The sequence below is a fragment of the Salmo salar genome, chromosome 09, assembly GCF_965601325.2.
Source record: "Salmo salar chromosome 09, fSalSal1, whole genome shotgun sequence".
In the NCBI taxonomy this organism is placed as follows: domain Eukaryota; kingdom Metazoa; phylum Chordata; class Actinopteri; order Salmoniformes; family Salmonidae; genus Salmo; species Salmo salar.
The window spans coordinates 124,537,665-124,659,560 of NC_138299.1; the positions used below are offsets into that span (position 1 = coordinate 124,537,665).

Sequence of the window (121,896 nt, forward strand, 5' to 3'; positions counted from 1 at the left end):
AAGATTACGATGAAAATCCAGTGTTTCTATGTAAAAACAATTTTGTTATATTTCAGTCTTCTGTGATGCATATACAGTGTAATATTGGGATGCAAATTCAAAATGGAATAAATATCAACTCTATATCTGACATGGTGAAGGTGTCTTCTTCTTTTTAAGCCCATGACCATGTGTGTGAGGTGTAAACTTTTGTTTCTAAGTAGATTTGTTTTAGACTACCAAGAATCACTCTGCATGGCCCTGATTTAGCCCACTGCAGTGACATATTAGATCCTACACCTGTACACTGGTTCTAATGCCTGAGAATCTTCTAAATGCATCATAACCTGAACATACCTAAACTTCTGGAATGAAGGACCTCCTTGAAGCTGAGTAGAGCATTCCGCACCTGCAACATATCAAAGTGTTAGTGGGCTCAGAGACGTCAAGTACACTCTTTCCACGGAGGGTTCGACATGGAACCCAAAAGGGTTTTACCTGGAACCAAAAAGGATTATCCTATGGGGACAGCCGAAGAACCCTTTTTTTCTAAGAGTGTATATGGATAGCGAAGAGTTTTCATTTTGAAAATGCAATTGCGAGTTTGAACAATCAGTAAAGTGAGTGGGTGGTCAGCAAAAACAGTGAACATAGTCTACTCCAGTTGTTTGTAGGGCTTACAGGAGTGGTCTCAGAGATTTACCTGAGGCTGGCTAGTGCTCAATATTGAGGATGAAAAGTACTGAAGGTCCCCCCCCCCCCCAAATATAAATTACACGGATTTACTTCTATTTTTCGTTTCTGTCTGATGTTCGTTGAGTGAATTGGATTAAAACACAGAACAAGATTGCTTGTCTCCTCTGTTCCATTCTGTACAGTACATCTCTAAGTTCCGCCCTGCTCCCAGTCCCTGTCACTGATCCAAACACAGAGCAGCTTTAATTAAAAGCTGGGTTCTCTGTAGTCTTATTGTCTGTCTTGACGTTAAACCCCTAAAGCTTTTATCCCCAGCATTAATCCTAATCCTTACTCTCTCCAATCCACTAATCCACACGGAGGTAGATAGACACTAGCTCAGATCAACACTGAGGTACAATGTACAAATCTGCACTGTAATGGTCTGATATACACAATGAATAGGGCCAGGACGTTTTCCTGACGACTCTGGACCCTATATGGTCAGGGAAAACTTGTGGACCTCATCATACAACGCCCTACCTTGTATTCCTCATATGTCAACACCTCCTCCCTTTATAAGTGTGGTCTGTTCCTACCAGGTGCAGAGAGAATGTGTGGTCGGCTTGGCGCCTCCAGTCAGTGAAGTGTAGTGCCAGACACTCCCTCCGTCTCTCCACGGTACGCCTCTGGATCTCCTCTCCCCTCTGCAGCTCCACCCTGCACTGCCTCATCTGCCTCTTCAGCTCAGAGAAGCTGGGACAACATAGGAAAAATGGGAATGGTTAACCAGGGGTTAAATAAGGACGTTTGTAGGGGTTCTCCAAAATGGTATGCTTTTCCCTGGACATTGAACAGATATCCATTAAATTCCCACAATATTGCTTGGTAACAATTCATTTGGATAGTCCATCTGTAGATGCTCTACAGACTATCAGTAACATTTCAAATAACTATCTACTAACCCTAAACTTAACCCTTATCCTAACCCTACACCTAACCTTAACCCTTACCCTTATTCTAAACCTAACCTTAACCGTAACCTTAGCAAGCAGTTGCTTATCAACAGATAGTTTGTTGATAGTATGACTATCTGGACTATCCAAATAAAGTGTGACCTATTGCTCTGCTGCAAGGTGATATAACTCTAGTAGAACACAGTGGAAGAACCAGTCACTTTACATCTCAATGTTGTCTTTAAAAGTACTCAGCGCTGGTGGGTTACACAGCAATTGCATATACATATTGTATTTTTTTGGGGGGGGGGGGGGGGAGTTCTTGTTGACAGAATACAGTAGATTACAGCCTCCATCATGGTCTTTAGAGTGCTTACTGATGAAAATGCTGTACAATCGTCTGCCTTCAATTCTTGATTCTCCCTGTTTCTGTGTGTGAAAGAGAGTGTAGCCAAATGAGGAGTACCGTGTATGTTTCAGTTGAATAACAGTGTGGCAGATTATTTGAGACATGAGAGAAATAAGGTACTACAGTACTTCTGGTCGGGTGAGAGCAGCCTTCTGGGCTGTGACAATCAATGAGCCAAGGAATGAGCATATAGGCACATGGAGGCCCAGATACACTGTACGTTCCACCATCAACAATCTCCACCAGGATATTGCTATTCTATTGAATACAAATACCAATTTAAAGAAACATTCACGGTATGAGAATTAGGCGCATGAGTAGATTGTCACTTTCGGTTCTTATTAGGGTAGAGTAGCATCCTAACCAAGCCTGCACTGACGGAAGAGGAGCAATACGGTTGGGGGGGGGGGGGGGGAGATGCCATCAATCATTCTGTCTCTACTCCATATGCAATCATCTCTCCCTCTCCCCCCTCCTCAATCTTCCTCGTCTTCACTTTGGTATTGCTTCCCATCTGTGATTTCCTCTCTATCACCCTCTCTATCTCGCTCAGAGGTGATGAATATATCCCACTGGCTGCCTGGTACCTGTAGCAGTTGCAGGGTGAGCTCCAGCCCCCAGGCGGTACTGGGCTGCCTCTGCCTCTTCTCGGTCAGAATGGAGGGGGATGGAATTGAGAGGTGGATGACGAGAGGGGGAGGAGGAGGACCTTATCAAGCATGGCCCTAATAAAGCAGGGGAATGAATGGAGATGAACCCTCTTCAACCTCAGCCCTCCTCCTTTCCCCTTCTTCTCCCTCAGTCTCTCCCCTCCGCTCTGCCTCTCTAAGGAGCTGCACCACACATGGGACCAGAGATGGTAAGACCTTCTCCAGCAGGTAAATCCTACAAAGACAGCACACGTTCATGAATAATACATGGTGGTGCAAATTTTCTTGCTAAATGAGCTACATCAGATTGGGGAATGGGGAGATGAATGTTCTAACCTAGACTCCATGGATGCCTAGGTTAGAGGCTTCTAAACAGCTTCTACCCTCAAGCCATAAGACCCCTGAACACCTAATCAAATGGCTACCCAGATGGCTACCCAAATGGCTACCCCCCCCTTTACACCGCTGCTACTCTTTGTTGTTATCGTCTATGCATAGTCACTTTAATTAACTCTACCTACATGTACATATTACCTCAACTAACCGGTGGCCCCGCACATTGACTCTGTACCGGTACCCCCCTGTATATAGTCTCGTTATTGTTATTTTACTGCTGCTCTTTAATTACTTGTTACTTTTATTTCTTAGTCTTGTCCATATTTTTTTTTTAAACTGCATTGTTGGTTAGGGGCTCGTAAGTAAGCATTTCACTGTAAGGTCGACACCTGTTGTATTCGGCGCATGTGACTAATACAATTTGATTTGATTTGAATTCGAGCTGATTGTTCTCCATCCTGACTGAGCCAGCACTGGATAAGAGGGTCAGTCAAGGCCCACGCCCCTTGGGTCAGCTGAGCTTTGCGGACACACTCCCTGTGGAAGTCCAGTCTGCGCCCCAGCTCTGACCCTCGGCTGGTGATCTGTCTCTCCAGAGTGCTCTCCCACCCCTCTCTGTCCTCCTGAGACCCTTCCATTTTCATCCCCCATTTCCCTGCTCAGATGGAGAGAGGATAGAGGGTCTGCTGTAAAATGTAAAAATTAGGAGAAAACTGGGGCAACGGATCTGATTGGTGGGTATCTTTGGCAGAAAGGGGAGTGGAGCTTGTAGGCTATTTTGCACTCAAATTAATTTTCTTTCAGAAAGAAGGTATTTAAGATAGGTATTTACATTTGAGAGGTTGTTGCTGATATGCATGTGCAATACAATAATTATATTCAACAAAAAAACATAAAATTATGCCAGAATTGTGCAGAAAATGCTTGAATAACCAAGAGTAATTGATGCATAACAAACTACCCTAAGAAATATGATTAATTTATGGAAAATACACAAATAACCCCCTGACCCCCTGATATTTTCCCTTTGGCTTCTGCATCAGACTCCTTGTTTACCTTTTCCTTGTTCTCCTTGTGTGAAATGGATTGACAACATTCGAATCCTCACCTTTCTCTCCCCTTGAGTACAATTCCCAAAGAAAGGTGGCAATGCAAGCAGTCAATAAACAACCCGATGGAAATTAATCTCTGCACCTCAAATCTCGATCTACCCCTGTAGCCAACAACACCCTCCCCGGTGTGTGTAGGGGTGGCGTCTGCTTGTTGCTAGGCACAGGTCTCTGTTTGATGGTCACCAAGGGAAGGAGAAAGATCACTTGTTGTAAATGAGAGGAGGCAAAGGGAGGGAGGGAGGGGTCACAGGCACTGAAACATGACCTCATCGCTCAGCTCAGCTTCACTGCAGAGCAGTGTGTGGTTCATATGATAGATTGCCTCCCTTTTATTTTGACACTTAATTGGGAGGCCTTTTCACAATAGGGGAGAGAGGGGTAAGTTAAGCCTTTTTTTTACATTCAGCATCACTTTGTCAAGGGAAATATAGTATTTTTCTAATAAATATATCTACATATATTTCAGGATGTTGTCTATCCCTGGAAATAATCAGAATTCATGTAAAAATAACAGTTTTAACAACATAGCTTGTCCAAAAAAGTGGTCTCTTGGCACAACTTACTCCGGGTATGGAGTAAGTTGAGCATAGGGACAGGGTAAGTTGAGCCGCCTTGGGGTAAGTGGTAGATGGTGTCCTGTGACGGTGGGTGATGGTGCTGGTAGGTCAAAGTTGAATTCATGGAATGGGGGTGTGGTATATTGTGTATCTTAAATGTATGCCTACATTCAGATATAGATCTCTGTGTTCAATATCACTTACCCTTCCGTTTCTTGACCAGTTGTCTGGGACAGGGATGTTGTTTAGATATGCCAATTCATAGGCATGTTCTCTGCATTTGAGTCTACTAAGCCCGTGAAACTTTTTTGCGAGATTCTTAATATGTTTAGCAATCTCAGACTCCATGTCATCAGATAAGACCTTGTGTGCCTCTGCTACTCTATTGTAGCCTCTATTTCACACAGGTACGTTTGTTTTCTTTAGTGTCATTCAATAATTTTTTCATCCCTTGCTGTTGCTTGAATGGACGTCTTTCCTTCTCTCACTTCCTTGGCTGCTCTCTCAAGAACCTCAAGAGGGGCTAAACCCATCCAACTGGGCCCATCCCACTGTTTCAACATAATCTGTCAACGCACTGTGACATGGAGTCTACTTGGAATATACATTGGCGCCTGTATTTTTGCACAAAATGTTCTTGTGTTTTCTTTTCCCATTTTCCCCCCTCTGTTGCATTCAAGAGGAAATGCAGGCTAGGTCATGGTATTTGGGAAGTGACAGAACTCACATTTCCTTTTCAAATCAACCTTTTGTACAATGACCTGATACTCTCTGCATCATAAAACTGAAACTCACTGAAAAGCTATCTTTAAAAATCCTTCTGAAAGCGCTACGGTGCCTTCAGAAAGTATTCATACCCCTTGATTATTCCACATTTTGTTGTGATACAGCCTGAATTCAATGGATTGATTCCTTTTCTCACTCATCTGTACACAGTACCCCATAAAGACAAAGTGAAAACAAGTATTCACACCCCTTTGCTATGACACTCCAAATTGAACTCAGGTGCATCCAATTTCCTTTGATCATACTTGTCACTTTGTGTGTGTAGGTGGCAGGGAAGTCAGGCGCAGGAGAAACAAACTTGGTGTAACTGGAGTAGTTTAATAAAGTAAAAACAAACTCCAAAACCAAAGTACATAATAAAATAAACGTGGGTACAATAACCCGTCGCGCACCAATCCAAAAACACGAGCACATAACAACAAACAATCTCTGACAAGGACATGAGGGGAAACAGAGGGTTAAATACACAACATGTAATGAATGGGATTGGAACCAGGTGTGTAGGAAGACAAGACAAAACCAATGGAAAATGAAAAATGGATCAATGATGGCTAGAAGACCGGTGACGTCGACCGCCGAGCACCGCCCGAACAAGGAGGGGCATCGACTTCGGTAGAAGTCGTGACAATACTTGAGACGTCTCAACTTCATTGGAGTCCACCTGTGGTCAATTCAATTGTTTGGACATGATCTACAACGAAGCACACCTATCTATATAAGGTCTCACAATTGACAGTGCATGTCAGAGGGCAGAGTTTTGGAGGAAAAGATGGTTGAAACTGATGTGGAGCTTAAACCTAATGGCGGTGGAATCAAGGAGAATTGGACTATTGTCCAAAAGGATGGAAAACAGAGCAAAGTAGCGTACAGTGCTGAGAATATCTGTAACGGTCTTCGTCGTCCTCGGATGAAGGGGAAGAGAAATCAGACCAAAATGCAGCGTGGTAAGTGTTCGTCATTTTAATGTTAAAACTGAACACTAATACGACAAGCAAACAAAAGAACAACTGAACAGTTCCGTCAGGTGCAAAAACACTAAACAGAAATTAACCACCCACAAAACCCAAAGGAAAACAGGCTGCCTAAGTATGGCTCCCAATCAGCAACAACAATATACAGCTGTCCCTGATTGAGAGCCATACCCGGCCGAAACAAAGAAATACCAAACATAGAAAAAAGGACATAGAATGCCCACCCCAACTCACGCCCTGACCAACCAAAATAGAGACATAAAAGGATCTCCAAGGTCAGGGCGTGAGGAGCAGTTGATTGGATTGCCAATCTTGAAGAATCCATTTGAGATATCCAAACTGGTGGAGAGAGTGCTGGGTAAAGTGAAGGCTGTAAGGATTAGATTTATTTTTTTACATCTGAGGATCAGACGGAAAGTGTGTTGCGTCTCAACCGATTTGAGAAGTTTGTTGTGTTGTGTCTCTTCGGAACAGGGCACCCCTCAAGGGGGTAATATCTGGCGTCTTATTGGAAGTCGATGTTACAGAGATTAAAAATATTCCTGGAGTGATTGATGCACGTTGGATGACTTGTGTGGTGAATGAAGAAGTTAAAGGACCGATGCTCGAGACGAGAAGCAAGTACAGGGAGTGAACATTTAATGGAAAACGGACATCAAGCAAAACAAGACCAGCTTCTGGATGGGGCGAACAAAACAACATGACGACAATAATGCTGACACCACTATTTGAAGCATCGGGGAGTTCTTGTTTTTGGTTTTTGGTGGTGATGTCAGGTCCGGGTGCCGCTGCCGATGGAACCGTGGGTGCCTCAGCAGGCTCGTCGGGCTTCCACGCCTTAGCTGGCTCGAGAGGTTTCCTTGCCTCGGTTGGCTCGACAGGCTCCCATCCCACATCATGCCTCAGCCGGCTCATTGGGCTCCTACGCCTCAGCTGGCTCATCAGGCTCCCATCCCACGTCATGCCTCAGCCGGCCCGTCAGGATTCTGCGCCTCAGCGGGTTCCTCAGGCTTTCACGCCTCAGCTGGCTTGTCTTGCTCCCACGCCTCAGCCGGCTTGTCGGGCTTCTAAGCCTCAGCTGGCTAGTCCAGCACCCATGCCTCGGGCCGGCCTGTCCGGCTCGCCCAGGTGGGACGCCGGGTGGCACCCCTAGAGGGGAGGTACTGTCACGCCTGCTCCCGCTCTCCCTCTCTGGCGGTCGAGGGCGCAAGGCTGGCCTTCATTACGCACACCTGTCACCATCATTATGCACATCTGCGCTTGTTGGACTCACCTGGACTCCTTCACGTTGTTGATTGCCCCCTCTATATCTGTCTGTTCCTCAGTTTTGTTCCCCGTGTCAGCATTATTGTCATAATGTCGTTTTGTTCCTCCTGTCCAGACACTGTCCTTCCTTTGTTTGATGTCCGTTTTCCATTTAATGTTCACTCCCTGTACTTGCTTCTTGTCTCCAGCGTCGGTCCTTACAGAATGCTGACACCACTATTTGAAGCATCAGGGAGTTTTTGTTTTTGGTGGTGACATCGGGACCGGGTGCCACAGCCAATGGAACCGGGGGTGCCTCAGCTGGCTCGTCGGGCTTCGCTTCCACGCTTTAGCTGGCTCGAAAGGTTTCCTTGCCTCAGTTGGCACGGCAGGCTCCCATCCTACGTCATGCCTCAGCCGGCTCGTTGGGCTCCTACGCCTCAGCCGGCTCATCAGGTTCCCATCCCATGTCATGCCTCAGCCGGCCCGTCAGGCTCCCACGCCTCAGCGGGATCGTCAGACTCCCACGCCTCAGCCGGATCGTCGGGCTTTCACGCCTCAGCCGGATCGTCGGGCTCCCACGGCTCAGCCGGCTTGTCGGGCCCCCATGCCTCGGCCGGCCCGTCAGGCTCACCTAGGTGGGAGGCCGGTTGGCGCCCCTAGAGGGGGGCGCACTGTCACGCCTGCTCCCACTCTCCCTCTCTGGCGCTCGAGGGCGCCAGGCTGCCCTTCATTACGCACACCTGTCACCATTTTACGCGCATCTGCGCTCATTGGACTCACCTGGACTCCTTCACGTTGTTGATTTCCCCCTCTATATCTGTCTGTTCCTCAGTTTTATTCCCTGTGTCAGCATTATTGTTGTAATGTCGTTAAGTTACCCCTGTCCAGACACTGTCCTTCCTCTGTTTGATGTCCATTTTTCCATTAAATGTTCACTCCCTGTACTTGCTTCTCGTCTCCGGCGTTGGTCCTTACAAGAAGAAGTGAAGAGTTTTTCTGTCCAGCATGACCCAGATATTTTAAAGGTTAAGAAGGTGGACTTTGTGGCCTTTATAGCTATGGTGACTAATGGCACTGCCAACTTGGAGAGGAAGTCCAGGAAAATAGATATCGTTGTGGATGCGGTAGAGCGGTTCCTGGGACTGAAAATCTTCTCGGCGGAGGAGTTGCATGGAGTATTGTCACAAGCTGTACCATCCTCTCAGGCCCAAGAGCATGAGAAGAGAAATATTGAGATTTGAAGGATAGAAGTGGGAGTTTTGTTTTTGTCAATGTACAATTGTTTTGGGGGGTGGATTAAGTTAGTTTTCTGTATGAATGTTATTTTTACCTTGTTTTTTCAACCCCGTACAGTTCGTAGCGGCAATACACCGTTTTGGATTGTAGTCTGCCATAAAACCCACAGAAGAAGAAGAAGAAGAGTATGTCAGAGTTTTTTTAGTTTAGTGTGCTGCTTTGAGGAGAGACATATGCGGGAGGCATAGAACAAGAACAGGAGTATTGGGACAGGGACACAGAAACGTGGTTTTCTGAAGAGGAATGGTGGCAAAAAATGAGGAAGAGGAGGTTGAAGAGAATGAGGAAAGCAGAGGTTGGATTTGAATCTGAGGAAGATGGTGATAAAAATTAAGATAGGGTGTGGTATATTGCATATCTTAAATGTATGCCTACATTCAGATATAGATCTCTGTGTTCAATATCACTTACCCTTCCATTTCTTGACCAGTTGTCTGGGACAGGGATGTTGTTTTGATATGCCAATTCATAGGCATGTTCTCTGAATTTGAGTCTACTAAGCCCATGAAACTGTTCTGCGAGATTCTTAATACGTGCAAACAGAGTGAGACTTGCGCCAGACTGAGTTCTGGAGGGGAAATGGAAGTGAATGAGGGCGTGTTAAGTGAAGTGAAGAGCTTGGAACCCGAGCTTGACATCGTTGGACATGATAAGAAGAATCTGGTCCAGTAGGAGTGAAATTTATGGAGAAATTGGACCCTTACCTTTTGGCAGATCCATTTGAGGTTTCAGGGTAGGTGAAAAATGAGCTGGGTGCAGTTGAATCAGTGAAGGTAACCTGTAGTGGAAATTCAAGATCTGTTTCTTGCTTTTCTCTTAGGAACAAGGCACCATTGAAAGGAGTGATTTCTGTGGTAGCGTTAAGTGTGGAGGTGGAGCAATTGATATAGAAAATTCCTGGTGTTTGTGACACCTGCCGTTTGGTGTGACGCAGACCAGGTGGGGAGCCTGGTGAAACAGAGGAGTCACTGTCAGTCCTTTTGAGTTTTGAGTCAGAGTCTCTGCCAGACAAAGTCATGTTAGCATATCTCAGTTATCAGGTGCAGCGTTTATGGTCATGTCGTAGCAGTGTGTAGGAGGGAGATTCCAAAATGTGGGAAGTGTGCAGGATGGCATGGGACAAAGGATTGTGCAGTTTTGGTGGATAAAGTTGTGTGTGTCAACTGTAGGGGTGCCCATGTTGCTGCGGATTGGAAGTGTGAGGGGAGAGAGGCAGGTTGAAGTGGCCAGAGTCAGATTAGTGCAGAAGGTGTTGTATGCTGAGGCAGTGAATAAAGTAGAGGGGGATGGGTCAAGGGTGAGGGATCCTAAGAGGATCCCAGTGAGTAATAGATTTTTGCCAGCACAGAGGGATAGGCCAATGAGTGATTTATGCTTTAGTGAGATTGTCTTCTTAGCGTTCATAGCAATGGTTGTCAACTGTACCGCAGAAATGGAACGTAAATCACAGAAAATGTATGTTGTGGTGGCAGCTGCAGAAAAGTATTTGGGTATATGAGATTTGACTTCAGAAGAGTTACAGGATGTGTTGAGGGGTGGTAGCCTTTCCTCCCAGGCCGTTGGCATGGTGCAGGAGCAGATGGGGTCAAAGTAGTGGAATAGGGAAGTGGGTTTTTATTAATGTAGTTGGCAGCTGCAGAGAAGTACCTGGTTGTGAGGATTTTACTGTAGAAGAGTTGTAAGATGTTTTGAGACTTTTATTCTTTTAAATAGTGGTATATAGGTGTAGGGTTGGTTGGTGGTGCAATTGTTATTTTTTTCCCCCTTTATATTTATTGTATCACAAATGTAACGTGATTGAACACACAGTACCACACAAACAAAATGTGTGAACGCCATGATAACAAAAAAAGAAGTGCATGTCAGAGCAGAAACTATACCATGAAGTCCAAGTGACGAGGCATATATCTGGGGAAGGGTATAAAACAATTTCGAGAGCGTTGAAAGTTTCCAAGAGCACAGTGGTCTCCATCATTGGGAAATGGAAAAAATATGGAATTACCCAGACTTTGCCTAGAGGTGGGTGTCCGACCAAACTGAGCAACCGGGCAAGAAGGACCTGGGTCAGGGAGGTGACCAAGAACCCAATGACCATTCTGACAGAACTACAGAGTTCCTTGGCTGAGAGGGCCAGAAGGACAACAGTCTTTACAACACTTCACCAATCTGGGCTTTATGGAAGAGTGGCCTGACGGAAGACACTCCTGAGAAAAAGGCACATGACAGCACTCCTGGAGTTATCAAAAAGGCACGTGAAAGACTCTGAGATTGTAAGACAAAATATTATGTGGTCTGATGAGACAAATTTGAAGTATTTGGCCAGAATACAAAGCGCTATGTCTGGAGAAAATCAGGCATAGCTCATCATCCGTTTAACACCTCCCCTACAGTGAAGCATGGTGGTGGCAGCATCATGCTATGGGGATGCTTTTCAGCAGCAGGGACTGGGAGACGGGCAAGGATAGAGGGAACCATGAATGGAGACAAATACATGCAAACCCTTGATGAGAACCTGCTTCAGAGTGCAAACGACCATAGCCTTCAACGAAGATTTACGTTCCAACCGGACAATGACCCCAAGCACATAGTCAAAGCAACACTGGAATGGCTTCAGAACAAGAATGTGAACGTCCTCGAGTCGCCCAGCCAAAGCCCAGACTTGAATCTCATTGAAAATCGTTGGAAAGACTTGAAGATTGCTGCTTTCAGTCGCTCCCCATCTAATTTAAGAGTTTGAGAAAATCTGAAAGGAAGAATGGGAGAAAATCCCCAAATCCAGATGTGCAAAGCTACAGACATACCCAAGACGATGTAATGAAGCTGGAATCGCCGCCAAAGGTGCTTCTACAAAGTATTGACTAAGGGGTGTGAACATTTCTGTAAATGATATATTCCTGTATTTCATTTTCAATAAATGTGCAACAATTTCTAAAAACATGTTTTCAATTTGTCATTATGGGATACTGTGTGTAGAAAAAAATAAAATTAATCCATTTTGAATTAAGACTGTAACACAACAAAATGTGGTACAAGTCAAAGGGTATGAATACTTTTTGAAGGCACTGTATAAGAAGTCTCACAGGAACTACCCAGTGGGCACAGATGTCAGTTCAACATCTAGTTTTGATTTACATTTGGTTGAGTTGTCAACTAATGTAAAATCAACTAAAAGAAATCACCATGTCGTTGAATTTTGGTTAAAATTTGGGTGAAAAAAATACTAAAATCCCTTGCTGATTACTTTTTTGCAAATAGAATCAGTTTTCCACGTTGAGTTGTTTTGTTGAAATTACGTTGAAACAACGTTGATTCAACCAGTTTGTGCCCAGAGTGGATTGCCTTTTCACATCCATTGCAGATCACTCAGCTGCAAACTGTTTAAACCGTAGATTTATGTAATTAGCTATATTTGGTGTTAGGAGCCTCATGTCAAAATGTAATTTTCAAACGTGTAGGACTGCATTATTTTCTTCCACCCTTTCCTGATACAGTTTCCAGCATGGTTTTGCTGCGTTCATAGCCTTAAATCCCGTTCACAAAATGTGTCAATCGAGTTCAAAGCATATGAATGCACACAGCAGCCGTATTCTCCAGTTTACATGTAGGCCTAGTCTATTCCAGGTTTCCCAGTTGTTATGAACGCAGCAAAACCATGCTGGAAACTGTATCAGGCAAGGGTGGAAGAAAATAATGTAGTCCTACACGTTTGAAAATTACATTTTGACTACGGTTTAAACACTATGCAGATGATGTCAATCTAGCGGTGAAAGTACAGCTATCATGCTTTCAAACAAATTATACTGTTAAAAAATTACAATAATATATCGTTTTTTATATATAATGTTTTGTTAAATTTAACTGCCGAAAATTCTGTTATCGAAGTCATTTACAAGCATTTCGCTACACTCTCAATAACATCTCCTAACCATGTATATGTGACCAATAAAATTTGATTTTATTCCCTTAGTATGTGACGTTTGAGTTCATCATGTGGGAGAAGGTGGAGCTCAGAGATGATTTCCCCACAAGTAATTACGAGTTGGAGGGGCGTTCACGTGGATTTTTCCCAGTAGTATGCTAGTATTTACGAATTGTTATCAATGCAGCATTAAACAAATGTCGTTTGACAGCTGGCCAGTGGATCGCATGCGCCAAAATACGCTGCTGAATGAATAGGAGGGAAATCAGCAACGAACGAATAACCTCGGGCGCCTTGCACATCTTCTACTCAAATTATGAACATCTCGCCACCTCTGCTTTCTCTAACTAAGGTATCATTTTCCTGGACCTTGAATGGCGTTGGTCACGGTTCAGCGTTCGCCAACACCCAGCGTTACCTCCAGCCCCTGCGTGTCGGTGAGTTGTCGACTTGGTCGTCTGTCATATCACGGGATTTAAGGCTCAATTCTACTGTTATTGTTTAGGGTGGATATAGCTAACAAGCAGGTTGTTGTCCCATGCACTACAGTTAGTTAGCTAGGGGAAATACTTTTCACGGCATTTCGATACCGAAGTGACCTTTTCGTAGCAGGAGATTTAGGATAAGGTTAGGAAAAGGTCTCCTAACCTGCGACGAAAATCACTTTGAAACGAAGTGCGGTGAAAAGTGTCCCAGCTATCTACAGTAGCTGGCAATGTCCTGCTTTTTTTGTGCACATGCGTTCCTACTACATGGTTAAACTGAAATGTGTTTTAGCTGTCTGCGTTGTGTATAAAAACACTTGACTTTTGCATATACAAAGTTGAACTTCCCCATTTCCAGACAATTTGTCGCTTAGCTACCACAGCCTGGCCAGCTAGCTAGTGAAGTTAGCTAGCTAGATACAGTAGTGACTGTTTAGCAATGCAAATAACTCCAGTGCATATCTGACCTGTTTATCCCCAAGTCAATTATATACATGTTCTTAAAGAACTCAAAGAAGTAAGCTCATCAATAGCTTAATTTTCTTAGTCGGTGTCAATCTGTGTTGGCGAGTTTACCTGCGCATAGCTAGCTGATCATAGTGTTGCACTCGGTCACTGCCATAAGTGTTTGTACTGTATAGAGTTAAAACTCATCATTTTTGTTAAACAGACCTAGCTAAAACAATGTAATGGACTCTCACAACAGTTCCATATCAACTAGGCTCAAGTTATTCTCATATTTTGCATGAAAACCGGATTAGTATGACATGGCTGTCAAACGACCTTTTATGATCCACATTGGGGAAGATTCCATATGACATCGAGGGTTAAAGTAGTGGACTATAGGGAAAGGGTGCTATTTGTGACGTATCCATTGCGAGCAGTCTGTGGCTAGAGAAAAATAGTTGCTGTTTTGCTGTGACATGTCTCTGTGCGAATTGTCATGCCTGAATCACATTAGGCCAGTATAAATGGGAAAGAGGACCATGAGGGATGCACTAGCTTTCTCTCAACAGCCATGAAAACAGCTAAAGCAAAGGTCAACACTGAAATGTAGAGATGTGTTAAGAGCAGTCAGTCAGACAGAGAAATCAGGTTATGAAGGTGAATGGAGCAGATAGACTATTTATAGGTAACTGCCAAAATAAAGAAACTGAAGTGTCCATTTAAAAAAAAATAAACTATATTTAACTAGGCAAGTCAGTTAAGAACTAATTCTTATTTACAATGACTGCCTACCAAAAGGCTTCCTGCGGGGACGGGGGCTGGGATTTAAAATTAAAATATAGGACAAAACACACATCATGACAAGAGACACTACATAAAGAGAGGCCTAAAACAACAACATAGTATGACAACTACATGGCAGCAGCACAACATGGTACAAACATTATTGGGCACAGACAACAGCAGAAATGGCAAGAAGGTAGAGACAACAATACATCACACAAAGCAGCCACAACTGTCAGTGTCTGTGATTGAGTCTTTGGAAGAAGAGATTGAGATAAAACTGTCCAGTTTGAGTGTTTGTTGCAGCTCGTTCCAGTCACTAGCTGCAGTGAACTGAAAAAAGGAGCGGCCCAGGGATGTGTGTGCTTTGGGGACCTTTAACAGAATGTGACTGGCAGAACGGGTGTTGTATGTGGTGGATGAGGGCTGCAGTAGGTATCTCAGATAAGGGGGAGTGAGGCCTAAGAGGGTTTTCTAAATAAGCATCAACCAGTGGGTCTTGCAATGGGTATACAGAGATGACCAGTTTACAGAGGAGTATAGAGTGCAGTGATGTGTCCTATAATGAGCATTGGAGGCAAATCTGATGGCTGACTGGTAAAGAACGTCTAGCCGGTCGAGAGCACCCTTACCTGCTGATCTATAAATTATTTATCCGTAATCTAGCATGGGTAGGATGGTCTGAATCAGTGTTGGTTTGGTAGATGGGGGGTGTGTGTTGGTGGTTGAGATCCGCTCCTTCACTTTGATCAGCTCTCTTGACTTTAGGATGCTCTTCTAACCTGTCAGCCAGACACGTTTGGGCGTTGGGCCACCACAAGCTGCCAGAAGAGCTGCAATGACCCGTGGCATAGATTAGACAAGTGTCTGGAATTGTATTGGAAGGCTGCAACACCGTTCTTTTTTAAGAGAAATTCCCGAATTTGGTGTTTTGTTGATGGTAGTGGAAAATGCTGTCTCAGGCGCTGCTCCAGAATCTCACATAAGTGTTCAATTTGGTTGAAATCTGGTGACTGAGACACGCCCCTATACCCCCCCCCCCCCCCCCCGACCCCAACCCCCCCAACTGCTCCACACACTTCAGTTGAATGCATTCAGTTGTGCAACTGACTAGTATCCCCATTTCCTTATGCGCCTTTTGAGACCTCTCTTTGTAAGTCACTGAGATGTCTTCTACTAGCCATGGGAGCCAAAATAATATATATTCATACATAACCTTAAGCATGATGGGATGTTTTAATTGTTTAATTAACTCAGGAACCACACAAGCGCCTGCTTTAAACATACTTTGTATCCCTCATTTACTCCAGTGTTTCCTCTATTTTGGCACAGCGATGGTGCTGAGGGTACCAGCTGCCTGTCGTGTGACCTATGAGGCACCCATGTGAGTGCTCTTGTGAGATGCCAAAGCCTTCTCCTCTTGAGAAAGCGCCTCCTTCGCTGTGTTCTACTGGTAGGCCATTACCACAGCAAGATGCCATGCAGCTCAGGGTTATTATGGCTGGCGTCCTTGGAACGATGGATGGTCATGATGGGGGGGGGGGGGGGGAGCATTCCAGTTGACTGCCTTTGTTGTGTGTGGACATAGCGCTATCATCTCCTTTAACTCCGTGTCTGATATCCCATTGACGTTAACACCATGCAAGGAAACTTTAGGCCTAGCTTATTTGATTTAGGCCGATTCTGTCACTCCTACCACTGACTATTGTTTAGGCAAGTATCAGCGCAGACTGAAGTGTCAAATATTGACTCGCCTATTAATTAAGCCTGCTCTGTATTCTGAACATCGAATCAGAGGGGGATTGCAGAATGGGGGAAATCTGCCTATTAGCACACTAAATCCTACCCTCTCATTGGCTCGACACTGTACATCCTTCCTCCATGTGGTGGCATGGTAACCATGGAGATAGGCCTGTACATAGTATTACATGTATGGTGACTTAACCACGGGGAGAGGAGGAAGCTTGTGGTCTCTCCACTTCTCCACTAAAACACCTTTCTATAGCAGCCTATTGGCCTCTGTTGCTTTCGCCGTTTGAAAAAAAGCGGTTGAGATGTTTTGGAAAGCTCGTCTCATTGAAGGGACGGCCGGCTCCCTCGAGTCATAATTCTCCTGAGTCACCATGTTTCTTTACTGTATTTCTGATGTGTGAGGGTTTATGTCCAGGCCGAGACATGTTTGCCTCCATTGTAGTAGTCTACAGTACATTCAGTGTGGCAGTCCAGCATTAACTAACACCTGTCTGCTTTTTGATTTGTGCACGTTTGCGTGCCGTCATGGTCGTGCGCCCAAGCCCAACAAGCAGATCTCTTTACATAGACGAGGCCTAAATGTAAGCATTTTTGTATTCTTGAGTATAGGCCTGAGTTCTCTCTGGAATTTGTTGTGTGTGTGTTCTGCTCTTCTATGGAGATGCATTCGCTGAACCACTTCTTCCCATCCCCTGTGTGTCATGTACATCATGTGTCTGTATAGGACATGGTGAATGTAGCCAATGTGTGGTGCATTGGGCTTTATTAACCCAGTTCTGTCTCTCCCCCCCCCCCCCCCCCCCCCCCCCCCCCGTGTGGCTGGACAGAGGTGGGGGGGGGGGATCTGCTAGGGCTGCTGTGTCCAGGATTGACAGCCTGATCCCTGGGAGAAAGTTCCCTGAGTTTGGGGATTACTGGAGCAGAACAGGCTGGGATTATGGCCTGCCTGTCTGTGTCTGAGCAGGGACAACAGACTGCCTGGCCTGGGCGGGTGGGTGGGGGTGGAGAAAGAGGGATGCTTCAAACAGGCCGGCAGCCATTTTAACCCTTATCTATTCTGCCTTATTCTGGGTTTTGTGAAATATCACAACGGCCAAACCCCATGACATGGATGAAAGTGGATATTTAGCGGCACATTTAGCCATTGTGGAATTCATTATCCTCTTTAAAATAAGGTTAATTCACTCTTGCTCGGTGCCTGACGCAAAATCTCCCTTGAATAGATAGCTATACACTTAAATCTATCAAGCCTAAATATTAACAGCTGTTTCGACTGGGTGTGGAGTTCTTGTTCAGAAGGTCTGGCAGAGGCACACCTCTATTGCTGTAGTACTAGGAATCTGTTTGGCTCATTGTTAGATATTTGAGTCACTTGACTTGATTCATATGCTTATCTCCTTGTTCAGGCCGGTTATTGTGAACAAGCAACCTTGTCTATTCATGTGACGGCAGCTGTCTCTCTCTCTCTGTGCGGCCATATATTGATGGGTGTGTCTGTCTGTAAATAAGTCTTACTGTAGTCCGTTTATGAATACATTAGAGTGTGTACGTGCATGCGTTTGTTGGTTTCTGACTGGTTCTCTGCTCTCTCCCCAGGAGGCAGACAGTGGTGAGGATGACCGTCGCTCCCAGCCCCGGAGGTAAGATGAGACCATTACCAGTCACGCTGACGTGATTGGCTGAAGCCTACTGTTAGAAGTCAACGCATTGTAATCAAACAACTCTGAAGTATTTTTGGGCGTTGCACTGACAACCTTCCAGGCCCGGCTGAATTTCTCCTCAATTATTGTTGTGTTCAGTGCCTGAGTCAGCTGAGACGACAAATGTCTGTCATTGGACCTCTGGAAGCTCAGCTGTAGTTCCAGCTACTGTCCACCAGGGGGAGTGTGTTGACCAGAGTTAATGTGCTCTTTTGGCAGTTGGGTTGATTATCAATACTGTCTCTTGGATCAACTCCGCTCACATACTCTGCTGCAGAGGCAACTGACTCTCATTTAGCCTGAGACCGAGGCAGCACAATGACTGACAGAGGGGGTCTCAGCAAACACTTGAACAGAACAAGAATATTATACAGCCGGGTGTGGAACATTGGGCTCCCGAGTGGCGCAGCATCGCAGTGCTAGAGGCGTCACTACAGACCCTGATTCGATTCCAGGCTTTATCACAACTGGGCGTGATTTGGAGTCCCATAGGGTGGCACACAATTGGCCCAGCGTCGTTATTTTGGCCGGGGTAGGCCATCATTATAAATAAGAATGTGTTCTTAACTGACTTGCCTAGTTAAAATAACAAAATATAAATGATGATTAGGCCTGGGCTGTTATAAAAAGCATACACACAAGAGGGACTGCATATCTCCTTTCAATTTACAGTATATGATCAAATATATTTTCTAATATCTTAAATTACTTTTTATCAACATGTAGACTCGTAAGGTAATGGTTGCGGTTTTGCATCTCCAAAACACTCGGATTTTTGAAATGCAATATAGTCAGCCAGTGTAAGTATTTGGGTTGGTTTGTAGTACTCGTGTATGATTACTCCTGCTGATATATTTGCGTAGTTGTATCTGATATCTGTGTTACCTGCCGCTTGACGTCAGTGTGTGTGTGTTATAGAAGGACAGGACATCACTGCTGTTTGTTTGTGTTGGTTCACTTGTCAGTTGGGTTTATCAGTACTGTCTCTTGGAATAAGGTTCATTCACACAGGTCATACTAATAGTTATAAACTCAGCAAAAAAAAGAAACGTCCTCTCACTGTCAACTGCATTTTATTTTCAGCAAACTTAACATGTGTAAATATTTGTATGAACATAAGATTCAACAACTGAGACATAAACTGAACAAGTTCCACAGACATGTGACTAACAGAAATAAAATGTGTCCCTGAATAAAGGGGGGGGGGGGGGGGGGGGGGGCGCGCGTCTTAGGCGTCTCACAGTACGGACTTTACAATTTATTGCCCTGGCCACATCTGCAGTCCTCGTGCCTTCTTGCAGCATGCCAAAGGCATGTTCACGCAGATGAGCAGGGACCCTGGGCATCTTTCTAGTGTCCTAAGTTTTCATAACTGACTTTAATTGCCTATCGTCTGTAAGCTTTTAGTGTCTTAATGACCATTTTACAGGTGCATGTTCATTAATTGTTTATGGTTCATTGAACAAGCACGGGAAACTGTTTAAACCCCTTACAATGAAGATCTGTGAAGTTATTTGGATTTTTACAAATGCATCTTTTGAAAGACAGGGTCCTGAAAAACGGTAATTTTTTTTGCTGAGGTTAGGTTGTAGGTTATAATGGGTTACCCTATAGGTTAGTAGCCTATAGGCTAACCTATTGTATAGTCTATAGGCCAGGGATCATCAACTAGATTCAGCCGCGGGACAATTTCTTTTTTTCTGGAGTGAATGGTCGGGGGGCAGAACATAATTATGTTATTTGTAGACTGCAAATTGACAGCAAGAAGCCCAAACAGAGCTAACGTTTGACTAAAACATAATCCTTTCAAACCTTGCTTACATTTGTATACAATCACGTGACACCCTATTGTGCGTGGGAATACTTGAGATCCGATTTCTTAAAATAAAGTAACTTGGAGTAGATTTCCTGGTGTTTTTGCAGTCAAAAATTCCACAAACAAACTATGTATACAATGCATTGGGAAAATATTCAGACCCCTTCCCTTTTTCCACATTTTGTTACATTATCCCCTTATTCTAAAATGGATTAAGTAAATATAAAGTCCTCATCAATCTACACACAATACCCCATAATGACAAAGCGAAAACAAGTTTATAGAAATGTTGGCAAATGTATAAAAAAAAAAACATTCCTTATGTAAATACGTTTTCAGACCCTTTGCTATGAGACTCGAAATTGAGCTCAGATGCATCCTGTTTCCATTGTTCATCCTTGATGTTAAAACAACTTGATTGGAGTCCCCCTGTGGTAAATTCAATTGATTGGACATGATTTGGAAAGGCACACACCTGTCTATTTAAGGTCCCACAGTTGGCAGTGCATGTCAGAGCAAAAACCAAGCCATGAGGTCGAAGGAATTGTCCATAGAGCTCCGAGACAGGATTGTGTCAAGGCACAGGTCTGGGTAAAGTCGCCAAAACATTTCTGCAGCATTGAAGGTCCCCAAGAACACAGTGGCTTCCATCATTCTAAAATGGAAGAAGTTTGGAACCACCAAGACTCTTCCTAGAGCTGGCCGCCTGGCCAAACTGAGCAATCGGAGGAGAAGGGCCTTGGTCAGGGAGGTGACCAAGAACCCGATGGTCACTCTGACAGAGCTCCAGAGTTCCTCTGTGGAGATGGGAGAAACTTCCAGAAGGACAACCATCTCTGCAGCACTCCACCAATCAGGCCTTTCTGGTAGAGTGGCCAGACCGAAGCCACTCCTCAGTAAAAGGCACATGACAACCCGGTTAGAGTTTTCCAAAAAGGAACCTAAAGGACTTTGACCATGAGAAACAAGATTATCTGGTCTGATGAAACCAAGATTGAGCTCTTTGGCCTGAATGCCAAGCGTCACATCTGGAGGGAACCTGGCACCATCCCTACGATGAAGAATGGTGGGGGCAGCAGCATAACGCGGTGGGGTTGTTTTTCAGCGGCAGGGACTGGGAGACAAGTCAGGATCAAGGGAAAGATTAACTGAGCAAAGTACAGAGATACTTGATGGTAACCTGCTCCAGAGCGCCAAGGGCCTCAGACTGGGGAGAAGGTTCACCTTCCAACAGGGCAAAGACCCTAAGCACACTGCCAAGACAATGCAGGAGTGGCTTCAGGACAAGTATCTGAATGTTATTGAGCTTGGCACCCAACTCCCATTTGTCTCTGCAGATCCTCTCAAGCTCTGTCATGTTGGATGGGGAGCGTTGCAGCAGAGCAATTTTCAGGTCTCTCCAGAGATGTTTGATTGGGTTCAAGTCCGGACTCTGACCGGGCCACTCAAGGACATTCAGAGACGTGTCCCGAAGCCACTCCTGCATTGTTTTGGCGGTATGCTTGGGGTTGTTGTCCTTAGCACACAGCCAAGCCATGAGGTCGAAGGAATTGTCCATAAAGCTCTGAGACAGGATTGTGTCGCGGCACAGATCTGGGGAAGGGTACCAAAAAATTCCTGCAACATTGAAGGTCCCCAAGAACACCGTTCACCAAGACTCTTTCTAGAGCTGGTTGCCCAGAGTTCCTCTGTGGAGATTGGAGAACCTTCCAGAAGGACAACCATCTCTGCAGCACTCCACCAATCAAGCCTTTATGGTAGAGTGAGTAGGTGTGTTCAAACTTTTGACTGGTACTGTATAATTATATATTTGAGATTCTTCAAAGTAGCCACCCTTTGCCTTGATGGCTTTGCACACTCTTGGCATTCTGTCAACCAGCTTCATGAGGTAGTCACCTAGAAAGCATTTTAATTAACAGGCGTGCCTTGTTAAAAGTTCATTTGTGGAATTTCTTTCCTTAATGTGTTTGAGCCAGTCAGTTGTGTTGTGACAAGGTAGAGGTATACAGAAGATAGCCCTATTTGGTAAAAGACGAAGTCCATATTACGGCAAGATCAGCTCAAATAAGCAAAGAGAAACGACAATCCATTACTGAAGACATAAAGGTCAGTCAATCTGGAAAATTTCAAGAACTTTGGAGGTTTCTTCAAGTGCAGTCACAAGAACCATCAAGTGCTTTGATGAAACTGGCTCTCATGAAGACAGCCACAGGAAAGGAAGACCCATAGTTAACTCTAATGAACAGAGTTACCAGCCTCAGCAGCCCAAATAAATGCTTCAGAGTTCAAGTAACGGACACATTTCAACATCAACTGTTCAGAGGAGACGGTGTGAATCAGGCCTTCATGGTTGAATTGCTGCAAAGACGCCACTATTAAAGGACACCAATAATAAGAAACTTGCTTGGGCCAAGAAACGCAAGAAATGGACATTCGGTGGAAATCTGTCCTTTGGTCTGATGAGTCCAAATTTGAGATTTTTGGTTCCAACCACTGTGTCTTTGTGAGATGTAGAGTAGGTGAATGGATAATCTTCATGTGTGGTTCCCACCGTGAAGCATGGAGGTGGTGTGATGGTGTGGGGGGGCTTTGCTGGTGACAGTGTCAGTGATTTATTTAGAATTCAAGGCACACTTAACCAGCATGGCTACCACAGCATTCTGCAGCGATACGCCATCCCATCTGGTTTGCGCTTAGTGGGACTATCATTTGTTTTTCAACAGGGCAGTGACCTGACACACCTCCAGGCTGTGTAAGGGCTATTTCACCAAGAAGGAGAGTGATGGAGTGCTGCTTCAGATGACCTGGCCTCCAATCACCTGACCTCAACCCAATTGAGATGGTTCTACATGATTCTGTGTTTTTTTTCATAATTTTGACATCTTCACTATTATTCTACAATGTAGAAAACAGTAAAAATAAAGAAAAACCCTTGAATGAGTAGGTGTGTCCAAACCTTTGACTGTATGTATTATTTCTTAGCTCAGAACTTGAGGGGCCAAATTGGTTAATGAACCCTGCTATAGGCTAATAGGACCTGGCTATAGTACCCTTGGAAATGACAAACAAGGGTGTGTGTTTGTCTGGATTTGAGTATCGGCCTAATGTCAAGTATTGTTCTCGTCAGTAGAATTTCACCTGAACTCTCAATCATAGGACCTTCAGAAATTCACAACGTCATGATAATGATATTACATAGAATTACTTGATGACAGAGCTGATCGTTGTGACAAGCCTAACTTTACACAGTAATAGAAAAAGCCATTATTTTGGTAAGCTAGTCTGCTTGCATCAAGACGGCATTATAATGTCTGCTGTACTAACTGCTTATAGGCCTATTCAGCTGTCATGGCTGTTTATGTTCTCATGTTACTGTTATGTACACCTAACCCTTGCAATGTAGCGTATTTTCTGTGCATTGATTTCATTTTACTTCTGGTCAGGAATTAGTCTATTGAATTCTGCTAATGCAAGATAGGAATCTGAGTTCTCCATACCAGTGCAGTTCTAGTTTGCAAACATACTGGCTCCACCACTGTGAACTGTTTGGCTTCATGCTGAGAAGGAGCCAACATGACATTTGTGTGCATTTGGCCAGTACAACCCCAGAACATTTAACGCCCATTATGCTTTTGCACTGACTTCACTCTGCACTCCAATGCTGCAGGACATGTGGGCTCAATTATCTATTAGGTAATACTATTGCGATGGTGAGGTCATTTCCCCCCGCCCTGCCCATTCAATGTCCTCTGTGAGAGTGTTCAGATCTTGGGCTATTTTGTCATTTGGCTGCCTCTTTTGCCAATTCCTCCCCCAACTCCTTCTCACCCAACCCCTTTATTGTAACAGCCTGACCCCCTCGTTGGTTATGTAACAAGAAGCACAAATTAACAGTTGCATGCATAAACCTCATAAGGATTCCAGTACTAGAAATACATTGAAGGCAATGTTTCAGGGGGGAAAATTGCGCAGTACTCGATGTTCCACGTTTTGCTCAGCCCTTACCAGTTATGGTAAGAGTGCCAATGTCATCTATTCTGTGCCACGCACAAACACGCACGCGAAAGACACGACAGCTGTTGGTTCCACTGCTCTGATTTAAGTGTAACATACTGTAATACATTAATCTGTGCTCTGGCTGTGTGATGTGTATGCACCGCGATGAATGTCAAGGACAATGTACTATATAGTACAGGCCTAGGCCTACTTCATTGTGGTTAATAGTAAGGAGAGGGCTGTTGGACCGCAGGCCTATTGAGGGGGAGAAGGGATAGGCTAAAGGATGTTCAGGGTCCTCTCTGTGACTTTGTCTATTCATTGTTAGCAGTTGAAAGGAAATGCCTACTGATAACTTCAACATGGCTCTCGTAAGATTGGAGATGGTAGACACACACTGATGTGCAGGGCTGTGCACAGACCTTTCAGGGGGCAGGTTTTTTTTTTTTTTAACGCCTTTAAAAATCTCAATTCATAACATACCTCCTGTATAGGTTTTAAAAAGATCTATTTTTTTATTGAGCATAGGTCTGTTTTTATTTATGTAACCCATTCACTCGTCACAAATTATAAGCAAGCTACTATATGTATGTATGTATGTATGTATGTATGTGTGTATGTAATGTCTCATCACATACCTGTTTGAAGGTTTGTGTCGAATTTGAAGAGGGGATTAGGGCTGCGCTGACGTTAGCCTCACAAGTGAACTGGCTCGCAGTAATGACGCGCAAAAAGATGCAATTGGCACCCTAGTCATGAAATATTAGTTTAATATTAGCAATAATTATATTAATTTAGACAAATCATGAATAATTAAGTTTTCTTACAAGTGTATATGGTTAAGCATGATTTTAATCTGCGAGAGAAGGGCTACCCCTGGTGGAAAGAGGCTGTACGGCACAAAATGAGTTGCTAATGTGTGCTGTTCGTTACGTAGTGACACGTCACGATGTAACGTACAGCGTCAAGAGGGGTCCGTTTTTTTCATCTCTTCTCCAATACTGTTAGTCCATTACCATGTCAATCAATGCTGCATCGAAACGTAGTTCACGCCCCGGATTTTGATGCCAACAGTCACTACAGTCCCATTCGTTTTCATTGCCGCCTCGACATTTGTACGGAATGGGGTGCGATTACGTTAGTTGCTCACTGGACTCTGGCAATCTGTGAAATGTTAACTAGTTAGTTAGCTATGAACTAATGTTTTCCCTCTAGTTAATTTTCAGAATGAGATAATTAGGTGAAAAATGAGGCGTTGCTTGTTACAAGTGGATTCAAGGATCAAGTGTAGCTGGAGCTGGGCCTGGCTTAAGCTGGATGCTGACAGAGGTGAAAGGAACACCACACACTTACCCTCTTTTTCAATAAGGTGGATAAAAAATGGTATGCCAGGTGTACTCTCTGCCTGAAAGAGATCAATTATGCCAACAGGGTCTCATTCTCAGCTGCTGGCACATTGTAGAACAGATGTACACAGGCAAAGTGTAGAAAGTACTAATGCGCAGTGTAGACTTATTTATTTATTTATTTATATATATATTGCTTTTGTTGTGTTGCACTTGACATACTGTAACATTTTTGTGATATTTAAAAAAAATTATAATTTACTCAGTGAACGTTATTTTTACACACATGTAGCCTTGTGCAATTAATCAATGTCTACTATAGTGGCCACTATAATAGAGCAAAAATAGAATGCCTGTTTCATTCTATTTCTACTTTAAGATGTTTGTCTCCCAAGTGCGATATTTTAGGTGTGTGTGGTCACGGGTGTTCTATTATAAAGGTGGCTAACTGCAATATTAGTTTGTGTTTCTCTGGACTTAAGTGTCATTTGCAGTAAAGTCTAGGCAACAAAAAACATTGGATTGCTTTCCTTAAAATGTATAGCTGTGATTTATTTGACTGATTTTGTGATTTCTACTGATTTGTGATTTATCTTCAACGCTGTATCAATAACTTCATAATCTTCATGATATATGGCGATTAGCTAGTCTAGACTACCTGTGTTGCTGCTGCCGACTGAAGAAGGGATGGAGTTGAGTCGGCGGGTCGTTGATGAAGCCGATCCTCTCTGCTGCGCGTTTCAGCCAACCAGATCGTATATTGACTATGTAAATCAATTTATAATCAAATGTTATGCTTCTGTGGCAGTACTGTTGCTATTCAAACTAGGTAAATAGCTACACACCCACACACACTCAATCGGTGACCACATCTCAAGCCATGCATGTTTGGATAATGGGTGTGCACAATCCCAGTGTAAGGCGGACTTGGTAACGGGTGCAACCGGGCGTGCGCAAGCGCTGTACAGGGCAGACCAACAGGCGCAACCAACGGACGGTGTGGCGAACTTCACAACGACTTGCGGGCAATGGGTTCAGAATAACAACGACAAACTTTATTTTTAAAAATATGTTACCACCACCCAAAAGGGCACTTGGTGAGTGGGAGGGGCGCAGGTTGACTATATAATCTATGTGCCTGCTGCAGCACCTCAGATGTGGCTGGCAGAGCAGGTTCTTCTGGATTTGGGTTACCTTGTGCTCAGTGTTCACGCAGTCCCATTACCGGTTGTGGGAAGGAAATGGCAGACGCAACCAGCTAGCTGTACATGCTGACTCAAACCCCTGGCCTGGAGTCCTGTTTCTCACACCTGTCTGTCAGGCGGGAACACCTCTCCTGGCTACCAGCACCGCCCTACTAACCTCAACTGACAATGATTTTCCTGATCATATCACTGTTTTCCTTCTAATTCCTGGTGCCTTAAGTTTCTCTTTTTTTTTTTATCCCTTCACTTAGGTCCCAAGGTGCTCAGATCACAACCAAATAGGCGAAGTGGTAGGTAAAAAACACTTTAGCTTGACGGGGCATGCATTAGGCTGTGCTTGGCCTTGTAGCGTTTATGTCCAGGTCTGTTACTAGTGCTGCAGTTAGTGTAGGCTAAGTGTTCTGGCTTGTCTCATTTCAGCCCTGCGCTCCTCTAACTAGCTCCAGTGAAGCAGGCCTATAGGAAACAGCTGCTCGCTGGGTTTTAAGGGGTAACTTGGGGGAGTACACAGAGACCCAGTGACTGACTGCTGCCTGTAACACTTGACCTTTTTTCTGCTAACTCTCATTCAAAGAGCGAGAGAGAGACAAGCCATTGCGCAATCGGACTCACGTGTTGCCCCCACATGTTCGTACCCCATTACCAGAGTCAAAACAATGTGATTTAGTAGTGGGTCTCGCCTATTAATAGCTGTGCAAAACATTCTGTGCCACATAACTAGCACAGATGCTGGTCACACAGAGTGCTTTTTAATGTGTTGTTTGTCTGGGATGATGACACAATGGGTGACTGGCTAAACCTCATGACCTGCTGAATGGAGAAGACCATGTGACGATGCTCTCTAACCGAAGACACCCAGGTATGTGTGTTTCTACGTCTCCTTCCCTGTCATGTTTTCTGAGTGCACGAGGGGTCAAGTGTTACACACACACACACACACACACACACATTGTAAACATGGAGTGTAACCATGTCCCACGCCGTCGCGGCCAGCCTTCTCATCTTTTCTCTGGCCACTTCGGTTTTATGACTTTAGAGAGGAACTTGCATAGTAGCTCCCTGTTTGTGTACCAGCTGCATGTGTTTATGTAGTGTCTTGGGTAATGGCAGACCGTGGGGAGTGGAAACATCAATGGAGTGTTTTGACTAAGTGCCCCACATTTGCATAATACAGCTTACAGACCTAGCCTCTCTGGAACCAAGGAAAGACGGCATGTGGGAAAGCATTTGAAAGTACATTGGCCGCCACCATTTGAAGCTTTCCAATATGAGTGAGGCCAAATGAAGCTATAGCTTAGTTTTAAATATACTATGGCCTGTTTTATTAGGTGGACTTTTAGCCATGTAAGCCTATACAATGTTTGTTTTGGCTGAAGCGGACCAGGAATTAAGGAAGGAAGTAAAGGACAGAGGAAGAGCTGTGTTCTCAGAACTATCACCTTTTGTTGTGTACACGCATTACCGCTTTCATTCTTTATCCAAGGCCAGGTCGTGTTAAAGTGAAATTCCTTGACTGGCTTCTCTTGGTTCGGAGACGAGGGACAATGGGGAGCAGGAAGAGGAGATGGAGTTGTTGACTCTCTGGGGACTCATTGTAGAACAGACCTTAAATACTGTATGGTTGCCTGCCTTGTTTGTACAGTAATAGTACAGTGACATAGGAACATTTATGGACACCAACAGACACACTAAAATAGCTTCCATAGAGTCCGCTTTGTCACTTAGCTCTGGGGATACTGTTGTGATTACCACGACTAATGTGTACCCCCGCACATTGACTCGGTACCAGTACCCCCTGTATATATCCTTGTTATTGTTATGTACTTTTCTTGTAACCTTTTGACTGATTTTAGATTTTTTTACTTTAGTTTATTTAGTAAATTATTTGATTTACTCTTTCTTGAAATGCATTGTTGGTTAAGTGCTTGTAAGTAAGCATTTCACAGGAAGGTCTACACCTGTTGTATTCGGCTAATGTGACAAATACATTTTAATTTGATCAGTGACGAACTTCTGTACTCGCACTTGAGATCTCTGTTCCAATTTTTTTTACGTCTCCCATTGACATTGAGTAATATATGCAAAAATCGAAGTTGCACACTTCTCTAAAGTCTGAAATGGGCACAAACTAAGTCGAATTAAGAAAAAGAAGTATATTCTTGGTAATAACAATCCCTTAACCTCTCACGTCCCACCCTTGTCAACAGCCAGTGGAATCCCGTGGCGCGATATTCAAATACCTGCTATTACTTCAATTTCTCAAACATATGACTATTTTACAGCATTTTAAAGACAAGACTCTCGTTAATCTAACCACATTGTCCGATTTCAAAAAGGCTTTACAACGAAAGCAAAACATTAGATTATGTCAGCAGAGTACCCAGCCAGAAATAATCAGACACCCATTTTTCAAGCTAGCATATAATGTCACAAAAACCAAAACCACAGCTAAATGCAGCACTAACCTTTGATCTTCATCAGATGACACTCCTAGGACATTATGTTATACAATACATGCATGTTTTGTTCAATCAAGTTCATATTTATATCAAAAACCAGCTTTTTACATTAGCATGTGACTAGCATTCCCACCGAACACTTCTGGTGAATTTACTAAATTACTCACGATAAACGTTCACAAAAAACATAACAATTATTTTAAGAATTATAGATGCAGAACTCCTTTATGCAATCGCGGTGTCCGATTTTTTTTTTTTTTTTTTTTTTTTTTAAATAGCTTTTCGGTGAAAGCACATTTTACAATATTCTGAGTAGATAGCCCGGCCATCACAGGCTAGCTATTTTGACACCCACCAAGTTTGGTACTCACCAAACTCAGATTTACTATAAGAAAAATTGGATTACCTTTGCTGTTCTTCGTCAGAATGCACTCCCAGGACTTCTACTTCAATAACAAATGTTGGTTTGGTTCCAAATAATCCATAGTTATATCCAAATAGCGGCGTTTTGTTCGTGCGTTCAAGACACTATCCGAAGGGTAACGAAGGGGGACGCGCCCGGCGCGTTTCGTGACAAAACATTTCAAAATATTCCATTACCGTACTCCATTTTTATGCGATTTTTCTCGTAAAAAAGTGATATTCCGACCGGGAGTCGTTGTTTTCGTTCAAAGACGAGAAAGTAAAATGGACTCTTCACGTGCACGCGCGCACCCGTCTCATTGTTCTCAGATCGACCACTTACCAAATGCGCTAATGTTTTTCAGCCAGAGACTGGAGAGTCATCATTCAACGTTCTGGTGCCTTCTGAGAGCCTATGGGAGCTGTAGAAAATGTCACGTTACAGCAGAGATCCTTTGTTTTGGATAGAGATAACAAAGAAGGCCAAGAAATGGTCAGAGAGGGCGCTTCCTGTTTGGTATCTTCTCAGGTTTTGGCCTGCCAAATGACTTCTGTTATACACAGACACCATTCAAACAGTTTTAGAAACTTTAGGGTGTTTTCTATCCAAATCAAACAATTATATGCATATTCTAGTTACTGGGCAGGAGTAGTAACCAGATTAAATCGGGTACGTTTTTTTATCCGGCCGTGCAAATACTGCCCCCTATCCCCAACAGGTTTTAACTTGCTAGCCTTTATGACATTTGATGCATCTTAATTGTACTTCCTTGACTCTTCATGTCCTATTTCCTCCTTGCCGCCTCCTCTAAACACATTGGAGGAGAAGGTTCTAGACGAGGAATCTGACCTTCTCCTCAATGCGTTTTTGAAAAGGAAGCGAGGAGAGCGGACACGAGGAAACAAGGAAACACAATTGATATTCATCTATTGTAGCCGAGTGGAGCCCAAATGATCTCAAGCCCAGTGGAATAGAATATAGCTCAGTTGGGTTGTAAACACGGTGCCCTCGTGTAGCCTATTTTACACTGCTTTATAGACCTCTCTCTTTCCTATTTTAAAAACTGTATATGGCTTGACAGTCTGATCCAGATAACAGGCCAACATTAGTCTGGCCTAAGATAAGCATCGCAAAATAGTTTTTGTATAACAATGGGGCACGTAACTTGGGGCACGTAACTGACATGCACCCCATGGACAATGTGTCATAGGTTTATTACCGCGCCTGGTTTTCCTCTCATGTGGCCCCTTGCGTAACATCACTGTCTCCTGGTCAGTGTGAGAAAGGAGATCAGTCTCTCACTCCATGAATATGATATGGTTCACCTTCTTACATCTGATCGGAATGGCAAAGGTACAGCTCATTTTGCAGTTTGTTCCCAAATCCAATTCCCTCAGTTATTTAGCAGTGTTTGAGACTTTGTCAAGTTGCTGTCTGGGCGTACTCAGTAAGGTGAAACAGTGTCCACGAGCACAATCCCAAGGAGTGAGTTGTTGGTAAACACAGCTCACACAGAACATGTGGTTGCAATAGCTATGTTCACGTCTGCCAAAATAATGAACCGCTTGAGTAAATGAGGGATACAAGGTATATTGTAAGCAGGTGCTTCCCCACAGGTGTGGTTCCTGAGAAGAAACCGATGTAAACCATATGCCATGCCCGTCTGTCTCCAGATCTCAACCCAATTCAACACTTATGGGAGATTCTGGAGTGGTGCCTGAGAGTGTTTTCCACCACCCTCAACAAAACAACAAATTATTGTGTTTCTCAGGGAAGAATGGTGTCTCCATCCCTCCAATAGAGTTCCAGACAGTTGTAGAATGTATGCCAAGGTGCATTGAAGCTGTTCTGGCTCGTGGTTGCCCATTGCCCTATTAAGACACTGTTGGTGTTTCCTTTATTTTGGCAGTTATCTGTGTGCTCGTTCTGTACTTTCACTCTTCAGCACCTCACTGTACTTGTCAGTCATAAATATGGCTGTGTCTTACTCTTCCACAACCTTGTCGCTGCAGGTGTGCCCAGTGTGTTGTCTCCTGGTTGCCCTCCCCTCGTCTTTCCATTCGGCCCTTCTAAGCACACGTCAGCAACTCCTCCCTCCCACGAGTTGAGTTTGTAGTGCCTGCTCGTGTCCCGTTTAGAAGTTGAAAGCTTTTACTTTAGGACGGACACGAGTGCTCTTCATTGACAGATATTGATTATAGGTCGTTTTTGAAGGATCCTACCGCAAGAATAATTCCGTACGGTGTTACAGAATTTGTGTTGCAATTAAAGAATACTGTACTTCATATCCAGTAAAATGTGTGTTTCATAAGTTTATAAGCTACACGTTTTTATTTTACAAACAGGATACTTTATTTTCTAGCTGCCTATTTTATAATGCTGCAAAGGAGATAGGTCGACATACATATTGTCAAATATCTATTGGGTTCGTTGGACTAATAAGTGTTGACCATGGTCGGATTGGAGTGAACATTTTCGAGGATATTTGACGCCGCGGGTCTCATCAACGATCGGTCTACTGTTCGGTGGTCCAGTCATGACGCTCGGTAGTGTGTCCGCCACCGGGAGCTCGGCGGAGGGCTGCTTCTGCTCCTGCTGCGGAGCGAAAATGACGCCCAACGGAGTTGTGTCTCAGAACCAAATCAACCAACTGTGAGTTGAACATTTTTGCGATTTAATATTTTTGTGATTCCAAAATTACGAAAACATTTCCCCATTATAATTTGCCAACAGGAATAATTTCCCCATATAGTGGACATGCTGTATTGAAGAGAATTTACTTTAGCTCAGTTGTCACTCGTCTCAGATGTTGCAACATTATTGTGAAGGTATCCGACATATTTTCTAATAACGTTGTGGCAGTCCATCCTGACTGCATGTATTTCCCGGAGAGTGACGTAACAGGATGCAAGTCATCTTGACCGGGCTTCCTCTCCAGGTTGAGAAATAAAAGCACAGATAGCACAATGGGTTATCCTTGACTGCATGGCGTGATATCTGAATCATCTACCTGGCTGTCTCCAAACTGGTCTGACGAATCCTGTCAGTCAGATATCCATATAAAGCAACAGTGTCTGCTCTATGAACTAAAGCCAGAGAATCAGCCTGCCAGTCTCACTTCAGCCCACCACCCCCCCTTTTCAGGTGTATGGCTTTCCTCTGTGTCCTCTAAGCCCCTAAACTGGCTTCTCCAGGTGTATGGCAGGCCCTTTGATTTTTTTGCGCTGGTTATTTATGTGTGTATGTGTGTTTATAGATCAATTATGCTTTGGCAGATGTGTTTTCTGATTGTTGTATTACATGTCCTGAGAATATTCTATAGCCCATCTATCTGTGTTTTTGAGTTGAAGCTCTTTGTTCTGAAGCTTGCAGCCATTCTAACTAGCCTAATTGGCTGAGGTGTTCATACTTGTGCCTCTGTTTTTATACAGTGTGAGTGAGACCAGTCATCAGATCCCGGTGGCCGGCCAGAGAATGATTTGATAGCTGGCATGTAGTACAGGTGTGAACATAACACAGGAATGATTGGAACTCACCCGTTAACACCTCTCTAGGCTAGGCGGGACGAATTCGTCCCACCTACGTAACAGCCACTGCCAGCCTGTGGCGCGATTTTCAAAACCTTAAAAATCCTATTACTTCAATTTCTCAAACATATGACTATTTTACAGCCATTTAAAGACAAGACTCTCGTTAATCTAACCACACTGTCCGATTTCAAAAAGGCTTTACAACGAAAGCAAAACATTAGATTATGTCAGCAGAGTACCAAGCCAGAAATAATCAGACACCCATTTTTCAAGCCAGCATATAATGTCACCAAAACCCAGAAGACAGCTAAATGCAGCACTCACCTTTGATGATCTTCATCAGATGACAACCCTAGGACATTATGTTATACAATACATGCATGTTTTGTTCAATCAAGTTCATATTTATATCAAAAACCAGCTTTTTACATTAGCATGTGACGTTCAGAACTAGCATACCCCCCGCAAACTTCCGGGGAATTCGCTAACATTTTACTAAATTACTCACGATAAACGTTCACAAAAAGCATAACAATTATTTTAAGAATTATAGATACAGACCTCTATGCACTCGATATGTCCGATTTTAAAATAGCTTTTTGGTGAAAGCACATTTTGCAATATTCTAAGTACATAGCCCAGGCATCACGGGCTCGCTATTTAGACACCCGGCAAGTTTAGCACTCACCATAATCATATTTACTATTATAAAAGTTTGATTACCTTTTGTTGTCTTCGTCAGAATGCACACCCAGGACTGCTACTTCAATAACAAATGTTGGTTTGGTCCAAAATAATCCATCGTTATATCCGAATAGCGGCGTTTTGTTCGTGCGTTCCAGACACTATCCGAAATAGTAAAGAAGTGTCGCGCGCAATTCGTGACAATAAAATTCTAAGTATTCCATTACCGTACTTCGAAGGATGTCAACCGCTGTTTAAAATCAATTTTTACGACATTTTTCTCGTAGAAAAGCGATAATATTCCGACAGGGAATCTCCATTTCGGCAAACAGAGGAAAAAATCCCAAAGGCGGGGGCGGTCGGGGTCACGCGCATAAGCCCAGTGTCCCTTGATCGGCCACTTGAGAAAGGCGATAATGTGTTTCAGCCTGGGGCTGGAATGACGACATTCTGTTTTTTCCCGGGCTCTGAGCGCCTATGGACGACGTGGGAAGTGTCACGTTAGAGCAGAGATCCTTAGTAAATGATAGAGATGGAAAAGAAGTTCAAGAAATGGTCAGACAGGCCACTTCCTGTAAAGGAATCTCTCAGGTTTTGACCTGCCATTTGAGTTCTGTTATACTCAGACACCATTCAAACAGTTTTAGAAAATTTAGGGTGTTTTCTATCCATATGTAATTAATTAGTATATGCATATTCTAGTTACTGGGTAGGAGTGGTAACCAGATTAAATCGGGTATGTTTTTTATCCAGCCGTGTCAATACTGCCCCCTATCCTAAACAGGTTAAGGGGAGTGCTTTGAATACAGAGAGATGGCCCGCCTGATGAAGGGTAGGTAGTGGGTTGTATTTGTATGTTTGATTGTTGCGTAGGAAAGCACTCAAGTAAGGGAACCTGTCTTTCCAGGTGTAAGTCCATCAGATTAATACAAGTTTAGTCAAGCTGTTAGTGTTAATATGTTGGAACTAGCCTAGACACCCTTGCTCCAGAGTTTTAGTCTAGGTCTACAGTGTGTTTCAGGGCAGTAACAGTCTATAAATACAGACTTGATCAGTGTTTTGGATGAACCAATGCAATATGCTTGAATCAAAAAGGCCATATCTGCGTTGCAAATACCGGACCATCAAAGCTGCAATTAACTTATTTTTTTTATCACATTCCCTGTGACAATGACTGGCTGTCCAGGCCGTGTTGGATGTTACGCAACCCTGATGTTGCTCCCGACTGATTTTTGCATTGATTGACCATTTGCTCTGATGAGTGCTGAATGAAGACATGCAAATGTGTTGTCAGCTGTCCATGTACTCACTTTGCACTGGTTTCCATGGCTACATGGGTAGTAGTACTACTTATTTGCTTATGGGGGATATTAGATATCATTGCTGATAGTGCAGGCCTTATCTGTAGCGTAGGTGCCTTGTAAACTTATCAAAAAAAAAGAAACGTCCTCACTGTCAACTGCAGATTTTATTTTCAGCAAACTTAACATGTGTAAATATTTGTATGAACATAAGATTCAACAACTGAGACAAACTGAACAAGTTCCACAGACATGTGACTAACAGAAATGGAGTAATGTGTCCCTGAACAAAGGGAGGGGGGGGGGGGGCAAAATCAAAAGTAACAGTCAGTATCTGGTGTGGCCACCAGCTGCATTCCTCATGGAGTGCACCAGATTTGCCAGTTCTTGCTGTGAGATGTTACCCCACTCTTCCACCAAGGCACCTGCAAGTTCCCTGACATTTCTGGGGGGGAATGGCCCAAGCCCTCACCCTCCGATCCAACAGGTCCCAGACGTGCTCAATTGGATTGAGATCCGGGCTCTTCGCTGGCCATGGCAGAACACTGACATTCCTGTCTTGCAGGAAATTACGCACAGAACGAGCAGTATGGCTGGTGGCATTGTCATGCTGGAGGGTCATGTCAGGATGATCCTGCAGGAAGGGTACCACATGAGGGAGGAGGATGTCTTCCCTGTAACGCACAGCGTTGAGATTGCCTGCAATGACCTCCAGCTCAGTCCGATGATGCTGTGACACAACGCCCCAGACCATGACGGACCCTCCACCTCCAAATCAATCCCGCTCCAGAGTACAGGCCTCGGTGTAATGCTCATTCCTTCAACGATAAACGCAAATATGACCATCACCCCTGGGTGAGACAAAACCGCGACTCGTCAGTCAAAAGCACTTTTTGCCGGTCCTGTCTGGTCCAGCGACGGTGGGTTTGTGCCCGTAGGCGACGTTGTTGCCGGTGTTGTCTGAGGACCTGCCTTACAACAGGCCTACAAGCCCTCAGTCCAGCCTCTCTCAGCCTATTGTGGACAGTCTGAGCATTGATGGAGGTATTGTGTGTTCCTGGTGTAACTCGGGCAGTTGTTGCCATCCTGTACCTGTCCCGCAGGTGTTGTGACACGTGGTCTGCCACTGCAAGGACGATCAGCTGTCTGTCCTGTCTCTCTGTAGCTCTCTTAGGCGTCTCACAGTACGGACATTGCAATTATTGCCCTGGCCACATCTGCAGTACTCATGCCTCCTTGCAGCATGCCTAAGGCACGTTCACACAGATGAGCAGGGACCCAGGGTGTCTTTCAAAAGATAATTTGTAGAAATCCAAATAACTTCACAGATCTTCATTGTAAAGGGTTTAATCACTGTTTCCCATGCTTGTTCAATGAACCATAAACAATTAATGAACATGCACCTGTGGAACGGTCATTAAGACACTAACAGCTTACAGACGGTAGGCAATTAAGGTCACAGTTGTGAAAACTTAGGACACTAAAGAGGCCTTTCTACTGAAAAGGGGAATTTGTTTCTTTTTTTGCAGAGTTTATTTCCTCACTCACTAGTTCACTGTGTGTATGACAAGGGCTGTCATCGTTATTATATGGTCTGGACTAGTTAGTCATTTGAACAGCCTTGATTTTGTTTGTCTTCATTTGAGAAACAAGTACTGTACACGCGCACACTCTCGCTGGCCCGCACCGGCACTTGTACGCCATAAATGGCACCAGATGTAAGAAAGCCAACTTCCTTGTTTTGGAGGAAAACTTTGGCCAGGTTTTAGTATGTTTTCTCTTAGCCTTTTCAGGGTAGGTAAACCACCACCTAAAGGCTATATGATGGCGTCATGGTTTACTTTTCTCTGTCCAACCAACCAATCCAGAAAATCAATGGGTTTTGATTTACCAACTGATTTTTGTTATTAGTGTGTAACCATTCTATAAATATCCAGAGGAATGCATGTGTGTCAGCAAGACTTTAATGTTTAACCATGGGCTGGGCTAATTGTAGGTTTACAGTGTTTGGATACCTGCTGGAAACCTGAATGATAAACAGAACGGGAGACATGGACATTAATAAGATGTTACAGATCTGGTTCATCAGCAGTCTGAGACATTACCATGCTGATGCTACTAGTAGCGCACTATGTAGGGAATGGGGATGTGACAAACGTACAAATGTTTTGAACGTTTAAACTGCAATTTTCTATCGTTTTAAACGATAAGAGAAAAAAAATCATAAATGACGTGAATTCACAGTTCAGATATGATCCTGCGTGTGATCGCTAGGGGGCAGTGCAGTTCAATCTACCACGATCCTGGCTACTTACCAGATGGTGTGCACCATACTGCTGTCCCCCACCCACTCAGAAATAATGGTAGTTAATGCCGTTTTAGGTTCTCTGCTGTATCCCTCTCTATTTTCTCAGTTGTCAGCACATGGGACTCCATGTCCCACTTCTCATCAATGTGATGGGTCGTTGCAGTGACGTATGCTTGCGGTTTATACTTGCATAACAAGCATTGTAAAATTTCTCCATCCAGGCAGTCAGGGTTTTTCGACATGGCTTCTTGTAGTCTTTGTTCTAGATATGCTATCAGGGCAGTGAAGAGGACATCCTCTACCATTGACCATGGCTGCGTATCAACTGAAATCATTTCTGTAATCAGCACTGTGATTTTTCTCACTGCCGCCAGAAACGGGTTATGTCTCACGGTGCCTCCCTTTCAGATGGTTAAGCATTGCACCTGTACTGCCACTGTAGCACAGTTCCGCCTTGCAAGTTTGTGTATTTATTTAACCGCCTTTTTCATTTAACATTATCAAAGTATTGCCATACAGAACTTCGCTGCTTTTACTTCCCTGTCTCACTCTCTGCCGCGCTTCCAACTGTTAACGACGATGACGTGCAGAGCGCTTTATAACGATGGGATATCATTTGAAAGATGCTTTTCTCCTCCTAGTAACATTACATCATTGTTGCATTAGGTATTTGTAAAAACAACAAAAAAAACCAAAGAACAATCCCTTTATGATAATGATTGAGACCTGTTTAGTGATAAATGCAGGTTGAGGTTTAGTCTTGCCCTTTTTGTCTCTTTCCCTGTCTGTCTGCTTCTCGCTCTCAGGGTCTCTGGCATAATTAGCTCCCCTCGTCCGTTAGGCTACTCTTGCTCTGTATTTAAACATAGCTCGCTAATTCACATCTCTGTGCGAGTGAGTGCGTGCACCTCTCTCTCATTGCCTAATCTGTACCTTAGGAAGTGCTAGAATGCAGCCCCTCTATCCACCTCACTCTCTCACTCTCTCACTCACTCACTCACTCTCCACCCCTATCTTTCTGGCCTGAACTCATAGAGCCTTCAGCAGTGCCGGCCATGGCAGCCAGGCCTCTGCAGCCTGGGCCTATATTTGTATCTCTCCTAGTTAATGGGACTAATATGGGCAGGGAGAGGGGGGATGTCAGTCACACACACGCATGTCTTTCTGTGCGTAGGAGGAGAGTGGGGCACTAGGCTATCAGAGAAGGGCCTCTCACATAGTGATGATTGTGTCTGTGCCCTAACAAGTACTGCCCTGTGCTGCATGCCGAAAGATGAGTGTCGCCTCTGCCTCAATGCCCGCTCCTGCTGCCCGTAGACATGAATTGGCCAAAGTGGCTCTAGTCTAGAGTGGCTCTCTTTCTACCATCATACAGCCACACTCATTGTTTCCACTGTTAGGGGCTGCACCCATAGGGCTCTGGTCAAAAGTAGTGCACTATTTCAGGATTGGGGTGCCGTCTGGGACGCGCGCACACACACAGTGGTGATTCGGAACACTCTAGCATAGTCAGAATAGTTCTGAAATATTTACGACAGACCGTGTATGAGTTTCAAACTATATTGGGGAAATGATCGGCAGGGGCCTTATCAGTTGTTGAGGTGTGGATAATATTTCACATTGGAACCAGTTACACTGAGTGTTCGAGCTAGTTAGTGGACAACAATGCCCCCTTTGTCTACTTATCCGACTGTTGGGTTTATCTTACACGGCAAAGATACACCTGAAGGAGAGCCATTTCATGTGCTTCATTTGAATGTGAATTAAGGTGGCTGATCAAGGCAGTCTAGGCTATAGTTATTTTATAGTAATTTATTTAAATAGTTAGTTATTTTATTAGTAGTAATTTATAAATATTTTTTTGTAGCATCAGTAAAGATCCACTCGACAGTGATGTTTGTCTGGCTACCTACTTTTGGATTCCTACGCCGGCTGGAGGTGCAAAGCTCTTCGCTAAAGGGTCAGTGTTGTATTACACTTCACATTGTGCCGCTTCCTGCTGGAGCTCTGTCCTGTCTGCTGCTGTCTGTCTGATAGCTACTCATCATTTTCAAGTGTTCCGTAGTGGGAAACACAAGGTGAATACATAAGGCTCTCTCGCTTTCACACTCCCTCTCTCGCGTGCACACAAATGCACGTACTGTACACACCATGTGAGGTGCTGCTCTGCTCCTCCTCCTTCCTGCCCTGGGCTTGCGTGTGTTCCACCCCGTGGTTCAGACAGGATTAGATACAGCTGTACAGGAGGGGAGAAAAGTTCCGTGTGAAACACAGCGACATAGCGGTGTGAAGAAAGAGCGAGAGATGTAGAAGGAGGAAACAGCTGGGTCAGGATGGGAAATGACCTCAACCTCGGCCGAGTGTTTTTCTCTTGGTTTGTATTCTTTCTATTTGTGGTCAAGGCGTGTCCCCCTCACTCCTAAGATTGCACAGCCTCTCTCTGCCACGCCACCCTCCATGCTTCTGCTATTCGGCTCATCGTTGCTCATTTCCCCATTCTGTGAGAGGAGGACAAAGACAGACGGACAGTACTGACTCTATGCCTCTCAATCATCCACGCTAGATATGATTGTGTGGTGGAAATGAGGCTGGCTGTGTGGGTATGGATCAGTACGTAGGGCGTAGCATAGTAGCAGCTCATCAAGACACACTTCTTCTTCAATAAGGCACAATGGTAGCCTAGGCCTATATCAGTCACCTGACAGTCTTCAGTAGGTCTCCTCGCCCTCTGATATGAGGTAAGGTCAGTGTGCCACCATGTGAGAATATGTTTTGTGCTGTGTAGATAGTGAAGATGTAAGCTACACACCATCAGCTAGTAACCCCTGTAGGTCGCGTGACCTCGCCTCTTGTTCTAGTGTGATGGTGTGCTGTGTACTATAGTTAACGTGATTATGCGGTACCACAGAGGAGTGATCCCATACATGAACTCCCACAGCGGGAGCTCTGCTCCATCTGAGCCAGTTGTGCAGGGGGGGCTCTATTCCCCCCCAAGCCTCCAGCTCCCAGCTGTTAAGGGGATGCGGCCTGGCCAGAGGGGAACATTGTGTTCTGTGTTGGAGTGCACGTGGCTCTGTCTGTTTATTTCATGTAGTTACACCGACTAGTAGCTAGCGCCTGGACCACGTTGTTGCTCTTCAGACTGACTTATGAAGAATGAAACTCTGTGTGTGTGTGTGTGTGAACCTCTAGCCCGGAACATTCTGTTAGCCTCTGTCTCTGGCCCCTCTGTGACCCTGTGTTTTCTCTTTTCCAATCAGCATCAGCGACAGCTTCCTGACTGTGAAGGGCGCCGCCGTCTTCCTGCCTCGGGGAAATGGCTCCTCCCCTTCCTCGGTGCCCGGCATCAGCCAGCGGCAGAACAAACACACAGGTATGCCCTGACAATAAACCAACCAACAAACACAACCATAGGACAGGGGTGAGTTCATTAGGCAAACGTTGTGAAACGTTCCTGATCGAAATGCCACAAATACAGCCAACACGATTCCTTACTTTACATGTCAGGGATGCCGGTCTGTTCAGCTCTTTATAACATAGAAATAGCCTATTTGAATGTTCCACAACATTGTGTCCTGCTGAATGCGCCCCAAAACTCAACACAGACTCATGGGAAACTGAAACAGCCCCAACATGAGGCCAAACCATAGTGCTGCTTATCGTTGGAATGCAGCAGGCACTCTGCAGTGTTGAGGGAACCAACCCTTGCACTGTTGTGTAAGTCACCAGAGCAGAGCTGTCCAGTTCAATTGACCCCATAGCTGTTACAATATGACACAGGTGGTCCACTGACTGCATGTTGCCTTGCCATAGTTGCTATTTAGGCGTGTGTTTTTCCATACCGGTGTCCTCGTGTTCAAGGGCAGAGATAATTTGTTGTAACTCTACTCCACTGGGTTTGCTAGGTTTTTCCCAACTCTGTTAGTGGGATGTACCAGCCCTAGATGGGGTCTTATTTTCAGTGACAAATGTCCTTTTGGCCCCTGTAGTAGTAACTGTGAAGGATACTTCCTGTTTCTTCGGCTGCTTTTGAATGTAAATGTTTCTCCGAGCTGTGTTTTTGGAGTTTCTAGCGTCGTTTAATCAGACACTGTGTTTTGTATGCCTGCATAATGTGGACTTCACCCAGAGGAGTAATGAGTAGGAACAGATGGCGTGCAATGTGTCCGATGCTGCTAGTGGACTGATTTATCTCTTTCTCTCTCTTCTTACTCAGGTGACCTCCAGCAGCACCTGCAGACCATGTTCACTGTGCTGCGGCCAGAAGACAACATCCGCCTGGTACGCCATCTCTCACGCTCGCAAACATCAAGCTCAAATTCAGGACGTTTCATTCACATGGCAGACACATGAGTCTAGAACTATTCTGGCGAATACTTCCAAATGCAGAGAGTTTGACCTCATCCCTCTTTTCTCTCCCTCTCTCTCCCGTCTTCCCTAAGGCTGTGCGCTTGGAGAGCGCGTACGCTCAGCCTCAGTGCACGCGTTACATGGTGGTGGTGTCCAGCAATGGGAGACAGGACACGGAGGAGAGCGTGGTGCTGGGCATGGACTTTGGCTCCGCAGACAGGTTCGTAGTTACCACCACTGCATGCTGTGTGTGTGTGTTACAGAGACCCACATCTTTGGAGGTGTGTGTGTGTAACATCTTTAACAGCTGTCTGTTCTCCTGCAGCTCATGCACAATGGGGCTGGTTCTACCCCTGTGGAGCGACACACTGATCCACTTGGACGGAGATGGGTAAGAATAGCGATACTACACCCGTTTCCTCCTCCCTGCATTTACTGTAGTTCTTCTGCCCAGTGGGACTGTCACATAACCTGTCTGTGTCTCTGTAGGGGCTTCAGTGTGTCCACGGTCAACAGGGTCCATGTCTTCAAACCGGTCTCTGTCCAGGCCATGTGGTGAGCACTCCTGTCATCTTCGTCTCTTTTCCCCCCCCGCTGTCTTCCTCTGACTTGTCCCCTGTTTTATCTGTTTATCCTGTTAGTACGCTCTTTCCCCCTCTTCTTATCTCTCCACCTCCCCCTGTTCCACCCCCCAGGTCCGCCCTGCAGTCGCTCCACAAGGCGTGCGAGGTGGCCCGCTGTCACAACTACTACCCCGGTAGTCTGTTCCTGACCTGGGTCAGCTACTACCAGAGCCAGGTCTCCTCTGACCAGGTCTGCATCAACGAGTGGAACGCCATGCAGGACGTCCAGTCCCACCGCGCCGACTCGCCCGTCCTCTTCACCGACGTGTGAGTATACCACTGTCAGTCGCACACACACACACACTTCCATATTAAGCAACTGTGGTGAGGTCTTGTCAGTGGTAGGTCAGCTGGACTCAGACCAACTTATCTCCCAAAGAAAACAACATTGCCCAATTACAAGTGCAGTGCCATCTGCTTCCCTTGTTGCCACGACACCCAGCCTCGTTATGACCGAGGTATCAACAATCTGCTGTAGCAGGAGGATGCAGCTCTGGGATTTGGGTTTGTATTAATGGGGGAAATTCCCCACCCAGTCGCTGTCACGTGTGCCTCCTCGTTTAGGGGGGGCCTTTCTGTAACGCCGGAACTTGGCTTGCGTGCCAGCAGCGTCTAAAATAGCCCCCTCTCCGTGACCGCTTTATTTATGCATGGAAAAAGTAACTAGACAGAGGTAGACGAGCGGACGGATGGACAGAAGCAGGTGGGCAATCGAAACGGAGGGGATGGAGGGGTGACTGATGAGTAATTGAGTAGAAATAATACCACTTGACACACTGGGAGATGTTTTAAGGAGAGGAATGGACTGAGTGACACCGAGGCAGGGGAAAGAGGTCAAACCCAAAGCGATTTTAAAGGTATTTTCCTGGAGCGATGAGGAGAGTAAGCCTCTTCCCTAAGCCTCCGCAGTGACATCAAACGTCCCAGCTAGCGTTAAGGCGCGCCATGCAGGCACAGCGGAAAGACGTGCGCACACACCCTGGTTAGGCTTGAGTACTGTGCACATACACTTAAAGGCAGACTATGCTAATGTTGTGTTATTAAATCCTGTTGGGGTCACTGCCAAAGCTAAGATACCTGTCGATGACGGACATCATATTTGCCTTCGCTCTTTGCACATTCCTTCTATTCAGTATTGAGGCCATGCTCTGATTTTTACCCAGATTTGTCCCTGCAAATATGTGCATGTATAGCTTGAATGTGTGCAATTGCATACAGTGTAGTGCTTACGACTGTAGTGTGTTTGGGTCAACTTCAATTCAGGTGGTCAACTGAAATTCCAATGGATTCCAATTCCGAGTCTACTTCCTGAATTGACTGAGTTAAAATTAAATGGACCCCTACCCTTGAGTTCATTGGCGTGTGTGTGTGTGTGTGTGTGTGTGTGTGTGTGTTATTCAAGGAGGTCAGGCTCTCTTGGCATAGCCAGTAACCCAACCCTGGCACTAGCTCTGTCTCATCCTGGAATGTGCAACAAGTGTCCCAAGTCCCCAAACCCTTTCCTCAAGAGGTCAATCAAGTCTTTGTTTCTATAAACAAGCTACCCCTGGCTCTTTCCGGTGTTCCAATAAGGACGTGTCATAATGATAATAAGCATGACGGATCATCAGACTGGGACAACAACACAAAGGCCCAACACACCTGTTGCTGCTGCTGCACAGTGTTGACTGTTGTGGGAGCATAGCCACTGACCTACATGACGGTGTGAATTGTGACGAGAGGTGATTTGGCAGGAGAGGGAGCGAGAGATGGCGTTGGGGAACAGACAAGGATAGAGGGAGGGGAGAGAGTGAGTGAACGGATAGAGCGAGTGATGGGGGGGGGGGGGGGACTGAGGGAGGGGGAGGAACAGAAGCGGGGTCTCATGGGACCTGATCAGGGCATGTTTCCCTTAGTGCTGCGCAAGTGGCTAAATGTGCCCTCAAATGCAGTTAGAGAGAGGAGGGCAGGTACTCATTATAACAAGAACAAATCTGGACAGAGCTCTGTGGTTTTGTATGATGTGGAGAACCTGGGGCACTAAGTGGCTTTAGTGAGTTCCTCTAAGTCATATTTAGTGTGGTGTGTCTGTCAAGCTGTTCTGGGTGAGAGTTAAATTGAGCCCCCGTAACCCTCCGAGGTAGACAGAGGTGTGTGTGTACTGAGGGTGTGTTTTGTGTGTCCACAGGCCCACAGAGAGAGAACGCACAGAGAGGTTGATCAAGACTCGCCTCCGAGAGATCATGATGCAGAAAGACCTGGAGAATGTCACCTCCAAAGAGGTAGGTTAAAGATGTTGACGCACACACTACTGGTTGTGGTTCTAACAGGTTATATACGGGTTCTAATGGGTTCTCTACTGGTTCCTCCTCAGATTCGCACAGAGCTGGAGATGCAGATGGTGTGTAACCTTCGGGAGTTCAAGGAGTTTATTGACAACGAGATGATCGTCATCCTGGGTCAGATGGACAGCCCCACAGAGATCTTTGAACATGTTTACCTGGTAAGAACACAGTCAAGGACTGCGTGGCACCCTATTGCCTATATAGTGCACTACTTTTAAGTAGTCTTCCTCTTAATGTCCCTTTTTCTGACTGTCTGCTGATATCTAAGATTCTGTGGAGTTTGGACTTAATTCTGTTGTTTTTGTATCCAGGGCTCTGAGTGGAACGCTTCTAACTTGGAGGAGCTGCAGAACAGCGGGTTAGAGACCATTCTGAGTTGTCTATCATCATGTCACAGACTGTTGGTTACTGTGACAGTTGCAACACAGTTTCAATACTGAGTAGAAGTTCCAACGAGTAACGTTCTCCGTTTCACTCCTTCAGTGTGAGGTACATCCTCAACGTGACGCGGGAGATCGACAACTTCTTCCCAGGCATGTTTGAGTACCACAACATCCGCGTGTACGACGAGGAGGCCACCAACCTGCTGGAGTACTGGAACGACACCTACAAGTTCATCACCAAGGCCAAGTAGGAACTCTGATATGATGCACTCTATTAGGTGTCTTTGAGTGTCTAGAAAGCCATCTGTCAAAGAAAATGTAGTGTTATTAATTCGGTTTTAAGAGGATTCGCTTTAATTTTGAGAACGTTTTTAGTAAAATTTGTTTTTAGCATTGTTCTTTTTAGCAATGTGAATGGTCTGGTTTTCTGTTCTACCTGAGAATGAATTGCACCCACCTGGTGTCCCAGGTCTAAATCAGTCCCTGATTAGAGGGGAACAATGAAAACAAGCAGTGAAACTGGCTTCTAGGTCCAGAGTTGAGGTTGAAGGCTCTATGACATAACTATGAGACACTATATCAAGGTACAATACAGTGCATTCGGAAAGTATTCGGGCCCCTTCCTTTTTCAAAATGTTGTTACGTTACAGCCTTATTCTAAAATGGATTAAATAAATAAAATCCTCATCAATCTACACAATACCCCATAATGACAAAGCGAAAACAGGTTTTTAGAATTTTTGGGAAGAAACCCCCCCCCCCCCCCCCCCGAAATACCTTATTTACATAAGTATTCAGACCCTTTGCTATGAGACTCGAAATTGAGCTCAGGTGCATTCTGTTTCCATTGATCATCATTGAGATGTTTCTACAACTTCATTGGAGTCCACCTGTGGTTAATTCAATTGATTGGACATGATTTGGAAAGGTACACACCTGTCTATATAAGGTCCCACAGTTGACAGTGAATGTCAGAGCAAAAACCAAGCCGTGAGTATGAAGGAATTGTCCCTAGAGCTCCGAGACAGGATCGGGAGACTAGTCAGGATCGAGGGAAAGATGAACGGAGCAAACCTGCTACAGAGTGCTCAGGACCTCAGACTGGGGCAAAGGTTCACCTTCCAACAGGACAGTGACCCTAAGTCGCTGAATGTCCTTGAGTGGTCCAGCCAGAGTCCAGACTTGAACTAGATCGAACATCTCTGGAGAGACCTGAAAATAGCTGTGCAGCAACGCTCCCCATCCAACCTGACAGAGCTTGAGAGGCTCTGCAGAGAAGAATGGGAGAACCTCCCCAAATATAGGTGTGCCACGCTTGTAGCGTCATACCCAAGAAGACTCAAGGATGTAATCACTGCCAAAGGTGCTTCATCAAAGCACTGAGTAAAGGGTCTGAATACTTATGTAAATTTCATATCCTTTTTTTCTTTTCTTTTTTTACACCTGTTTTTGCTTTTTTATTATGGGGTATTGTGTGTAGATTGATGAGGGGGGAAAAAATTACAATTTAATCCATTTTAGAATAAGCCTGTAACATAACAAAAATGTGGAGAAGGGGTCTGAATACTTAGTGAATGTCATCAGCTTGTCCTCTTCACTCCCTCTCTAACCCGGCACGGGTGTGTGTGTGTTCCACTATTAGGAAAGCAGGGGCTAAGTGCCTGGTCCACTGTAAGATGGGTGTGAGTCGCTCGGCCTCAACGGTGATAGCTTACGCCATGAAGGAGTACGGCTGGGACCTGGAGAGGGCCTTCGACTACGTCAAGGAGCGCCGCGGCGTCACCAAGCCCAACCCCTCCTTCATGAAGCAGCTGGAGGAGTACCAGGGTATCCTGCTGGCCAGGTAGGCGCGCGCGCACACACACACACACACACACACACACAGTTCTCACATCCTGGGCCACACAGACACCTGGCTCTGCAGTGACTCTTTTCCAGTGTAAATGATGGAATGAAGAAAATTGACAATTGTTTGTTCTTTTCCTCCTCCTTTCTCTGCAGTAAGCAGAGGCACAACAAGTTGTGGCGCTCCCACTCGGACAGCGACCTCTCAGAGCGCCACGAGTCTCTGCTGTGTAAGACGCGCCCTCACAGCCACACTTTGGGCCGCTCGGACCCCCACAACAACAACAATGGCCCCACCCCCTCCCTGCAACGCTTCCTGCTCCAGGCGCTTGACGCCGCCAATGACCCTGACAACAAGGCCGAGGGCTCCCACATCTCAGACACACAGTCAGAGCCCGTCCGACTCACCCGCTCACACTCCCACTCCCCTGGCCCGTCAGCGTCCAACGGTCTGTGTGACTCCCGGGAGAACCTGTCTTCTCGAGGGCGAGGACCACGCCAGGACCCCTTCCTCCCGCCGCTGCCTACTCCGCGGGCGGCTACGGTGGTGCCCGAGGAGAGAATGGACAACTCTGCTCTGGCGGTGGTGGCCGTGACGGTGCCAATCACCGCCGTCCCCCATCCTCCCCCCTCACTGCATATACTCCCCCCTTCTCCCTTCCACCAGCCACTGGCCAAACCCCTCCATCTAGGTTTGAGCACACAGCTGTCCAGTCCTGTGCCTAAACAGAAAGCCCAGAGTGTAGCGCTGACCCTCGATCTGCCTGATCTCAGCAGTTCAGAGGTTGCATCTCAGGCCACCCTGGAGTCCAGCGACGACTCGGACACCCTGGGACGCTCCCTGTCAGACCCGCTGAGCGAGAGGGAGGAAAGTGTCATTACGGCTTCCCCAGGGATCACCATGGCCGTGAGCCCTCTCACCGCAACAACACCTCTGTCTTTAGGACCCTACGCCAATGATGACGACAACAACAACCCCAGCGGCGGTGACAAAGACACTGTCCTCGCTAACCCCGTTGACACCACATGCGTTACCGCGTCCTCCAACCTCAGCACAGACAGCATCGACTTCTTCAGCGCCCGGGAGAAATTCCTGGGCCTGTCCCAAGACGGAAGGACTCGGATTCTTTCAGAGCAGATGGCTCAGCGGACGCCTCAGCCACGGTGCCCCAGCCAGGAGCTGCAGCCGCTGTCCCCCGAGAACCCTGCTGGAGCACTGCCAGTCACTGAGGAAGAGGAACAGGGAAAGGTGAGGCGGCCATGTTTTTTTGTTGTTTTTACATTGAAATTACTTCGAATGATGAACGCCAGCCTCATGTCTATGGCCTTCAGAGCTCCACAGCCCTGCTGAGAGTTACTGACTAATTAACAAGATTACAGAACTCAATGGAGACAGTCAATCGAATGGATTATGATCAAATCCATTGGATAGGGAGGGAGCAACACAAGGATGTCTTTGGGGATGGTTTGTACAATACTGCCACCTATTGGAAGTACCTTTACATTATGATCAGTTTCCATTGCTAATACATTGCTAATATGTAATAGCCTATGTATCAAGCGTCTCAGACTAGGAGGGCTGATTTGGGATCAGTTTTGCCTTTTTTAGATCACAACAAATAACATTATCTTGACAGGAGGAGCTGATCCTAGATCAGCAGTCTGAGGCGCCTGATACAGTACATATGGCCCAGACCTTTTTAGACAGCAGTTGTCTACAGACTTTGTAATGGTGGTGTCCTTTTTCTTTCTGTAAAATGTCTTTTGGATGCTTTTAGTGACGCTCCAGCATTAATACAAAGGTAACTGCTTAGGTATCATTTAAAGCAGACATTCAAACCATTCTCTCTGTTCCGTCTCTATCTCAGAGTTCCCCCCATACGGAGGACTGTAGTGACCGATCCAGTCACGCCAAAGCCTCGCCGCCTCCCCATCACGACAACGGCGTGTCAGTCCGCCATATCGTCACAGAGATAGAGTCCATATCCCACCCCCCGGCAGCGACGCCCCTCTCCTCCGCTCAGCATGCTCCCCGCAGCCCCCAGCAGCTGTGCCCAGACGACCAGGACGAGGAGACCCCACTGACCTCGCCCTCCTCCTACCCACAATCCCCCTCCACGCCTCCCTCGGATTGGCCGGCCGGCTCGGTGCGCAGGGCCACCAAACAGCTGGAGCAGAGGCTGAAGCAGGAGCTGGACTTACCTCTCAGCAACACGTCTACCCAACGCTCCCCTCTCCACTCCCCCAGTGCAGAGTTTCACCCCACACGATCTCCTCTCCAAACGACAAGCACGGACTGCCCACCCCTCCTCGCTCCTACCACAGACTGCCCCCCTGCTCCTGAACAAGGAAGAATACTGAACGAGGCTTTCAGTTTGTCTGCAGAGCCCAAAGGAGACACAGAGTTAACCAGAGCGACAGAGGAGAGAGGGTTTGTCGTCTTAGACATGGACGTTGCCCCAGCCCCAGAGCCTGCCTTCTCTCACTACCCAGACACCCGCCACACCCCTGAGCCCATCCCAATCATCGTGTGCCCGTCTCTGGAGCCATCTAGGGCCCAGCTCCGGGCCTCCCCTGCACTGCTGTGGCTGGAGGGAGTGACGGCCCTGGACTCAGACACGGATTGCCCCTCTCCTCCCCCGCCCCACCACGGAAGGCTGTCCCTGGCACGCAGCAGTGAGGAGCTGGAGAAGATCCAGGAGACCCTGAGGGAGCTGCAGGCCTTCCTGTATGAGGCGGGGGGGCTGGGACTGGGGGCTGGAGAGAGACCTGGTCAGGGGCAGCATCAGCTCCAGGGCCTGCATCACAGGGAGATGCCCGTGTGGCATAGGGCCATGGAGATCGAGGTGCGGATCCGCCAGGCGGGCCTCACGCCCCCCTCCTTGATGAAGCGCTCAGCCTCGCTGGCCAAGCTGGACTGCCTGGAGCTGTCAGCCAACGACCTGAGTGACTGGGACCTACGGCCCACCACTGCCAGCCCTCACGGACATACATTGCTGCCCACCCCCCGCTCCCACCATCACCCCAGCTTAGAAGATGTCTCCAAGAAGCAGCGGGTGTTGTCTCGGAGCCCCCCCACCACCCCCAGGGCCCCCCTAAAGGGAGTGTACCCACTGGACCCAGACAGGACTGATATGGGCTCCCAGATTGCAGGGAGTGGTCCCCCATCTCCCTCCTCACCTCCATCTCTTGTTCTTCAAGGGGAGGAGGAGCTAGAGAGAGACCTCTCCCCCCAGCTCACCCGCACCCAGTCCCCGAAGAGCGGGAAGAGTCAACTACTGCGGCGGGTCCGCAAGGCTACCGACAAGAAACGGACTGCCACTGTGCTCTACAATACCATGTAACCTCACTACACTCGGCCCTAGGCCGGGTGTCTATGAGAGAGAGAGTGTGTGTGTGTGTGTGTGTGTGTGTGTGTGTGGGGGAGGTGGCCTAGGCCCTACATGTGCACTATGGTCCAGACTGTCCCCCTTGGGCCTTTGTCTGTCGTATGTGTGCACTGACTAGCTGTGTTGGACCCTATGTAATCTGTTAGTGTAGACTTAAAATTAGGGGGCTGTTTCTCAAAAAAACATGCACTTTACTCTTGTTTTAATCTTTTTTCTTTTTTAGTTTTTACCCGGGGAATATTTTTGCACTGATTCTATGGTAGCCTGTTTGTGTGTATGTGAAGAGAAGTGTAAGTCACATCCTTTATTCTTATTTTAAACGAGACAGTTGTTTTTTTTATCTTGTTCGTCGCTGTTACCTATTAAATAAAACAAATACATACAGCATGACTCCTGTGATTCATGATTGAAATCAAGAGGAGTTTTTTTTTTTTAAGAGATCCCCTGTGGTGCGCTGTGTTCAGTTGTGGAGCGTTGCTGATAGAAATGTCTGAACAGAGACGACATGGTCGCTTATTCTACATGTCAGACAGGTATGTTTGGTCTACGTAACATATTTCTATGTGAACATTGCTGAACGTTGTGCCCTGCTGAACTCGGCCCCGGTTTCAACGGCTCTGCCTTATATTGGAGGATCTGTCTTGACGTCCCCCATGTGGACAGGAAGTGCAATGTTAAGTTGGGGAGGAGACGCTGGCTCCACATCTTTTCGGCTTTCGGTGATTTCTCGCATCCTGTCTTCTCACCTTCCTCTCAAACGTATTGGAGAAGGTCCAAGGTTCCACTCATTTAAGGAGTTAAGGAAATGGCAATTGAAAAAGCACCACTAACAAAAAAATATCCAGCTTCTACATGTAAGTAATGTTTCCCTAAGGTAGTGAAGTCTGCACTTCAGAATATTTAACACTGACAATTTTACTTCCCTAGTTCATCAGTTTAATTAAAATAGTCTGAGATTTAGGTTGCCAGCCTCCCAGATGATATAGTGTCTGATATACACAGGGTGCTGTCATATTGGAAAGCTTTTAAAGAATCTGCCTTGTGAATAAAATGTAAAGCCTGCCCCTAAAACTCAGTAGTTTAACTAAAACGCAGAGATATTTGTGAAATTGTACTCTAAAACATTTTGAATGGGTTTATTAAGAAGTTCAATATTTGCCCTCCCTGATGTCAATGTAGAGGAGTGTTGAAATGAAGAGTCTCATCCTTGGTGCAGATGTTTGACTTAGTGCCCTCCAAATGCATTTGGGATGGATATTTGATTTATCCTCTACCTCTAAAGATTCTCCACACTTTTACAGCGCTGAGCCCCTCTTAGTGGTTTTAATGTTATTCGTTCCAGCAAAATCAGATTTGTTTTTAAAGATGAAAGTGGATGTGAATGCTGCTCTAAACAGCCGGTCTGGTTCCTGGACTGTGCTCGTGCTTTCACTTCTCAGTCATTTGGTGAGCTGGCTAGTAGATACTGAAGTATGTAGGAAGGTTATATCACCCAATGATGTGTATAAACCCTGGATTGCTGTGTAATGGCCAATGAGAGGTTTGAAGCCACCGGCTGCCATATTGGCTGGTACTCAGAAGGAGCAGTCCTCCATAGGAATGAATGGAATCCTACAGTATTTCAAATGTTTCAAGGACAAAATTACATGCATTTAAGAATTTCTTTGTTGTAGTGAGGATAGTAACATTACTACTCAATAGAATGTTTTTATATACAGTACCAGTCAAGTTTGGACACCTCATTGAAGGGTTTTTCTTTATTTTTACTATTTTCTACATTGTATAATAAGTGAAGACATCAAAACTATGAAATAATACATATTGAATCATGTAGTAACCAAAAAAGTGTTAAACAAATCTAAATATACTGCTCAAAAAAATAAAGTGAACACTTAAACAACACATCCTAGATCTGAATGAAAGAAATAATCTTATTAAATACTTTTTTCTTTACATAGTTGAATGTGCTGACAACAAAATCACACAAAAATAATCAATGGAAATCCAATTTATCAACCCATGGAGGTCTGGATTTGGAGTCACACTCAAAATTAAAGTGGAAAACCACACTACAGGCTGATCCAACTTTGATGTAATGTCCTTAAAACAAGTCAAAATGAGGCTCAGTAGTGTGTGTGTGGCCTCCACGTGCCTGTATGACCTCCCTACAATGCCTGGGCATGCTCCTGATGAGGTGGCAGATGGTCTCCTGAGGGATCTCCTCCCAGACCTGGACTAAAGCATCCGCCAACTCCTGGACAGTCTGTGGTGCAACGTGGCGTTGGTGGATGGAGTGAGACATGATGTCCCAGATGTGCTCAATTGGATTCAGGTCTGGGGAACGGGCGGGCCAGTCCATAGCATCAATGCCTTCCTCTTGCAGGAACTGCTGACACACTCCAGCCACATGAGGTCTAGCATTGTCTTGCATTAGGAGGAACCCAGGGCCAACCGCACCAGCATATGGTCTCACAAGGGGTCTGAGGATCTCATCTCGGTACCAAATGGCAGTCAGGCTACCTCTGGCGAGCACATGGAGGGCTGTGCGGCCCCCCAAAGAAATGCCACCCCACACCATGACTGACCCACCGCCAAACCGGTCATACTGGAGGATGTTGCAGGCAGCAGAACGTTCTCCATGGCGTCTCCAGACTCTGTCACGTCTGTCACGTGCTCAGTGTGAACCTGCTTTCATCTGTGAAGAGCACAGGGCGCCAGTGGTGAATTTGCCAATCTTGGTGTTCTCTGGCAAATGCCAAACGTCCTGCACGGTGTTGGGCTGTAAGCACAACCCCCACCTGTGGATGTCGGGCCCTCATACCACCCTCATGGAGTCTGTTTCTGACCGTTTGAGCAGACACATGCACATTTGTGGCCTGCTGGAGGTCATTTTGCAGGGCTCTGGCAGTGCTTCTCCTGCTCCTCCTTGCACAAAGGCGGAGGTAGCGGTCCTGCTGCTGGGTTGTTGCCCTCCTACGGCCTCCTCCACGTCTCCTGATGTACTAGCCTGTCTCCTGGTAGCGCCTCCATGCTCTGGACACTACGCTGACAGACACAGCAAACCTTCTTGCCACAGCTCGCATTGATGTGCCATCCTGGATGAGCTGCACTACCTGAACCACTTGTGTGGGTTGTAGACTCCGTCTCATGCTACCACTAGAGTGAAAGCACCGCCAGCATTCAAAAGTGACCAAAACATCAGCCAGGAAGCATAGGAACTGAGAAGTGGTCTGTGGTCCCCACCTGCAGAACCACTCCTTTATTGGGGGTGTCTTGCTAATTGCCTATAATTTCCACCTGTTGTCTATTCCATTTGCACAACAGCATGTGAAATTTATTGTCAATCAGTGTTGCTTCCTAAGTGGACAGTTTGATTTCACAGAAGTGTGATTGACTTGGAGTTACATTGTGTTGTTTAAGTGTTCCCTTTATTTTTTGGAGCAGTGTATATTTTATACCCTTTGCCTTGACAGCTTTGCACACTTGGCATTCTCTCAATCAGCTTCACCTGAAATGCTTTTCCAACAGTCTTGACGGAGTTCCCACATATGCTGAGAACTTGTTGGTTGCTTTTCCTTCACTCTGCGGTCCAACTCATCCCAAACCATCTCAATTGGATTGAGGTCGGGTGATTGTGGAGGCCAGGTCATCTGATGCAGAACTCCATCACTCTCCTTGGTAAAATAGTCCTTACACAGCCTGTAGGTGTGTTGGGTCATTGTCCTGCTGAAAAACAATTGATAGTCCCACTAAGCCCAAACCAGGTGGGATGGTGTATCGCTGCAGAATGCTGTGGTAGCCATGCGTGCCTTGAATTCTTAATAAATCACTGACAGTGTCACTAGTAAAGCCCCCCCACACCATCACACCACCTCCATGCTTCACGGTGGGAACCACACATGCGGGGATCATCCGTTCACCTACTCTGCATCTCACAAAGACACGGCGGTTGGAACCAAAAATCAAAAATTTGGACTCATCAGACCAAAGGACAGATTTCCACCGTTCTAATGTCCGTTACATGTGTTTCTTGGCCCAAGCAAGTTTCTTATTATTGGTGTTCTTTAGTAGTGGTTTGACCATGAAGGCCTGATTCACGCGGTCTCCTCTGAACAGTTGATGTTGAGATGTGTCTGTTACTTGAACTCTGTGAAGCAATTATTTGGGCTGCAATTTCTGAGGCTGGTAACTCTAATAAACAGAGGTAATTCTGGGTCTTCCTTTTCTGTGGCGGTCCTCATGAGTGCCAGTTTCATCATAACGCTTGATGGTTTTGCGACTGCACTAGAATAAACTTTTTTTCCCACATTGACTGACCTTCATGTCTTAGTTATGATGGACTGTTGTTTCTCTTTGCTTATTTGAGCTGTTGTTGTCATAATATGAACTTGGTCTTTTACCAAATAGGGCTATCTTCTGTATACCACCCTTGTCACAACACAACTGATTGGATCAAACGCATGAAGAAGGAAAGAAATTCCACATTTAACTCTTAACAAGGCACACCTGTTAATTGAAATGCATTCCAGGTGACTACCTCATGAAGCTGGTTGAGTGAATGCCAAGAGTGTGCAAAACTGTCATCAAGGCAAAGGGTGGCTACTTTTGAAGAATCTCAAATATATACATTTGAACACTTTTGGTTACTACATGATTCCATATCTGTTATTTCATAGTTATGTCTTCACTATTCTACAATGTAGAAAATAGTACAAATAAAGAACCCCTTGAATGTGTAGGTAACTTTTGACTGGTACTGTAAATGTTCAGTTAACATAATATAATTTACAAATATATATTGAGGAGTCTGTAATAGAATATACTTGTCAAAAATGAATGTAGACATTAATAAAGGCATTTCTATAGATTCCAAAATCTTTTACAATGGAGGTGTACCTAAATGGTACTCCTGTGTGTAATCTAGGAGTAATACTTATCATTGGTATCATCTGACTGCAGGGATACAGTTTGTACACAGGTAAGTTGACTGAAAACACATTCTCAGTTAGAGCAACAACCTGGGGAATAGTTACAGGAATGAGCCAGTTGGAAGCTGGGGATGATTAGGTGGCCATGATGGTCAGATTGGAAATTTAGCCAGGACAACAGGGTTAACACCCCTACAATAAGTGGACAACCATTTAACATCACATCTGAACAACAGCACCCTATGATGGGCAATGTCCCCAATCACTGCTGTGGGATGTGTTTTTAGATGAGGAAAGAGTGCCTCCTATTGGCCATCCAATACCACTTCAAACAGCATATGGTCTCTCATCCAGGGACCAAACCTGCTTAGCTTCAGAGGCAAGTCAGCAGTGGGATGCAGGGTGGTATGCCGCTGGCACAAAGTAAAGTATATTCAGAGGTCAGTCAAGGTACTGGGTTGTCATAAACTGCAGTGAAGATTATGCTGGTTTATACATGTTATTGTATTTCCTGTTCTATGATGGCATCCAGAGTAATTCTTAATACTTCTTCTTATCGTATAATTTTAACAGAATGTTTAACATACCTGTTAGACACTGGTTTGTTGCTGGAGATAAGTCATCTGATGTTAAAAAGCTGTGAATTGCTCCTTTAATGAAAGAAACGGGAATACCACCGATGTTAAAAAAAACATTTTTTTAATTGACTTCCTTATACACGCCACAATGTTTCATTACCTCTAGCTCCTACTTCGTGAAAACTAGCCACTTAAAATAATAATACTAATCTGGCAAGCTAAACAATAAATAGGAGTATGAACCAGACTCTTAACTTGTGCTGATGTTCTAATACAATTTAAAAAATAATAATAATAATTGTACTAAAAACCAAGCAACTTGTGACACCTGCCCATATATATCCCCCCCCCCCCCCTCAGAGTTTGGCTCAGGTCAGAAATGAAAACCCACACAAGTGTAGGCTATGCTGAAATGTCATACAAATACCACAACTCCACACTCCACACAGACAAACACATCACAACTCCATTCATATCAGGTACAGATGCTTTTTCATTAGAATATCAAACTCACAAAGCTCACCACGAATCGTGTCTCCACCAGTCCCCATTTGTCATCTCTATTCTCTCCATGTCTCACCTCTCCCTTGATAACAGAAACCTACAATATCTGTGCTCCCTGTAATAACCTCAATGAAAAAGATGGATCTACACTGAACAAAATTACAAATGCACCATGTAAATTGTTGGTGCCATGTTTCATCAGTTCAAATAAAAGATCCCAGAAATGTTCCATTCGCTCAAATTATGTGCACAAATTCGTTTTTTTTACATCCCTGTTCGTGACCATTTCGCCATGATAATCCATCCACCTGACAGGTGTGGCATATCAAGAAGCTGATTAAACAGCATGATCATGACACAGGTGCACCTTGTGCTGGGGACAATAAAAGGCCACTTTAAAATGTGCAGTTTTGTCACACAGATGTCACAGGTGTTGAGGGAGCTTGCAATTGGCATGCTGACTGCAGGAATGTCTACCAGATAACTTGCCAGAGAATTGAATGTTAATTTCTCTACCACAAGCTTCCTTCAATGTCGTTTTAGAAAATTTAGCAGTACGTCCAACCGGCCTCACAACTGTAACCACGTCAGTCCAGGACCTCCACATCGGGTTTCTTCACCTGCGGGATCGTCTGAGACCAACCACCAGGTCAGCTGATGAAACTGGGTTTGCACAACTGAAGAATTTCTGCAGAAACTGTCTCGTGGGAGCTCATCTGCGTGCTAGTCGTCCTCTCAAGGGTCTTGACCTGACTGCAGTTCGGGGTCGTAACCGACTTCAGTGGGCAAATGCTCACCTTCGATGGCCACTGGTATGCTGGAAAAGTGTGCTCTTCACGGATGAATCCCGGTTTCAACTGTACCGGGCAGATGGCAGTATATGGCGTTGTGTGGGCGAGCGGTTTGCAGATGTCAATGTTGTGAACAGAGTGCCCCATGGTGGCGGTGAGGTTATGGTATGGGCAGGCATAATCTACAGACAACGAACACAATTGAATTTTATCGGAATGCACAGAGATGCCATGACGAGATCCTGAGGCCCATTGTCGTGCCATTCATCTGCCGCCATAACCTCACGTTTCAGCATGATAATGCACGGCCCCATGTCGCAAGGATCTGTACATAATTCCTGGAAGCTGAAAATGTCCCAGTTCTTCCATGGCCTGCACACTCATCAGACATGTCACCCATTGAGCCTGTTTGGGATGCTCTGGATCGACGTGTACGATATCCAGCAACTTCGCACAGCCATTGAAGAGGAGTGGGACAACATTCCACAGGTCACAATCAACAGCCTGATCAACTCTATGCAAAGGAGATGTGTCCTGCTGCATGAGGCAAATGGTGGTCACACCAGATACTGATTTGGTTTTCTGATCCACTCCCCTACCTTTTATTTTAAGGTATCTGTGACCAACAGATGCATATCAGTATTCCCAATCGTGAAATCCATAGATTAGGGCCTAATGCATATTTCAATTAACTGATTTCCTTATATGAACTGTAACTCAGTAAAATGTTTGAAATTGTTGCATGTGCATTTATGTTTTTCTTCAGTATATATTCATTTATGTATATATATAGTGTAGGTCATGGTTATACTAGCCCCTATGGAGTCCAAAGGGTGAGCAACAGCAGCTGTATGATGGCCGTACACATTGAAAGGTATAGGATTCTGTAACTGTTGTGAGCAGACTAGCTGCCAACGAACCAGTCTCCTGTCATAGGGTTATCATATTAACACTAACTCCTGTCATGGTGTTATCATATTACCTTGAACACCTGTCATAGTGTTATCATATTAACACTAACTCCTGTCATAGTATTAACATTAACTCCTGTCATAGTATTAACATTAACTCTATAGTGTTATTATATTAACATTAACTCATGTCATAGTGTTAACATATTAACATTAACTCATGTCATAGTGTTATTATATTAACCTTTACTCCTGTCATAGTGTTAACATATTAACATTAACTCATGTCATAGTGTTATTATATTAACCTTTACTCCTGTCATAGTGTTAACATATTAACATTAACTCATGTCATAGGGTTATTATATTAACATTAACTCTAGTGTTATCATATTAACATTAACTCCTGTCATAGTGTTATCATATTAACCTTTACTCTTGTCATAGTGTTAACATATTAACATTAACTCCTGTCATAGTGTTATTATATTAACATTAACTCCTGTCATAGTGTTAACATATTAACATTAACTCTATAGTGTCATTATATTAACATGAACTCTATAGTGTTATTATATTAACCTTTACTCCTGTCATAGTGTTATCATATTAACATGAACTCCTGTCATAGTGTTGTCATATTAACATTAACTCTATAGTGTTATTATATTAACATTAACTCTATAGTGTTATCATATTAACATGAACTCCTGTCATAGTGTTATCATATTAACATGAACTCCTGTCATAGTGTTATTATATTAACATGAACTCTATAGTGTTATTATATTAACCTTTACTCCTGTCATAGTGTTATCATATTAACATTAACTCTATAGTGTCATTATATTAACATGAACTCTATAGTGTTATTATATTAACCTTTACTCCTGTCATAGTGTTATCATATTAACATTAACTCCTGTCATAGTGTTATTATATTAACATGAACTCCTGTCATAGTGTTATTATATTAACATTAACTCTATAGTGTTATCATATTAACCTTTACTCCTGTCATAGTGTTATCATATTAACATTAACTCCTGTCATAGTGTTAACATATTATATTAACATGAACTCTATAGTGTTATTATATTAACATTAACTCTATAGTGTTATCATATTAACATTAACTCCTGTCATAGTGTTAACATATTATATTAACATGAACTCTATAGTGTTATTATATTAACATTAACTCTATAGTGTTATCATATTAACCTTTACTCCTGTCATAGTGTTATTATATTAACCTTTACTCCTGTCATAGTGTTATCATATTAACCTTTACTCCTGTCATAGTGTTATCATATTAACATGAACTCATAGTGTTATCATATTAACATGAACTCCTGTCATAGTGTTATTATATTAACCTTTACTCCTGTCATAGTGTTATCATATTAACATTAACTCAATAGGGTTATTATTCTATCTCTCTACTTATTAGAACCATTAACAGTCATCAAGTGTCCATCCACAGTCTAATTACAGTACGTCTCGATTTTGTGCAAATGAAAGGGGGGGGATGTAGCAATCTATTAAAAATGAGGAAGTAACAGAGTATTTCAACATCCCACCCCACTTGACCAACCTGACACTCACACAGAGGGCAGTATTCATTAGGGCACACTATAGCAGAATGATTTGCAATGGTAAACAAAAAGAAGTGTTTCTATTGGACAATTTCAGGTAGTCCATCCCTGTTTTATTACATTTTCTTTCGTTGGTGCCAAATGAATACGACCCAGTTCTGTGAAGTGGACACAAACCCTATACCCCAATCACAGGACCATTTATTAAAGAATGGCCTACACAAACACAAACACAATTTGTATTATCCTAGCCCCACTGATGTGGTCGGTCAATGTAGCATTTCATTAAAAGTGTTTCTTCTTGTTTCTTGTTGTAAACTTGCACTGACTGCGAGTGCAGAGTGGCACCAGAGAGTAGTGAGTCTGTACTGTAGCTGTATCAGCACTGTAGAGCCCTGTTGTGCCACACAGACAGGCTCTTATTGAAGGAGCGCAGTGGGAAAGGGGATATGGGACGGTCGGAGGAGCATGGCTGTCACAGCCAGGAGTAGAGTGAACTTATTGACTACCCTCTCTGGACCTCCACCCTCCTCCTCCTCCCATACCTCCTAGAGCCCATCTGGCCAATCAGGCTCTCATTTCTCCAAGAGTGACAGTTGGATGATCCGCTGCAGCTCCTGCTCCTCTTGCCGTCGCCGTAGCTCGGCCTCTGCCTGCTCCCGCGCCGACAGCTCCATTGCCAGGCGGAGCTGCTGGTCGTAGCTGCAGGTTGTGGGGGGCTTCTTGGTGGGCGTGTTACAGAGGCTGGCTGGAGGGCAAGGCCTGTGCTGGGGAGTCCTGGAGGAAGAGTGTGGGTGGGTGGGTTGGAGACAATGAGGTTGGAAACCTGGTTATTGTGTAAGGAGAATAAAGGAATTGACAGTGACACTGGAAATGGTTGAAAAATATGGTGGACCTAGATTCATTTTGACAGGACATAATTTGAGTAGGAAAGAGGGGTTGTCATGTGCATGCACACACGTACGTATACATGCAAACACACACAACACCGACACACACACACACACACTTTTGTTTTACTATCCTTGTGGGGACCAAACAATTGATTCCCATTCAAAATCATAATTTTCCCTGACCTTAACCCCTAAACCTAACCCCTAATTCTAACCCTAAACCTAATCCCTAAACCTAACCCCTAATTCTAACCCTAAACCTAACCCCTAATTCTAACCCTAAACCTAACCCCTAAACCTAACCCAAGACTAAAATAGCCCTTTTCCTTTTGGAGAACGGCGAAATGTCCCCACTTGTCCAAATTTTCCTTGTTTTACTATCCCTGTGAGGACATCTGGTAAAATCCAAGGATGGTAAAACCAAAACACACACACACAAAATTGTGCTAGTTTGAGTTTATATAACATGCAGTGTATTGTTCCCATAGAGGGCATACAGGAGAGAGGCAGAGTTACTGTATATCAGGGGCCAGTCACTCAGAGTGTATCTACTGTATGAAGTGCAGGGAATGCAGACAAAGACAACAGTGTGTGCATGACTGGGAGTGAGTCAATAGTGACATTGTGTGCTGTGAATGCAGCCAGGAAGCTCTCTGGCCTCCAGTGTGCTGGAGAAGGACGAGCCAAGGCTTTAGCAAACAAAGGCTGAGAATGATAGCGAGTCGAGTGCGGAGAAAGTGCAGACCTTTGCAGGCGACTGGGGTCACAGGGAAGAGTACGTGTGCTGGGCTTGCTGTTGGTCAGCGCCTCCCAGATAGTCACCTATACACAGACCAGGAAGTAGACAGACCGAGTCAGAGAGATAGTCAAGTCAACAAGAAGACTCACCAAACTTTCTTGTCATTTCAATGTTTCAATCTCAGTGTTGATACTGGATTATGCCCTAGGATACTGAGTCAACTGTTTGTCAACGTCTTTACAGTGTATATGGAATTTGTAGCTCTTTGCACAACTGTACACACTATTAATGCGATGTGCATGTAGTTGATTAACATCCGAATGAGAGTTAAGGTTACAAAACAACCATACGATGCCTTGTGTTTCACTTAGGAATGAAGAGGACTACCATCATACCATACGTTTGTGTTCATTAGGCACCAAGAGGCAGGAAACAAACTAAACATGTAGGGACAACCTGGACGCTCATTTTCATTTTCCGTTGCAAATTGTTTTCCATTTTCCTTTGTGTTCTTTAATGAAGACGAGCCAGGTTTTGAGATGGCAGTTAGCCCTATGAGGGGCCAGAGTGAGTCTGACCTGGTCGTACTCAGAGCCAGCCTCCAGCAGACTCTGTTGGATGGCAAACTGCAGCAGATCCTCCTCCTCATCACCACGCATGTTGTTGTCCCTCTGGTTGCCTCCCAGCACAGTGTAACCCTGAGGGGGCTCGAACACACATGGGGGGATCTCCCCTCCACGACATGACGCTGCATGGAGGAGAGATACAGGACAGGAGTGATGGGATGTTATGGGTCATTCTTCAATTTGCTTAGATTTTTATTTTTTTTATATAAAAAAAATGTTTGCTTTGTCATTATGGAGATTGATGAGGGAAATAAACAGTTTAATCATTTTCAGAATAAGTCTGTAACGTAATAAAATGTGGAAAAAGTCAAGGGGTCTGAATACTTTCCGAATGCACTGTATGTGATTTTGTTCTTATTTAACAAAAGTGGGGCAATAGAGCTTGAAATGACTGAAATGCTTTCTAAATATAGCTCTGCAGAGGGTGTGGAAATGGAAAGCAGACAGATGGCCCTTTTTGGTACTATAAGTAACTATAACCCTATGGCGTTCACAGAGCACTTTTCACACCAAAATGTCAGTCGGAACCAGTCCAGAACCATATGAGGTACTTAACATCTAAGAGTTAGATTTGAGCTGTGGTTTCAATTTAACAAAATCCTCAATTACCTCAAATTTGTCATTGGTTGTGTTACCGTCATTAGTGTTACTACTCCTACTGGTGGCAAAATGTTCTCATAATGGTAAAACATATTTAAAGTCATTAAGCTGCCATATTAGATGTATTTAGAATGGGAAAATGTATCCAAATATATACTGCTCAAAAAAATAAAGGGAACACTTAAACAACACATCCTAGAAATGAATGAAAGAAATAATCTTATTAAATACTTTTTTCTTTACATAGTTGAATGTGCTGACAACAAAATCACACAAAAATAATCAATGGAAATCCAATTTATCAACCCATGGAGGTCTGGATTTGGAGTCACACTCAAAATTAAAGTGGAAAACCACAATACAGTCTGATCCAACTTTGATGTAATGTCCTTAAAACAAGTCAAAATGAGGCTCAGTAGTGTGTGTGGCCTCCACGTGCCTGTATGACCTCCCTACAACGCCTGGGCATGCTCCTGATGAGGTGGCGGATGGTCTCCTGAGGGATCTCCTCCCAGACCTGGACTAAAGCATCCGCCAACTCCTGGACAGTCTGTGGTGCAACGTGGCGTTGGTGGATGGAGCGAGACATGATGTCCCAGATGTGCTCAATTGGATTCAGGTCTGGGGAACGGGCGGGCCAGTCCATTGCATCAATGCCTTCCTCTTGCAGGAACTGCTGACACACTCCAGCCACATGAGGTCTAGCATTGTCTTGCATTAGGAGGAACCCAGGGCCAACCGCACCAGCATATAGTCTCACAAGGGGTCTGAGGATCTCATCTCGGTACCTAATGGCAGTCAGGCTACCTCTGGCGAGCACATGGAGGGCTGTGCGGCCCCCCAAAGAAATGCCACCCCACACCATGACTGACCCACCGCCAAACCGATCATGCTGGAGGATGTTGCAGGCAGCAGAACGTTCTCCACGGCGTCTCCAGACTCTGTCACGTCTGTCACGTGCTCAGTGTGAACCTGCTTTCATCTGTGAAGAGCACAGGGCGCCAGTGGCGAATTTGCCAATCTTGGTGTTCTCTGGCAAATGCCAAATGTCCTGCACGGTGTTGGGCTGTAAGCACAACCCCCACCTGTGGACGTCGGGCCCTCATACCACCCTCATGGAGTCTGTTTCTGACCGTTTGAGCAGACACATGCACATTTGTGGCCTGCTGGAGGTCATTTTGCAGGGCTCTGGCAGTGCTTCTCCTGCTCCTCCTTGCACAAAGGCGGAGGTAGCGGTCCTGCTGCTGGGTTGTTGCCCTCTTACGGCCTCCTCCACGTCTCCTGATGTACTGGCCTGTCTCCTGGTAGCGCCTCCATGCTCTGAGCCACTTGTGTGGGTTGTAGACTCCGTTTCATGCTACCACTAGAGTGAAAGCACCGCCAGCATTCAAAAGTGACCAAAACATCAGCCAGGAAGCATAGGAACTGAGAAGTGGTCTGTGGTCCCCACCTGCAGAACCACTCCTTTATTGGGGGTGTCTTGCTAATTGCCTATAATTTCCACCTGTTGTCTATTCCATTTGCACAACAGCATGTGAAATTTATTGTCAATCAGTGTTGCTTCCTAAGTGGACAGTTTGATTTCACAGAAGTGTGATTGACTTGGAGTTACATTGTGTTGTTTAAGTGTTCCCTTTATTTTTTGAGCAGTGTTTTTAAATAAAAATGTCATACCCAAATCCCACATCAATTTAAGACTGACCCTCATGTTATGTTATGTTATTATGAGTCAAAGTTGTTCCTGTCCAACCAGGTAAAACTGACTTTGTCCTGGTCAAGTCATGAGATTGGGAAACACTCCTGGCCCTAATTGTAGAGTAAAGATGGATTGTGTGTGTGTGTGTGTGTGTGTGTGTGTGTGTGACTGTCTGTGTGCGTGTGTGTCCATGTGTGTGTTTCTCACTTGTGGAGCTGGAGCTGGAGACACTAGAAGAGTCGCTGCCTGGGGAGGGGGTGTCTGTGTCAGTCCTGGGGCTGCTGTCCTTCTGTCCGTCCACCTCCCCCTCCACCCGGCCCGGCCCTGTCGCCGACCCCTCCTCACACCCGTTCAGGTTCCCAAAGGTGATCCGGGCATTCAGGATGTGATAGATAGGAATTTCTGAGAAGATGAAGAGATGACAGAGACAGTGACAGAGATGTTTAGGATTTACGATTATCACTGGATTCATAATTAATGTGCAATAGATGTAAATATTCCAAACATGTTAAGAGCTCAAATTACCACATTTTGGGAATATCCCAATTAACCATATTTGAGGCAGCATCTGAATGAATTTAAGGAGTAGCCAGAATGTCCAACATGGAATAAGGACAGGTGGGTCTGCTTCAGTGGTGGAAAAGGTACTCAATTGTCATACTTGAGTAAAAGTAAAGATACTTAAAACATTTTCTATTAAGTTAAAAGTGTAAGTCACCCAGTAAAATACTACTTGAGTAAAAGTCAAAAAGTATTTGGTTTTAAATATACTTAAGTATCAAAAGTAAATGTCATTCCTAAAATATACTTAAGTGTCAAACGTAAAAGTATAAATCAAATTCCTTATATTAACCAAACAAGACAGCACAATTTTATTGCTTTTTAAATTTACGAATAGCCAGGGGCACACTCCAACACTCAGACATCATTTAGAAATTACGCATTGTGTTTAGCGAATGTGCCAGATCAGAAGCAGTAGGAATGAACCGGGATGTCCTTTTGATAAGTATGTGAATTGGACCACTTTCCTGTCCTGCTAGCCATTAAAAATGTACGAGTACTTTTGGGTGTCAGGGAAAATGCATGGAGTAAAAAGTACATTATTATCTTTAGAAATGTAGTGAAGTAAAAGCAAAAGTTGTCAAAAATGTAAATAGTAAAGTACAGATACCCCAAAAACTAATTAAGTAGTACTTTAAAATATTTTTACTTAAGTACTTTACACCACTAGTCTACTTTTGATAATCACCCACTCCCGGTTTCTCTCCACTTTAACTACCATGATGTGTCAGGTCTTTAGGATGCAGAGCAAACTATCTGGTTACAGGAGTGTACTCTACTCTCTCACCGATCTTGACAGGGAAGCCAGGTGGCAGTCGCAGGGTAATGAAATCCCTGAGCTTGGCGAAGAGGGCATTGGAGATTGCCATGAGGTCAATGATGGGCGCCACCTGCTCCGCTAGGGACAGTGGATGGGCCTCACACAGCCACAGCTTAGCCTTGAACCTGAGGAAACCGGGAAACATGTACAGTGCATTCAGAAAGTATTCAGACCCCTTGAATTTTCCACATTTTACGTTACAGCCTTATTCTAAAATGGATTAAATACAAAAAAATGCCTCAATAATCTACATACAAAACCCCATAATGACAAAGTGAAAACAGGTTTTTAGAAATTTGTCGAGGCACAGATCTGGGGAAGTGTACCAAAACATTTCTGCAGCATTGAAGGTCCCAAAGAATACACTGTCCTCCATCATTCCTAAATGGAAGAAGTTTGGAACCACCAAGACTCTTCCTGGAGTTGGCCGCCCGGCCAAACTGAGCAATCGGGGGAGAAGGGCCTTGGTCAGGGAGGTGACCAAAAACCTGATGGTCACTCTGACAAAGCTTCAGAGTTCCTCTGTGGAAATGGGAGAACCTTCCAGAAGGACAACCATCTCTGCAGCACTCCACCAATCAGGACTTTATGGTAGAGGGGCCACTTCTCAGTAAAAAGGCACATGACAGCCCACTTTGAGTTTGCCAAAAGTTTGCCATTGTTTCTCACACAATGAGAAACAAGATTCTCTGGTCTGATGAAACCAAGATTGAAAACTTTGGCCTGAATGCCAAGCGTCACGTCTGGAGGAAACCTGGCACCATCCTTACAGTGAAGCATGGTGGTGGCAGCATCATGCTGTGGGGATGATTTTCAGCGGCAGGGACTGGGAGACTAGTTAGGATCGAGGCGAAGATGAACGGAGCTAAGTACAGAGAGATCCTTGATGAAAACCTGCTCTAGAGCGCTCAGGACCTCAGACTGGGACGAAGGTTCACCTTACAACAGGACAACGACCCCAAGCACACAGCCAAGACAACGCAGGAGTGGCTTCGGGACAAGTCTCTGAATGTCCTTGAGTGGCCCAGCCAGAGCCCGGACTTGAACCCGATCAAACATCTCTAGAGAGACCTTAAATTAGCTGTGCAGCGACGCTCCCCATCGACTCTGAGAGGATCTGCAGAGAAGAATGGGAGAAACTCCCCCAAATACAGGTGTGCCAAGCTTGTAGCTTCATGCCCAAGACGACTCGAAGCTGTAATCGCTGCGACAGGGGGTTCAACAAAGTACTGAGTAAAGTGTCTGAATACTTATGTAAATGTGATATTTCCGTTTTTTTTTTTTTTTTCAAACATTTGAAAACATTTCTAAAAACTTGTTATGGGGTATTATGTGTAGATTGATGGAGGAAAAAAACTATTTCTTCCATTTTAGAATAACGATGTAACGTAAATAATTTGGAAAAAGTCAAGGGGTCTTTATACTTTCCGAATGCACTGTATGTACAGTACCAGTCAAAAGTTTGGACACACCCACTCATTCAATGGTTTATATTTTCTACATTGTAGAATAATAGTGAAGACATCAAAACTTTGAAATAACACATATGGAATCATGTAGTAACCAAAAAAGTGTTAAACAAATCAAAATATATTTTCTATTTGAGATTCTTCTAAGTAGACACTTTTTGACTTGATGTCAGCTTTGCACACTCTTGGCATTCTCTCAACCAGCTCCATGAGGTAGTCACCTGGAATGCATTTCAATTAACAGGTGTGCCTTGTTAAAAGTTAATTTGTGGAATTTCTTTCCTTCTTAATGCGTTTGAGCCAATCAGTTGTGTTGTGACAAGGTAGGGGTGGTATACAGAGATAGCCCTATTTGGTAAAAAACCAAGTCCATATTATGGCAAGAACATCTCAAATAAGCAAAGAGAAATGACAGTCCATCATTACTTTAAGACATGAAGGTCAGTCAATCCGAAAAATGTCAAGAACTTTGAAGGTTTCTTCAAGTGCAGTCGCAAAAACCATCAAGCGCTATGATGAAACTGGCTCTCATGAGGACAGCCACAGGAAAGGAAAACCCAGAGCTACCTCTTTTGCAGAGGATAAGTTCATTAGAGTTACCAGCCTCAGACATTGCAGCCCAAATAAATGCTTCACAGAGTTCAAGTAATAGACACATCTCAACATCAACTGTTCAGAGGAGACGGTGTGAAGCAGGCCTTCATGGTTGAATTGCTGCAAAGAAACCACTACTAAAGGACACCAATAAGAAAAAGAGACCTGCTTGGGCCAAGAAACACGAGCAATGGACATTAGACTGGTGGAAATCTATCCTTTGGTCTGATAAGTCAACATTTTAGATTTTTGGTTCCAATTTGGTTCCATTGTGAGACGCAGAGTAGGTGAACGGATGATCTCCGCATGTGTGATTCCCACCATGAAGCATGGAGGAGGTGTGATGGTGTGGAGGTGCTTTGCTGGTGACACTGTCAGTGATTTATTTAGAATTCAAGGCACACTGAACCAGCATGGCTACCACAGCATTCTGCCATCCCATCTGGTTTGCGCTTAGTGGGACTATCATTTGTTTTTCAACAGGACAATGACCCAACACACCTCCAGGCTATGTAAGGGCTTTTGACCAAGAAGGAGAGTGATGGAATGCTGCATCAGATGACCTGGCCTCCACAATCACCCGACCTCAATCCAATTCAGATGGTTTGGGATGAGTTGGACTGCAGAGTGAAGGAAAGCAGCCAACAAGTGCTCAACATATTTGGGAACTCCTTCAAGACTGTTGGAAAACCATTCCAGATGAAGCTGGTTGAGAGAATACCAAGAGTGTGCAAAGCTGTCATCAAGGCAAAGGGGGGCTATTTTGAAGAAGCTCAAATATAAAGTACAGTACATTTTGATTTGTTTAACACTTTTTTGGTTACTACATGATTCCATGTGTTATTCCATAGTTTTGATATCTTCACAATTATTCTACCATGTAGAAAATAGTAAAAATAAAAAAAACCCTTGAATGACTAGGTGTGTCCAAACTTTTGACTGGTACTGTATATATACACACACACACACACACACACACACACACACACACACACACACACACACACACACACACACACACACACACACACACACACACACACACACACACACACACACACACACACACACACACACACACACACACACACACACACACACACCATATATATATATATACACTGCTCAAAAAAATCAAGGGAACACTTAAACAACACAATGTAACTCCAAGTCAATCACACTTCTGTGAAATCAAACTGTCCACTTAGGAAGCAACACTGATTGACAATAAATTTCACATGCTGTTGTGCAAATGGAAATTATAGGCAATTAGCAAGACACCCCCAATAACGGAGTGGTTCTGCAGGTGGTGACCAAAGACCACTTCTCAGTTCCTATGCTTCCTGGCTGATGTTTTGGTCACTTTTGAATGCTGGCGGTGCTTTCACTCTAGTGGTAGCATGAGACGGAGTCTACAACCCACACAAGTGGCTCAGGTAGTGCAGCTCATCCAGGATGGCACATCAATGCGAGCTGTGGCAAGAAGGTTTGCTGTGTCTGTCAGCGTAGTGTCCAGAGCATGGAGGCGCTACCAGGAGACAGGCCAGTACATCAGGAGATGTGGAGGAGGCCGTAGGAGGGCAACAACCCAGCAGCAGGACCGCTACCTCCACCTTTGTGCAAGGAAGAGCAGGAGGAGCACTGCCAGAGCCCTGCAAAATGACCTCCAGCAGGCCACAAATGTGCATGTGTCTGCTCAAATGGTCAGAAACAGACTCCATGAGGGTGGTATTAGGGCCCGACGTCCACAGGTGGGGGTTGTGCTTACAGCCCAACACCGTGCAGGACGTTTGGCATTTGCCAGAGAACACCAAGATTGGCAAATTCGCCACTGGCGCCCTGTGCTCTTCACAGATGAAAGCAGGTTCATACTGAGCACGTGACAGACGTGACAGAGTCTGGAGACGCCGTGGAGAACGTTCTGCTGCCTGCAACATCCTCCAGCATGATCGGTTTGGCAGTGGGTCAGTCATGGTGTGGGGTGGCATTTCTTTGGGGGGCCGCACAGCCCTCCATGTGCTCGCCAGAGGTAGCCTGACTGCCATTAGGTACCGAGATGAGATCCTCAGACCCCTTGTGAGACCATATGCTGGTGCGGTTGGCCCTGGGTTCCTCATAATGCAAGACAATGCTAGACCTCATGTGGCTGGAGTGTGTCAGCAGTTCCTGCAAGAGGAAGGCATTGATGCTATGGACTGGCCCGCCTGTTCCCCAGACCTGAATCCAATTGAGCACATCTGGGACATCATGTCTCGCTCCATCCACCAACGCCACGTTGCACCACAGACTGTCCAGGAGTTGGCGGATGCTTTAGTCCAGGTCTGGGAGGAGATCTCTCAGGAGACCATTCGCCACCTCATCAGGAGCATGCCCAGGCGTTGTTGGGAGGTCATACAGGCACGTGGAGGCCACACACACTACTGAGCCTCCTTTTGACTTGTTTTAAGGACATTACATCAAAGTTGGATCAGGCTGTAGTGTGGTTTTCCACTTTCATTTTGAGTGTGACTCCATATCCAGACCTCTATGGGTTGATAAATTGGATTTCCATTGATTATTTTTGTGTGATTTTGTTGTCAGCACATTCAACTATGTAAAGAAAAAAGTATTTAATGAGATTATTTCATTCATTCAGATCTAGGATGTGTTATTTTAGTGTTCCCTTCATTTTTTTGAGCAGTATATATATATATATATATATATATATATATATATACACTACCATTCAAAAGTTTGGGGTCACTTAGAAATGTCCTTGTTTTCTATGAAAACATACATGAAATGAGTTGCAAAATGAATAGGAAATATAGTCAAGACGTTGACAAGGTTATAAATAATGATTTTTAATTGAAATAAGAAGTGTCCTTCAAACTTTGCTTTCGTCAAAGAATCCTCCATTTGCAGCAATTACAGCCCTGCAGACCTTTCGCATTCTAGTTGTAAATTTGTTGAGGTAATCTGAAGAGATTTCACCTCCCAGAAGTTGGATTGGCTTGATGGGCACTTCTTACGTACCATACGATCAAGCTGCTCCCACAACAGCTCAATAGATTTGAGATCCGGTGACTATGCTGGCCACTCCATTATAGAAAGAATACCAGCTGACTGCTTCTTCCCTAAATAGTTCTTGCATAGTTTGGATCTGTGCTTTGGGTCATTGTCCTGTTGTAAGAGGAAATTGGCTCCAATTAAGCACCGAACACAGGGTATGGTATGGCGTTGCAAAATGGAGTGATAGCCTTCCTTTTTCAAGATCCCTTTTACCCTGTACAAATCTCCCACTTTACCACCACCAAAACACTCCCAGACCATCACATTGTTTCCACCATGCTTGACAGATGGCGTCAAGCACTCTTCCAGCATCTTACATTTTTTTCTGCGTCTCACGAATGTTGTTCTTTGTGATCCGAACACCTCAAACTTTGATTCATCTGTCCATAGCACTTTTTTCCAACCTTCCTCTGTCCAGTGTCTTCGTTCTTTTGCCCATCTTAATCTTTTATTTTTATTGGCTAGTCTGAGATATGGCTTTTTTTGCAACTCTGCCTAGAAAGCCAGCATCCCAGAGTCGCCTCTTCACTGTTGACGTTGAGACTGGTGTTTTGCGGATACTATTTAATTAAAGAAGCTGCCAGTTGAGGACTTGTGAAGCGTCTGTTTCTTAAACTAGACACTCTAATGTACTTGTCCTCTTGCTCAGTTGTGCACCGGGGCCTCCCACTCATCTTTCTATTCTGGTTAGAGCCAGTTTGCGCTGTTCTGTGAAGGGAGTAATACACAGCGTTGTACGAGATCTTCAGTTTCTTGGCAATTTCTCACATGGAATAGCCTTCATTTCTCAGAACAAGACTGACGAGTTTCAGAAGAAAGGTCTTTGTTTCTGGCCATTTTGAGCCTGTAATCGAAACTCACAAATGCTGAATCTCCAGATACTCAACTAGTCTAAAGAAGGCCAGTTTTATTGCTTCTTTAATCAGAACAACAGTTTTCAGCTGTGCTAACATAATTGCAAAAGGGTTTTCTATTGATCAATTAGCCTTTTAAAATGATAAACTTGGATTAGCTAACACAATGTGCCATTGGAACACAGGAGTGATGGTTGCTGATAATGGGCCTCTGTATGCCTATGTAGATATTCCATTAAAATCAGCCGTTTCCAGCTACAATAGTCGTTTACAACATTAACAATGTCTTCACTGTATTTCTGATCAATTTGATATTTTAATGGACAAAGAATTAGCTTTTCTTTCAAAAACAAGGACATTTCTAAGTGAGCCCAAACTTTTGAACAGTAGTGTATATATTATACAATACACCTGACTCTTGTTCAGTAGGGCTCACCGTAGCAAAATGTTTGGAAACGTAAAATGAAGAGTTGAATTTTTATTCCGTTACGTGCTACTCACAGTGCAATGCCGGAATGTGTCCCACAGAAAGAGTCTTTGTTTGTCATGCAGGCATATTGAACAACTGTGAGACACTGGAACTCTAATTCTATCTCATCCTAGAACATTGATCAAATCTTGTAATTTGTTGCACTGGATTCTGTTCAGAACAATCAATGTTTATGTTCAACTGATGAGATAATGTACTAGTAGCCTAGTGATCGGGCTGGGACACCATCTCACTGTTGTCTTGTCACAATCTATCCAATAACCAGCAGAATTCTAAACGGCTATTGATGTGATCTCAATTTTCATAGTAATTTATCAGATCACACAGCCTACATACTGTAGATTGGATAGAAGGAAAACATGTACATGCATGGGACAGAGCCAAAACACTTGACAGGGCCAGAGACATACTGTAGACTGCATCCAAAATTGCACCCCATTCTCTATATAATGCATTACATTGGGCCCTGGTTAAAAGTAATGCACTATAAAGGGAATAGGGTGCCATTTGGGATTCAGACATGTTGTATGGTTCTGGATAGGGCTATTATAGCCAAGGGCCTCAGGCATAGAGGGTGTTATAAGGGCTGTGATGGCTGTCGCTGTCACCTCTGAGTCTTGGTGGTGAGTTGACAGGGGTGGCCAATATCCCGGGTGCCCAGGGGCAGGTTGGGATTGAAGTACTCCTCGGCTGTCAGGGCTGTGGGGTTGGTCACGGCAGGACATGACATCTGAGTCACTAGGGCCTGTTGAGAGAAGGGGAGGGAGGGGGGATGGGGAGAGAGGAGAGAGAGAGAGGGAGGGAGATATAGAGTAAGAGAGACAGAGTGAAAGAGATTGAGACAGAGTGAAAGAGATCGAGAGAGAGAAAGAGAGAGGGATAAAAGGAGGGAGGGTTAAAAGAGAGAAAGAAAGAGAGGGAGAGGTTGAGAGAGGGGGATAAAGATTGTCAGCGGGTTTGCCAGCAGAAGACAATTCAAATGGTGATCAATATTTGAGAGAGAAGAGATGCCCAGGGAACTCTTTACTCATGTCAAAATTGACAGCCACTCTAACTATAAGGTAAAATCCCTATTCAATGATGAGGATGATGATTAGGATTGATGATGGTGATGAGGAGGATGAGGATGATGAGGAGGATAATGATTTGGATAAATGATGATGAGGATAATGATGACTATGACCACTAACCCCATTGTTGGGCCCCATGTGTTGCTCGGCGATCCCTAGGAAGTTTTGCAGGGGCGTCTTACCGACTGAGAAAAAGGTCACATCAATGGAACATTCATGAGAGGAACTCAGAACAAGTCTGTGACCATAGAAATAGGGTTAGTAGAACGGTAAAAACAAAAAGTGGAACGTTGACCTGGTAGTAGGAGTGGGAATCTCTGTTCTACTAATACTATTTCTATGTCTGCAACACTAACCTAAGAATTCTCGACTGCTGTCTCTTGTCAATTTTGGAGGGATGGAGATTGGATAAGGGTCTGGGGGAGTTCTTGGAGGGAGGGCTTTGAGAGGGATGGGCCGGTGATCAGACAAGAGCAAGGACAATAGTCTTCTCTGGCCAAGGAAATGACTGTGGAAAATGCTTTAGGGCCATTTGTTGGGGCTTCTGTGCAATTATCACCATCAGAGCTTCTTTATTAGTGCAAACCATAGCTAAATGTTTTGCAACCAAAACAAGCATTTCCTATTGGACAAGTTCAGGTTAGTCCTTCCCCGTTTCGGCGATTTTCTTCCGTTTGATTCCTCGCGAATACACTCCAGTTTATTTAGGATTGTATCCTGACTTGAGATCAGCGCGCTCAACTCAAATCTTTGCACAATTCTCCCATTGACGTCAATGAATGACTTACACCAAAGTTTGTGTTGCACACGCTTATCTCAGCTCTGAATAGGGCCCTTTTACTGCATCTAAGCCAAGATGTGGAAGTGACGTGGAAGATTACCAGTATTGATGCAAGGGGATTTTTAAACTAATATGTAGAACTTCAGGAAAAAGAGACACCTTTGGGTTTAGCCTTGAGTGGCTCACTGAGATGGTCTGTTCGGGTTCGTGTGATCAGGTCCACATTGGAGGCGCCGTAAACCTAACAGAGAAAACAAAGGACAAGAAGAATGTCATGGTTATGAGACTCTGGTTCCTAGTGCCAATTGGGATGCACATTCTGTGACTGCTTTAGGTTAGTGATGTAGTAGGGAGGTGGGCTCACTGCTGAGTCTATGTATATCTGTATATTGATAGTGTTTTACTCTAGAACCAGCGCTCAGGGAACAGATGACATTATATACTGTACATCTTGAACTTTAGAGTGTTTTAGGTCATTCGAGCAAAACCAAATTGAAAGCCAGGGATAGAAGGATTAACAACTACATGTCTGTACCTTAGCCTCATACCCGTTCACCATCTCTGTCTTCTCACTGCGCCAGCCTAGGATGCCAGTCTTATTCCTGCCAGACAGACAGAGCCAAACACAAAACAACAGGCCTGACTTAGAGGTGAGGTTCTCCCTCCCTTCAATTCATATTCATAAATGGATTATTGGCATGTCGAGCATCCCCCTGACGCTGCCAAAACGACAGAGGTGACACTCAGCAAGCAATAAATGATGATTACACTCTCCCTCCTTCTCACCTCTCACTCTCTCTCATTCTCCTCCCTTACTTACAATCTGACATGCATGAGAGATGTGTCTGGTCTTGCCCTTTGTGACCCCCTCCCTGCCTCTCCTTTCAACTCTTCATCCCCTCTCCTCATTCCCTTATCCCTTTCTCACTATATCATTCTTCTACTCCTTTTCATACCTATCTCTGCTCCTGCTCAATGCTAACACCTCCTCTCTCGTTCCCTCCAACTCTCACCTCTCGAAGGTGATATTTTTGGTGTCTAGCTGGGTGGTGACCACGGGGGCAGAGAGGCGGGCTACCACCTGCTCCCCGCTGGGCTGTAGTGCCCCCAGGAGGCCCAGGCCGGCAGTGCCCCGCTGCGAGGTGGGAGACGTCAGAGAGGACACACACAGGGTCTCACAGAACACCAGCTGTCTGTCGTGGTCCACCTCCATCACCACCGCACTGGAGTCTGACGGATAGACAGAGAGGAGGAGTAGTGAGAGAGAGAGAGAGAGAGAGAGAGAGAGAGAGAGAGAGAGAGAGAGAGGGAATGTGAGAGTAAGAATGAAAGTGAGAGAGCGAGAGGGGGAGGGATGGATTACAGAGAAAGAAAGACAGAGAGAAAGATGGGTTGGATAGAGAGAGAGAGGGAGATAGGGTGGATTAAAGACACTGATAAATGGACAGAACTGGATTTAGACAAGGCTAGAGAGAGAGGGAGAGGAGGAGGACGGGATAGGGAGAGCAACAGACAGAGAAAGAAATATGGATTTAGAGAGAGATAGACTGAGAGATGGACAAAGAGAAGGATGGAGAAGAGAGAGAGATGGGAAGGGAGAGAAAGACAGGTTAGAGAGAGATAGACAGAGAGTAAGAGAAACAAAGACAGAAAGGAGGAGGAACAGTTCAACTAAAGAGAGAGCGATAGAGGTGGGAAAGAGGAGGTTCAGACTGACTTACGTAGGAGGAGAGTCGAGAGAGAGTGAAGAGAAAGGTCACATAGACAGAGACGGAGTGAAACAGAAAGACGGAGGAGGAGGAGGAGGAGGAGGAGGATTTAAAAAGCTGGAGGAGTCAATAAAAGACAGTGAGAGGAAGTAATATCAAAACAGGATATCGTCCTGAGTTGGAGAGATCTGTCAGACAGTGACTAACATAATGATGACAGTGAGAGGGGGAAGGAAGGAAGGAAGTCCTGTGACAATAGAAAATAGGATTCGACCACACATACACACACACTATTACACACACACACACACGCACGCATCCACGCACGCACGCACACACACGCGCACACACACACGGACATGCACACACTGGACCCTGACCCCTGACCTTGACCCCGGAAGATGAAGCTTCGGTTGCCCCTCTGCCAGGTCATCTGATCAAAGCCCATGAGAGTGGTGTCTACGCGCAGACACTGGCCACTCTTCCACACGCGGTACGTGTCACTGGGGCAGATACGAGACACCAGCGGCACTAGGAAAGAGAGAGAGATATAGACAGCCATATAAATATAATTCCTAGAACAGGGGTCACTCCCATTCTAGTCAATGGCCCTGTGATGGTTGGACTGGCGGCTATTTTGAGTGCAACGTTTTTATTGCCGTGATTTGGGGGTCTTTACCCATTTTAGTGAGTCTATTTCTATAGAGACAATGCAGACCCACAGAGAAAGGAAGTCTGTCACCAAGCTCATATACAGTCAAGCAGGAAGCCATCATCCATGTAGATACAAATCTGAGAGGCAGATAACATTACTTATTATGACTTACCCCAGCTTGTAAACTCCCATTTCATCTCCACGTAAAAGTCCTGAGCCTTGGGAGAGAGAGAGAGACAGAGACAGAGACAGAGAAAGAGAAAGAGACACACAGAGAGAGAGAGAGAGAGAGAGAGAGAGAGAGAGAGAGAGAGAGAGAGAGAGAGAGAGAGAGAGAGAGAGAGAGAGAGATGGAGAGAGAGACATACACAGAGAGAGAGAGAGAGAGACAGAGAGAAAGAGAGAGAGAAGGGGGAGACACCCACACACACACACACAGAGAGAGAACAGGGACAAGAGAGGGAGAAAGGAAGACACCACAGGAAAAAAGAGAGTAATTTGGTTAGGGTGGCCAGGAACAAAGGACTGTAGCTGTTCCAATCCCATCCCAGGGCTGGTGGTGAGACAGAGACAGATATGGAGGAGGTGGGATTAATAATAGAACTAGTGGGGGGATTGCAACGTTCTGGACTTGGGAGAGAGAGGGATGAAGAAAGGGGTGCATATCAATCATAAACTGCATCCGTACACATTTTATAGCTGTAACCGTACACATTTTATAGTTGTATCCGTACACATTTTATAACTGTATCCGTACACATTTTATAGCTGTATTCGTACACATTTTATAACTGTGTCCGTACACATTTTATAGCTGTATCCATACACATTTTATAACTGTATCCGTACACATTTTATAACTGTATCAGTACACATTTTATAGCTGTAACCATACACATTTATAGGTGTATCCATACACATTGTATAACTGTATCCGTACACATTTTATAGCTGTAACCATACACATTTATAGTTCACATACACTCAATTAGTATTTGGTAGCATTGCCTTTAAATTGTTTAACTTGGGTCAAACGCTTCGGGTAGCCTTCCACAAGCTTCCCATAATAAGTTGGGTGAATTTTGGCCCATTCCTCCTGGCAGAGCTGGTGTAACTGAGTCAGGTTTGTAGGCCTCCTTGCTAGCACACGCTTTTTCAGTTCTGCCCACAAATGTTCTATAGGATTGAGGTCAGGGCTTTGTGATGGCCACTCCAATACCTTGACTTTGTTGTCCTTAAGCCATTTTAAGCAATTTTGTTGTCCTTAAGCCACAACTTTAACTTCCTGACAAGATGTCTTGAGACGTTGCTTCTATATATCCACATCATTTTCCTAACTCGTGATGCCATCTATATTGTGAAGTGCACCAGTCCCTCCTGCAGAAAAGCACCCCCACAACATGATGCTGCCACCCCCGTGCTTCATGGTTGGGATAGTGTTCTTCGGCTTGCAAGCCTCCCCCTTTTTCCTCCAAACATAACGATGGTCATTATGGCCAAACAGTTATGTTTTTGTTTCATCAGACCAGAGGACATTTCTCCAAAAAATATGATCTTTGTCCCCATGTGCAGTTACAAACCGTAGTCTGGCTTTTTTATGGTGGTTTTGGAGCAGTGGCTTCTTCCTTGCTGAGCGGCCTTTCAGGTTATGTCGATATAAGACTAGTTTTACTGTGGATATAGATACTTTTGCACCTGTTTCCTCCAGCATCTTCACAAGGTCCTTTGCTGTTGTTCTGGGATTGATTTGCACCTTTCGCACCAAAGTACGTTCATCTCTAGGAGACAGAATGTGTCTCCTTCCTGAGTGGTATGACAGCTGCGTGGTCCCTTGGTGTTTATACTTGCGTACTATTGTTTGTACAGATGAACGTGTTACCTTCAGGCGTTTGGAAATTGCTCCCAAGGATGAACCAGACTTGTGGAGGTCTACAATTATTTTTCTGAGGTCTTTTGATTTTCCCATGAGTTTGAAGGTAGGCCTTGAAATACATCAACAGGTACACCTCCAATTGATTCAAATGATGTCAATTAGCCTATCAGAAGCTTCTAAAGCCATGACATCATTTTCTGGAATTTTCCAAGCTGTTTAAAGGCACAGTCAACTTAGTGTATGTAAATTTATGACCCACTGGAATTATGATACAGTGAATTATAAGTGAAATAATCTGTCTGTAAACAATTATTGGAAAAATTACTTGTGTCATGCACAAAGTAGATGTCCTAACCAACTTGCCAAAACTATAGTTTGTTAACAAGAAATTTGTGGAGTAGTTGAAAAACTAGTTTTAATGACTGCAACCTAAGTGTATGTAAACTTCTGACTTCAACTGTATATATCTCATAGAACTAAGAGGGATTTCTTTAAACATGTATGGTGTGGTGTTCCGCAGGGCAGCTCTCTAGGCCCTCTACTCTTCTATTTTTACCAATAACCTGCCACTGGCATTAAACAAAGCCTGTGTGTACATGTATGCTGATGATTCAACCATATTCGGTTCTGAACATCTTTAAAACTAAGAGCATTGTATTTGGCGTACCCCTGACGGCATTGCGCATACCCCTGTTGGTGGGGCATATTATTCTGTTTTAATGTTACTCCTTACATGCTGACCAGACCGGACATGTCGCGTGCGCGAGCGTCACAAAATAAATTTAGAAATACATGTTATTCAATTATTGCACCCACACTGCCGTACACAGGTACCCACGTGCCATCTCCTCATTGGTTATATCCACGTGGGTGATTGAAAGACAAACTGTTTTGCCGGTCGTCATGGTAATACTATGAAAGTTTACATGCGATCACCATATAAATTCAAAGATGAAAAGCCTGGAAGGAGGAGAGATGACTAGAAACAATTCGGTTGGCCGATTTATGTGTGGATTAATTGTCGGAGTAGAGGAACTTGTGCATTTCAGGTAAAATAACAACTCAATGTTTATATCCCTGGACAAATTAGCTAGCAACAGCAAGCTAGCTAAATAGGACAAATTAGCTAGCAAGTGCAAGCTAACTAGCTACATTGCCATACATGTTTAATGCTTTTCGACCTGTCCCCAAATTAATGTCATTGGTTCAGAGTTTGTTTTGATATTTTAACCTGCGTGTCGTGATCGCGTTTGGTGTAGGGGGACAAAATACATTTATGTACGCAGCCGGTTTGGGCTCGGTGTTAATCGTTATGATAAAAAAAAAAAAAAAAAAATCTGGAGTGTACTTTTAACAGAGCTGAGATGTACTTTGCTCTGTAGCAATACAGGTGAAATCAGTTATTGACACAGACATAGTGGCGTAGCAGAAATGCTGTGAATCAAGAGGTTGTGAGGTCAAATCCCAAGTGAGGAAATGTTGAATATTAATTACTGTATAAATGAACATGCACATTGTCAAAAGGTGTCAAATGTGTACATTCAATACAATGTATGTTGAAAGCACTGTGTGCGTGTAACTAGTTCCACAGCCTTTTTCTAAGTAAAATGCCCAAATAAGAATTTGTATTTGAACGAACATGAGACAATTTGAGCATACACATCATTTTAAGTTGACTGAATTTTTGGGCCATCTAAAAGTTAAGTTCTGGGTATCACTTTGACCGAATAGTTGAGTAAACACAAAAAAGCTGTGGAACCAGTTACTTAATAATATATTTTTTTTACAGTGTTGTTCAATCAGATAAGTGCTAATGCAAAATATACAAGTATTTCCTAAATGTCTGTAGTTGTTGTGCTCTGTACTTGTGTTCAGTGTCAGTGCCTCTCACCTGGTGTAGTCTCTCCAGGAGGACAGGGATTCCCGCCAGTCTCTTAGTGGCCCGCTGGTAGTCACGGTAATGCAGAACTAGGCGCACCAGCTCTGGGTCTCGTGTGCTGACTGCCTCCTGGAGCACTATGGGAGAGAGGAAGACAATCTTCACCATACGTATAGACACACACTCACGGGCCAGTTAATGGTTCTTAACTACAGACAGTGAGTCACGTGGCCGTGGCTTGCTATATAAAGCAGGCAGACAGGCATCGAGGCATTCAGTTACTGTTGAATTGAACATTAGAATGGGAAAAACTAGTGAGCTAAGTCGTGGGCTTATCACGCACGACAGTGTCTAGGGTTTACCAAGACTGGTGCGACAAACAAAAAACATCCAGTCGGAGGTAGTCCTGTGGGCGAAAATAGCTTGTTGATGAGAGGTCAAAGGAGAATGGAAAGAATCGGGCAAGCTAACAGGCGGGCCACAGACGGGCAAATAATGGCACAGTGGTGTGCAAAACGGCCTTTCGGAACGCACAATTCGTTGGTCCTTCTCACGGATGGGCTACTGTAGCAGACGACCACACCAGGTTCCACTCCTATCAGATAAAAACCAGAAGAAGCAGCTCCAATCGGCACGCGATCACCAACACTGGCCAATTGAGGAGTGGAAAAACATTGCCTGGTCCGACGATTCCCAGTTCCTGTTGCGTCACGCTGACGGCAGAGTCAGGATTTGGTGTAAGCAGCATGAGTCCATGGCCCATCCTGCCTGGTGTCAACGGTACATGCTGGTGACAGTGGTGTAATGGTGTGGGGAATGTTTGATACCCCTGATACCAATTGAGCAACGTTTCCATGCCCTGAAGAATTCAAGCTGTCCTTGAGGAAAAGGAGGGTCTGACCCGGTACTAGATGGCTGTACCTAATAGTGTATATTGTGCTATGCTATACAGAATACTACACTACACTATAGTATATTATAAACTGGGTGGTTTGAACCCTGAATGCTGATTGACTGACAGCCTCGGTATATCAGACCGTATACCACGGGTATGACAAAAAAAAAGTTTTTCCTGCTCTAATACGTTGGTAACCAGTTAATAATAGCAATAAGGCACCTCAGGGGTTTGTGGTATATGGCCAATATACCACGGCTAAGGGCTGTTCTTAAGCCCAACGCAAAGCGGAGTATATTATTGGCCATATACCACGAACCCCTGAGGTGTCTTATTGCTTAAGTATACTTGTCATGCCTGCTCCCGCTCTCCCTCTCTCTGGCGCTCGAGGGCGCCGATAGAACCGGGGGTGACTAGCCAGCTCGTCGGGCTTCCACGCCCTAGCTGGCTCGAGAGGTTTCCTTGCCACGGTTGGCTCGGAAGGCGCCCATCCTACGTCGGGCCTCAACCAGATCGTCAGGTTTTTTACGCCCAGCCGGCTCGTCAGGCCACTACGTCTCCACCGGATCATCGGGCTTCCACGCCGCAGCTGGATCGATGGGCTTTCACGCCTGAACCGGATCTTCAGGCTCCCACGCCTCAGTCGGTTCGCCAAGCTCCCACGTTTCTGCCAATTCATCGGGCTTCTACGCCCCAGCCGGCGTGCCCAGCGCTCATGCCTCGGCCGGCCCGTCAGGCTCGCCCCCCGATGGGACGCCAGGTGGCGCCCCTGGGGGGGGGGGCGGTCATGCCTGCTCCCTCGCCAGACTGCCTATCTTTATGCACACCTGTCCCCTTCGTTACGCGCACCAGCGCCTCATTGGACCCACATGAACTCTATTATTAGTTGATTGCCTTCCCTTTATCTGTCTGTTCCTCACGTTATTCCCTGTGTCAGCATTGATTTCGTTACTTTGTCCCGTCCAGACGCTGGTCCTGTCCTGTTTTATTTCCGTAGTTGATTAAATGTTCTCTATGTACTTGCTTCCTGTCTCCAGCGTCGTGCCTTACAATACTATACAAGTCCCTTCCCAGTGCCACAGTCCTCAATCAACTCTCTGAGGAAACTGACTAACCTACCCAATCAATTTCAATTTCATTTTAAATTATCAATAAGTGCATTTAAAAGCAAGTGGGCCTAATTACTTGATTAGATCCATCCACAACGGCCATTTGGCTCACCATTAATCCACAAACAAATGGTTCCTATTCGTAGAATCCAATCACCTCAATCTATTTCTATAGAGATTCCATACAGTACATCCTTCCAGCCTTTACTTGTGAGTCACTATTAGACTTCTCCTAGACAATTTATCTATGCTTTCACAGTACACATGCCTGTTGTGTTTTATGGATGATTCTGCTGACAAAACAATTTCCCCTTGAGGGTAGATAAAGTTTTCTACCGCTAATGCTACTAGTACTAATCCTACTAATGATAATGCTACTTTTACTCCTACTACTACTACTATTACTACAACTACTCCTATTATTACTCCTACTACTACTACTCCTACTCCCACTACTACTCCTCCTACTACTCCTATTACTCCTACTACACCTACTACTATGATTACTCCTACTACTCCTATTACTCCTACTACCCCTACTACTACGATTACTCCTACTACTCTTATTACTACTCCTCCCTCTACTAATACTATTACTACTACTACTCCTCCTTACTATTAATCCTCCTCCTCCTACTACCACTACTCTTTCTACTATTACTCCTACTACCGTAAATTCCGGACTATAAGCCGCAACTTTTTTCCCACGCTTTGAACCTCGCGGCTTAAACAATGACGCGGCTAATATATGGATTTTTCCCGCTTTCAATTTTTTTCTCCAAAAAAACACTAAGTGACGTGCTCAGTTTTTTGGCGGCATGAAGCTTTCATTAGACCAATGAAATTGCCGAACGGGTTAAGGTCAAACAGTGACGAGAGCGACAACGAAAACGATCCAATATCGGACAAAGCAATTCTGAGGCTATTCAACTCCGACACCGAAGGAGATGACTTCATTGGTTTCAGTGCACAGGAGGAGGAAGATAGTGACCAATGACTTTCTTGGTAGGCTACTGTTTACTGCTAATTTTTTATTTTTTTGTTACAAATCGTGTTTCGTTAAAGCCTATTTTTGTTACAAGCCGTGTTTCGTTAAAGCCTGTGTAAAGTTCATTTGTTTCAATGTACCGGTAGGCACCTGCGGCTTATAGACATGTGCGGCTTATTTATGTTCAAAATAAAAAAATTTTTTTTAATTCAGTGGGTGCGGCTTATATTCAGGTGCGCTCAATAGTCCGGAAATTACGGTACTCATACTATTACTCCTACTACCACTCCTACTCCTCCTACTACCCTTACACCTCCTACTCCTCATCCTACTACTCCTCCTACTCCTCCTACTCCTCTTATTACTCCTACTCCTATTATTACTCCTACTACTACTCCTCCTCCTCCTCCTCCTACTACTACTCCTCCTACTACTCCTATTACTCCTACTACTCCTACTACACCTACTACTATGATTACTCCTACTACTCCTATTACTCCTACTACCCCTACTACTACGATTACTCCTACTACTCTTATTACTACTCCTCCCTCTACTAATACTATTACTACTACTACTCCTCCTACTACTCCTCCTTACTATTACTCCTCCTCCTCCTACTACTACCACTACTCTACTCTTTCTACTATTACTCCTACTACCACTCCTACTCCTCCTCCTACTACTACTACTACCACTCCTACTCTTCCTACTACTACTACTACACCTCCTACTCCTCATCCTACTACTCCTCCTACTACTCTTATTACCTCTACTCCTACTATTAGTCCTGCTACTTCTACTACTCCTCCTACTACTCCTCCTCCTCCTAATACTACTCCTACTACTCCTCCTACTATTACTCCTACTACTATTACTCATCCTACTATTACTCCTACTACTACTAACTGTACTACTCTTCCTACTACTACTCTTCCTACTACTACTACTCCTGCTACTCCTACTACTCTTCCTACTACTACTACTACTCCTGCTACTCCTACTACTACTCGTACACCTCCTACTCCTCATCCTACTACTCCTCCAACTCCTACTCCTCCTACTACTCTTATTACTCCTACTACTCCTCCTACTATTACTCCTACTACTACTACTCCTACTACTCTTTCCTACTCTTTCCTACTCTTTCCTACTCTTTCCTACTCTTCCTACTGTTACTCCTACTACTCCTACTACTACCCCTACTCCTAATAGGCCTACTACTACTACTACCATCATTACTACTCCTACTACTAATAGGCCTGCTACTACTATCACTACTACTACTACTACTACTACTACTACTACTATTACTACACGAATTAAAACAATCACATTTTATTGGTCACATTCACGTGTTTAGCATATGTTATTGCGGGTGGAGCGAAATGCCACCGTACTATTACAACCCCTCCCTGTCTCACCCGTCCAGCCGTTGCGGTTCTCCTTGCTGACGTCAGCACCATGTTGGAGGAGCAGGCGGGCACAGTCCAGGTGACCCAGAGTGACAGCCAGATGGAGGGGAGTCCGACCCCGGGGGTCCAGGGTCTCCACCTCCACCTGAGGGAGAAGAGGAGAGAATTGGGGTCATTGTATTGTATGGTGTGCAGGGTTCATCTGGCAAGGAGAGAGATGGTATGGAGGAGAGAGTGATGGAAGGAGAAGAGACAGGTGATAATTGAGCTATCACATCCTCACATGAACGGAGTGCCAGTGTTCTAGATGGGTCGGCTTTATATAGTGAGTTACACTGTAAGTGTCTAGATGTAACATCTCTGTCATTCTCTAGAGTTAATCTCTCTCGCTCTGTCAATTTCAATTCAAGGGTGATATTGGCATGGGAAACATATGTTAACATTGCCATAGTGAAGTAGATAAAACAAAAGTGAAATTAACAGTAAACATTACACTCACAAAAGTTCCAAAAGAATAGACATTTCAAATGTCATATTATCTGCAAATAGTTAAAGTACAAAGGGAAAAGAAATAAACATAAACATGGATTGTATTTACACTTGGTGTTTGTTCTTCACTGGCTGCCCTTTTCTTGTGGCAACAGGTCACACATCTTGCTGCTGTGCTAGCACACTGTGGTATTTCACCCAATAGATATGGGAGTTTATCAAAATTGTGTTTGTTTTAGAATTCTTTGTGGATCTGTGTAATCTGAGGTAAATATTTGTCTCTAATATGGTCATACATTTGGCAGGAGTTTAGGAAGTGCAGCTCGGTTTGCACCTCATTTTGTGGGCAGTGTGCACATAGCCTGTCTTCTCTTGAGAGCCAGGCCTGCCTATGGAGGCCTTTCTCAATAACAAGGCTATGTTCACTGTACATAGTCAAAGCTTTCCTTAAGTTTGGGTCAGGTATTCTGCCACTGTGTACTCTCTGTTTAGGGCCAAATAGCATTCTAGTTGGCAAAATGTTTTTGTTAATTCTTTCCAATGTGTCTGTCAAGTAATTCTCTTTTTGTTTTCTCATGATTTGGTTGGGTCTTATTGTGTTGCTGTCCTGGGTCTCTGTGGGGTCTGTTTGTGTTTGTGAACAGAGCCCCATGACCAGCTTGCTTAGGGAACTATTCTCCAGGTTCATCTCTCTGTAGGTGATGGCTTTGTTATGGAAGGTTTGGGAATTGCTTCCTTTTAGGTGGTTGTAGAATTTAACGGCTCTTTTCCGGATTTTGATAATTAGCGGGTATCGGCCTAATTCTGCTCTGCATGCATTATTTGGTGTTGCATGTTGTACACTGAGGATATTTTAGCAGAATTCTGCATGCAAAGTCTTAATTTGGTATTTGTCCAATTTTGTGAATTCTTGGTTGGTGAGCGGACCCCAGAACTCACAACCATAAAGGGCAATGGGTTCTATAACTGATTCAAGTATTTTTTTTGAAAGATCCTAATTGGTATGTCGAATTTTATGTTCCTTTTGATGGCATAGAAGGCCCTTCTTGCCTTGTCTCTCAGATCGTTCACAGCTTTGTGGAAGTTACCTTTGGCACTGATGTTTTGGCCGAGGTATGTATCGTTTTTTGTGTGCTCTAGGGCAACAGTGTCTAGATGGAATTTGTATTTGTGGTCCTGGCAACTGGACCTTTTTTGTAACACCATCTCTCTCTGTCTGTCTCAGCCTCTTCCTGCCTCAGTTTTGATACAGTAGCTATATCAGTCTAGTAGACTACTGCAGTGTGTTTGATGTAGGCTCTCTGCTCTGCAGTCTAGTTGGTCTAAATCAGCAAGTCTCTATGTCTATAAATCTGGTCTCTGGCTTGTGATTAAACAAAGTTCATTAGAGCACCTGGCAGGTTCCAAGGTCAAGAATAAACCAACCACACGCTGACATCCTAATGAGGGGAGGCTGATAGAAGGCGACTGGGGTGCGTCCCACATGGCACATTATTCCCTCTTTAGTGCTCTACTTTTGACCAGAGCTCTGTGGGAGCCCTGTGAGGGCCCTGGTGTGGGTGCCATTTGGGATGCACACAAGGAGACGCTCTAGGGAATCTGAATCTGCCTTACTGGTGGATGTGGAAAATGTATTGAAGAAATGACAATGCATGGAAATGGATGGATGGATGGATGGATGGAGCTTGCTGTTGTGAGGGGAGGAGCAGTTGTAACAGGGAATAAGCGCAATAGCTTTATGGTACAATTCCATCCGAGCTTTGTGTCTATTCATATTTGCATTGGAAATGTTTCAAATCACAAAGTACACACACTGTTGTGTGAGGGCTTGCGTTTTGGTTCACGTGTGCCCCAGTGCAGGTCAGTGCAGCCCCAACGGTTGGTGTTGGTGTGTTGAGTATACTTTGCAGTGTGTTATTGTGGAGTGTGTTGTACAGTACATCAGAGGGATGAGGCTGGGTTGTTTTTCACCAGGAGCAGCCTCCCTCCTCCCACGTGGAGCCTCCTCAACTCCCCCGCTGCGCTCCCTCTCTCTCCAGGGGCCTCCCTGGGGGCCACGCCCTGTTCTGTAATTAGCAAGACCAGCGTTAGTGCTAGTGACGCCACCGCTTGATCGTAAGCAACAACCGGGGCTCCTAATCCCAAAGAGGGGGTAGGGGGACGCCGGAGAGGAGGAATGGAACGGCAGAAAAACAGGAGGAGGAATCCACACAGGCACTGTCAGAGGTGAAGGACGAGGTGTGGAGGAAATAAAGGGAGAGAATAGAGGTGTATCGCTATAGCAACCAAGAGAAGAAGAGGCGGGAGAGAGGGAGAAGGAGGAGGAAGGTGTGCTATGCGTTGGAGCTGACTGGTTGAGTGGCGGCAGCTGCACTGTGAGATAGAGAGGGTGGTGATGGCGTAGGCTGTGGGTGTACTGAATAATGGGTAGTGAGCGATTGATGTCAGAGTGGCTTTGTAGGGCCCTCCAAGTGGCCCTGGGGATGACACTGAGGAAAGAGAGAGAGAGAGAATGGATTGATGGATGGATAGATGGATAGAAAAAAGGATAAGAAAGGGAGTGAAACTGGCAGATAACGGTGAAAAGTACATAAACAGCAAGAGCAGAGCAGCAAAAGATTGCGGTAGTATTCTGACAATTTGAGGGGGAATATTGTAACGACTGTTGTCTAACTAAGCTCATTACAACCTAGTGTTGGATGAGATTGCCTTGGTTAGCAAGATTGCCTACAGGCTGGGAGGCCTGGGTTCAAAAGCCACAAGGGGTGTTGCACTGTCACCATTCGCTACAATATTTAAGTGATAATACCCTAGAAGCTGGTGTTTCTTCTCGGGCCGGAAAACTGTGCCAATATATCGTCCAAACAACGGCTTCAAGGGGTTACCAACGGGCATTATCAACGGGTTACCAACATATTCAAATAATGATTTGAATAAAAAAAACTTTATTTTGATGAATTTATTCATACTATTTCATCCTTCCACAAGATATAGTCCCGACACAAATCTAGGGTTGCTACCCAAGCCGGCTGGTCGTTCGTTCTATCGGTTGCCAGAGACAACACGACCCAGTTGTTAATTATTTTTGTTCTGTATCTATGGACAGAACAAGTCGTTCGTTCTAAATGTTTTATTGCGATACTGGCTGGCAACATTCTTATCCCTTGCTTGCTAGCTTGCCAACTACGGCTAACTTACAGTCACGACAAACAGTGCAGCAGGAATAACAACAAAGTAGCTGCATTTGCATTTGTTTAACTGTTTTCTAGTGACATTTATTTGGATACATCCATAATAATGTGCAAATGATGCACGATTTCACCTAGCATAGAAAACGTGCTCTCTGTTGTTCATAGGAGTTGCCAACAACACAGCTCATACAATCATTTCAAACTGAAGCTGGAAAGACTGCAACTAGCTGCACTTCATTTAGTTTGACCTGTTTTCTATTGATATTTCTTCATATATACAGTGCATTCGGAAAGTATTCAGACCCCTTCCCTTTTTCCACATTTTGTTACGTTACAGCCTTATTCTAAAATTGATTACATAACTTTTTTTCCTCATCAATCTACACACAATACCCCATTTTGACAAAGCGACAACAGGTTTTTAGAATTTTTGCAAATGTATTACAAATAAAAAACAGACGCTCAGACCCTTTGCTATGAGACTCGAAATTGAGTTCAGGTGCATCCTGTTTCCATTGAACATTGAGATGTTTCTACAGCTTGATTGGAGTCCACCGGTGGTAATTTAAATTGATTGGACATGATTTGGAAAGGCACACACCTGTCTATATAAGGTCCCACAGCTGACAGTGAATTTCAGAGCAATAACCAAGCCATGAGTTCAAAGGACATTTTTCGTAGAGCTCCGAGACAGGATTGTATCTAGGCACAGATCTGGGGAAGGATACCAAACAATTCCTGCAGCATTGAAGGTCCCCAAGAACACAGTGGCCTCCATCGTTCTTAAATGGATGGAAACCGCCCGGCCAAACTGAGCAATCGGGGAAGAAGGGCCTTGGTCAGGGAGATGACCAAGAACCTGATGGTCACTCTGACAGAGCTCTAGAGTTCTTCTGTGGAGATGGGAGAACCTTCCAGAAGGACAACCACCTCTGCAGCACTCCACCAATCATGCCTTTATGGTAGAGTGGCTAGGCGGAAGCCCCTCCTCAGTAAAATGCACATGACAGGCCGCTTGAAGTTTGCCAAAAGCCGCCTAAAGACTCTCAGACCATGAGAAACAAGATTCTCTGGTCTGATGAAACCAATACTGAACCAAGAAAACCTGGCACCCTCCCTACGGTGAAACATTGTGGCGGCAGCCTCATGTTGTGGCGATGTTTTATGTGCATTATGTGTAGATTGATGAGGGGAAAAACAGTTTAATCCATTTTAGAAAAATGCTGTAACGTAACAAAATGTGGAAAACGTCAAGGTGTCTGAATACTTTCCGAATGCACTGTATATATTGAATGGTTTTTGGTTTGCTCAGATATATTATTAAATGTATTTATTACTCTGAATCGAAATGTTATTTTGCTGACTTCTCTTTTTTTGCCAGGATAACACATGTGGACAATCTACTCTTACTGTAGTATTGAGTAAATGTCTGAGACAGACAGACAGCAAGGTTTATACAAATCTACACTGTTGAAAACGAAATGTTAGTCTAAAAGAAATGTGAGACAATGTCCAGATGCTTTTTATAGTAGAGATCAAGTTTATAAATTGCCTGGCTGGGTTGATGAGACAGTGGATTGCGCAGTTAGATGAAACAGAGTAAATAGGCATTTTAACGTCATAGATTTAGTCGGCGGTAACTTGTGGAATAGAGACTGGCTGGAATGTGGTTTAAACCAATTCAGGATTAGACCCACCCGTTGTATAAAGCTAATTAAGTATACAAGCATAGAGCCTTCTAAGAAGTCTTGACTATGAGGCGGAGAGGTGTGATAAGTAAGGGAGAGAATAGAGAGGGAGTGTTCAGGAAACTCCTATTGTTTAAGACAAGTGGCCCCCCATTGACCTAGTCTGATGTTATTTTTACACCATTGAGACACTCAAATGGAAACACTACAGCAGCAACTTTCTCACACAAACAAACACGCAATCACGCACAGACACAAGTCCTCTCTCTCTCTATCTGCTCAGTAAAATGAGATGAAAAAAAAAAATACAAAAATATATATATATTAAAAAAGGAAACCACTCTTGACAACAACACTGCTAACATTATTGGTCAGTTACGGTATAGAACTGACACGCTAAACCAATACACTCAAATCTAACACTTTTCTGCTGTGGTACACAGACACACGGCACCTCTTAGTCCACACCTCATCCTCACGTCTTCACACTAGCGCACACATTAACCTTGAAACACAGTGGCACACTTACTCATTCGCATGTGAACAATGTGGTTCTGACCAACAAACAGCCCACAAATGGAGCCGTACTATCTAGCACACAAACACGTACAGACCCACACACCCACACAGACAGGGCAGGCATTAGCTAGAGTCTCAGTATAGATGCTGATTTAATGTAGGATCAGTTTTGCCTTTTAGATCATGATGAATAAGATTTGGGGGACCTTATGCCAGATCAGCACTCCTACTCTGAGGCACTTACAGAATTGACTGGCCCAGGTGGATACAGTAAGGATATTATGTCATACTGGGTCTCCCCATTCTCTCTGCTCATCCTAATCACCCACTGACTGACTCGTAGTGCCTGCTCACTCTCTTTCTCTTCCTCATTGGGTCCATCCGTGGCTCAATCCACCCTTCACCATCCCTCCCTTGGTCCTCCGCTATCTCCCTCTCCTCCTCCACCCTTCCTTCCACCCCTCCCTTGGTCCTCCCCTCTCTCCCTCTCCGTGGAAACTGCATAATTGATAGACATCTCTGTCTACTCCTGCACTCTCTCTGCTTTGCCTTAATGTTCTCTGGCAGCTACTTAAACCAACATCAATCATTTATTGTGAGACCAAAATATGTTTGTGGTGGGCGGAGAGCGCATGAGAATCATATGTGTGCTCATTGGGAGGGGTTCAAAAAATCAACCTGTCCCCCTTATTTTCAGTGTTACCCTTTTTAAAATCGGTAGTTACTATGTACAATTGTGATTGATCCATTTTCAATATGTGTTGGAGAGTTATAGCCTAGTTATAGCCAAACGTTGTATATGACTAAATGACAGCGCTTGGGATAATGTATCTTTATGCAGTCATTCTCTGCGAGTGTATGGTGTAAGTGGGGCGTATGCAAATGAGACCACACCATCAGATGCATGACCTATAGATATCTCAAAATAACTAAATATCATTGCCATCCCTCTATCACCAAATGCAGGCCAGAGAAAGAAAATGAGGCCAGAGCAGGAGTGAGTAGTTGGAGCCTGACAGTCTGAGCCCAGTAAATTTGAGCGAGAGGGACGGCTGGGCAGAGGTGAGAGCAGCAGAGGGACTGAGGGAGGATGGAGGAGGATGGAGCTGGGTGAAATAACTCTGCCATGGTCAGTGAACCTGTCACAGGCAGGGCGGGGAGAGATATGTGGGTCTCTCCCTCCTCCTCGATAACAGATGTGACAGCACTAGTCTCTGATACATGTCCAACTGAAGAGACTCTAAGAGACTCTAAGCTCTCTCATACTTGCGGATGAGGGTGAAAATGATCACCTATACATTTATATTTGGGATAATATGCAAACCAATGGCAAACCATTAGGCTACAGCCTTTAATGTTTCATCTGAATCACCACTAAACCTCACAATCATCTACACTTGTGTTAGTGTTTTAAACCAAAGTCAAACCTTCATTATGCTACAGGTTCTACTGTTAAATCACTAAAACTTTTAAGACGCATTATATTGGCAACATGTCTTGTAACCATTGTTGTCACTTGTCATACCACCATAAGACTAATGTAATAACATGTATTACTTTGCTCAGTGATAGGAGACAACAGATGGTATTCTGTGTGAAGGGAGGAGGAAGTTGTGAATAGCGAAACAGTGGATAGCGGAAAGTCCCCCACAATGCAAAGCGAGGAGGAACCTACTCCTATCTCTAAGGTAGGAACCTCACATTTGATCTCATGCACGGAATAGAAGCTGAAAATACCCTGGATTTGCATAATGAAATGACAACAAGATACCGTGGTTAAGTAAACATCAATACAAAATGTCGGAACGGAAACTGGAATTGCTTAGGGGCGGTTTGTTTCAGGAAACAATAACATGACTATTGTGGAACAACTTTTAAAAAAATTAATTAAATTAAATTAAATTAAAATTAATTAAATTAAATTAACTTTTTCCATGTCTGATCGTTGATATAGATTAGGATATCACAAACAATGTCTGTGAACTGATGGAGAATTGGAGGTTGAATTCAGTACTAACCTCAGAGAGTTTTATGCATAGCTATTTACAACGTGTGTGTGTGTGTGTGTGTGTGTGTGTGTGTGTGTGTGTGTGTGTGTGTGTGTGTGTGTGTGTGTGTGTGTGTGTGTGTGTGTGCGCATGCAAATATACAGTAAGTCTGTCCCTACGTTATGGTTTGCAAAGGCAGATATGGGCCACGAAGTACCATTCATATCCTCCTTTCCTTTTCAGGCACACAAATGCAACCCAATATTAGCAGGGACATCTTTTCAAGCTTTAAGGAGTACTGCTGTCTGTTTCTGTCCTCTCTCTCGGTTAAAAGCTTTCCGCAATTGAACTAAATGTAGACGAATCACACCCCTATCCCTAGTGACACTGCACTGCTGCAATTAGCGTAGAGTTTCACTGCACTGTAGAGGTAAGTAGAGGGGAGAGGAGATGGAGGTATGGAGCACCATAGAGGGGAATCGGGGGAAAACTAAGATACGTTGGGTGTGGGAGCGAGAAACTGACAGAGGGGAGGATGGATGTTGTGTATAACGGGTCAGGGAAATGTACTGTAGATTACAGGCAGGGATAGACAGATGGTACAGCAGAGACAAACGAGGAAGGAGGACAATGTAATTTGTGAGGCCTGTCCCCACCCAGTATGATATCATCAGACTTCAAGACTGCTGAGTTGACATGAGCGCCCAGCTGAGACTGTGAGCATCTTACACATTAGAGTGAGGGTGGCTCCTCTTCGCCTCTTTGGTAGAAGGTTATTTTTTAGAAAAGGATCTTGTTCCATTTCAAACATATCTGGGATGCATTTTTAGTGCTTGGATCAGGATATGGTGATATGTTGCTGCACACTGCTGTTATTCATCCCTCCCTTCCTTCCACTCCTCCCTCGTTTCTTCCCTTCACTATCCCACTTGCATCCTCATGTTACTTTACAACCTCTGGCTATTCCTCTTTGTCTCTGCCTTGTTGTCAGGTCTCTATATCCAAGAATCCCTCTGCTTTGTTTGATGATACTGCTTAAAGAAGCTGCATTGAGCTCTCCCTCTTCACTCTCCTCCCTGCTCAATTTATCTTTTTTTTACTTTTGCTCTTTTATGTGCTTCTTCTTCTCCTTCCCGGATACCCAATACCAATAACATTTTCTCTCTCTGCTGGCGCAGCACTTCTCTGTTCTTTCATCAGTGAGGCGCAAGCCTTGCTTACCCTGTGTGCACTTGCTCCCTACACCCTACACCCTGTGCATTTCTTGTGTCCGTCACTCCTTTAGATACCATTGATCCTTGACACATATGCAACCACCGTCAGCCATATCCAATCCACTCATGTGCACACTTGACCGTCCATACATCCAGCCAGTCAGTCTGGGAGTTCCAGACAGACAGTTGGCCAGCCAGTCTAACTCTTCCCCTGATGGAGCCATAAACACACATAAGCCTGCATGCTTTGCCAAGAGAGGCCAAGATTTATCTGTCAGCGCCCTGTAAATGACATCAACTGGGGGTGCGTTATATAGTTATAATCAATGAGGCTCAGACTTGAATCATCACCAGCATCACAGTGCGCTGCACAGCATTGCATTTGAGCCAAGGGGTGCTAGGCCTGAGCGTTTACCATACGTTTTAACAGTGTGTACTGTCAAATAAAGTTATTTGAACGGAATTGAATTTGGATTAGTATATAATTATGACTGAGCAGGTATGACATTCGAGACAGGTTCGGAGATGTGAGTGAGAGTAAACTAGTCTTATAAATGTCCTAAAAAAATCTACATGTAAATAAGGTGTCAATCACAGTGACCGGACATATGAAGGACATGCAAATACTCCCCTTTAAACAGTTTTTCCCCCTCACATTCAGAGTGAAAAACAACCACAGCCCTTATGTTGATGTGACAGTGTTACAGTAGGGAAGCTAAGCCTGTACTGCACATCAACCTGGTGCATAATAAGCAGCAGAACAGGGAACTGGCATTTCAGTCTACTGTCATTTAAAACCTGCACTCTCGCAATTGCTTACCATTTCTTGTCAATATTAAATGCATTGCATTATATGCTTTGTATTATAAACACGTGATTAATCTTGCTTGAAATAATAAGGCACTGAAATAATGCAAATCCTCATGAGAAATGGAAATTAAATCTTTGCATAGTGTGCAGGTTTTGAGGTTTTTAGTTCAGTCGTATTCATCCTACTGAATTGTCCGTGTGGCTGGGAAACTGCAGGAAACCTGTGTTAGATATTCCATATTCTTGCAGAGGTGCACTGACTGTTCATTTAAGACAGTATTTTCAGGTGTCTGTCTGTCATGCCTTGTGTCCAACAGTCTGTCCTGTAGTACCTATTTCCATTGTATGCATGCACCATGTTCTAGATATTTATGGGTTCAAATAAATGGACGGACAGGCTAAAATGTTCCGACAGTACATCCCAGAAAGAATACATGACCACCTATGCAATTTCATTCTGTAGGAATGGACATATCATAGAAATAGTAAACATGGCATAGCCACACATCCTCTTCTGACAGCCGAGTCAAGACTGGTATTATTTCCATCACTGTGCATGTGCATCAATTCGCTCACATTATATCTGCATTGTCTCCCACGGTTTCCTCCTCTTCATTTAGGTGGTGGGTAGGTACAGTATTGGACACAACACGAAATAGTATTACTAGCAGCTTTACGCACGCACAGCTATAGCTTGCGAAAATGTAACAAATAGCAAGGAAATTGTAATGAAATTGACTAGGCTAGAGGAGATGATTTCAATAATGATACAATGTTGCAAGTTCATGATGTGGTCGCTAAATGCAATGACATCATTATATGGAATTGTAGCAAAGCCTATACACATTTTCTGACTCCCACTGAACGACAATGATGGAAACACATTTCAAACGAGGTTTACGGTATTTCATGGCATGGGCTAATTTGCAATCTCGAGGTAAACTCATGGCAGGTAGCCACCTATTGAAACATATGTAACTTCCACCACCTCCTACCGTTCAATTTATTCTACGAGCCCACGGTTCGTGAACTGTGGTCACATTAGATGGCACAGCTAACCTAAACCTATCCAAATGATATTGGCATGGCCCACGCTTTTTTATCAGATAGACGAGGACGTGTCGTCCGAAGACTCACCTGCTCGTTCGCTGATAGCGCTTTCTCCAGTTGCCGATGTTTGTCGTGCCACACCATATAGTGAATAGGATAACGACTCTTTTCCGGAGTTTTCTTAGCAGAAATCATTTTCGGTCATAGTTCGCCTTCTCTCCTCTGTTTTTTTGTTGTTGTTCCGTATAAACCTATCTTAATGCTTCGCTTTTGACTGACTATTTGCTCATATTCTCGCTCTGTCGTGACATGTCACTTTACAAGACATGCCTTCCGCATTATAATGTGAAAGTATGAATACAATGTTTCAATGATTTCCCTTGGAGTCTGTTGGTTATGATAAAGACTAGTCAACAGCCCTAGATCTAAGAAGAATCTGCAAGAGACCCCTTACTTGTATTTAATCTAGCCTACCTCTGTTCTCCATGCCCTGCCCCTCTCATACCTTTCTCTTCCTCCTTGAATAAACTAGCGAGGCAGACGCCCATCTATTCTCCGCTCCCTCCCATCACAGCGAACGGTGACTGTGAGATGCCCTCTGCACTGTTGCGAGATAGTGATGACTGCCCGCAATAAAATGTAAGCAGCCAATCAAATAGAAGGGATGCTGATGAGAGTGATGTATAAGGTGCACGCGAGTAGAGTGGCTAGTGTGGCTACATACTGTACGCCCCCTGCCAGTCATTATGAGTTAGTTATTCACTTTTTACTTCATATGAATAAACTAAAGATTCAGCCTATATAGCTTAGCCTATAACGTTATCACATCCAAATAGCCCGAAGGCCAACACCCTTGATGCTGTTCTACTGGCACATTGGCTAAGCTATAGCACGGCAATGTGTTTGCAACATGAAGCTCTCTGAACATTTATTTAGGCTATTTGTAAACCTGCTTTTATCCCCATATTATTACAGATTAGTCAATGTCTAAAACATCAGAATTGCGTTGCCAGCCACCACTATTTTCCTTCGACAGCCTCGCCTGTAATATAAACTAGCCTAAGGCACTATAAAGCTTAACAAAACAAAATCAAATAAATAATATCTAGAGACCTAGCTAAAGATGAACATTTATAGGTGTAGGCCTACATGAGTGGGTATTGATGAGATTCCAAGCTTTGACGAATACGATATGATTTTAGAACTATCTCTATTCCCATTGGCATTGATGAGAGAGAGTGGCGAGCAGAGCAAGTAGTGGGAGAGCGAGTCGAGTGACATGTAGGACGGAGCGCAGTTAACCTAGGTCTCGACATTGGCAATGCAGTGTGCGCTAGTGTCTTAAATCCCTCTAGATATGAGCTAGCCAGTGATCATCATCCCACTGACGAGGCCTGCGACTCACTGAATCCGGAGTTTAGGACTGAAACCGGTTAGGAAGAAAAGGGAAAGCTTCGGGCCGGGAGAGCCAAAGACCACAACGCCGGTTTCCGGGGATTCAGGGCAGCATATAGAAACAGCAGAAGGCGGTCTTCGGAAGGGCGAACATCCATTAGATATAATTTGGATATACAACCACTGCTGTAGTGGAACCCTAAACATGTCAAGAAAGGTCCACAGAACCGAAGTATGCGCCGACTGCAGTGCACCAGGTACGATGAAAACTGAAACAATGTGTTGTTTTTAGTCTTTGATATGTGCTAGCTGGCGACATTTCGGTGGGACGGCGGAGGCCTGTGACTGCTGTCAGTAGTACAATAAAACGGCGCAGGTTCACAGGCAGTTAGTTAGTCAGGCCTTTAAACAGAGTGAAATTTGCATTTTTAGTGCATGTGAATAAATGAAGTGACTAGAAAGTTACTTTGGTTTATTTGATAAGAATCATATTCTGTAGATGAATTTGAGTGTCAGATTTGTTTCGCCTACTTGACTAGCCAGCGCAGCTAGCCAAGCAACGTATAACGTTTGCTTTTATTTCTCGTGTTAACCGCCACATCTATCTGGTAGCTAACTACGTACCTAGTTTGCTAACAAATGAGAAAGGGTGTCTGTCTTGTCTGGTCTAACTTGAATAGCTTGCTATCACATCTGTTTGTCTGTAAAGTTGGCTCTGTAGCCACACGGGCTAACTAGCTAGCTGGCTAGGTAGTTAGTTACATTTGAAGACGACAGGCTAGCTAGTTTGGCATGTTTTCCTCCAGAGTACTTCTATAAATGTGACCAATTTCACGTTGTAATTTGTGTAACGTCAGATAGCTAGCTAGTGTGCTAACGTTTAGAGTCAAGAAGATTAGTTGAACGTTGTTACTGAGTTAGTTAGCGAGCTAGCTAGTTAAATGATCATAAAATAGTAGTTGAAGCTAGTTGGCTAGCTAGCTGCCTGCAACTAGCCAATGTTAGCAAGCAGTGCGGGGCAGAGTAGGGGCGTTGATAGTATAGGTTGTGAATAGTGATTGAGTGAGTGCCTGTAATCTGGACCCCTGACCTGTCTAGACTGCTCCATCTGTAGGCATAAAACATAATTTTTTTTAGCTTCATCCTTCATGGCATTTTTTTTTGTAGTTGCTCATAAAATCATGAATACATTCTCCAACTGTGTTTTTCTACAACATTATTGTGCACCCACAACTCTGATGTGATGCCAACCTTGGCATCCTGGCCCTCTCTGCCGGCATAGCCTTGGCCTTACACATTTAACCCCAACTGGCCAAATGTTTTGGGGGGGAGGAGAGTTTGGGATGGGGGTTGGTTGGAGTGTGGTGTAGGGCAGCTGCTCTCTCCTTCACTGCTGCTCTCCCTTCAGGAATGTGTTTCTGCTATCCCAGCTGATTTATGACACTCCTGACCATCACTCCTCTGCAGTTACCTGCGTTAGCCTGGCTTGCTTGTATACCTACTCTGTGTGTGCACTGTGCCGTTTCTTTTTCTTACTTATAGTCTACCGTCAGCTTTCTGCTGCCTCGGCAGCCTGTCTCCTTCTGGGAAGTGGCAGCTCTATCAAGCTGCTGATCCAAGCCACTAATGTGTGACTCCTTGCAACCCTCCACACTGGAATAGCTACTGGACTCATAAACAACCTCCATATTTTGGAAGAAGTCATATAGCCACTATAGGCTATTAAATGTTGTTATTGCCAGTATACTCGTAAGGCCTATTTGTTTTTCTATCATAATATGGTTCATTTTATGGGGTTGTTGTGATGGGCAGCACAGCATGTGGTAGAATGCTAGACTGAAGAGAGGGCTATAGTCTTCAGTAGTGTTGACAGAGACTAGAGTGGCCCCATATGCGCTGTGTCTGTGTAGCCTAGGTCAGTGTCTGTGCATGAAATCACATTAGGTGCTGCACACACTAAGTGGAAGTAAGTGTGGACATGGAGAGGAAGAGCAATGGGGTTGTTTACATTTACATTTAATCATTTAGCAGACGCTCTTATCCAGAGCGACTTACAGTAGTGAATGCATACATTTCATTTCATGCATTTTCTTTATATTTTTTTATTTTTTTGTACTGGCCCCCCGTGGGAAACGAACCCACAACCCTGGCGTTGCACACACCATGCTCTACCAACTGAGCCACAGGGAAGGCCAGGTTGTTCTGTGACGCATGAATTATGATGAGATTTAACTTTTAGTGTCAACGATTGGAATCTATACCAATGAAGAGTCCTGCTCCCCACTCTTAACATTTGATTTAGCGCTCTGCTTTATTTATTTATTTAACCCTTATTTTACATGGTAAGTTGACTGAGAACACATTCTAATTTACAGTAACGACCTGGGGAATAGTTACAGGGGATGAATGAGCCAATTGTAAGCTGGGGATGATTAGGTGGCCATGATGGTATGAGGGCCAGATTGGGAATTTAGCCAGGACACCAGGGTTAACACCCCTACTCTTATGATAAGTGCCATGGGATCTTTAGTGACCACAGAGAGTCAGGACACCTGTTTAATGTCCCATCCGAATGACAGCATCCTACACAGGGAAATTTCCCCAATCACTGCCCTGGGGCATTGGGATATTTTTTTAGACCAGACGAAAGGGGGCCTCCTACTGACCTTCCAACACCCCTTCCAGCAGCATCTGGTCTCTCATCCAGGGACCAACCAGGACCAACCCTGCTTAGCTTTAGAAGCAAGCCAGCAGTGGGATGCAGGGTGGTATGCTGTTGGCTAATGAATAGCTGCTTTTCATAGATTATAATATTGGAAAACAGTAGGCATGCTTTGTTGAGTATTGCCAATAGCTATTTTTTTCAAAATTGTCCCTCAAGAACAGATCTCTCTCTCTCTGCACGTATTCACTCCTCCCCAGCCCAATCTGTTAAGCTCTTAGGCCTACCAATTGAGAAAAAATGCTCCATCTAGTTCCTCGGATAAAATAGGCCGTTTGCATGTCGTACACAGTTAGCTTAGCCTAATTGTAGCAGGATCCTGAGGGTGTAGGCTAACCTTGCCCCAGCCAGACTTAATGACTAGACTGTGTGGCCCATGTTTCTCTCTGTGCCCACTGAACTCTGGACCTGTCTAGTATGATGATCTCATTACCACCTAAAGGCACAATTGGGTGGTACCAGAATTTTTAAGGTCAGACTTGTATTTAGGCTATACAGTATGATGCTAATAATACGTGTTTTGTTGGTTTTTATGGTCTCGAGAACTCCTCATTGTGAACTCCACATGTCAGGCAAACTGTCAGCCTATTCATCACCCTCACATTAGGCTATTTGATTATTTTAAATGTGTGCAGTAAACAATAATGTCAAATATTAGGCCTAACTTTATTACCGGTAAGAAACGGTAAAACAAAGCTATAGGCCTAACGATGAACCTGAGATGACCTGGGCCTAGTAGACAGTTGTCAGAGGTGGGTCTTTGCTAAATAGCCTAAGTTGTACACTCCTGACCCCCACCTCTCTCTCACTTTCTCTTTCTCTCTTTCTCTGTTTTCAGATCCAGGCTGGACCAGCATCAACAGGGGCGTACTGATCTGTGACGAGTGCTGCTCGGTGCACCGTAGCCTGGGACGCCACATCTCCATCGTCAAGCACCTGCGGCACAGCGGCTGGCCCCCTGCACTGCTGCAGGTACCTGGGGGAGGGACAAGATAGGGGGCTGGAGTGGGCACTGGGGATCATTACTGATGGGTGTACAAGTAGCTCAGTATTTGGCAAGCAGCTAAATGACAAGTAACCCAATTCAACCACTGTATTAGGCCTTTACCTGTTTATTACAGATTTATAACATGTAAATCCATACTGATAAAGAACAGTTTATAAACTATATATAAATTAGGGCCAGGGACCTCACAATACGATATTACAATATTTAGGTGCCAATATGATATGTATTGCGATTTTCCCGATTTCTATATTTTTATTGCGATTCGATAATACGATTTTTATTGCGAATTGATGTCCCAAACATATTGCTCACTATATGTCTGCTGCAGAGAGACGAGTGAGCATGGAAATAAAAGTGCTGAAAACATGTTGGCTCACTATTTGAAAAGATGATTGAGATCAAGCTATAGGATGAAAAATACAGGCGTTTTGGCGCACGCACAGCCGACTAGCGCTAGCTAACGCTACCTAGAAAAACGATTAAATACATTTAAAATAAAGTTGCAATATTTAACTATCAATAGTTTTTTTTCCTCCATCGCTAATATAAAGTAAATGTTACCTGGCTGCTGGACAGAAAAGATTTGAGAAGACTTTTGTTAGGAACTGGGGTTTTTTTCTTCTATTTGTACTTTATTCAGACAGGAAGGAAATTAGTGGGGAGGAAGATGCAGAGAGTGGCTCTGGGGTCAGGATTCGCACCCACGCTTGGTGGTGTATAGGTGCTGCAGGCGGTGGCTTTACCCACTAGACCAGCCTCAGGCACTGGAAGAGGCTTTGATTTGCTCTACGAGGACGTTCAACCCCAACATTAGATAATTTCATGTTAGGGTTGTGTTGTCGTGTGTCTCATTAGTGTGTGTGTTTTAGATGGTGCAGACTCTGGCCAGTAATGGGGCTAACTCGATTTGGGAGCACTCCCTGCTTGACCCAGCACAGGTGCAGAGCGGCCGCAGGAAACCCAACCCACAGGACAAAGTTCAGTAAGTTTATTTTTTATTTCACAACATATATTTCACGATACGTCAGATGAGAACCAATTCTCATTTACAATGATGACCTGGGTGGGAACATTCCCCGCTTACGTTTAGTCTCTGTTTGTGGAACTCACTCTCCCCCACCAAGATCTCAAGAGATTCTTTTCACTCGGTCAATTGTTATAGTCCGATCAGGCTAATAAGCTTATGTGTTAGATGCAGCTCAGCCTTGGGTCATTAACTAGTATCAGACTATTATGAGATCAGAGAGGATTTGCCCCTCGGCATCTCCTGCTGCAATGATTCATACATACAGCTGATGAGGGCCTCCCGAGTAGCGCAGTGGTCTAAGGCACTGCATCGCAGTGCTAGCTGGGCCACTAGAGATTCTGGGTTCGAGTCCAGGCTCTGTCGCAGCCGGCCGCGACCGGGAGACCCATGGGGCGGCGCACAATAGGCCCAGCGTCGTCCGGGTTAGGGAGGGTTTGGCCGGCAGGGATGACCTTGTCCCATCGCGCTCTAGCGACTCCTGTGGCGGTCGCCAGGTGTACGGCGTTTCCTCAGACACGTTGGTGCAGCTGGCTTCAAGGGTTAAGCAGGCATTGTGTCAAGAAGCAGTGCGGTTGGGTTGTGTTTCGGAGGACGCACGGCTCGTGACCTTCGCCTCTCCCAAGTCCGTATGGGAGTTGCAGCGATGGGACAAGACTGTAACTACCAATTGGATACCATGAAAAAGGGTAAAAAAAATACATACAGCTGATGTCTTACCTTATGTCTTACACAGTCCCACCAAGTCCGAGTTCATCCGCTCCAAGTACCAGATGCTATCCTTCGTCCACAAGCTGCCGTGCCGCGATGACGACGGTGTTACCACCAAGGATCTCAGTAAGGTGAGGCCCCGCCCCCTCAGGTCAGGGGTAAGAGGTTGACCTCCTTCAAAGGCTGGGCTCGTCCACTCAGGGCCATGGCTGGTGGGCCGGGCTGCCTCCCACTGAGGCTACACACACACACACACACACACACACACACACACACACACACACACACACACACACACAGAGCCTGCCTTTCTTCTTCTCTCCCCTGTAGGCAGGAAGGAAGCACCTTAATGACACCACAGGAATAACTAATGGAAGCCGCTGTGTGGACCTATTAAACACCACTAATGAGGGGATTCACAGGGTCTCTTTCTCTCTCTCTCTTTCTGTCTCAGCAACTGCACTCCAGTGTGAGGACGGGGAGTCTGGAGACATGTCTACGGCTGCTGTCTCTGGGAGCACAGGCCAACTTCTTCCACCCGGTGAGACCCATACCACCCCTACCCTCCCACCCCCTGTTACTGCAAATTACCCACTTTCTCACCCCCACCCTCCCACCCCCTGTTACTGCAAAATACCCACTTTCTCACCCCCACCCTCCCACCCCCTGTTACTGCAAATTACCCACTTTCTCACCACTCACCCTGCCACCCCCTGTTACTGCAAATTACCCACTTTCTCACCACTCACCCTGCCACCCCCTGTTACTGCAAATTACCCACTTTCTCACCACTCACCCTGCCACCCCCTGTTACTGCAAATTACCCACTTTCTCACCACTCACCCTGCCACCCCGTTACTGCAAATTACCCACTTTCTCACCACACTCACAACTTCACTATAGAGCATCGGTCCAATCGGTCTATGCTGTGGCCATGCTCCCTAATTCGAAGTTATGGTGTGCGTTTGCGGTTGTCCTCTCAGGAGAAGGGCACCACTCCACTCCACGTGGCAGCCAAGGCAGGCCAGGTTCTGCAGGCAGAGCTGCTGGTCGTGTACGGAGCCGACCCCGGAGCCCTGGACATCAACGGACGCACACCCATGGACTACGCCAGGTAGGCTACACCAGGGGTCTATTCATTAGTGTACACTGTTCCAAAACATGTTCTAAAGGTCTCTTATCAGACAAGTTCAGGTAGTCCCTTCCCGTTTTATCCTGTTTGCTTTTGTTACTTTGTGAATACACCCCCGGCTCACTCTTTTTAAACATGGTATTCATACACATGACTCTGTCATAAGGTAGTCAGTTTATTTGTTATTTTTTTCTGCTGTATTGTGTCAGTAAGCTGTGTCATACAGTTATAGGATCTGATCGTTGTACTGTCTGTGTGTGTGTGTGTGTGTGTGTGTGGCAGGCAAGCGGGCCAGGTGGAGCTGGCAGAGCGGCTGGTTGAGTGTCAGTACGAGCTCACAGACAGGCTGGCTTTCTACCTGTGTGGCCGACGCCCTGGTAGGTGACCTTTTTACACCTGCCAAGGACCTTACAGAGGGCTCCGAGTTGAAGCGATAATCAGCAATCAAGTCGTTGAGATCTCGCTTGGTGGGTGTATCCTTCAAACAGCTAGCATGACAGCAGTTTTGTTGTTCGCTAATGTCAGAGCTTGCTAACAAGAGCTGCCCTCTCCCTAAATTTGCATAATATTGGGACATTTTCAATTCTGGTCACTAGTTCTCTCCTCGCCGACCGCTAAGTCGCTGTGTGTCTCTTTGTGTCTCCTTCCATTGAACATGACTGGCTGGTGGTTGATAGTTTGCTGATTATCGCTCCAAGTATGGACCCACTGTTAGGCTTAACTAGTAGGGTGATTTTTCACCCAATGACTGTTTTACACTATACAATGATTTCACTCCATTGTACTCTATCCTGTAGATCACAAGAATGGGCATTATATCATTCCTCAGATGGCTGACAGGTAAGTGTCGAAGGGTCGTGTTCAGGGTCAACATAGAATGGGTGGGAGGGTGTGGGGACTATATTTATAAATCTGCATGGTGGTTGATATTTATTATAAACTGGGTGGTTTGAGCCCTGAATGCTGATCGGCTGACAGCTGTGGTATATCAGACCGTATACCACGGGTATGACAAAATATGTATTTTTAATGCTGTAATTATGTTGGTAACCAGTTTATAGTAGCAGTAAGGCACTTCGGGGGTTTGTGGTATATGGCCAATATACCACGGCTAAGGGCTGTATTCAGGCACTCTGCGTTGCGTCGTGCATAAGACCAGCCCTTAGCCGTGGTATATTGGCCATATGCCACACCCCCTCTGGCCTTATTGCTTAAGTATACAGCCTTCCCTGTAGCTCAGTTGGTAGAGCGTGGTGTTTGCAACACCAGGGTTGTGGGTTCGATTCCCACGGGGGGCCAGCAAAAAAAATTATGAAATTGTATGAAATGTATGCATTCACTACTGTAAGTCGCTCTGGATAAGAGCGTCTGCTAAATGACAAAAATGTAAATGTAAATGTAAGTATACATAGGGGTGTTTTTTCAGGCACAGATTAAGGCTAATCCTGGACTATAACGTATTTTCAAATGAGATTCTCTATTGAGCATTTTTGTCTTTGACATGATATTCTGGCAATGCCTTAGATTTTCTGGAATCTACAATGAAATGTTATGAATACCATGTAATATTCTGGCACAAGTGAAGTGGCTAGGTGTATTGCAGTGTTTTGACCAGTAGGTTGTGCCCTGTCGTTAGTCAGTCTGTACTGCTCGATAGGAGAGGAGGGCCCCTGTTACACTGATGCAGACTGCATGTCTGTCTGCTGAGCAACAACAGACTTCTACAACACTGCTATTACTGTACTGTACTCTGTACTATACTCTGTGGAGAACTAGTGGGTGGTATTCACAAAGCGCCTGAGTAGCTGATCTAGGGTCAGTTTTACCTTAGATAATAATTCATATGGTTATATAGACAGAGGGGGACCTGATCCTACATCAGCACTCCTACTCTGAGAGACTGTGTTGATATGGAGTGTATCCCCCCCTCTCTCTTTTACTTTCTACCTGTCTCTTTCTTGTCTCGCTCACTCGTTTTCTGTTCTCTCCATCTTTGCTGCGCTTGTGGAGGCAGAGCTCGCCCTAAGTGCCCGACACAGAGGTATCTCTCTCTTTTCTCTTACTCACTCACTCAACATCCCCCCCTTCTTTTTCGTCTTTTATCCCGTGCGCTCATCATCTCGCTGTTGTTAGGGGAGGGAGGGATTCCTGTAAGATTTTGTCTGCCTTTTTTTATATAGTAGTATTACTTTGATGTCTTGATTCAATAAACATTGACGAGAGCCCCTTTGCTTTTAAATATCAGGTTGGTTACCGTATCTAGACCACCAGTACTCATTGTAGATCATACAAGTACTTAGGCCTGTAGTTTTGAATGCTGCCAAACTGAAATGGAAGGAGCTGCAGGTAACTGCCAAAATGAAAGGAAACGCCACCATAAAGTGTCTTCATATGGCGTTGTGCCACCACAAGCCAGAACAGCTTCAATGCACCTTGGCATGGATCAGGGGTAGGCAACCCTGGTTCTGTTTTTCATTTAACTGACCTGGAAGACCAGGTGTGTTCAATTTTGGCAATCACTGAACTGACCAATCAGCTTAGTTGGTTAGGTGTGGTGCCTAGTTGGAACAAACTCCAGCAGTAACTGTGGATCTCCTGGGACAGGGTTGTCTACCCCTGGCATAGATTCTACAAGTGTCTGGAACTCTATTGGAGGGATGCGACACTATTCTGCCCCAAGAAATTCCCAAAACGTTGGTGTTTTGTTGATGGAAGGGTGGAATACACTGTCTGAGGCGCCGCTTCAGAATCTCCCATAAGTGTTCAAATGGGTTGAGATATGGTGACAGACGGCCATGGAATATGGTTTACATCGTTTTCATGCTCATCAAACCATTCAGTGACCACTCGTGCCCTGTGGATGGGGGCATTGTCATCCTACGAGCACATTGCCATGGTATCCAATATAATGGCCTGCCCAGCATTTTTATACATGACCCTAAGCATGATGGGATGTTATTTGCTTCATTAACTCAGGAATCACACTTTGTATCCCTAAGTGTTTCCATTATTTTGGCAGTTACCTGTATATTTCACCTGATTATCTGCCATGGCCCTCGCTCCATGACCTAACACCCCTCCTGTCTCACCCCTCCCACCCACCACCCTGAGAAAACCCCCAGTTCCATGTCCTCCACCTCCCTTACCTTTATGTCCTCTCTTTCTCTCCTCACCCCCTCTCTCTGTTGGTGTTTGTGGTTGTTTCATTGTGGCATTTTGTCTGTCTGTGTCTCTGCGTAGCCTGGACCTCTCAGAACTGGCCAAGGCAGCTAAGAAGAAGCTCCAAGCGGTGAGTAGTGCTGGGTGGTCAAAGGGTAGGGGTCATGGGTTCGAGTTAAGGCTCTATCCATCTGGTAGACTTCCTGGCTTGTGTTCATTAGGACACACAAGGGAAAACATTTTGAAACCTTTTTCAAAGGAAAACAAAAACGAGGTATCCCTCCCTGTTTTTCTTCCATTTGGTGCCTAATGCACACGACCCAGAAAACGAGCTAATCTGATAATAAACTGAAGCAGTGAGCCATGTCTGTATCAGTGACTCTAATTGTCTATGACAGAGGACAATGACTTTCCCCATTTCCTGTGTATGGTATAATCAATTCTCCTTTGGCCCGGGCAGTAAAAGGACAGAGCCATTTAGTGTAGTGCTACTGTTTGTTTTGACAGCATTGCTGTACATGGTTGTCCTATTATTTTAACCGTGTGTGTTTATATATATTTTTCCCTCGCTGGTATTTGCTGTTTTGCCGTGCATTGCTTATGTTTGTCATTGATCTTGTGTACACTGTCTGCGTCCCATAAATGTCCTGTGTGTGACAGCTGAACAATCGGTTGTTTGAGGAGCTGGCCATGGATGTGTATGACGAAGTGGACCGCAGGGAGAACGATGCAGGTGAGACACCCCCCTCCTCTTCTTCTCCTCTCCTGTGTAACCCATCCCCTGCTTCTCCCTCTCCTCCACCTCTCTCTAGATCTCCCCATCCTGCTCCTCTTTCTGTCTTTGCCTTTTTGAGTCATGCAATCTGTTTGGGCCACTCTGGGGTCTGCGTCCCAAATGGCATCCTGTTCCCTATATAGTGCACTACGTTTCACCAAGCCCTGGTAAAAAAAAAGTAGTGCACTATAAAGGGAATAGGGTGTTATGTGGGACATGGCCCTAGTGTAGGCTGTTCCCCTGGAGAAGGAGTCACTGTTTAGAAAGGAAACATAAAAAAAACGCATAAACAAAGTCTGTAAAAGGGCACTGGGTGAGGTCTAAGATGAGAGAGGCAATTTAGAGGGAAGGAGCAAGTGAGAAGGAGAGAGCGAGTTGGTGAGGAAAGTGCCTCAGGAATTCTGGAGTCTCTCTCTCTTTCACTCTCCTCCCTCGCTCTCTCTCGGAAGCAGGAGCAGTCGCAGACTGCGTTGTCTGACAGAGACTCTCCGCAGGTAAGCAGGATGGGGTAGAGACCAAGAGCCGGACACGCTCAAGCACACACACATGCATACACACACACACACACACAGCTCTAGGTATAGCAGGACATTCTCGGAGGAGAGAAAGTGTGTAAGACTGTAACTGTTCTGTGGTCTGTTCCAGTGGAGCTGTGCACTGTGTGTGTGTGTGGGCGGCAGGCAGGGTGTGTTGCTGTGCATGTTCCAACTTCCAGCTGAAATGACCTTGTTTCTCTCTCACTCACACATCAGTGTATAATATCTCTCTTTCTTTCTGTCCTTCCTCCCCCTTTCCCCAGTGTGGCTGACGACTCAGAACCACAGTACTCTGGTGACGGAGCGCAGCGCGGTGCCCTTCCTGCCTGTCAACCCCGAATACTCAGCCACACGCAACCAGGTAACCACCACCACTACTATCACACACACACACACACACACACACACACACACACACACACACACACACGCGAAAACAACGTTTGACGACTGCCAGCAAATGCTTGAATATCTTAGTATGTATCCTTCTCCAACCGCTGCGTAGGCTTAGTGATGACAGCAGGCTGAAGACGATGCTAGTCACAGTGACACAGGCAGGCAGTAGAAGAGACTACGGAGAAATCCTCAGAGAGCACGACAGATTTTAAAACGGGAACAAAAGAGAACAGAAGGGCAGACGAGGAAAGATAAAGTCTGGGCTGGAATGGAGAGAGAGGGATGAAAGATCACATTCTATTAATAGTTTTGTGGCTGCACCGGGATGTCTGAGCTTCTGCACTGGCCAGTGGGATATAGAGACAGCGAGAGAGAGATTTTCCAGCTGTGGGGGAGGGTGAGGGGAAACGAAAGGGGTTGTGTGTGATTGTGGGTCCTCCCACAGTTGGCTAGCTCGTTAGTGTAAACATAGGCCTTAACACATCAGCACCCTCACCACAGTGAGATCCCCAGCTAGGATTGGATTGAATAGGGTTGGAGCCATCTGACTGGTCAGTAGTACACACACACACACACACACACACACACACACACACACACACACACACACGACAGTGTGCTCACGGTCGGATCGTGTTTAGAATTGAAACCACATGGATACAAAGCCTGCATTTTTGTCCCCTTATGCAAACACAAATGTGAATTGCTAGGTGCAATGTTTAGTGTGTGTGTGTGTTACTATGATCAACTGTAGCCCCTATGACTATGATTTTCCACACCACATGACCAGTGACCACAGGACTGCAATACCAGAGACTGTGGCTTCAATTTGTGTTTTCTTTAATAATACACCAAAAATGTCTGAATTCATCTTTCTCCTGTAAACCTACGTCTATGCGTCGGAGGGTTTTTGAGTACCGTACTCAAGAATGAATGCGTGTGTCCCCTGCCTATTTTTCTCTTTCAGGGTAGACAGAAGTTGGCCCGTTTCAACGCTCGTGAGTTCGCAACGCTAATCATCGACATCCTGAGTGACGCCAAGAGGAGGCAACAGGGGAAAGGCCTGAGCAGCCCTACCGGTGAGAGAGGGAGAGGTGTGGAGAGAGGGAGAGGTGTGGAGAGAGGGAGAGGTGTGGAGAGAGGGAGAGGTGTGGAGAGAGGGAGAGGTGTGGAGAGAGGGAGAGGTGTGAAGGGGAGGGGAGCAGAGGGGAGAGGAGAGGAGAAGGCAGGGACTGAGCCAGTTCAAACAAGGTCTTTTATGAATTAAGTATGCTCTGGACTTTAAGCTGTTTTGGCACACTTCAGTCAATCCTTCCATTGCGATGTATGAGTGAAAAGGAAAAGTTACTGAGATGTATTTTAAATGTTGGGGTTGCCTGGTTGTGTTATGGTTAAGTTGTCACTAGTTAAGTTGAGCTGTAGTATTTCCAGATTTTTCTGTGGCTTAATCTCAAAACGTCTTTCTGCAATTCCTCACCTCCTTCTCAACCATATTCAAGGAAACGGTCCAAGTTCCCTCCCCTCGGACTTTCTTCTCCAATGCATTTTCAGAAGGAAGCGAGGAGAGTACGCGAGGAATTGAGGAAAGATGAATTGAGATTGAGCCAGGGCCTATGTTGTTGCTCTGATCCATCCCTGTAGATTCTAGTCTGGACCTGGGGGCCGACGACGACCAGCATGACTACGACAGCGTAGCGTCGGACGAGGACACGGACAGCGAGCTGACCACTCAGAACAACAACAACACACAGCGCAACAACCGGGCCAAGGTGAGGAGAGAAGGGCACAGAAGGGTTGTGTTCATTAACTTCTTATGGCTTGAATCCTGTTAGCGGGATCGATATGACAACAGCCAGTGAAAGTGCACGGCGGCAAATTCAAAACAACAAAAATCTCATAATTAAAATTTCTCAAACATACAAGTATTATACACCATTTTAAAGATAAGATTCTCCTTAATCTAACCACAGTGTCCGATTTCAAAAAGGCTTTACGGCGAAAGCAAAACATTAGATTATGTTAGGACAGCACCTAAACAAGAAAAACCACACAGCCATTTTCCAAGCAAGCAGAGGCATCACAAAAACCAGAAAGTCGGCTAAAATTAATTACTAACCTTTGATCTTCATCAGATGACACTCCCAGGACTCAATGTTACAAAATACATGTATGTTTTGTTCGATAAAGTTCATATTTATATCCATAAACCCCATTTTACATTGGCGCGTGATGTTCAGAAAATGTATTCCCACCAAAACCCCCGGTGAATGAGCACATCAATTTACAAAAATACTCATCATAAACGTTGATAAAATTTACAACAGTTATTGAAAGAATTATAGATATACTACTCCTTAAAGCAACCGCTGTGTCAGATTTTAAAATAGCTTTTCGGCGAAAGCACATTTGTCAATATTCTGAGTACAGAGCTCAACCATCAAAGCAAGCTATACAGATGCCAGCCAAGTTCTGGAGTCAACTAAACTCAGAATTAGTATTATAAATATTCCCTTACCTTTGCTGATCTTGGACGGAATGTACTACCAGCACTCCTACTTCCACAAGAAATGTTATTTTTGTTCGAAATACTCCATATTTATGTCCACGTTTTGTTCGTGCGTACAGACCACTATCCAAAGGCATAACGCGTGAGCGTAAAATAAGAGACAAAAAGTCATAGTTCTATTACCGTTCGTAGAAACATGTCAAATGATGTTTACAATCAATCCTTAGGGTCTTTTTAACATAAAACGTTGATAATATTCCAACCGGACAATAGCGTATTCATTACAGAAGAAAAAGAATGAGAGGTGCGCCAAACGTGCCCGCGCAGTAAACAACTCACTGGTCCCAGGCAGTCCACTGATAGACTGAGCTCCTATTCTCTGCCCAGTAACAGGAGACGCATGAAACAAGTTTCTAAAGGCTGTTGACAGCCAACGGAAGCCTTAGGAAGTGCAAAATGACCCCACAGACACTAGTTTGAACAGGGATTAGATAGAACTACAAATCACTTCCTGGTTTGATTTTTTTCTCAGGTTTTTGCCTGCCATATGAGTTCTGTTATACTCAGTCATCATTCAAACAGTTTTTGAAACTTCAGTGTTTTCTATCCAAATCTACTAATACTATGCATATCTTAGTTTCTGGGAGTGAGTAGGAGGCAGTTTACTCTGGGCACGTCAGTCATCCAGGCGACTCAATACTGCCACCATCCATAAGAAATTAAGCATCAAACGGAAGCGAATAGGTCCAAATGAGGAGGGACCTACCTGAATTTGTCCAATGGGAAACATTTTGCACCGGTTTGCACTAATGAATACACAGTGTTCACTTGGCACCAAGCAGCCTGAAACATAGTGAAAGGGGGAGGTACTATTTGGAACTCGCCTAATAAGAAGCTCTTGTTTTCTTTTTCCATTGCAAACCGTTATGTTTTTCTCTACAGGCCAATATTAGAGTACCAGAGAACAGCCAAAGTATTCCCCTTAAACCCAGTAAATAGATGGATAAAATGTGTACTGAGAGAAATGGAGGTGGAGCAAAGTGACCAGGAAGTGGTCCTATGCTCCCAGCCCTGCTTTGAGTTAAGGGTCCATACGTGTCAAGAGTCTCAAAATAGGAGTGCTGATCTAGGATCAGGTCCCCCCTGTCCATGTAATCATATTCATTATGATCTAAAACGCAAAACTGATCGTAAATCAGCACATAGTTCTTCTTAGCTTCTTCTAGTGATTGCAGTGTTATCCCCAGCAGCCAGCTGTATCTTCCTCCCAGCCTGTCCCAGCATGCCCTGCGGGAGTGGCAGTGCTGCTGCTGCCACATACTTCCACAGTGACATCACAGCTATTCTGGGTCTTCAATCAGAGGAGCATTGTTCTACAAGCAGGGGAGGAGAGGGAGTGTGAGAGGAGGGGGTGGGTGAGAGGTGAGAGGAGGGGAGACGGGGTGGGTGAGAGGAGGGGAGACGGGGTGGGTGAGAGGAGGGGGGTGGGGGAGTGAGTGAGAGGAGGGGAGATGGGGTGGGTGAGAGGTGAGAGGAGGGGAGACGGGGTGGGTGAGAGGAGGGGAGACGGGGTGGGTGAGAGGAGGGGGGTGGGGGAGTGAGTGAGAGGAGGGGAGATGGGGTGGGGGAGTGCGTGAGAGGAGGGGAGATGGGGTGGGTGAGAGGGTGAGTAGGAGGGGGTGGGTGAGAGGGTGAGTGAGAGGAGGGGGTGGGGGAGAGGGGGTGGAAACCCTGTTAAAGCACGCTCCCACAGCCACAGGACGTGGTGGAAAAGCTGCTGTAAAATGAGAATTTCATGTCCACTGTGTGAAGAAGCACTGTTCTGGTGTCATACAGACAGAAGCTCTGTGCTTCTCAGATATGGCTGAGCTGTGAATGGTGAATGCTGATCAAAGTCATTTCCAGTTAAGAAGAGATTTCTCAAATATGGTTTCAGTGTTGAATGTGAAAAGAGTGTTATTTTAAGCTGTGCTTTAACTTCTCCATTTACTGCTAAGACTGATGACGAAATCGAGTGCCGCTTATTGCTCAGACAATATCCCACATAAATGACTCCCAAATGCTTGTGTGTGTATTTTAGATTGTTTTATTTCTATATTCTGTGTGTGTGTGTGTCTCCTCAGAGCATGGACTCGTCGGACCTGTCAGACGGGCCCATCACTCTGCAGGAGTACCTGGAGGTTAAGAAGGCCCTGGCCTCCTCCGAGGCTAAAGTCCAGCAGCTGATGAAGGTCAACAACAACCTGAGTGAAGAGCTGCGCCGGCTGCAGAAAGAGGTAAGGAGAGGGAGGATTTTAAAAAAATGTGAGGGAGGGATGATGGCAGGGAGAGGATGGAGGTATGGACGGGAGGAATGGATAGAGTGGAGAGGGAGAGAGTTAGGGAGGGTGGAGGGCAGGATGCACGACAGAAAGATGGGCGGAATTTCAATATGTCTACCAGTTGATGTGTTATAATACACCAAGAGCTGCTTTTTCAATTATATTTTTAGTTAATGGAAGATGTATCCTCTCTACCTCATTATGTTAGTGTGTTATCACTATCAGTGTTGATCTAGTCTGTTCCCAGAGCTGTCCTTATACTGTAGTAAGCAAATTGTGCAGCTCAGAACAGTATCTGTTAGTTTTAGTGTAAGCACTGCAGTTTGTCAAAATATCAGGTTTCGTTCCCATCTGTTACGCCATATTTAGTCACTTTGTTCCTGTCCTGTCTCTCCATGGTGGTATTGTTGTTTTGTTCTCATGAATGCCTGAGCTATTGTCCCATGTCTGTCCCATCACTCATGTCTAACGCCAGGAGAAATACCAGCCCCTAGACACACATACGTCAGCCCCTGCACACACACTTGGGAAATGCACAGCAGTTCTCTTCCAGTGTTGATAGGTTGACAGGTACATACAGGTAAAACACCGTGTCAGTGAGAGCAGCCCCCCCCCCCCCCCCGTACCCCTCAATAAACCATGCATGTGTAGTCCCATTATTTTCCAAGATACTAAAGATCAACCCCCAATACCGCCAATATGTATGTGTATTGGTTAAGATACAGTGCATTCGGAAAGTATTCAGACACCTTGACTTTTTCCACATCATGTTACGTTACAGCCTTATTCTAATATGGATTACATTGTTTTCTCCCCTTAATCTACACACAATACCCCATAATAACAAAGCAAAGACAGGTTTTTAGATTTCTTTGCAAATGTATATTTAAATAAAAACGTATCACATTTACCTAAGTATTCAGACCCTTTACTCATTACTTTGTTGAAGCACCTTGGGCAGTGATTACAGCCTTGATTCCTCTTGGGTATGACTCTACAAGCTTTGCACACCTGTATTTGGGGAGTTTCTCCCATCTTCTCAAGCTCTGTCAGGTTGGATGGGGAGCGTCGCCACACAGCTATTTGTAGGACTCTCCAGATATATTTGATCGGGTTCAAGTCCGGACATTCAGAGACTTGTCCTGAAGCCACTCCTGCATTGTCTTGGCTGTGTGCTTAGGGTCGTTGTCCTGTTGGAAGGTGAACCTTCGCCCCAGTCTGAGGTCCTGAGCACTCTGGAGCAGGTTTTCATCAAGGATCTCTCTGTACTTTGCTCTGATCATCTATCCCTCGAGGTTCCTTTTTGGAAAACTCCAAGCGGGTTGTCATGTGCCTTTTACTGAGGAGTGGCTTCGGTCTGGCCACTCTACCAGAAAGGCCTGATTGGTGGAGTGCTGCAGAGATGGTTGTCCTTCTGGAAGGTTCTCCCATCTCCACAGAGGAACTCTGGAGCTCTGTCAGAGTGACCATCGGGTTCTTGGTCACCTCCCTGACCAAGGCCCTTCTCCCCCAATTGCTCAGTTTGGCTGGGCAGCCAGCTCTAGGAAGAGTCTTGGTGGTTCCAAACGTCTTCCATTTAAGAATGATGGAGGCCACTGTGTTCTTGGGGACCTTCAATGCTGCAGGTATTTTTTGGTACCCTTCCCCAGATCTGTGCCTCGACACAATCCTGTCTACGGACAATACCTTCGACCTCATTGCTTGGTTTTTGCTTTGACATGCACTGTCAACTGTGGGACCTTATATAGACAGGTGTGTGCCTTTCCAAGTCATGTCCAATCAATTGAATTTACCACAGGTGGACTCCAATCAAATTGTAGAAACATCTCAAGGATGATCAATGGAAACAGGATGCACCCGAGCTCAATTTCAAGACTCATAGCAAAGGGTCTGAATACTTATGTAAATAAGGTATTTCTGTTTTTTATTTGCGAAAATTCTAAAAACCTGTTTTCGCTTTGTCATTATGCGGTATTGTATGTAGATTGAGGGATTTTAATTTAATTTGATCCATTTTAGAATAAGGCTGTAACTTAATAATGTGGAAAAAGAGAAGGAGTCTGAATACATTTCGAAGGCACTGTAACCCAATATGTAGTTATACCCATCCACAGACTAGCCAGTTTAACCCCTTATATCCACCCATCAGTATAGACTATAGATGGCCTATAGACTCCCTTGATCCCCATTTATAATCTTACCTTCATCCATATCTAGTATGTGGTTAGCTAAATGAAGCTCCCTGTACAGTACCTGTGTATGTGGATACTTGTCCATGTGACCTTTGACACATTAAGGTGACCCTCCTCCCCCGTCCCCACCTTTCCCCGTAGATCTCGCGGATGCAGACGGAGAACAGTGCGTTGCGGGGGGGCCAGGTCATCGGAGGAGGGGGAGCTGGCGGTTTGGGAGGCGGGGGAGGAGGCAGCCCGGCACATTGGCAAGGGGGGGTGAGAAGCGGCGGAGGGGGAGGTAGGGGAGGGGACCACTCCAGCCTAGCCATGTCCTCGTCGCCCGCCCACCGGAGGGACAGACAGGCTTTCTCTATGTACGAGCCGGGGCCCGCCACCCCCAAGCCCCACTCCCACTCCCCGGGCCTGGACTCCCTGACGGGCCGCCTGCAGCCTCTGCACCCCAGTGTAAGTGTGAGCAACGCGCTACGGCCCCCAGGTTGCCGTGGTCATGGTGATATACACCACCTGCCCTCTCTGTCGCTACTGCTGCCTACCTTCTCTACTGCTGTCTGGCATGCACACACCGCTCACCAGTGGAGCGCGCCTCTACTTTAACCCCTAACCTTTGACCCCCAGCCTCTACCGCTGGCGCAAAGCTTTCTGTGCCAGATGCTGCACGCCCGCACCTGCCCCAAATACACACAAATACAGAGCCTTCGACACTGTGGCAAATCACTCTTCGCCTCCACTCACTTTACATGAGTTTATCTCTCAGATTGAGGTTTCTTTTGAGTGTATAATGGAATTCTTTTTTAAGCTAAGATGGCAGGTATCTTTCCCACCATTGAGTGAAGATGTCCAAACCTTAGGGGAGTGTCTATCATAGCTTTCCCATTCCCTATCTCTAGTGTGAGTAGCTCAAACACGAGGAGAGTTAGTGGTTTGTCCTGCACCGTTAGCCAATAGCCATACGCTCTTCTCAATGGATCCTGTCAGTCACTGACCCACTCGGTCACTAGGGCAGGCTGACTTACACGAGTGTGGATCAACTGTTGGGTGTGTTGACAAACAGTGGCAATTCAACATGTGGAAATTAACAGAAAATGACGGCCGGTGATCTGTGGTCCGACGCGCTCTAAGCTAATGCACTACTTACACACACACACACTCACCCCTGCTTCCAGACACTTCGACTGGTGTGGAACTTGAATGGGAAGCCAGGAGGTAAAGTCAGTCTGTCTCTCTATCTGTCCTGACTCCTGTCTCTGTCTATCTGTTGCTCGTATTCTGGGCACTTCCATCTATCTATCCTGTGTGTCTTTTGTTGTGCTCATTGTTGCCTTCAACCTTTACATTCCATTATCCATGCGGGTGAGGCAAAATCCCAATTCAGTTTGGTTTATCTGTGCATTTATCCGTGTTTCTTTTTAGTTTGTATTTTGTAGGGCATTACAGCGTAGCAATTAGCAAATGCACAATTTCTTATTGTGTAGTTAGAAAAACATTTTTATTTTGTATAGAATTTAGAGTTCTATATGCTAGGATATTGTGTTAAGTTGTGTTTACAATGTGTTTTTTTTCTGTATATGTCTTGCATTGTTGCTCATACCGTATTTATAAGTAATTTTAAAAAAATGATATGGCTATACTGTATCATTTAATATAAAAGTACAAAAAAAAATCTATGTACCAATCCCAGATTGCCCCTTTTTAAAGTTGTACAGTTTGGACCCCATCATAGATATTGGACCACACAGTGGTAAAAACCCAGTGCTCTGTTGAAAAGCACCGATGCCGATGACTTCATTTTATGGACATTATTTGTGTATCATAAAGCATATGCCAGCATACAGATGTTCAGTCTTCATCTAGTTAGCTCTCCGCTAGGGAACCATGAGTCTAAGAGTGGCCTACTGGCCATACAGCATAGCCCCTTATGTCAGCCAGCTGTATCTAAAGATGTGTCTATAATCGTGCTGACTGTCTGGGCCTGCATAAAGTGTTTCGGGGGAGTGCTGATCTAAGATCAGGCCCCCCCCCCTATTTATTCTAATTTTAAAAGCCTAAGCTGATCCTAGATCAGCACTTCTACTCAGATGCTTTATGAATACATCTGTTGTGAATGTGACTAGAGAGGAGACGTGATGTCAGGCAAGCTAATGAGAGTTAACTGGCTCCTCTGTCTTCTCCTGTGTATGTCAGACAGTATGTTTGTGTGTCTGGTAATGTTAATGATGTACTCCTGTGTGTGAGTTGTTCCGGGACAGTGATTCACTAACTACTTGGCAGGACCTAGCTCAAGACTCACACATTTCCTTTTGAATTCCAGTCATCTTGGGGTGTACACATTTTCAGTATAAACCTGTCCTGGGGAAAGTTGCTCGGCACTTTGGCTGTTGAGTTTCAGTCAGTTATTTGACAAAAATAATCTAATTTGACCTCGACATATAGGCTACTATCTCCCTGCACAAAGCTGAGCTGACTCTGCTCAAGCATGTATAGCGCATCCCAGTGTCTGATTTGGAATCTTCCTACTAAAACGTAAAAATTCTGTCAGGCAGTGTTCCTTCTGCGCTTCCTCCTTTCGTTCTCTGAGTTCCTGTCCCGTTCTGTCTATCCTCCAGGTGAGGAAGGGGGGTCCTGGAGGTCCGACACCATATGGAGGACAGCACCTCTCTAGCTCCATGGAGATGGGGAGATACATGGTAAGACTGGCTGGCTGTTGCCCTCCCTTACAGTTGGTCAGCTCATCTGTGACTTCCAGGGTTATTAGATTACTTCGCGACCAACCCCAGACCGTGACGGCTGAAACCTTCAGGGGCGTCTTATGAAAGCTGATACTGACTGACACTGTTTTATAGACCAATATGAGCTGATGCATTGCTGAGGATTATATATTGCGGCTTAGTGTAAATGTTTGTGTGAATGACTTGCTTTTGATTGGTTAATAAAGGCCTTGCCATACTCTCACTGATGTCAGCCTTAAGGTGTTCTGTTTGTCCACAGGTCCCTAAAGGAGAGAAGCACGGCAGTGGCACTGATAGTGACTATGACAACACTCAGATGTACGAGTTGTCGCTAAGGTAAGGCTGGGGGGGGGGGGATATCTGGAGCAGGTGGCTGGGCAGTGAACGAGTCATTCTGGGGTCTCCACCAACATGTAGCAGGGGCAGACAGGCCAGGCTCTAGGGTCTACCTATACATCTGGCTGACTGTTTGTATTTGTCAAGGACATATTTACTGTGGGTGATTACTTCAGAGATGCTTAACTCTCTGCTCAATGTGGGAATTGCAGGCTAATGTTAGTGTACTGATTGTGTGCGTCCTACAGTAGGGGGCGCAGCAGTGAAGAGGAGGGCCGGGGGGAGTCGGAGGAGTGGGGTGGGGGTGAGGGGGGTGAGCCGGATCCTACCCTGCCCTGCACCGAAGACGTCATCCTCAAGACGGAGCAGGTGACCAAAAACATCCAGGAGCTTCTGAGGGCCGCACAGGAGTTCAAACACGACAGGTAGGGCCCCGACTACGAGACTCACTCCATGACACAGTCGGACTGAGGCTTACGTTGTGTCTACGGGGGTAACAAGAATTTGGCTTACGTTTTATCTATGGTTGTAACAAGAGGATGTCTTATGTTCCCTAGTTTCGTTCCATGCTCTGAGAAGATCCACTCTGCTGTCACTGAAATGGCCTCTCTCTTTCCCAAGGTAAGGTTTTGCTCTAGCTCTCCCTCTTTCTAGAATTTCCTTAGAGATTCCGTATTGTGTGAAACTGCCACCAACAGTTATTATTATTACCAAAGAGGTTGCTTCAAACAACAAACATTATATTTTTGGATGCCTGATAGAACAGCAGAATATATACTGCACATTTTCGTGACCAAATACAGATTCTAGCTGTAAGCAGTAAGTGTTGTCTCCTCTGTGTCTAACTGTTCCCTCCGTCTCCCCTCAGCGGCCCGCCCTAGACGCCGTGCACTGCTCCCTGCGCCTCCTGGCGTCCAGCGCCTCCCGCCTCCAGGTGGAGTGTCGCAAGGCGGCACCCCCGGACCCGTCAGCGCCCGCCGTCGACTACCAGCTGCTCACCCAGCAGGTCATCCAGTGCGCCTATGACATCGCCAAGGCCGCCAAGCAACTGGTCACCATCACCACCCGCGAGAAGAAACAGTGACGGGGGTAGAGAGGGGACGGACAGGGGAGTGGCGAGGGGAGCTGCAAGACTGACGGAGGGAGGGGAGAGGGAGCAGGAGAGGGATGGAGGTTGCCTCGATTTCCAAGCTTCCTAGTCGAGTGATGAACGACACTTGGAAGGTTGGCATCTCGAGGGAGAGGGAAATGCCAGCCAAGGGGAGAAGCTATATTGGCTGCAGACCGAAAAGAAGATCTCTGAGGATGAATAAATAGAAAATGAGGAGTCGAAGGTAGGGAATGAAGAGTGGGGGAAGACCAGGTGGTAATATTATATGACAATAGAACAAAGCTGAGAATCCACTGCAGCCCTTGATACTATACCTGAGTGGACTGAGTGCAGTTCTATGGGGGAGGGGACTCTAAGGAGGAGGAGGAATGTGGACCATTGAGAGAGTAATTGCATGCTGGAGATGGGCACTGCTCCACAGCGGCTCAGCTCTCATCTCACTATGATCTCAGTCTATCGTTCCTTTGGAGAGGGGGGGATCCTTTTACTTCAACACCCCTCTCTGTGCAGCGCCTCAAACTCTGATGAGACCGAGGCAGGCTGGGGCTGGGGCCAGTCAGTGTGGCCTACAAGGGGGCCAGGCCTTGGAAGAGATCCACCCTACTCTACCCCTCTCTCAGACACCGCCTCCACTATAGTCCCAGGCTCTGCTAAGGAGGGCCCTTGCTACTCTCTCAGACCCCCGGTACACTACAGCATGTCTTGGCATCGTGGACAAACGACTAGGGGATTTTATTTTTTTGCCAATCCATTGGCCTGTACCTCTGGGACAAGAATTACTGACTTAAGAAAAAAAAAAAAAACACTTACACTGGAATTATTGTGATTTATTATTATGCCAATTGATTTGTATTTTTACTGTCATGAGTTACATTATCATGTATGTTTACTTTGACGTCGTCTCATGTATGATGGTTCCCGTTTAGGGACCAGGAAGCGCTGTGACAATACTCGCTCTCCTTCTGTCTGACTGGGTCTTGACACGTGCGCACACACAAACTCTTAACTTGTGAAATGGTCCTGGAGCAGTCCAATTCCTCCCAGGTGACATTTCACTTTTTACTTCCTATAGATGATTTGTTCTCTACCCGTCATGTTCTAATATGTCAGTAGCCAAGGGGTTGAACAGATGCCAAAGGGGTAGGGAAGGGGTATAATATGCGATCAGTAGAAAAATCCCTGGAAGCGGCATGACAGTATTATATATTATGCAGCCATTGGCTGCTTCAGTCGCTAGGCAAAGCTTATCATCTCAATCGCACTACAGTGGGATCCATACAAAGCTCGCTCTTCAACATATGCCAACTCGAGGCAGACTAGCTAGATAGGGAACAAATGTTTTGTCAAAATGACAAACTGCACCTGCTGTAGGTTGTGGGGGCACTGGGGAAGCTGCCCTGTTTTTATACTGTGCTAAACAAATGAACGGTCACACTTAGCTTAGTGACACGCACTCCACGTATTTAGTTTGATTTCTTGGCTTCAAGGACTTTAGTGATCGTCTGTCGGATGGATCTGGGTCATGTTAATTAGGAACTAAACGGTTGAAAACGGACTGAAACAGGGAGACTACATGGACCCCCCCCCCCCCCCCATACACACACACACACACACACACACACACACACACACACACGGCTTGTGTGATCCTAGACACCTGAAAGCGCTTCCATGTCAGCTTGACTCATGTTCTCTTAGCCACGGCGTCCCGTCGTTTCACTATCCGCCTGACTGCTCTCGTGCTCATTACATTTAATGAACCTGTAGGGGATAAGATCTTTTATCTGTTCCCCGTCAAATCATGTCCAAAAGATTGTCAAATGTAACGTTCCAATCATGATTGCCTTTGCACATCTCCTGCTAGTCTGGCTTAATACTTAGTGATGTTGTAGCTGTTTGGGTTCCCTGAGTTGATTATCTATCTCCATCTCACACACTGGGACAGTATCAAATACTTTTTTCCCCATTACAATGTCCTCTGTTACCTCTCAGACAACCTGTTGTAGAATAGAGGCCTATATATAAACATATTTTCATGCTATTTTTTTATTAAGCTATATGTTGGTATTGTGTTTGGGAGATCTGATCTATTTATGCTTGCCGTGGTGGGTTCCAGGCCTGAGGGGGAAGTGAATAGGGTCTGAAGTCTGCCACTGGTTAGCACTAAACTCATCTCAAGTCTGAGGGGAAAGGGCTATTGCACAATGCTATGCCTTCCCTCTTCTTAGTGAACACTTAGTACAGGGTCCCTTTTTAGTGGGAATGTTGGGACATGTCAGTCTGCCTCCATGTTGTGCACATGTTCACATATGCATCCCAAACACACACACACACACACACACACACACACACACACTCTCGTCATCATGTTGTTCAGACAGTGGCACTGCTCTGTGCCCAGTACGGTTTTCTGTGTATCACAAACCTGGGAGATCAGCGATGGGAGAATATATTTTAACAGTAGTAAAAACTGTAAAAAGTATAACATTGAAAAAAGGTCAATAGTAATGGAAACTCATAAGCTGTACATTTCTAATAAAAATAAAAAAACAAACAAGTGAATTGTCTTAAATGTATGTCTTTTTTGTTTAGCTTGAGATGCTTGAAACATTCATCAGGAGGTAAGCCAAAGGCCGCATAAAAGGACCATCTCTGGGTAAGCTGTACAAACTACAATCTCTCTCACTTTCTCTCTCTGGGTCATGTAGTCACACTTTAACCGTCCTCTTGGTGTGAATGATTTCACAGGTTGTTAGCTTTTATGTCGGAAGTCTTTAACATTTAATCACAGCT

At 44.9% G+C, this 121,896-nt stretch overlaps 3 protein-coding genes across 6 annotated transcripts; 2 read left to right on the top strand and 1 right to left on the bottom strand.

The window, feature by feature from the left end:
- Positions 1-12,979: 12,979 nt before the first annotated feature.
- Positions 12,980-50,407, top strand: LOC106612650 (uncharacterized). Of its 2 annotated transcripts, XM_014214019.3 has the most exons (15): positions 12,980-13,331; positions 17,958-18,001; positions 40,370-40,482; positions 41,326-41,390; positions 41,552-41,679; positions 41,785-41,850; positions 41,949-42,014; positions 42,155-42,349; positions 44,250-44,343; positions 44,436-44,564; positions 44,718-44,764; positions 44,890-45,036; positions 46,432-46,632; positions 46,791-47,883; positions 48,503-50,407. In XM_014214019.3, exons 1-15 carry the CDS (start codon positions 13,269-13,271, stop codon positions 49,976-49,978), a joined length of 3,927 nt encoding a protein of 1,308 aa, XP_014069494.3. In that variant the 5' UTR covers positions 12,980-13,268; the 3' UTR covers positions 49,979-50,407. The 2 variants fall into 2 exon arrangements, with proteins under 2 accessions (XP_014069494.3, XP_014069493.3); XM_014214018.3 differs by lacking the exons at positions 12,980-13,331; positions 17,958-18,001 and adding an exon at positions 31,414-31,938.
- A 5,479-nt stretch (positions 50,408-55,886) lies between these two features.
- LOC106612649 (ankyrin repeat domain-containing protein 13B) lies at positions 55,887-95,644 on the bottom strand. The gene is made up of 15 exons (XM_014214016.3): positions 95,137-95,644; positions 84,110-84,245; positions 79,706-79,830; positions 76,114-76,159; positions 75,674-75,817; positions 74,591-74,807; positions 74,113-74,179; positions 73,737-73,818; positions 72,917-72,981; positions 72,335-72,471; positions 65,236-65,393; positions 64,095-64,289; positions 61,544-61,713; positions 60,972-61,048; positions 55,887-60,110 (listed from the first exon to the last, which is right to left on the bottom strand). Exons 1-15 carry the CDS (start codon positions 95,242-95,244, stop codon positions 59,909-59,911), a joined length of 1,929 nt encoding a protein of 642 aa, XP_014069491.1. The 5' UTR covers positions 95,245-95,644; the 3' UTR covers positions 55,887-59,908.
- Positions 95,645-96,290: 646 nt separating this feature from the next.
- LOC106612648 (ARF GTPase-activating protein GIT1) lies at positions 96,291-121,665 on the top strand. 3 transcript variants are annotated; one of them, XM_082956192.1, is made up of 21 exons: positions 96,291-96,701; positions 100,005-100,138; positions 101,045-101,157; positions 101,936-102,041; positions 102,365-102,451; positions 102,894-103,024; positions 103,325-103,419; positions 103,840-103,882; positions 105,057-105,083; positions 106,283-106,331; positions 106,862-106,934; positions 107,776-107,873; positions 108,876-108,987; positions 109,550-109,677; positions 112,538-112,690; positions 115,069-115,374; positions 117,534-117,614; positions 117,916-117,992; positions 118,241-118,417; positions 118,550-118,613; positions 118,861-121,665. In XM_082956192.1, exons 1-21 carry the CDS (start codon positions 96,650-96,652, stop codon positions 119,074-119,076), a joined length of 2,322 nt encoding a protein of 773 aa, XP_082812318.1. In that variant the 5' UTR covers positions 96,291-96,649; the 3' UTR covers positions 119,077-121,665. The 3 variants fall into 3 exon arrangements, with proteins under 3 accessions (XP_082812318.1, XP_082812320.1, XP_082812319.1); XM_082956194.1 differs by lacking the exon at positions 115,069-115,374; XM_082956193.1 differs by lacking the exon at positions 105,057-105,083.
- Positions 121,666-121,896: the final 231 nt, after the last annotated feature.

What these genes read in the sequence shown, in the direction of transcription:
- LOC106612650 (XM_014214018.3), top strand. Translation starts at nt 31,823, where the DNA reads ATGACGCTCGGTAGTGTGTCCGCCACCGGGAGCTCGGCGGAGGGCTGC. An exon ending in GACTTTGGCTCCGCAGACAG is followed by an intron (nt 41,680 to 41,784) that starts GTTCGTAGTTAC and finishes GTTCTCCTGCAG; the next exon opens with CTCATGCACAATGGGGCTGG. An exon ending in TCTTTGAACATGTTTACCTG is followed by an intron (nt 44,565 to 44,717) that starts GTAAGAACACAG and finishes TTTTGTATCCAG; the next exon opens with GGCTCTGAGTGGAACGCTTC.
- LOC106612649 (XM_014214016.3), bottom strand. Translation starts at nt 95,244, where the DNA reads ATGATTTCTGCTAAGAAAACTCCGGAAAAGAGTCGTTATCCTATTCAC. An exon ending in GAACCGCAACGGCTGGACGG is followed by an intron (nt 79,831 to 84,109) that starts GTGAGACAGGGA and finishes TCTCTCCCATAG; the next exon opens with TGCTCCAGGAGGCAGTCAGC. An exon ending in CTGGCTCTGAGTACGACCAG is followed by an intron (nt 61,049 to 61,543) that starts GTCAGACTCACT and finishes GTCTGTGTATAG; the next exon opens with GTGACTATCTGGGAGGCGCT.
- LOC106612648 (XM_082956192.1), top strand. Translation starts at nt 96,650, where the DNA reads ATGTCAAGAAAGGTCCACAGAACCGAAGTATGCGCCGACTGCAGTGCA. An exon ending in GGCCCCCTGCACTGCTGCAG is followed by an intron (nt 100,139 to 101,044) that starts GTACCTGGGGGA and finishes TGTGTGTTTTAG; the next exon opens with ATGGTGCAGACTCTGGCCAG. An exon ending in CCACCAAGGATCTCAGTAAG is followed by an intron (nt 102,042 to 102,364) that starts GTGAGGCCCCGC and finishes TTTCTGTCTCAG; the next exon opens with CAACTGCACTCCAGTGTGAG.